This window comes from Strongylocentrotus purpuratus, unplaced genomic scaffold, assembly GCF_000002235.5.
Source record: "Strongylocentrotus purpuratus isolate Spur 01 unplaced genomic scaffold, Spur_5.0 spur5_scaffold_18, whole genome shotgun sequence".
Taxonomy (NCBI): Eukaryota; Metazoa; Echinodermata; class Echinoidea; order Camarodonta; family Strongylocentrotidae; genus Strongylocentrotus; species Strongylocentrotus purpuratus.
The window spans coordinates 4,686,156-4,805,444 of NW_022145603.1; the positions used below are offsets into that span (position 1 = coordinate 4,686,156).

Genomic DNA, 119,289 nt, shown 5'->3' on the forward strand with positions numbered 1-119,289 from the left:
GAGGCTCATTAAAATAGATTCTCATGCACTTGCATTTTATCAATTTAATTTGGATCATTTCTCATGCAAAGAGGCCTCTATCCTGCGATGGTTTTTTTTTTAAATGACATTTGTTTCCTCTCAATCTCCGGGGGATTTAATTTCACTCGTGCTGTTTCCTTCCGCTCAAGCAAAAGATAGCTTTCATGAACTGATCTTATTTTACATTTGGGCTTGGGTGAGACACAGTCAATCACTTTTTAGACAGGCAGCGGAAATAACTCGTCATTCTATAGTATCATTAAACGACAGATAGTATCTCCGTGTTACGTGCCAGTCAATGTCGATTGAACGATACAGGCTCGAACAAGCTTATAAAAAGCAAAACTATATCGCTGTTAGAAGTTTGATTGGTCAGTACTACATCACATAGACAGGAACAACTGCAACATTGAACATATACATTGGATATACGTGAAGTGAATGAATGAACTACACGCGACTAGCTGATCTGGACAAGGACAAAACATCTGCTGACTTTTTATTCAACGTTGTTGTCAAGAAAATATTCATCTAGAATTTCAAGTCATCATGCAGTGCCACACGTATTTCTCGTATCTGGTAAGTCTTTGCACCAGTTCATGGGCATGATTTCTATAAATCTCTATATTTTTATATTACTTATTTCCTAAGTGAAGTTGTCTTTTTTGTGCATGTATTTGTTAATCTCTTCTGGAAAGCGCTTTGATAAGTTTTGATTTGGAGGAAACAGTGGGGCATATTGTTATTATCATTATTATTGTTAATATAATCATTATTTCATATCATCATCATCATCATCATCATTTATATTATTATTATTTATATTATTCTTATCATTATTATCATTACTATTATTATTACTATTTATCAGTGTTATAATTATTATTATTATTATTATCATGAGCATTGTAATAATCATTATTATTGCGAGACTGCATTAGGCTGTTCATTTCACTATACTAAAAAATATTTAAATTTTACTTCATTTGTCAAATTTGTCTATGGTCATCACGCTCGCAACTATATACTTTCGACAAATCAACTCATGGTCACTTACAATACCCTATTGTATGTCCCTTAGAAATCATGTTCAGATTACGTAATAATCATGTTATTGTAATGTTTGCACATTTGTAAGGTGATAGACAAGGCCGTTGGAGATGTCATTTTAATCGATTTTTCGAAAGTAGTTGCGATCATGTTGGTCATTGATTCAAGAATATTTCTAACGGTTATAAGGTGAAACACTATGCGATTTGAACTTGAAATTGCATTGCATTACAAAAATAGGTCTACGGAACTCTAGAGCGGCGATTTCTTGTCATGACGTTGGAGGGGCAGTATTTGAGGAAGCTCAGCGATAGGGCCAGGAGATGGGATGTCAGTATACACCCCGCCCCTCCCTCTCTCCCGAATATAAGAAGATGCGTTTTTGTTGTATAGAAAATCAGATCAGAAAATAATATTACTGCTCTTTCTGCGTCCCCTGCGATTAATATTACTCCAGCATTGTCAGACACAAATTATTTTTACCGGAGTCGAAATGGACCAAGTGTCTCCAAAGCACAGTGTCCAAGGACGTAAGCACTGAGCAAGGTTCGAACCTCAGACCTCCTGTGTGAGAGTCACGGGTCTTGTTGCGCGGTGCCCCTGCTAAGGTCATTTTGCGACGGACCGAGGAAAGTTGTGTAGTTTGAAAATATTTCAAAGACGACCCAAAGCCAGACGGAAGTAGTTACTAATTGTCACCTATCAATCAATCAATCAATCAGTGTATTTTAGATAACCCTTGTGATCACTATTTGGTTCAAAATAATAACAAACATGTCAGGAATATGAAAGCAAACCATTTTGCTCAACTGATTAAGAAAAGATTACATTCACGGGATCGATTTATGGATTGTTATTGACCTAGTTAAACATCCAATACCTTCATTTGATCAAGGGAATGACTTACCTCATGAATCATCACACTCATGTTTCACTTTAAAGGCCCACTGCATTACTTGTAGCTACTTGCGCCCTCTTACAACAAACAATGCCTAATCGGTGACCATTGGTCCCCCATGATCCTCTTTTCCTTATGTTAACTGAGAGCTGAGTTGATGAGATAACCACCTGCCCAGTGACCTTGCAGGGCGCTCTAGTCCCTCCTGTAAACTATGGCAGATAAGCTTTAAGATCCTCAACAGTTCATGAGGGCCAAAACAAAGTTTTCAGAGTTATTTTCCTTCTGTCCAGTTCTGTATTTGTTCTGGTTTGTTTTGTATATGATTATTTTTAGTTTTTGTTCGCATGCTTTCGGTGTAGATATAACATACAACTCCACAAAGTTTCAAGTCATAATCCACTTGGAATCATATGAGACGAGAGGGGAGGGGGGGGGGGTCGAGGGGAGCATTCTACAGTCAAAATACGTTTATCTTCTTTCACTTTTATGTACTACAGGATGTGATTAAAATAATGTTGTCCCTCTACCAGCAGATTAACTACATCATAAGTCATAAATCATGTACATTGTTAAACATTCTCAGGCAGAAAGTATGGAAGTATTGAAGCAAGGTTGATTGCATATCATAACATATATATTGTAATTGATACTATACTTGTCATCTTTAGCATATAAAAACATCATAAACCAGCAATCACAATGTTAAGCTGACATCATAAACTCAAAGTCAACAAGAGACTGTGTATTAATAATCAACTACCGTTCTTTATTTAGAATATCCAGATTAATAAAAGCATTGCTCAAGAGCACGAGGATTATTTTTGACATCCTAACTACAGTTTCTAATTTCTTGTTCCCCTAGCGGAGATTATTCAGCGTGTTCAGTTTCAGCACGGAATCTATAGTGATAAATTCCCCGCGGTTTCCAACTACAAGCCACGATGATATATACATGCATGTGCGATCAGAAAAATTTGTTGTGACGACGTTATTGTTGTAATAGATAGCAATGGTTTTCACGCATAGGTATTGCCATAATGTAATTAATTCACTTGTAGAAATTGAGGGATTTATACGCAGCAATTTATTGAAATAAAAGTTTAAAAATTAAAATCCATTCGGCTTTCCATTACCAACAGTATAACTGCGTTTTAGGCATTTTGTTTTACACAGGAAATTGCCCCCCAAAAGTTGAAGGATTATTAGACTTTCTTTTTATAAAGGGTTGACCTGATTCGTGAAATTAGGGACTTTTAGATTTGCGTGGACTGATACGTGTGACGTCCATTCAAGGCAGTGCATTAAAAGGACGTCGATCGTAGCAATCCACGTTGTTATTGTGCAAATCTAAAAGTCCCTATTGAGATTTTACAAGCGTCCATTGATAATTGCGTGCAATGATCGTGATGAGCGCGTCAAGTTTCATTATTAAGTTTGACCTGATATACCTTGCCATGGTGACAGTGTTTGACCGACAATATGTTATTGTATATCCCATAGCATATTATTGTATATTATTAGATAGAATATGAGATTTCTAAAGAAGTTTAGTTTCCAAACAAAGAGAGAAAACATGATTTTAAAAAGCACCCTAGTTTTGAAACGTAGAGCCAACCGGGGTTTTTAATGCCCTTCATCCTGTATTAAGTTTCGTAAAATATATTATGAAAATAAATAATATGCAGACATCCAGGCAAACAACAAGACAGATTACTATGAAAGGAGTTTGTATGTGTGTGTGTGTGTGTGTGTGTGTGTGTGTGAGAGAGAGAGAGAGAGAGAGAGAGAGAGAGAAATAAGATAACGAGTTGCACATGATTAAAGGTAATACAAAGTTTTGGGAAATATTTAAAATTGGCTGGGTAGTGATTCTTCACAATTTTCATATATTTGGATGCCCCTGTGGATGTATTATAAGCACTAGAAAATTTAGCCCCTAAAACACTTCTGCTTTCGAGAAAAATGGAATATAAAAATTTACCGGTGCTCCCGGTAAATTTTGATAAATTTCAAATAGCGCCTACGGCCATACAATGGTAGCTGCGACCATGAAAATTTCAGAATATGTAGGTGTGATACATAATTTTCAGAAAGGAATAGCCACTCGGTCTATTTTAGTCAAGAAACATTGTTTTATAGCTTAATTAATATCTTGATCTTAAGAGGGAGCTAAACAACATAAAGAGTTTATTATTTACAATTTCATAACTTTAGACTCGATTTCAACCGCGACAACGATCACTGAATAGTGTAGGATCGCATATGCTTCCGATATGTTAATTTGAACCAAATTCATGACCCTATACCAAAACTTTGTATTACCTTTAAACACATCATACACGCACAAGCTGATTAGTGATGACAGTAGGATATTGGATAGGTGTGTCTGCAATTTGTCAACCAGAAAGTTTGGTCTCAAAACAATGCTTTGATTCGATATTGAACACTGCCACACTGACTAAAAGGTTAGAGGTCATCGTGACATACAAAAAAATAGATTAGATAAAGAGAAAGAGGGGGAGGAGAGGGAGAGAGAGAGACAGAGAGACAGAGAGAGACAGAGAGAGACAGAGAGAGAGAGAGAGAGACAGACAGACTGACTAGAAGCAGACAAAAGAATGAATACAAAATAAGTCAAGGCTCGAAAAGAAGTTGTTGCAGAAAATATTTTATTTTCAAACTCAAACGTCTGGGTGAAATGTTCAAAATGCGAATTGATAACTTAACACGGGAAGTTTCATGCAGGGTCCTTCCTTGTCTCGTTATAATAGTTTGGTTAAAATCAAAGTGGTTGAAGCTGGGTGGAATTGGAAATTCCAGGGAATAAAACCATGAAGACAATCCTTTAAAGGCCCACTGCACTACTTATATCTACTTGCGCCCTCTATTTAACAGACAATGCATAATCGGTGATCATAGGTCCCCCATGATCCTCTTTTTCTTATGTTATTTGAGAGCTGATTTGATGAGATAGCCACCTGTCCAGTGACCTTGCAGTGTGGTATCATCCCTCCTCTACACTAGTACTGATGGGCTTTAACTTAAACAGTGATGAATGCCTCGATAGATGATGGACCGCCATAAGTCCTCGTGTAAAGAAAAAAAAATACTAAAGGGGAGCAGAAATATAAGAAGGGGGGTGCTAACATAGTTTAACCGATGTGGGTTTCTTAGCTAATTTGTTTATGTTTATTATTCTATTCTATTCATTTTTTTCAGCTCGTTGGTTTAATTGGAAATTAGACCAAAGCCTCTAACTTTTTAAAGGGATGAGAATATAATGATTTTCGTTCAAAGATAATGTTTGGCATCTTGTTTCTATTGTTTAATTTGAACTTTTCCAGTCTGTTTAAAGGGAAATGAAAGCAATTATGTTACATTTTTATATTTACCCGATCACGCACACACACACACACTCTCTCCATCTATCTTCCCCTCTCTATAACTCTCTATTTTTGTTCTCTCTCACTCTCTATATCTCTCCCTCTCTCTCTCTCTCCCTCTCTCTCTCTCACCCTCTCTCTCTCTCTCTCCCTCTCCCCTCTCTCCATCCCGTATTCTACCCAATATTAATAAGAAAATGAAGTAATTCCCCTTTTCTTCATTTCTTCTTAATATCTCCCTGCCAAACACTCTCCGTGCAATTACTACTTGTGTAACAGTTTCCCTTGATAGTGTCTTCCCATTATACATGTATCTATCTACTCGTGTATCAGGGGGTAATAGTAAACTGCTCAAGTCTTGACCCAGAATGAGAGGCACTTGTTTACAAGCGGCTATTAATAAAAGGGGAAATCAATGATGTCTGAAGTAGAGCATGTGATTGACCTATTGTTATCGCTAGGCACGCAAAGGAAGTGATATATATATATTGCGCATGTTGCGTGCATGAGACTTTCCATTTGATAAGACAATTTTTGTGTAATTAATACGTTTCCCGTTTCAGGAGTATAATTATTTGAATAATGATAGTTTCCCGAAGGTTACCAAACACCATATTCACAGAAAATCACTGGTATTCACATACTCAACTTCGGTTGTATTGATCATACGAAATTATCTTTTTTTCCCTTTTTGTTTTCCTTTTCTGTTTTGAATTTCTAATTTCAGCTGTTAGATGTATCCCTGCTCACATCATCATTGTGTTCTTACAAGAAACTTAAAGGCACACTGTCCTACTTGTAGCTACTTGCTCCCTCTATATAGAAAACTTCACCAATCGGTGCCTGTTGGTCCCCCATGATCCTCTTTTTCTTATGTTAAATGAGAGCTGAGTTAATGAGATAACCACCTGTCACAGTGACCTCGCTGGCTCGCTGGGTGGTCTAATCCCTTCTTGCTGAAGTAGTAAAGCCTACCTTTAATGTATGTACACTTTATTATAACGCTGTGGGTTTTTTTCTGTGAGAATGGAAGTGATGTCATGACTCGGTCATTTTGAAGTGCCTGGGTCCTCGAAGTTTATTAATTACCACGCTAATACGCTTAAAGACAGGAAACCTAATATGGAAGAGAATAGATTAACATTTTGAAGGACTTTCATTTTATGGTACTTACAGCTAATTACAGCTACTTATAGCTATATCCTTGCGCCCTCTATATAGCAAACAAAGTCTAATCGGCGACCATTTGTCCCCCATGATCCTATTTTTCTCATGTTAATTGAGAGCTGATTTGATGAAATAACCGCCTATCAGTGACCATGCAGGGAGATAATCCCTCCTGGCCAAACTAGTGCAAATAGGCATTAAAGAACGGCTATCTTAAAATAATGTCATCAAAATTGGCACAATGTTAGCTATGGATATTGTCCCGTATGTAGATGTATCCCTGCTCACGTCCTCGTGCTGTTCTTAGTTTAAATAATCTTTAGAAATATTCAGTTATTTTCAAAGAAATTAAATATATATTCTTATGCTGAGGGTTTTTTTTCTGTGAGGATATAAGTGATGTCATAACTCGGTAATTTTGAAGTGCCTGGATCCTTCCTTAAAGTTAATTACCATGCTATTACGCTTCAGACCGGAAACCTGTATTATGGAAGAGAATAGAATTACATTTTGAAGGACTTTCATTTTATGGTACTTACATGTATAATCATAGGAGATTGCCCATTACTTTCATTTTAACAGACTGATCATACCCTGGATTAAAGGCATCGTTTAACAATGTTAAATCTGAGATGCACGGCCCTACGTGTTATATCAGTGTCTGTGATATCGTGTAATATTTAAGCCCTAAACAAAAAATCGCGCTTCAAAATGATCAAGAAGTGCCTCAAAAAGTAAAAATCTTTGATTGACCTGTTTTACCATATTCGCTTTCCCCAATAGCATGTAGTGTTATGAAAACCGTTAGGCAAACTCAAAATTTGGTTTCGATTTCCAATCATAAATATCTTGATAATCAGACAGGCGATTGGCTTGTAGAAGTCATGGGGTTCCTGACTGACCTGAAGGTTTATAACTATCATTGCAGCATGAGCTAAATCCAGGATCTTGTCTCAGAATCTGAGACAAAGTTACCGGATCCCTTTAAAGGAATCTATTTATTGAGTTTATTTCTTGTAGTTTCAAAATTTTCCCATGAATAATGATGAGGAATAAAATGTAATTTTTGTCAATCGATGTTCGTAATTCATCTCATTTTCCAAAGCCATCAATTTTAAATGTTGTTACTAATCAAATAATGTGACGTATCCATGATTGATCGAGACAATCAATAGATAACTATCGACTGTTAGAGGTAACAATAACATTGGATACACAGTAACGGTGTGCGATAAAGGTTTAAAGGCCCACTGCACTACTCTTTGCTACTTGCGCCCTCTTTATTACAGACAATACATAATCGGTGACCATTGGTCCCCCATGATCCTCTTTTCTTATGTTATTTGAGAGCTGAGTTGATGAGATAACCACCTGTCCAGTGACTTTGCAGTGTGGTCTAATCCCTCCTTTACACTAGTACTGATGGGCTTTAAAGCCTTTGGGACTACAACTTGGCCAGTCCGTCTACTACTCGATCGGTCTATCGCTCACTTGGTCTAATTTTCAGTCGCTCTGATTCCTAGTTCGTCTTATAATCATTGCACGTTTCATTATTTTCGTTCTCTGTAACTTCTCATATGTTTAATATATTTACCTTGTTAGGCGCTTTGAGCATCCCTTGGGGAGGATTATGTGCGCATTATAAATTGTGTTATTATTTTATGATTATTAGACCATACACACTGTGGCTGCCTTCATAAATCTTTATATGAAGGAGTTTCGTCTAACAATAAATCCAACTGTTGTTATTCACAAGGCACACCGATGAAAATTAACACTGGAAACAATTTGCTAAAGTCCAACCAACTTCTGTTTTATTCAGCAACTCGTAACTTCACTTTCATATCTTCGGTAAAACCTTCAGATAACAATCTGTAATGATAATAAACAAACAAACATATAATGAATAAATGTTTCAGCATGTAAGCATATAAAACCCTATAGCTAAATTAAAGATACTGATTACAACACATTAATATATGACACAAGATTAAAGTTAAACTGGATTAAATATCTATGTGAACACACCCTGCATTGAAACTATGCAGTAAACTATTAAACAGTACACACAAGCAAACGTACATGAGTGTGAACAGGGCCGCATTCAGATGCGGTTCGTCACTTAAGTTCCTGTGCTAAATAACTAACAAAGAAAATTGTTTCTTTCCTAAACACTTAGTTTTGCTCTAAATTCGACATGAACTATATATAATAAACAAGTTATCATCTACATAGTAGCAGAATATTTGCTACTTTGAAACACTAAAATGTACTGTAACTTCTGCTTACAAAGACAAAGAACTCGGCTTTCTACACTATACATTATACACACTCATCTCTTTGTCTACTCCTAAAAGCTAGGTACAACATCTAACATCATCTTTACGAAACTCCTATAAAATTCTACCAAACTCAACTGAGATTATATTAAGATACATCCTAGCATTCTAGTATATATCAAATAACATATATAGAAATAGATATCGTATTCTTACCGAATTGGGCCTGTAGTTTGTTCCACAAAATAACTAAAAACTTTCTGCTGCAATGTTATGTAACTCGGACCTTACTGCATCACTTCGACATTCAGAATGACTGGGGTTTGCTTCTCCCAGAACATAGGTGGAGAAGAACAAAGAACTTCCTGTCTCTGTGACTAGTAGTATAATCTTAAAGTAAACAATAGCCCCCAAGATATGCTGGTAGGCATATTAAGACACTGGTAGTCTCATAATAAGACTCTTCAAACTATATAAGAAATGCACATTTCTTCACTACATCCTGATGTAGTGACATGGCTCCTTTAAATGTTAGTAACATTTACTAAAATAACTGTTAATATCCAAATTTAAGACTACGCTACAACATAGATAGACATACTGCACTACTATTACTACCAAGGAACAACATTAACCTCTAACGATCTTTCATGTAACATTCATGAACATTAAGAGAACATTAAAAGAAATCAACTTTACCCAACAATGCTCCAAATACTGCTTGATAAACAATCCCGATTAGTGTAATACACAAAGTTAAACTTAGATGTATATCAAGTATACTTAATCAACCCCTTCCGTTGATAACCACATGAATACATAATCATATGTATTGTAAATTAGTAAACACATTAAATGAAGACACTCCTGACATCAGGAACATATTATACAACAATAAGATAAAGGCTCCTTGAGGGGGAATCCCTACTGTCTTCTGCGTGATAATGACAAAACTTGTTTGCAAATATAAGATAAGACAACAAGAAATGTAAAAAGTCATGAAACTCAGATAAAGGTAGAAATCTAGAAAGAGGGAATGAATGAGAAAGTGAGAAAGTGATTGAGAAAGAAAGAGAAATGGAAAGAAAAAGACAGGTCACGATTAGTTTTACATCTCTGTTATTAACAACAGAACTAATTATTCCTAAGACTCTACCGGCAGTAGTAACACGAGTTTGTGGACGGGTCTATCAAGGTAACAAGGTTTCTTCAGACGTTTACCATTACTGTCCAGAGCTCCATCAGCCATGAGGAGCTTTACCTTTCTAACGCGTCCGTCTTGACTAGGAAAAACTTCTGCTACCCTTGCCAGAGGCCACTGGAGGCGAACATCTTCAGTCTCCTTCGCGATGACTACATCGCCGATGGCCAAGTCTCTCTGCGTTCGCGTCCACTTCTGGCGGGGCTGTAACTGCTGGAGGTACTCTCGGCGCCAGCGTAGCCAGAATTCATTGGCTAGATACTGCACACGTCGCCACCACTTTCTAGAGTACTTGTCTTCGCCCTGGAAGTTTCCAGGTGGTGGTAAGATTACTTTCGGCTTCATTGTCAGAAGATGGAGTGGGCACAGAGGTTCTGGTGCTTCGGCGTCACTCAGGTTATTGGTGGTGAGAGGTCGAGAGTTGACGATACATTCTGCCTCTGTCATAAAAGTTCGAAAAGATTCGTCGTCAAGCTGGCTGCCTGCCTTAGCAAGTAAGGTGTCCAAGGCCCTTCTCACCGTCTGAATCTGCCTCTCCCAGACACCGCCCATGTGCGAGGAATGTGGAACGTTGAATTTGAATGGTATCCACTCAACACCATTCTCTAGAAGGTATTCTTGCACATGCTTCTGGTCCATTTCTTGTAGAGCTTGTTTCAACTCGTTTCTGGCCCCAATGAATGTTGTGCCTTGATCTGAACGGAGCTGTCGAACAGTTCCTCTTCGATTCATGAACCTCCTCAAGGCATTGATGAAGGAAGAGCTGGAAAGGCTGTTCGCAGTCTCAAGATGGATGCTTCTGGAAGACATACATGTGAAAAGGACACCATACCTCTTCACCTCGCTTCTCTTTTCCTTTAAAAGGAATGGACCGAAGTAGTCGACTGCACAGTAGGTAAAGGGGGCAGAAGGTTCAACTCTCTCCCTCGGTAGCTCCGACATCTTCTGCTGCAGGAGAGGCCCTCGTAGTTTTCTGCATGTTACACACTGTGAGATGAACTGTGAAACTGCAGAGGAACCTCCTATCACCCAGTAACCTCTTTGGCGAAGCTCGTTGTGGGTTAAGCCACGGCCCATGTGATTGACTCTACTGTGGCAATCATCGATCAGCAGTCTGGTGACATGGCATTTTCGGGGCAGGATGATTGGGTGTCTGATCTCTCTGGAAATATTTGCCCTGTCTATACGGCCACCAACTCTGATAATTCCATATTCGTCGAGAAAAGGATCAAGTCTATAGAGACAGCTCGTCTTCTTGAGTTCAGCATTCCTGGCCCTGGTCGCTTGTCTGTCGGTGACCTCTCCTGTAGCTTCCAGATTCCTCAGAGCCTGCATTTCCTCCAGGAAATGTTCTGCTTGTACACTTTTAAGGATCACCCTTTCAGCACTCTGAAGTTCGCCTAGAGAAAGCGACTCCTTGAAGGACGGCCTTTCAGCATCTGGAGATGAGCTCGAGATTTTCACAGCCTTGCTCTGCAGCTTGCCTTTGAGTTGAATACATCTGGCTACTGCCTTCTTTGCCCTGTGCCAGTTGGAAAAGCTATCCAGACGGCTAGTTTCGAAGTGACTTTCCTTCTCATCTCTTGCTCCTGTTTTAAGGGCAGTAGCACGCTTTAACTCTGGATCGCTTTCTTCCAGCTGGACGGGCGGCCTTGTAGGGTTGACTTCAAATATACCATCCGTCCAGAGAAATTCTGGTCCTCTCAGCCAACGGCTGTCTTGGGTAAGCTGCTTAGCAGACAATCCTCTTGAAGCGTCGTCTGCTGGATTCTCGGATGTGTCTACGTAGCGCCACATATCAGGATCTGTCAGGTCTCGGATCATCTGAATCCTGTTGGCTACATAGACATGGAATCTTCTGGCTTCATTCTGTATGTAACCCAGGACTACTTTGCTGTCAGTCCAGAAGAATTCCTTGAAGCTGTCATACTTGAGCTCCTGGTTCAGAAATCCACTCATTCTGGCTGATACTGTAGCTGCAGTTAGCTCGAGCCTTGGTATGCTGACCTGCTTCAGCGGGGTTACTCGGGACTTCCCGATAACAAAGGAGCAGTGGACCTTGTCTTGGGTGTTGACAAGTCGGATGTAGGAACACTGTCCATATCCCTCTTGGCTTGCATCCGAAAAGTGGTGAAGCTCCACTGCCTTGACTTCACCAAAATCACGTGGCTTGTAACATCTGGGTATCTGGAGGTTCTCCAACTCAAGCACCTCCTGCAGCCATCTTTCCCAGCGTGGACGGAGATCTTCTGGTATTGGACTGTCCCAGTCCAATTTGCTTCGGCAGAGCTCTTGCAGGATTTGCTTTCCTCTCAACATAACGGGGCTAAGGAAGCCACAAGGATCGTAGAATGAACTCACTGTTGAGAGAACTCCTCGTCTGGTGAAAGGCCGTTCCTTGAGCTCTATCTTGAAGTTGAAGACGTCATTCTTGATGCACCAAACGACTCCGAGAACTCGTTCTAGAGTCGATGGACTTCGAGCTAACCCAAGCTCCTTTTTGTCCGTAAGCCCTTCCTTCTTGGTGAAACTCTCTTGCACTTCCCTTTCATTGGATACAATCTTATGCAGTGTTAGACCTGCTTTTGCACAGATCGCCTGACTGTTCTTGAGAAGCTGGATCGCCGATGCAACATCTGGCTCGGATCTCAAGCCGTCATCAACATAGAAATCTGTCCTGATGTAGTTAGCTGCTGGCGCTCCATATTCTTCTTCTCCGTCATCTGCAGCTCTTCTCAAACCGAACGTAGCTACTCCTGGTGAACTAGCTGCACCAAACAAGTGTACCTTCATGCGGTATTCCACAACAGCATTCTCGGGGTTTCCATCTTCCCACCACAGGAATCTCAACAGGTCTCTGTCTTCTGCTGCTGCGTAGAACTGATGGAACATACTTTTCACATCAGCGGCTACAGCTACTGCTTCCTTACAGAACCTGCAAAGCACTCCCAGGAGGCTGTTCATGGTGTTTGGACCTTGAAGTAGCATGTCATTAAGGGACACACCTTGATAAGTAGCAGAGCAATCAAAGACCACTCTGATCTTGTTGGGCTTTCTAGGGTGATACACGCCAGTATGAGGAATGTAATTAACCCGATCCTGTATCTGAAGACGGTCAGCTGGCACTCTCTCTGCATAATTCTGGATGACGTCATCCATGAATGCTCTGTAGTCTTCGCAAAATTTGGGGTTCTTCCGCAACCTTCCAGACAGCTGCTTCCATCTCTTCATAGCAAGTGGCTTGTTAAAGGGAAGATTTGGCTTTGCAGACTTCAGAGGTAGCGGCATCTCATAGTGGCCGTCGTCACGTCTGCGGATACCACTCTCCAGGATCTCCATGAATCTCGTCTCCTCCACGGAGTAAGGCTCACCATTAGCACCCGAGTCCTTGAAGTCCTGTTCCAGAATCTGTATGATTTTCTCAGTGTCCAGGATCTCCTTGGCCTTACTCGCATAGGCAAACTTTGGATGCCTCTCAATTGCAGATATCCTATTGCAGATCAGGACTCCATCATCCTGTACTGACGTCTGGCATACCTTGCCAACTACTCCCCATCCAAGTGCTGTCTTCATGGCATACGGGTCATCTTCTCCTCCTGCTATCACCTCTCGAGGGCGGATGGCTCGGGAACAGTTATTTCCAATTAAGAGCGATACCTTGACGCTTCTGTTGTATGGCATCAACTCATGAGCAACTGGCTCAAGATGAGGCCACTCCTTCAGGACTTCAATCTTGGGGATCTGGGATCTGCTAGCAGGAACAGAATCTCTAGAGAAGCACGGGGGTAGGTCGATCTCATTCTCCCTATTGAAGTCGAGCACCTGCAAACCGTTCACCTTCATGCTCTTGACATTGGCCGTTGCGTGCATGGTGGTGAGTCGGAGGGTGGTACTAGTTCCCTGTACTCCTAACTGTTCACACAGTTCGTCCGAAACGAAGCCTACATTACTCTGATCATCTAGGATGGCGTAATGGAGGAACTCCCGGGAAGGCTCGTCCTTGCATCTCACCCAGACTGGCACGATCATGCAGTGCTCCTGGCCATCTTGATCTGGAAGAGAGCATACGTTGGTGCACTTGGATGAGCCTTCCTCGTGTGGCCTTCTCTGGTTATTCCTTGGTCTATGCAGACAGGCAAGGTGGCGCCCTTCACAGACCTTGCAAACCTTCCTCTGAGTGCAGTCCTTGACCTGGTGACTGTCAGTAACGCCGCAACCCATACACAAGTTCTTTTGAAAGAAGAAACCCTTCCTTTCATGTAACAATTTCTTTGTAAATTCGTGACAGTCATCCAAATGATGCTCTCTCCCACAGTACGGACATGAGGAATACTCTCCCACGTTTGTCTTTGAAGATACATTTGTTGCAAAGGTCTTCCCTCTCGGCTGGTTGCGATTGCTGCGGTCCCCTTCGTACCGCTTTGGTCGTGCCTCACCACTTCGATTGCTGCGGTCACCTTCGTACTGCCTTGGTCGTGCCTCACCACTTCGCAGACCCTCTAGCTCAGGGATGTTGGCCTTGTTGGCGGCTCTGCTGACAAACTCGGCAAAGACTTCAAATGGAGGGTAGTTCCCAAGACCCCTTGTCTGCCATTTATTTACCTCGTCCCGCCATGACCTTTCTAGATGTAGGGGCAGTTTGTTCAACATCTTTATGTTTTCTTGAGGATAGTCCAATATCCCCAAGGATGACTCTGTTGACTTAGCCGATACCACCTGCTCTAGAAAGTCTGAGAATTGACGGAGTCCTCCAGGATCCTTGTCGAAGATACGTGGCCAGCTGCTCAGCTTCTTCGAAAATGCTGTACTGATAATACTGCCACTGCCGTATCTTTTTTGTAACAGTTCTGTGGCTTGGAAATATGCCTCGTCTGTGCCCAGCAGGATGTAGTGCTCTACGACCTTCCTTGGCTCTCCTGCTACGTAGCTATTCAAATAGCTCAGCTTGGTAGCTCCGTCGAGGGGTTTGGAGTCCACCAAGTTTGAAAAGGCATTTTTCCAAAGCCTGTACCGTAAAGGATCGCCACTGAATATAGGTATCTCTAACTTTGGAAGTTGACTAGCAACAGCAAGTCTCTGTGTCGTCATATTCTGTTGCATGATGGCCTTTGCCATATCAGTCATCGACTCTGCCATCTTTTCAAACCCTGTCTGGCTAGAGGTGCCGTCAAGAGGAGGAGTTGCTGTGCCAATTGTCACGTCTTGCTGAGATTTGAAGAATCTGTGGACGGAATCTCCTGGCTGTTCCTTTGGCAAGGTAATATGTTCGATGGCGGCTTCAGAGCCATCACTCTCTTCATCTCCTTCCAACTCCGCTATTCTAGCAGCCGTCTCCTTTCTCAGCTTCACTTTTTGTAACTTCCGTTCCTCTTTCTGGACTGCTCTCACAGCATGCTCGCGCTCAGCCTTGAGAGCATCAAGCCTGTCCTCGTGGTCCATGACAGCTAGTTCTGCTTGAAAGGCTTCTGTCAACCTCGCACTCTCACGAGACTTCCGTGAGCTTGCTACACTTGTAGCCTTCGTGATGACTGCATCACATTGTCCTGCTTCCACATCGCTCTTGGTGAACTTAACACCTGCTAGACTCCTAGCCTTCGATCTGGAAGTCCTCTCTGTTGTCGCTCCACATCGCAATGCAGGCTCTGATAAAGGCATGACTTCAGGCCTTTATAAACCTAGGTCTGCTTACAAGTTCATTAAACTGCTGCGAAAGTCTTTTAATTGATGTTCGATTGTCATTCGAACTTCATTCGTTATTGTGGAACTTCGCTTGTTATTCGACTTCGAATAACAGACTTCGATTGTTATTGTGGCTGCCTTCATAAATCTTTATATGAAGGAGTTTCGTCTAACAATAAATCCAACTGTTGTTATTCACAAGGCACACCGATGAAAATTAACACTGGAAACAATTTGCTAAAGTCCAACCAACTTCTGTTTTATTCAGCAACTCGTAACTTCACTTTCATATCTTCGGTAAAACCTTCAAATAACAATCTGTAATGATAATAAACAAACAAACAAATAATGAATAAATGTTTCAGCATGTAAGCATATAAAACCCTATAGCTAAATTAAAGATACTGATTACAACACATTAATATATGACACAAGATTAAAGTTAAACTGGATTAAATATCTATGTGAACACACCCTGCATTGAAACTATGCAGTAAACTATTAAACAGTACACACAAGCAAACGTACATGAGTGTGAACAGGGCCGCATTCAGATGCGGTTCGTCACTTAAGTTCCTGTGCTAAATAACTAACAAAGAAAATTGTTTCTTTCCTAAACACTTAGTTTTGCTCTAAATTCGACATGAACTATATATAATAAACAAGTTATCATCTACATAGTAGCAGAATATTTGCTACTTTGAAACACTAAAATGTACTGTAACTTCTGCTTACAAAGACAAAGAACTCGGCTTTCTACACTATACATTATACACACTCATCTCTTTGTCTACTCCTAAAAGCTAGGTACAACATCTAACATCATCTTTACGAAACTCCTATAAAATTCTACCAAACTCAACTGAGATTATATTAAGATACATCCTAGCATTCTAGTATATATCAAATAACATATATAGAAATAGATATCGTATTCTTACCGAATTGGGCCTGTAGTTTGTTCCACAAAATAACTAAAAACTTTCTGCTGCAATGTTATGTAACTCGGACCTTACTGCATCACTTCGACATTCAAAATGACTGGGGTTTGCTTCTCCCAGAACATAGGTGGAGAAGAACAAAGAACTTCCTGTCTCTGTGACTAGTAGTATAATCTTAAAGTAAACAATAGCCCCCAAGATATGCTGGTAGGCATATTAAGACACTGGTAGTCTCATAATAAGACTCTTCAAACTATATAAGAAATGCACATTTCTTCACTACATCCTGATGTAGTGACACACACTAATAAATAAGGGTGCAATTGGGGTGCCGAGTTGCATCCACCGACGCGTATTTGGCAGAGGGTGCTGCTATTGTAGCAGAATTGTACCTTTAATTATTTCGTAGTGTGTATGCATGGATAGTAGACGAAATGGGCATGAGACAAAGTGGAAAGTACACTTACTGGTTTTTAGACTAAATCAACAATGGAACAAATGGGTCGAAGACTTATCGGAGATTTAATAGGCCAAATGGAAATTAGACCAAATGGCAATTAGCCTGACTGGTCATTAGACCAAATGAAAGTAGGCGAAATGATTATTAGACCAAATGGATATTAGACGGGCTGGATGTAGACCATTGACTAACTGGGTAGTAGACGTACACGTACTGGTTGTAGACCATACGGCAATTCACCTGCGATAATATCGGGGGGGGGGGGGGGATACTAGTAATGTGCAGGAAAAGAGCCGAACTACGCTTCCTTGGGTAATAACAACAAATTGAACTTTCCCCTGCAGACGATCAGCGCGTACTGATCGAAACGTCGAGAACCAAGAGCTGTTTTAATCCGTCCCCCACTCAGTGTTATTTAGGGTATGCGTATGCGTGTTCCCTCCTTTTGAATACACCCTCTAAGTCCGGTGTGTAAAGTCAAATTTTGTGTTTGTACGAGCCGGACTTTGGTGCCTGAAATCTATCATTCATCTTTTGACAGAAATACGTTGATATATTTGATAGTGCAGATTTTGTCATTTAAAATGTTTATCCTGGAAGAATGAAAGAAAGAGGGGCGATAGAGGAGGGAGAGAGAGGTAGAAAGAGAGAGAGAGATAGAGAGAGAGAGAGAAAGAGAAAGAGTGATAGAATAGGATAGGGAAAGACGTATATACAGAACCACAATTTATTTTTTCTTACTTTAACTTTAGCTGGAAGACGACAATTGGATCGAAATAAAAACGTAATGAAAGAGGGAGGGAAAGCATGAGTGAGAAAGTACGATGAGTGGGTGTGGGTTTCGGCGTTAATGTGCGTTAGTCTGCGTGCGTGTGTATGTGTGTGTGTGTGTGTGTGTGTGTGTGTGCGTGTGTGTGTGCGTGTGCGTATGTGTGCTAAGGTTCGCACTTGTTGTTATAGTGACCTATATCTACAATGATTGACATAAAGCCAGCCACCTGTGTGTTTCCCTCGGAAAGCAAGTCAATATCACCCTCATTAACAATTCATTGTTACGTCACAATGTGATGAACTCGATATTTTTATTTGAACCTTTTAGCATTATTTTCCAGTGCAAGATTAATCTATACCGGAGTGGAACGTGTTAGCTATTAGCTTTGAGCAATATGTGTTTTGTCTCTGACAGGGAAAAAGGATGAGAAGAGTAGAATCCGATGGGCTGTACATAAAATATATGTGAAGTGAAACATTCTGAATGCCCAGGCTGGAGAGGTTGTTATGGCATACACCAGGGGCGTTCACACATACGGAACAAAATTTGTGGACAGAATAATTTCACTAATCATAGCGATTCGCATCGCGATTTTTCAGAATAATCGCGATAGTTTGCCGGGTGATGTGTGTGTGTGTATGGTATTGAGGATGAAAAATCGATTTATTTAATCCCAGGATTCCAAGCGCGCATACTTCGTCGAGATTCACGCATGCGCGGTTCAAAAGTTCTTGCCGTTGAGCGAGAATTCTCCCTGTGTGTGAACGTTCGCTAAAAAAAAAAAATCTTTGCATCGCGATCCAATTCGCACTAAACTGACATGTGTGAACGGTCGCGAAACGTGATCCAAATCGCATTAAGGGTTATGTGTGAACGGGCCTAAACCGTTAACAAACAAAGGTTATTATCACAACATTCTTGGTAATATGAACAATAATGTTTTTATCTTGTCTTGTCTTTGAATTGTAAAGGAAATTAGAATTCTTAACAATTAATTTTCGTTCTGCCATGAAGATATCATTTAGCTAAAAACAGGCGTTGAGTACATTTTATTTGAAGGACAAAGAATAACCCCCATTTTTATTTGGGTGAAAGGCAAAACTTTTGTAGACTAACTGATATTAATCAAAAGGATAAAAATGATATCTTGAAAAAAAGAGATATCGGTCAAGGTGGAATCGACCGGATATTTGATGCTTGAAAGATACCCTTGGCAAGGTTTTCTTTCTTCATATCAGACGGTCAGAAACAACTGCGATTGATTAGAAGAGTTTGGCCAACCGTGTTCGAGTTGGGTACAATGATGGTAAACTCAGTGCTTTGTTGCACAAAGATAACCCCAAAGAATATTTGCCATTTTGTGATCAAGCAATAATAATAAGCTTGATACTTTGTTCAGGCTGGGATACGCGATTTTATACTTCGTGTTTGCAGTTAGTATTGTAAGCAACATGAATATGGTATATTATAAAGAAGTTTGTTTAAGGTAGTGCATGTGTGTAGTTTAATAATCAATGCATATCATAGAACTATGTATTTGGGATGTGTGTGTTCAGAAACATAATTATGACCTTTAGTTCTTGTATATTGTTCTGTAATTATTCTTCTATATTTTATGAAGTCCTCAATTATCTATTTTGGTGCGCTTCCTCGCACTCATTACAGTTAGTAATGTAAGCAACACGATTATGGTATAACATATAAAGCAGTTTGTTTAGGGCAGTGCATGTATGTCCTTTAATCATTGTAGTTTAATAATGTATGCATATCATAGAACTATGTATTTGGGATGTGTGTGTTCAGAAACATGTGGCCTTTAGTTCTTGTATATTGTTCTGTAATTATTGTGCAATTTCTAAATATACTTATTTCTTCTTAATTTTATTAAGTCCTCAATTATCTATTTTGGTGCGCTTCCTCGTACTCATTTCCTCTTTCTTTCCGATTGCAGTATGTCTCTGCAATTTCCCACCTGTAAAGGAAACTTCACCCAGAGAGATTGATTGTACTCTGGCACATTAATCTACAAGAATCCCCACCAAATTGTATGAGAGAGGCATAAAGCAAGAATTATGTACAGTTGATCAGCCTGACATGGGCATCGTCATATTCTTAATAACGTGATGTACTATGCGAAGTCGTTTATCAAGTTAATGTACTCAAATGTATGAATTCCTCCTTCCCAGTTGATGAAGTATTTCATTCACCTGCTATTATCCTTTGAATTTTAATTGCCAGGACGCAAATTGCATAAATCAGTTGGTGCTCTTCTGGATTAAAGGTTTTGAATGAATGAAATAGATTTGTAAACTGCTATATATTAGTATTTTTAAATAAATGATTTGCAATTTTCCCCTGTAATATATTACCCCCCCCCCAAAAAAAAAAGGTCTTTCCAACTAAACTAAAGCATGGTGCATGATACATGTACAACTTTACGTGGTACGTCCCCGCCCCCCCCTCCCCCACTCAGTGTTATTTAGGGTACGCATATGCGTGTTCCAACCGACCCCCCCCCCCCTTTTCAGCAAAAGTCCGGTGTGTAAAGTCAATACGGCTCGACCTTTTTCTTTTGTATACGAGCCTTTTTCAGCACCCCCCCCCCTTTCAGCATAAGTCCGGTGTGTAAAATCAATACGGGTCGACCTTTTTCTTTTGTTACGAAAAGGACATTTTGGCAACACGCATGGGGTCCGTCCGTTCTCGGAGTGGGGGGGGGGGGCGGGGGTACGTCATATTTTCAAGAAAATGGCTGCGCCCGTGTCATGCTAAAAAGCACTACATCATGCCAAGAATATCTTCATTTTAATCTTTTGTACACTTTCTTAAAGAGTATTTACTCTGAAGGGCAAGAATACATCTCACTGTTCAGAATACTTACCAATTATTCTGTGGGGTGAGGTTTTCTTGATTTTATAGAACGACACATTCAAATTATCATTACTTCCATGATTGAGATGTTAAACTGTTATGAATGAGGACACATTTTTTTCTACTGCTATTATTTTAATTCAATTTCCCTTCTCTTTAACTACGCGTATTACCATCGTCATATTTATGTTACCATGCCAGTAATGCAAATGAATGTATTTTCAACGTTTGACACGGCCCCAAAGTAACCAATCTTGTTTCTGTTTGGGATTTTGTAATAAAAACATAAACAAATTAATAAATAAATGAATGAGTAAAAAGGGAATAAGTAAAAAGGAAATAAATAGATGAATAAGAAAATTGCAAAGATCGTAATCACTACCGGCAGGAATTCACGAAATTACTAGTCCTTGCAAAGAACGAATTGCAAACAGAAATATTGTCTCTGTATTACAGAGACAGTTGGCATGGCAACGAGGCAAAAATGGATGAATACCGAAAAGATGACTTTGTCCTACCGGTGGAAATACCTTGTAGGTACCTTTCCTGTTCTTTATGTAGGTTTAATTAAAACATTGTTCTTATCAGAGATATAGCCTTTAGTGTATGACCAAGGCAAAACAGAGCGTGGAAATGAAACGATCTCGAGAATTTATGCCATCGTACCATGAACGGCCATGCATTATATGGGCTGAGGGTAATTACTTTTAATATAATATGCCACACAAATAATCTCCCTGTGCCCCAGTGGATTTATCAAGGGATGAATGAATGAATGGTGGTGGTTATTTTACCTGACTGCTAAGAAGCATAAATGCTTGTAAGTAAGCAACCAGGCAGCCGACGGCTTTAGGTCCTCTCCGAGGGACCTGGTAATGAGGATTAATGCCTTACCAAAGGGCACTAGCGCATCGCCATGGTTTCGAACCCGGGTCAACGGATTACGAGACCACTGCTCTACCGATTGAGCTATCGCGCTATAGATTATTTAACTGTGTCCAGTGCAAGATTAATCTATATCGTTGTTGAACTGGTTGTCATGGAGCAGACCCAGAACGAATGTGGATAGTTGTGCAAAATTGCACATCTGACAAACAAGCGATTGTGCAGAGGGGCGCAGAAAGCAAACCAAGGGTTCAGTAATGTATTGGTTTAATGATGTGAAAAGAAAAATATGGTACATTTCTTCTTTTAAAGATAACATTTTAATTCATAAGAGACATTAATAATTAAGAGGTCGTAATCATGTTTTCTGACAATGTGTGAAATATGGACATTTATTTGTCAGTTTGTTTAAGTGCACAATTTCTTGTAATTTTGTTTATGTCAAAGTTTACCTGTAATTTACCTCCCCACGTGCATGGCAAGAATAAGTCATAAAACTGATCGCGTGTCTCCTGTGAAAGTGAAGGGCTATTTTTTGACATTTTTTTCGACATTCGACATTCAATATGTAAATCTATCATGTATGAATATTTTATGATACCATCACATATATTTGTATGTATCAATTCCGCCGATAACATGAAGCTCTTACACGTATGCCTTTATTTAACCGCCTCCCAATTCATGACCACGTTCAAAGGAAAGGCAATATGCTAAATGCAAGAATATTGTTCAATGTTTTGTATTCAATCTCTCACGGACACCTAGAGATTATGGCAAAATAATGTAGTACACCGTTGTTAAAGATTGTATGGGTGTACCTAGTCTGCAGGCACAAACCCTGGTCAGTCGTAAAAGTGAGTCTGCACTATAAGACTACCATAGGCCATGTACTGTAGCTGCTCCTGACCTATATTGACAAAACCATGTGTGTGTGTGTGTGTGTGTGTGTGATTTATTTTTACAGACGTGTGTCAATCAGATATGATTATTTACGTCTGGGGACCGACCTTTAAACGTCACCATCCGAAAGACGTGACTCAGTTTTGAGCCTGCGTCCTCGGCTGAATCAGTTTGTAACTTCCACTGTTAGCTGGATTACAGGCGCACGCCACAATGCCTAGTAGGTAGCTGGGCTAGGCTTCTCTCAAGGCACAATGATTTGTTGATAAAGTGTCAAATTAGGATCCGTGCTTGTAGACTAGGGTGTACCCTGGATTTCAATTGCTCAGTTCCCTTCTGACTTGACTGATAACTGCAATGGGGCATTTGATTTCTTTCGTTGCTTACAAGGGCGAACGAAATAAAATCTTTATCTTTATCTTGAATCGACAATGCTATTTTTCTATATAAACAAGACAAATTAAAATGATCATTATTTGATAAATACGTAATTACAGCTAACATTTAGGTATCCTCCATTTCTATCACTCTGGAATAAACCCGTGCGTGTCACGAAACGGCATTGTATCGATACTTTTCAATTAAGAAGGAGCACTACTAGTATTTGTCTGAATGGTAACCATGGACATGTCCTTCTCCTGGCATTGATGTTTAAACGATCGATTCTTAACATGATAAGAGAATGTAAGTTCCTTACAGCCTTTTCACACACAGCTAAAATTCATCGTATCTAGAGATGATTAGTTTAAACGTGTTTAACTCAACAGTTTTAAACATGTTTAAAGACAATTTTCCCTGTGTGAACATCGTTTATATGATGTTCGGATAGATACGAAGTCGCGATTCATACGCCCCTCAAAGCAGGCTGCAGATACGAAGTTCGTATCTAGAGAGCTTGACATTTTGTGTGTGAACGGTTATTTGTGTTTAAACGTGTTTAACCTGGATGAAGCGTGCGCTTTGTTTGCTATGACATGACCTTCAATGCGCAATGGCACTACTGCGCGTTTTAAGAGCAGTAGTTAATCACGAAACGATTAACGATCGCACCGAAATTTCTGTGTGTGAATGATGTCGTATTTACAGCTGATCAGTTTAAAGCCCTTTAAACTAATCATGTTTATGTAATTTTAGCTGTGTGTGAAAAGGCTGTTAGTAACAACAGATTCTCTCACAAATTATTATTTTTTTTCTTTCTTTCTCCAACAATCATCACAGATCACTATATTTCTGGTGGTATGCAGTCGCTTGGAAATCGGATGCGGTAAGTTAATTGTTCCTGCACGAGTTTGTCGCCTTTTCGAATCCTGGGGCGGAGAAAAACCCTCTGAAAGCTGACATGCAAGAGGTGGAAGTAATCAATGAAGTGAAAGAAGGAGGGGAGGAAAAAGAAGAAGTAGGAGAAGATATAGAAAAAGAAGACCAAAACAAAGGAAACAAAAAAGAAGAAGAAAGAGAAGAGAAAGAATAGAACAAATAGGAAAAGGAAGAAGAAGAAGATAAAGAACAACTGAAGAAATATAACAAGAACAAGAACAAGAAGACGAAGGAAAAGGAAATCAAAGAAGAAGGAGAAGAAACGAGAAGAAAGAGAAGGAAAAATAGAAGAAAAAGGATAGGAAGAACAACTGAAGAAGAAGTAGAGGGAAACAGAGAAGAAGAAGAACAACAAAAAGGGAAGAGAAGAACTAATCATGCTATTTATTTTTCATTTATCATTACAGCTCAGGAAGGTGAAGGAACATATGGAGGGATTGTTTATTCCTATTTTACTTCAAACATCTGGAACTTCGATGCAGCACAGACTCACTGTGAAAGTTATACCAGTAATTCAGGTGGTTTAGCTGAACTAACAAGTGAAGACATTAAGACATTCGTCAATAACCTTATCACTGGGAACCATGAAATGTGGATTGGATCCAAAAAGGTAAATATAAATTATTCATTACCCTTGTACAATTACCAATTTATAACCGACGGGACTCGGACACCTGGCATGATACTAATTTATATTTAAGAAAAACAAACATAATAATTATTAAAAAGAAGGAAAAAATATCTACCAAATAAAAGAGAGAAGTCATTTGTATTATTACATGTGATTAAAGAAAATATGTTTTTAAAAATTGGTGATAATAGTGAAAACTGACTGATTGCTATTAATGCAATAACCAACGACAAACTACAACAGCTCATGTATTTTTTTATCAGTGGTGTAATAAGCCAAAGGTTTTGAGGGGGCTGAGCAAGAAAGGACTCCTGGTATCGTTTCGTTGGATGGGTGGGGGTATTACCCTCCTTTCTTTTAAATAAGAGGACTTTATATTATGTTGCATACAATTTCTCATTATAGCAACGCCACCGATAAATCAAACATTTCATTTTCGAAGTCGCGTCGGGACTGAGCTTGAAAATGTTACGTTTTGTACTTTGGAACTTTGTATTTAAGAGGACCTAGAGAAAAATCATCCATTTAATGCTTTAAGAGACTTTGTATTAGACTACCTTTATAGAGGGCATGTTTTTATTCATTCTGTACATTATGTAAATACATAGAACAGAAAAGGACAAACATAATAACAAAACGTACTTTGCGAACCATTCTGGTAAATGCATTACGCATACATGAAATTGGAATAAATTAATGAACCGGATCATTGCTTCATTTCGAACTGATCTTTCTGAAAGAAAACCAAAGGATCCCCCCCCCGATGTTTTACATGTTCTATATGCATTGAAATACTATGGGTGCTTTAATGGTATGAGTATCAGTCGCTGGATTTTAAGTGGTTAAAAGAAACATGGATATGTTGACAACGTTTCAGATAAATTTCAAATGAGTGCATTTATAGAAATGATGATATCTCGCTCTACGTCCTGAAAGCGTAGGTTTCGTATTTTCTTTATAGCACCTAAACATCAACAACTTGATACTTGATACTTGATGTGGTAATCCCTGAAGCAGCTTTTCCAAGCTATACTGGGATGGGATGAGTTGTGACAGCAGGTGAAGGTGCAGACAACAAAAGGGTGTACAATTGCTTTATACAGTAAAATAGTGACGTGCAAGTAAAAAAAAAAAAAAAAAAAAAAATCATGCTGCTATATGGTTTACAGCATTCTGGAACCTACAGGAGGTTCCAACCCTCTGATGACAGGGAGGGCGGTCATCTGGAAAGCAGCAACTGTTGGGGCAGTAACTGCAGTGAATGGTAGTTGATTCCAGAAGAAGAAGAAAACAAATCATGTACATGCCATATTTGATTTGAGTTTTGTTGACAATTATCGATAACTTATTTAAAATCTATTTTTAATGATTCCTGTGGTTTGTAACTTTCTGATCACTTCTTTTTTCAGATGCCTAGTACGTTCACCTGGATTTACTCTCTCACCGAAACAACCGGCGTTATAGGCGCTGGCAATGGTTAGTAAATATTACCTGGGGGTGTTTCATAAAGCCGTTCGTAAAGTTACGCATGACTTTACGAACGACTTTTTATGACAAGCCAAATAGGATGCTCAATCATGTTTTAACTGCATCAACTTAAGTTGAACTGTGCAGAAGTAGATTAACATTCTTATTATAACAAACATTTTTAATACAAAGTATCCTTTTTGCCATAATTTAATTGAGGTTTATTGGAAATATTGTCACACTTATCTGGCACTTCATATTCAAGTCGTTCGTAAAGTCATGCGTAACTTTACGAACAACTTCATGAAACACCCCCTGATTGTATAATAATTGAAAATAATCATTGATTTATTATTGCCCCCAAAAGTGAAATTGGGTCTAACAACAACATTTACAACGTATACAATGCACTTTGAGACAGAAGGATATGCAACAGTAAAATATTATACAAATGCTAAACAAAGAAGAATAGAAAATATATTGATCATTACTATGCGGGTAATTTGATGTCACTGCAGGAGCCTCTCCGTTGAAAAGGAGGTGATTTAGGCATTAAAATGTATTTAAAAAGGCAAACTATGATATTAATTGGAAAAAAGAAGACATTTATCATAATAATCTTAATAATAATTTGCACTTGGTAATCCCAGTACGTTTCAATAACGTTGTAAGATCCTTAGTTGTAGGACAAGCGTGATATCTGTAAAAATGGATGGTTATTATCATTTTTTGGTCAATTTAGAATATTAATAAGTAGAGGTGTATGCATGTTTTGAAAGGCTATGTTAGTTGGGTTAGAGTGGCCCTTTAAGTGATTTCGTCGGCTACCCGAAAGGAGGCAGATTCTGCCATGTACAATACATAGTTCTTGGGGCAGCCGATAAGCTAGCTGAGTTATTTGTTATTTTTGTATAGTTTTAACTCTTCCAACCTTTAACAATTTTAACGATACATCATTACTACCTAAAAATTCAAGTGTTTTTTCTTGTTAAATAGGCAATAGATCCGTATCTTTGTCAATTAGTAAAACAAATTAACTATGCTTATATCTAGTTAAAAGGTCAGTTTGTATCGTTAACGTACTGTCGACACGATGACTTTCGAAAAATCAACGCAGGGGAAATTTGATTACCCCATTATATGTCGCTTATGTCGAAATATGTCATTGTAACGTTCGCACATTAAAAAATCTTACGCTATTAAAATGACCTTCGGTTGGTTTTTCGAATGTAGTTGCGATCGTGTTTTTCCCAAATATCTGCATAAAGTTAGACTGATAGAGCAATGAATCGGACCTATAACATTTATTATTCAATTCAATTCAATTCAAACGAACGTTTAGTTTTTCCACTCAAGCTGACATATGTGTGTATATAAAATAGTATTGCTTGGGGGTATGTCACTAAATCCTAAGTCAAACTTAATTCTAAGTTGTACTTAAAAGTTATGGAGAGCCATTTAGTATTTTAAACTTTTCATAAATTCCACAACAAGAACATGAAATCTCCTTGATAAAAGAAAATATGAATGAATTGAATCAACAATTTTATGCCCTTTAAAATTACTTTAACAAAATATTTTCATAGATGCAACGTCTTTCCATAATTGTTAAGTACAACTTAAAGATAAGTTCAACTTAGGATCTTTGTGAAACACCCCCTTGACAATTAATTTGTCTTCCTTTTTTCTGGCAGGTAAAGACTGTGCTTACTACAGGAACGCAGGACAATGGAAAGCCGCTAAGTGCACTAACTCATACGGAGCAATATGCTCCAGACCAGGGAGTGAGTTTATCAATCTTTCTATTGGATTCGTTTTAAAGGCCCACTGCCATACTTGTAGCTACTTGCGCCCTCTATATAACAAACAATGCCTAATCGGTGACCATTGGTCCCCCATGATCCTCTTTTTCTTTTCCCTCCTGTAAACTATGGCAGATAAGCTTTAAATTTGGTCGATAAGAAGTCAGTTTTTATTTAGTGCCCCAGTTACGCCTTTGAAAAGTAACTAACATCAGACTGACAGCAGACCAAACAAAAATGAATACATTACCCCTAACAGCCAAGGAAATGTCGGTTTGACGAAATTACTGAGGTATTATGGGGACTCACAGGACTAACCACCCCCTCCCATCCCTGAGTACGCTACATGTTTGTTAATGAAGTGAATACGTTGTATCTATAAGTGTATCATAGAATGCCATCTGTATATCATTGCGTAAAAGGTTGCGATTTTTATCCAAAGTTGTACCTAGTTAAAATATTTAACATTTGATTAGGGGTGTACTTGCTTTTGTTGGGTAATGTAACCGAATGTCGGATGTCTAAACTGCTTTTGACGTCACTAGCCTGAGATATATTTTAATGTCTTAGAAGCTTTCTTGAACTCCTTAGAAGAAAAATTAAACCTGTGACATCAACAGCAAATGATAATGTGATGTTGTCCGGTACATGTAATTGGTGTTAGCTATAGATTAATTGGTTGTGTTGGAAACAAACGATACACTTTTACATTTTCTATATAGCAGTTGCAACGACAAGTAGTCCTACAACAACCAGTCCACAGCAGACTGCTGTTTCTGTAACCACTCACATGATAACAACTACTGGAACAACAGAATATATTACCACAACTATTTCCCAAACGTATGTACCATCGTCAACAACATACTTAAAAACACTTGGTACCACTTCAGCACAGACAACTGCAGAGTCGACAACAACAATGCCTATCAGTTTTGCTCCCACATCTGAACCCCACTCAACAACCACAGCTCAAACAACTACGGTACCTACAACAACAATGCCTACCACTCCCGTTCTAACGTCTGAAACCCAATCAACAACCACAGCTCAAACAACAACGTTATCTACAACACCAATGCCTACCACTACCGATCTAACGTCTGAAACCCGATCAACAACCACAGCTCAAGCAACTATGGTACGTACAACACCAATGCCTACCACTACCGATCTAACTTCTGAAACACAATCAACAACCACAGCTCAAGCAACTACGGTACTTTCAACAACAACGCCTACTACTCCCGATCTAACGTCTGAAACCCACTCATCAACCACAGCTCAAACAACTACGGTACCTACAACACCAATGCCTACCACTACCGATCTAACTTCTGAAACTCAATCAACAACCATAGCTCAAGCAACTACGGTACGTACAACAACAATGCCAACCACTCCCGATCTAACGTCGGAACCCCACTCAACAACCACAGCTCAAAAAACTACGGTACCTTCAACAACAATGCCTACCACTACCGATCTAACGTCTGAAACCCAATCATCAACCACAGCTCAAACAACTACGGTACCTACAACAACAATGCCTACCACTACCGATCTAACGTCTGAAACCCAACCAACAACCGCAGATCAAACAACTACGGTACCTACAACAACAGTGCTTACCACTCTCGATATAACCCACTCACCAGCCACAGGTCAAACAACTACGGTACGTACAACAAAAATGCTTACCACTACCGATCTAACGTCTGAAACCCAACCAACAACCGCAGCTCAAACAACTACGGTACCTACAACAACAGTGCCTACCACTCTCGATATAACCCACTCACCAGCCACAGGTCAAACAACTACGGTACCTACAACAACAATGCTTACCACTCTCGATCTAATGACCTCGCCATCGACATTCTTCACAGAAACTGCAGAGGTTAATTCCTCACAACAAACAACTCTGCAGCAGACAACCGGTGAGTTAGCATATACCATGACCACAGATTTGCTTGCCACTCTAATCTGTCGCCAACCATATATACTACTAACTTCATTATCAACAGTCATGACGTCAACTATCACACGCAACCGAGTATTTCAAATGCCTCCTCTCTGTCTACTTGTTTTACAGGGAGTCACAAATTTCTCTGTTTCTCTGTTTCAAAATTCAGTGATTAACTTGTCAATCGATCTACAGTGTATATCTGTTTCTGTACTGTACTTTAAATTGTTCCAAACGCTTTGAATGAATATTTCTTTTTAAGATTCACACTAACTGCATAGAGACTCATTAACGGTAAGTGATGAAAATATAAAAGAGAGATACAAATTATCGCCTTAAAATATTTCATAATCCCATATATAGAGATACTGATTATGTACAATGATGCGCGCGATCGCTCATAGTTTGTAGTGTAATGAAGCTCGTTTTGAACTTTGACCTGTGTGTCTCTTCATAATGTCCATGTTCATTGTGTTAAAGAGGGTAGAAGAAGTATGTATTTATAAGGACAGCTTTCAAACTTTCCAGAGTAACTTTCTTAGTAACCTCTAGGGGTAACTTAACTTATCTTAATCACATACGGGTCTTGGAAGAAATTGGTTTAAATGTTTATGGTTTTTTTTTTTTTTTTTTTAAATTTAAAGAAATAATTATTCATTTACTCTGTACGTATCAAATATGATTCACTTGAAGTTCATCCCCCATGTTTTATGTAGTATTCTATATGGGAGAAAGTTGAACTTATTTGTTCCCCTACAATTTACATCAACATATTTTTAATTGTAATCAATCGTGATAATATTTAGTGAAATGGATCGGTAACCGTATACAGCAAGGCGTCCCCTATGTAAAACGTTTATTTTCTATTTTCCTAAACTCGACATGGGGTGTCCACACTAAATATAATAAAATAAATATGCATACCTTGAACCTTTCCACATTGTTGTATAACTTATAACGGTTTGCATTCCCTTATATAGCAAGGAGATTTGTAACACAGTAGGAAATTTAGATTTCATGAGAACATGTGTTTTGAAATCATATCCTTTTGACTTCTGTATTTTGTTGTTATTGGTACCGTCGTAGACATGTTTATGTATTCAGTAATGCATATGCCGTCGGCAGATGCTGTTATTGTTGTCAAGAATCATCTTGTGGGTATTATTTCTAAACAGCAACAATTTTGTTTATGTTTGTGTATTAAATATCGTCATATCAAGTTTTGTCTGTTAATTTGTGTTTTTTGTTTCGTGTGCTTAATTTTGTTCAATTTTGTCATCTTCCGCTATCTCCTTTCGCTACGTGCTTTACAATTTGTCAATATTTGATGTCCAATGTTATGTTCTATTACCAATGAATTGCTATGAATATCAATGATACGTATCTATTCAATACATGAGTGTAATTACAATTATGATATTGAAGGTTACATTAGTGTATGTAAATATTAGCGAAGTATCAATGACTAGAACCCATTTTCTCAGTCTATTATAGCTGGATACACAATCACAGAAAGTAAATAAAACACAGAAATATTTGTTATTCGTTTTAAATCATTTCCTATATTGTAACTATATTAAATTTAAGTAAAATAAATTAGAATCATAGTTTGTACGAAATTTTTAATCCATGACCAAATATACCATTTCCCCCTGTTTCATTCACAGACACGACCACGGCAGAGCCAATTACAAACGTTACGGGTAACTCAGGTAAGTTAGACATCTCTTCGCGGACTCTCGCATTTCTTTAAATGGGAATTCAAATTGTCGTAATGCTCGTTCACTATTGTAGATCTTTATTATGGGCAAGCCGCATGAAAATCAATGTACAGATTTGAATTGTTGTGCACTCAGTCCTAAAGGTATCTTCTTTTTTCTTAGCATGTTACCGAGCTTGTTATTGCTGTTTCGTTCTAAACGTCAAATTGTCGATATGAATGTTTCGGTCTGTAGTTAATTCTTTAAATGTAATTGTTCAATTCTAAATCCTTTCAACTTGTTTTCATCCCCAATCTTTACACGTATCGTTTAACAGACTTCTAGATGCCGCTAATAACATGCATCTAAAAGCCGTTCTAGTTGATTCTAAACTAGTTGTGAGTTACTTGGTTGTAATGGGCAGATCTTTGCTAATTTTGTTTTGCATTATTTATTTTTTACAACAATCTTTGAATATGTGTCTTTTACATGTACTTTCATTCCAAATAATGGCAATAACCGTTCCTAAATGGCGTTAACAGGCAAATCTAGGGTGCTCGAATATCTTGTTAGTCAGCGTCGGATCTTAGGTCGGAAAAAGAGAGCTCCGTATAGTGGTCGCACAACGTTGGTTCCGACATTTCCTGCTCGTCCGCCATCACAAGTTTCTCTGTCTACTACTTCAACTACACAAAGTATGTATTTATTCTCCATCTAGTTGACAAACATGACTGCTAAAACATGAAATAATAACTAATAACATGATCACTATATTCATTTTTACTAACATTGCACGACACTCAGCTAATTAAAACATAAATGATGCACATGATAACCCTAGTCTCGCAGGTCACAGCACTCTAGGCCTTGTATGGAGTTTTTTAATTCATCAATTAATTAATTGTTTTGTTTTATTTGAACAGGGTAACTCTCTCAGTATTAAAACGGTTTTCCTGAGAGGCCCTTTTCATATAATAGGTTACAAATACAGAAGAAAATGACTAAATTGACAAAAAAAATTACTTATCTGTTTTTTGTTTTTGTTTTATACACTACGATATAAACAAGAACAAAATATCTATTTGACCAACTTATACAACATAACACACGTACTTTCAAATAAATTAACACAAAATTAAATCAAAGCTGAAACTTTTTTTGTGTGTATGTGTGTAAAGGTGTTGTGGTCGAATGAATACGTCGCGGGACTGTCGATCACAAGGTCCGCGGTTCGAGTTATTTATTATTATTATCTTTATTATCTACTTTTGCCACTCCCCACCCAGGTTTTAAACGGGTACCCGGTAGGATGCGAAAGCCAATGTGGTATGCTTAGTAATTTGAGCCTAGTATCTCTTGTTTGGAATGCTTCCCAGGGAGTGGAGAATGTGCATACATTGTGTGCAGGCAAGCCAGAATCCGATAACCGGGGTAATAATCTAAAGCGCTTAGAAACTCGGACATTTCCGACGTATTAAGCGCTTTATAAACAAACATATTATTATTATTGTTTGGTTATTGCAGAAAGAACATACTCTGGGATTTAAAAAAATATATATTACTAGCTGTTAGAAATTATCACAAATGTAGGGTTCTTTAGTTTGACTGGGCTTATCTATCCCACAATGAGAGTTGGTTCCATGGTGCGGCACCTTCATGTGACCAATTTGGTTCCATGTGCAAGGTAGTTTAAGTCAGAAATCGCGAGCACTGCGGTTATTGAGTTTGATGCTTTTAGTTGACTTACTTCCCAACCTAACATTTGTGATAGAATATCGTGTATTAGCATCTTTCAAATATGCATAACATTTTTCAATTTAGATACATTATGTTAGTGGTAGTTACATTGCTTGAATACAAGCTCATAGGCCTACATTCACACACACATAAACACATATATATATATATATATATAATTTTTTGAAATTGTGACAGTAAATTGAACGACATGAGCACGACGAAGAGAGAAATAGCGAGAGATAGAAAAGCAAAAGCGCATTTGTGACAGAGGAAGTGGACAAGGGAGAGGGAGTGTGATAGGGGTCGGAGAGGGTGTGGGAGAAGGAGTGGGAGGGGGAGTGGTAGTGTGAGAGGGGTCGGAGAGGGTGTGGGAGAAGGAGTGGGAGAGGGAGAGGAAGTGGGAGGGGAGTGGGAAAGGGAATGGGAGAGGGTGTGTGAGAGGGAGAGGGAGAGCGTGTGGGTGTTGGAGTGGGAGAGAGAGGGAGTGGCAGAGGGTGTGGAAGCGGGAGTGTGATAGGGGATAGGAGAGGGTATGGGAGAAGGAATTAGAGAGGGTGTGTGAGAGGTTGTGAGAGAGTGAGTGTGAGAGGGGTCGGAGAGGGAGAGGGAGTAGGAGAGGGTGTGTGAGAGGGAGAGGAAAAGCGTGTGGGAGTTGGAGTGGGAGAGGTTTTGAGAGAGGGAGTGTGAGAGGGGTCGGAGAGGGTGTGGGAGAAGGAGTGGGAGAGGGAGAGGGAGAGCGTGTGGGAGTTGGAGTGGGAGAGAGAGGGAGTGGGGGTGGGTTTGGGAGCGGGAGTGTGATAGGGGATGGGAGAGGGTATGGGAGAAGGAGTGGGAGAGGATGTGTGAGAGGTTGTGAGAGAGGGAGTGTGAGAGGGAGAGGGAGAGAGTGTGGGAGTTGGAGTGGGAGAGGGAGTGTGAGAGGGGTCGGAGAGGGAGAGAGAGTAGGAGAGGGTGTGTGAGAGGGAGAGGGAGAGCGTGTGGGAGTTGGAGTGGGAGAGGGAGTGTGAGAGGGGTCGGAGAGGGAGAGAGAGTAGGAGAGGGTGTGTGAGAGGGAGAGGGAGAGCGTGTGGGAGTTGGAGTGGGAGAGAGAGGGAGTGGCAGAGGGTGTGGAAGCGGGAGTGTGATAGGGGATAGGAGAGGGTATGGGAGAAGGAATTAGAGAGGGTGTGTGAGAGGTTGTGAGAGAGTGAGTGTGAGAGGGGTCGGAGAGGGAGAGGGAGTAGGAGAGGGTGTGTGAGAGGGAGAGGAAAAGCGTGTGGGAGTTGGAGTGGGAGAGGTTTTGAGAGAGGGAGTGTGAGAGGGGTCGGAGAGGGTGTGGGAGAAGGAGTGGGAGAGGGAGAGGGAGAGCGTGTGGGAGTTGGAGTGGGAGAGAGAGGGAGTGGGGGTGGGTTTGGGAGCGGGAGTGTGATAGGGGATGGGAGAGGGTATGGGAGAAGGAGTGGGAGAGGATGTGTGAGAGGTTGTGAGAGAGGGAGTGTGAGAGGGAGAGCGTGTGGGAGTTGGAGTGGGAGAGGGAGTGTGAGAGGGGTCGGAGAGGGAGAGAGAGTAGGAGAGGGTGTGTGAGAGGGAGAGGGAGAGCGTGTGGGAGTTGGAGTGGGAGAGGGAGTGTGAGAGGGGTCGGAGAGGGAGAGAGAGTAGGAGAGGGTGTGTGAGAGGGAGAGGGAGAGCGTGTGGGAGTTGGAGTGGGAGAGAGAGGGAGTGGCAGAGGGTGTGGAAGCGGGAGTGTGATAGGGGATAGGAGAGGGTATGGGAGAAGGAATTAGAGAGGGTGTGTGAGAGGTTGTGAGAGAGTGAGTGTGAGAGGGGTCGGAGAGGGAGAGGGAGTAGGAGAGGGTGTGTGAGAGGGAGAGGAAAAGCGTGTGGGAGTTGGAGTGGGAGAGGTTTTGAGAGAGGGAGTGTGAGAGGGGTCGGAGAGGGTGTGGGAGAAGGAGTGGGAGAGGGAGAGGGAGAGCGTGTGGGAGTTGGAGTGGGAGAGAGAGGGAGTGGGGGTGGGTTTGGGAGCGGGAGTGTGATAGGGGATGGGAGAGGGTATGGGAGAAGGAGTGGGAGAGGATGTGTGAGAGGTTGTGAGAGAGGGAGTGTGAGAGGGAGAGGGAGAGCGTGTGGGAGTTGGAGTGGGAGAGGGAGTGTGAGAGGGGTCGGAGAGGGAGAGAGAGTAGGAGAGGGTGTGTGAGAGGGAGAGGGAGAGCGTGTGGGAGTTGGAGTGGGAGAGAGAGGGAGTGGCAGAGGGTGTGGGAGCGGGAGTGTGATAGGGGATGGGAGAGGGAATGGGAGAAGGAGTTAGAGAGGGTGTGTGAGAGGTTGTGAGAGAGTGAGTGTGAGAGGGGTCGGAGAGGGAGAGGGAGTAGGAGAGGGTTTGTGAGAGGGAGAGGGAGAGCGTGTGGGAGTTGGAGAGGGAGAGGGAGTGGGAGAGGGAGAGGAAGTGTGAGAGGGAGTGTAAAAGGGTTCGGAGAGGGTGTGGGCGAAGGAGCAGGAGAGGGAGAGGGAGTGGGAGAGGGAGAGGGTGTGGGAGAGGGAGTGTAAGAGGGGATGGGAGAGGGAGTGGGGGAGGGTGTGGGAGAGGGAGAGGAAGTGTGAATGGGAGTTGGAGTGGGAGTGGGAGACGTAGATGGAGTGGGAGAGGGAGTGGTTAATGGGATGAACGGACAGCGGCATAGAACAAAATTAGACCAACAAACTGTCCGATAAGAATCGGCATTGGCTATAGTGACAGAGTATCTCTTACTTTTGTCGTTACTCCCATTTGTGAATATTTGTCTAAATATACCTAGTAAAAATAATTAAAAGATGATAGTAATAGTTACAGTGGATTATTCTATAGCGCTCATGTCTGTTAGACTCATGCCGCTCCACAATCATGCATTTATGTATTTGTCCTCTGAATCTGGGCCAAGACGTTCAATTGCGAAACATGGATGAAAGGAGGCCAAGAAGGAAGAGAGACTGTGATGATAAGGACTATGATCGTGGTGACATGAATGATGACGATGATCCAAAGCCTATGTTTGACAATATAAGCTTTGATGGAACATCGTCACCAACTACCGAGTCGCCATTGAGTCTAGTGGCGACAAAAGAACTTCCAACTACGATAGAACGTGACGGTACCTTCAGAGGGAGTAACGGTATATTACGACATTATAGGATGTATTCTTTTCATTGGCTTTCAACCGCCAGACTTTTAGTTAACATGGCTTCACAATATTCACAACATGGGTGACATTTTGGCGTGTCTTAATTCAACTGAATTTCAGATGCAATACATTTTTTCTTCTCGCTATTCCTCATATCCACACCTGTTGGTTTTGCCCCTTTGTTCCGTCTTGTTTGTTTGTTTGTTTTGTTGGTTGTTTTTAGGTGTTTTTGTTTATTTCCTCCTTTTTTCTTTAACGCTACCATGTTCAGGGTTGTTGGTGCCCGCCACCTCATCTCCGGTGTCTCACTACCATTCAACTAACCATACTTATGTCATACAATATTGCATTAATGTCGATCACAACTACACTGTGAAAAGGTTGGGCAATATTTCCCAACACTTTGCCCAACGTTATGCCAATAGTCGCACCAACCATCTATTGGACAATACTTGCATAATTGTTTCGTATTTCGCCCAACAGCTGGTCAAGATTTTCCCAACAAGTGGGCTACTGTAGTCGGGCAGTTGAAGGGTCATATCTTTCCCCGAATTTTGGTCAAAGTACGAAACAATTATGCATGTGTGAAGTAGGGTACTTACGTTTACCAATACAACTGGGCAAAATATTACCCAATAGATGGTTGGGTTGACTATTGGCACAAAGTTGGGCAAAGTGTTGAAAAATATTGCCCAACCTTTTCACAATGTATATTGCGCGAAATCAACCCCAAGGCTTGGTCAAAACTCCATTGTACATCCCATACAAATCATGTCCGGATTACAATACCCCATTGTACATCCCATACAAATCATGTCCGGATTACAATACCCCATTGTACATCCCATACAAATCATGTCCGGATTACAATACCCCATTGCCATGTTCACACATTTCAGTAGGTGACAACAAAAAAAACCCATAAAATTAGCCTGAGGTTGATTCCGAAAATAATTTCGATCGTGTCAATAGATAAATGAATGCGGATTATTGCAGTAGTTTCTCGTTCATATAATAACAAGAACATTCAACATCAGCATCAGCAAGACAATAGCTATATCAGACCATAAATGTATACTAATGAGTTACACGGCTACTACAGCAAAACTAGCAATCTGCAATCACACTAATATTCATCTCGTACTGCTCATGCTGCTATTATTATAAGAGCTAACCTTTTAGCACATCTAGTATTACTGCTACTATATTATTAACACTATCAGAGTATTGTGATGTTTTGTGCCTTTAAATGCGGCAATAGATATTTATGCACGCATTGAATGCTTGAATTATTATTTTTGTGCATGGTCAGTGGTATTGATGAATGCTTTTATCGATTTTCATTTCCTTAAAACTATTTTTTTGTCATATACATGAAGCATTTCAATAATAGTCAGTTAGACCCACTTCGAAAAAGCGAGCACAGGAAAATACGCCGAAAAAGGCGTATAACGCACAATGAATATTAAGCCCTTATCGTTCACGGCGAGGCAGTATGACAGAAGGCATGGGAAAGCATTGTATTGTTGACCTGTTGATGATGTTTGTTTTTAAATAATGCTGTGGATATATGTATAATATTTCGTCATTTGAAAGTTATATTATATGACGAATCATTCAAGGATTTTGAAGATAATTGACCCCCATTCTTTTTCAATATACAGGCCTATGTCAACAGTAGTTTTGCAAAATATTTCCGATGGATCAGCGAACTTTAACACTTAACGTAGCATGGTAGCGTTAGAGTTAAGTGCCACTTATACTTTTTTGTACACACTGCCTCGGATTGAACGTTGGTGGCTCTATATTCATCGAGCGTTCGTTAGACCATGAACCTAATATGGTTAGACACCGTTTTTGGCGTATTTACCTGCGCAGTGTTTTTGAACTTGTATCTGACTAATAGTAGCATCGAGTGTATGTTCGAAAGAAAATTTGATATATATATCTGCATGTGGTGTCAATATTCTTGTGACTATTTTTGTGGAAGCACAAAAAGAAATATTATTTTCACTGTAATGCATTTTCTCGTGTGATGCACGTATTTTATGAGTCCATGTATTGTGTGTGTTTTCTTCAAATTCCAAGATTTTGTAAACGCTGTGGTATTTTTTTTGTTTTTAGTGCGTCTAAATAATCGACATTCTTAACATTATCTACAGTTTGAAAAAAGTCATTGGAAACGATCCAAAAGAAGAAAAAAAAATTATGTAGGCAAGGAGTAATTTATGTGTGTTTGTGGTAGAATTGGGTTTCTAAGTTTCTAATTTGGAGTTTCTAAGTTGATAGTGAAAGTTTGAATAACTATTTTTCTCTCCTCCTGTGTGACCAACCCGGAGCAATCTAGGATAATATAGACTTAAAACCTATTGGAGCCAATTCTACACACAAACCTCTGTTTACTAAAAAGTATAAGTGTAATTTACTGAATGTTGACTGAGTGCGAATTTGGATATAATGTAACTGTACTCATATTGACATGTTCATTTCATATTCTCATGAATTCATCACCAAGCTTACTATGATTATATTTTCAGGTAGTACACTCTGCAGTGGTCAATGTAAAACCCAACAGGTAGGATATTAATCAACTTTATAATATTCCAATCTGCAATGAATATAAAATGGGGATAATGTTAATTTCATGGTGCCCCCTGGTTTCCAATGAAATAGTCATTTTCGTAGTGATGATCCATGACATCAAACTTGTCAATTTTCGAACCGATTTTAAAACTGAATTAGACAACAACTTTGTTTTTTCCCTAAAAATTGTGCATGGAACATATATATTCGGGTAGTTTGCAAAGATCAACATTCATAATGTACCAAATCAACATACCTAGTATGCTCAGGCCACATTCAAGATATGCATTTCAACTGGGTAAAGTATGACGATGTACAGGAAATAAGAGGATTTAAAGTCATAAATTGTCGACTCCGTGTAGTGATATATTTAACAGACGACTTGGCATTGCATATAGAATCTCTTGTTATTTCGTGCAATTCTTACGACACCACAGCACCACCTAATAGGGCATTTCGTTCATTTATTTAGAAGAGAAAGGTTGTTGCTCGAAAGGGGATATGTGCCCTTTGTTGGCAGGGCTAGGCTTTGAAAACGCTATTTATGACAACTTATAGAGTCGAAAGCCGATATTCATTATGACTGAATACTAGTAAAATCATAATGATAATGATAATAATTTTAATTGGTCGATTGTGGTGGTTATTTTACCTGACTGCTAAAGAAGCATAAATGCTTGTTAGTAAGGCAACCAGAGGACCGACGGCTTTAAGTCTTCTCCGAGGATAATGATAACAATCATGATAGTAACAAATAAAGATGTTGATATCAAAAAAGTAAAACATCGTCAATTCATTGAGGTCACCAACGTTGTGAAATGGTATGATTATCGTCCGGTTTGGTAAGCATGCACAACTTAAGATATTAGATATTACTCCTGACGACGGATAGTCAACCTGTTCGAAACGTCGAGCCACTCATCCTCTCCAAGCGCTATGGTTCTCATTAGAACTATAAGCTAAGAAAGATAACAAACAGTCCTTTTCAGGACTACGCACCCCTAAGAAAGATTACCGAGTCAGAGTCCTTTTCAGGACTCCTCAACCCTCTCTCTCTCTCTCTCTCTCACACACACATGGTGCACCTGCAAGCCTACTGTATAACTTACGATATATTTTGTGCGTCCGTAGATCCCGACTCAGAGCATCCCAGCGTCCGAGTCTAACGTGTCTCCTGTGAGTACAGTCACCCCGGGGGTACCAGAACCACCTAAAGTCTTAGCGAATGTCTCACATGTGGTGAATCTGACTCAAGACACCTCGTTCTTCTCATCACATGCCTTCGTAGTGGGGTTAAAACACTGGCTCGCTGCTAATGATGAGATACCAGACGATCTGAACGAGGAGAACAGGCTGGAGTATGCTAAGGTGTGAATATATGCCCCTCTCTCTCCCTCTTTCTCTCTCTTTCTTTATCTATCTAGCTTTGTTTTCACTATTTTGTTAAACAATATTACTGACTACTCTTTCTGTAGTTAAACCGAACTTTGTTTCACTGTAATCACATTGAAGGGACGAATAAAGAAAGAAAGAAAAACAAATCAAATTGATTTAATTTGGGTCTGGTCTAAACTGCTAAAAACTGCGTAGAAACATCACCAATTCTTACTTTCTGGATATGCGTGGTCTGATAAATCAATTGCAAACCTTATGCGTATTTTACAGTTCTGTGCCCGTTACCCCATGCACTCAACACTGTGTGCAGTGCATGGTCAACTTTAAAAAAAAAAAAAATCCAAGCAAACGTTTCCAAAAGAATTTCTGGACATGCGTGGTCTGGTAAATTCAAATGCGTACCTTCCCTGCATGTCATGGTATTTTCACTTGTTGAAAATATTTTAAATCCAATCTATGACGAGGAAAATAAACACGAATTCCAAAATCAATCAGATTTACTTATATTTTGTGTCATGTCCAGTGCCATTGATTAGGAGAGTTTGGCCAACTCGGTTTAAGTTGGACACAATATGACGACTACTGTTTTGTTGGGCAAGCTCAAAACAGAAGAATATGCGCCATGCTGTGACCCAATGAAACCAAGTTGGCCAAACTCTGTGTATAGATGGCTCTGGTCATGTCGTGTCTGCAGTGCCATCTCTTTAGAATGCCCTTTCACTGAGGATACAACACTAGAATACTTAGAAACATTTAATAAGAATCTAAAGTCATATATAATATTTTAGTGAGTTATATGTTGAATGTACATGTATGCATATTTTTTCATCTTCCCCGTTCTCATTACTCTATGTAACTCATTCTAATTATATCCCTCTGCGCCTCAGAATAGTTTACTATAATAATAATAATAAACATTACTTATAAAGTGCTTACCACCGAAGTCTCTAAGCGCTATAACACACAAAATAGAGTGATATACAATTACATATTAAACAAAACTAAAAAGTACAAATAAACCTACAAATTACAATACATTATGGAATACAAAGTGAACAGAGTTAATTAATCATTGAACGCAATTTTGAATAAATTTGTCTTAAGATTAGTTTTGAATAGGTTAACAGATTGACAGTTTTTGACATTTAAAGGTAGGCTGTTCCAAAGTTCAGCAGAAGCTTTGCAAAAAGAGCGATTACCATAAGAAAGAGTTGGCATAGAAGTAGATGCTAGATCGATGGCGCATTACAAATGCTGTAATATTATATTATTATTATTATGTCATTTCGTGAAGCGTTTCTTCGAGGTCTGTAACAATGTGTTTGAGGTAGATCTCCTAGCTCTGGGGGAGACGGATGCCGCGACCGTTTTTGCTGACTCGTGTAGTCATCTGGCACAAGATTTCACCTCGGACCTGGAGATAGGGGAATCAGTCAACATCTCCACACATTATGTCGGTAAGCATTCCAAATTGTTCAACAACATCCATAAATCAAAAAAAAAAACGCACATGCATCAATTTAATGTTCAATGATCAATTTATCTGTTTTATTTGTATTATCTGTTTCATTTGTATTTTCTGTATTATCTGTATTTGTATTATTGTTTTATTTGTTTCTGTTTTTGGCGTTGGTAGATATTTGATATTATTTCAATTTTATGTATAATGAAAAATATGTTTTTGCGACGTTTTAACAATTAAGAAAATAATTTGTATCACCTACCCTGTAAAGCTCGTATAATCAAGGTCATTTAAAATACCTAAGCCAAGAAACGAACCTGTCAATTTATTCGATTTTTAATAAAAAGTAATAAATCTCTCCTATGTCAAAATATTATCTGCCGTAGTTGAATTTGATCAATTTGGCACCAGTATTTCACTCAACGCTTGTTAACGTATTTTCCCTCTTCTTCTTTTGCCTTCACGTCGTATTGTTCATGCCCTTGTCAATCATCCTTTTTCTTTCTTTATCTTCACATCCCCCTTTCTCTCTCTCTCTCTCTCTCTCCCTCTCTCTTTTTCTCTCTCTCTCCCTCTCCCTCTATTTCTCTCTCTCTCTCTCTCTCTCCCTATGTCTCTATACCCACTCTCTGTCTGTCTCTCTCCTTCTCACTTCCTACAATCTTTCTCTCGGCATTATAGACATGTACGCATCTGTTCAGCAGGGCAGTAATTTCACTGGATATATACAGCTCATCGAAGACGACGATGATAACGACGTTGATGAGGAGTCGGAGGCCATTCAGGTTGTCATCATCCCTCCCGATGTCGTCAGCGATCTCCATCTTTCAGGTGAAAAAATAACTTCATATTACTATATTACTATTGGTTTCACAAAGAAATAAACTTAATATTTTAACTTTCATGGTTTCATTGTACGATTATATAGATATGTTTTGTGAATATAATTTTTTTCTTCTATTTAAAATGTATCCTCGAGAGTTGTAACTTGTAGACACATACATTTCAGCTTTTTAGCTGCAGCATTGGCATCATTATATTCTATATTGTTTTAGAAATAAACCTTGAATTGAATAATCTTCTTGAAAAATGAAAAATTATAATTTTTAAAAATGTGATCCTACTTGCAATAAACCTACATACATTTATGCAAAAGTACATGTATGAATAACGTTTCATTCCAGTCGAAATCTGCATGCATATATCAGGTCGCTTCCACGTTCAGATGCTTTAATAGGTCCGCTTCGATGCGTTCATGCCAAAGTTCGTCGCAACTAAACCTGTAAAGTGTTTTAGTGTTGTAAGTTCTAACTATAGTAACACGCGAAAACTGTTCGTCATTGCATTGCACCATTAAAATAAGATATTCGAAATGGATATTTGGGTCTGACTTCGTTTGTCTTATAGAAATGATTGAAATTCATGTTTTATCTGGAAATATGATTTTTTTTTCTTGTTTTACTTTCCTTTCAGAGGAGGACTCCGTAGCTGTATCAGTGGTAGTTTATAAACGGGGGCACTTCATAGTCAAGTAAGTGGTTAATTATTAATTTACACCCACATCAACCCCGACCCCACTCCTGGTGAAAGAAAAAATGCATTGTTATACCGTCTCACCCATATTCAAACCTGCTTTCGGTTAAAACTAGCATGTACAGGGTTGGGGTAGGGGGGGGGGGGCTTTGGGAGCTGAAGCACCCCCCCCCCCCCCCCCCTCCCCTTGCAGAAGTTTTAGAAATGTCATTTATATCGTCATAATACAGTGAAAATGTAACATTGAAAACATGAAATATACAATGTTTTTTTTATCTATCACACTTCATCATCCTGATTCCAAGTCCTCCATATTTCTTTTCTGCATGTAGTCATGACAACCAAACGACTGATACATCCCATCGGCCAGCAGGATCCGTAGTCTCAATCACAGTCACAGTTAATGATAACGTTACATCAGTCCCGGTTGAATTCCAACTCTATAATGATATTGTAAGTGAACTCCCTCTTTCTTTCTTTATTTAAAGTGGCTTAAAATGTACCCGATACGGGTAATATTCGACCCTGGTCTTTTTAGAGCAGTATGTGATAAGTGATGAAATGATAAAGTTGGGTAATAATATGATGGGAGAACAGTATAAACGAGTTCGTAAACAGATCTTAGACAGGATGGATACTTCCCACCTGTGCATTTTAGAATAATCACAGCCAAAGTGACTGAGGTGCTTCATGAATACCTTTAGTTTGCCTCTTGAGAAGAATACTTCCACCTGTGTATCAGATACATGTACTGTTGGTGCATAAATGACTACTGATTACATAGCTTTCATGAGCACGATCCGAGTATTCGTCTCAATGGTTTTACAATTTGGGTACGAATGACCTTTATCTGCCCATGCGCAAATCCTAATTACGAACTCGCTTGTAAGGGAGTTTACAGATACAATCTGCGCATGGACAGATAAAGGTCATTTGTACCAAAATGGTAAAACCCACAGAGATGAATACTGGATATGCGCTCATGAAAGTTATGTGACATTATTCATTTATGCACCAACGGTTCATTCTATTATACGCAGGTGGAATTATTCTTTTCAAGAGGTCAAACAAAAGGTATTCATGAAGCACATCTAGGACTTTGGCAGTTATTATTCTAAGTTGCTCAAAGTGGAACTTCTCCATGTGTAAAAGATCTGTGGATATTTGGGGTCAATTGTACCATGTGCTATCTGTAAACTCCCTTATTGATACTGATGGGGCCACCCTGTGTGAACAAGAGATATCGTTATTATCATAATTATCATCATTATTATTATCATTATTGTTATTATAATTATCATCGTTTTCATGTTCATTATCATTAACATTGTTATTATTATTATCATTATTATAGGTTTTCCCGGCCAATGTCGTAAGATCAGCAATCAATATCATGAACGTGCATTCATGTTCGAGCAAATTTTCTCCACTCGTTGCTCCCCTGTTTCATTTTTAAACTTGTTGCATTCAATTTCGTTTCGAGTCACCGAATTTTCTAAACATGCACATTCGAATTAAAGCTGTAATGACGAAATCGAATACGCATGTCATTCCTCCAAATAAACTTTGCATAAAATTATTCAAACAGGAGTATATTAAGTGACAAATTAACATCAAATGAAAAAAAATGCACAAATATCAAATAATTATGTATGTCTAAACTCGAAATTGAATGCACGAAGACATACCACCGTTTGTCCGGCGCGAATTTGAATGCTCTTTGCACGCTTTTCTAAATTGAATGCTCGTTTTGCACGTCTCCGTGGCAAGAGTATGAAATCGCATGCCATTGAATGATGCAATTAGCTTTTTGAATGTTGATCTACATAGTCATTCAATTTCGCACGAACTTGAATGAACGTAACTTTAATTCGGATGCTAAGTTTACGAAGTTGGGCGGGAAAACCTACATTATCTCATAATTATTATTATTATCATTATCATTATGATATTTATTAATATTGTTATTATCATTAACATCATTATTATTAGTTTTATTAAATTCATTATCATTGTTATTATCATCATCATTATCATTTTCATTCATATCATTATCATTGTAATTATTATTATCATCATTATGATCATCATTATTTTTATTATTATCATTATTGTTATTATTTTATCATGATCTTTATTGTTATTATTAGTATTATTATTATTATCATTATCATTACCATCATTTTATTATTATTATTATAAGTATGAGCACACATGCATCCTTTGACGTTCATTTGCCCCCCTTGCATTTCTCTCTCAAGTCCCACCTTCTACCCGATGAGCTTTCACAGTATGAGCCAGGCAATGCGACTTGTGTCTTCTGGGAAACAACAGGGTAAGCTAGGCAAACTTCATTCTCATTTCCATGATGTCATGAAGATTATATTAAAAAAAATATATAATAAGCCTCGGTCACAAATGCCATTACGAACTGCTACAAACGCTGTACGAACGATTTTCAGAAAATGGAAATTCGGGAAGACAAAGGAAAAACAGGGAGATTCGTACGAAATTATCGTTCGTACGAACCTTTGTGACCGTAGCATTAACCATCTGTTTTAAAAAAAAATCCAATACATTAAGTCTCTCATGTTATCTTCTTTAAATATTAAAAATTAACGCCTCTTTCATCTGTAAACTGCTTTTTCAATACATTATATCTTGTTATCCCCTTTTAGATTTCCCATCTTATATACAACTTTGTTTTTATTAAAACAAAAATATATTAAACACCTCTTTCATCGGTAAACTCTTTCATATAAACAATTATCTTTTGTTACTCTCTTTTAAATTAACTAAACTTATATAAAACTGTTATTCAAAGGAAAAGTTAATATCAAAGATTTCTTGCATCTATTAACTGCTTTTTTAATATACACTTTTATTTTATCCTCTTTAAAAACAAATATATTCAACACGTCTTTCGTCCGCAACTTTTTTTTCTCAATACACTCTCTTAAGTTACCTCTTTTAAACTTAAACAAACTGTTATGAATGACTTTTATCAAAAAGTTATTATTATACATTTCTTAAGGTGATAAGCAAGGCTATTGTAAGTACCTAGGTTGATTAGCGGAAAGTCTATGCGATCATGTTTTCAGGTTGTACGTATGAAACTACCATTATTAGATTGGGATTCGTACATTTCGGATCCGCCTTCGAATATGAATCATATATATTTTTTTTTATTATTTAAAAAAACGAATCAAATACACAGTTGTCCTTAAAGTTGGAGTAATTGTTCTTCACCTCTTAATGAAATGCCTCTGATTTTCCGCAAGATAATGTGAATAACTCTTGATATATTACGTTAATGATCTTCTGAGAACGCCATTGATCAATCTATATGACTCTTTGAATTGATCAATAATGTTCTGAGAAGGTATGAACCGTATAAATCAAGATTTTAACAATTGTCACAATCATCGGATGAAAAGAGGTAAGACAACTTATTCAAAATTTAATGGCAACTGTGAACTCTGTATGTTATACAACATTCAAAAGGGATGTAAATCAATTAAAAGTAGAGTGTGGTGATATTATTTTGTTATTTTTGATGGAATTGACAGTGATGGAGAAGGAGCATGGAATGACTTTGGATGTGAAGTTCTCAACGCAACCAGAGAGTTTACTATCTGTGCATGTAACCACACAACACATTTCGGAGTATTACTACAAGTCCGGGAAGTTAAGGTAAATATGTTTTTATTTTCCTCAATTACTAGTTAGCTAAATAAACAAAAGACAAAGAGGAATAAAAGAAAAAAACAACAAGATAAGATAAGAAAAGAACAGAAAGGGAAAGAAAAAAAGAAAGAAAGAAAAATTAAAAAAACTGAACAAAACAAAAACAAACAAAAAAACTATATGGTGGCAGCGGTGGGATCTGGTTTGCCTAGTAAATTAAATTATATTGTTTGGTATGTACTGTGGAGAGAGGTGGAAAACTGCTAGTATGCATTTTTGATGATGGAGTACGAAATGTAGAGTAGATTTGAAACTACTGAATTTTGTAAATATGTTCTGCGTATACAAATCCTTTAATCATTGTAATCCACAGTGACGTATCCTCTAGACCTGGGGGGGGGGGGGGGGGGGGTGTTTCACAAAACTTATCATCAGTGACAAATAACAGTGTTTGTATTAGCTACTGAAATCCTCGCTTCTGATTGGTTATCAGCAGATTTGTCACTGGTTTTTGTCATTTGTCATTGAAAAAGGCTTTGTGAAACACCCCCGGACACCTCTCCCTATGTATAGAGGTTTCGTGGTCTATAGGAGTAAGAAATAGTGTTTTTCAATCTTATATTTTAAAAAAAACCCTCTTATTTACAGATTCCACTGGCGGATGATCTTGCTCTCACTCTCATCACATACATAGGAGCGGGAGTCTCTATCGCCTGTCTTCTCCTCACCCTTCTCATACTCAACGTGCTCACGTAAGTTTAACAAAAGTGCTTCTCGAAGATAGAAAATCTTAAATTGAATTGCCATTTATTGATGTAATCATATTTATCGCACAAATCTTTGTTCAGAGCCTCGTTACAAATGATTTCATTCACCTATTAAGAATAAATATATTTCAATAGTCAGAATGCGAATTGCGTACATTGATTATTGCTAGGTAGGACAAACATTATGGCTTGTCCTACCTAGCAACACGATCTAATTTAATCTGTCCTCTCCCTAACATGGTTTTCGTCATGCAATTCTATAGGCATTCATGCAAAGACATAAAAGACGAAATTGATAGTGTCAATAAATTTCTAACGTATCAAAGCAAACAGTGCATTATGGAAGAGGTCATTTTAAAACCGTTACATATTAGGCTCGACAAAGTCCTCTCAAAGTGATTTGAAAATAGTTCAGTTTAAGTTTTAGGTGCTATTAAAATGTTTTAACTTCTATTACATAAAACGGAGAAATCTATATCTAAACACTGAATCTTGAATTAATGTAACTATTTTTTCCTTTATAACCTTTTTTCCTTCAAACTTCTATCCTTATAGTGCATTGACCTCAGATCGAGTGAAAATTCACAAGAATCTAGTGACTGCCCTCACCGTCGCTCAGGGTCTCTTCCTTTCAATAGATGCTGCGAGCAGAAACAAGGTAAAAAAAGATGCTTAAAATAAGAGCAAAGAAAGTCAAAAGTGAAAGTTCATGTTTTATCCAAAGGGGAAATTAAAAATCCGATTGTTTTATTTCAAATTGCAATATCGAGATTTTGATATGAAGTTGGTTTAGAAGAAGAAAAAAAATGAGAGAAACATCCGTGAATAGTTTGAGGAAAGTCCGATGAAAATGAATTGAATCTTTAAGAACTTCCAAATGTGTCACCGATAAAGCGCAAGTTGGAAACTCTATGACGGGCCTTTAGAGCATTCCTCCCATTTGCTTGGTACTAAAGAAAATAAAAATCATAAATTCTAACTTTGTTGGTTAGTGATGAAGGATTAGATTTTTAATTTATATATTTGGTTGGCAGACTATATTACATTGAATACAATCATAAGGCGAGAGCTCTACTGCTTTTTATTTCTCTTGGGCATGGGGTAGTCGTTTTAATTGGTTGATTGAACATTCGCGCCAAGAATAATTATTTGCACTTCCATAAATGATTTTAATAACGATGTTGTCATTTTTTTCTTCATCATATCTTACTACAGATCAGCTGTAAAGCTGTCACCTTGTGCCTTCACTATTTCTATCTGAGTGTGTTCTGCTGGAGTCTTCTAGAAGGAATAAACCTCTACATTCAGATCGTACAGGTGTTCTCAACGGGGAGGAGGATGAAATACATCCATTATCTACTCTTAGGATGGGGTAAGAAATTTATTTCCATACGTCAATCAAAACATTAATTAATATCAAATGATATTTGCAACATAACAAAGAAAATGAAACTAATTTTCTATTAAAGAATATTAAATGTCGATAAGTAATCAAAGCATTTTAGGATACATTATACGGTTTATAAGAACAATATTATCATCAATAAAGTAGAATCTGAATGAAAATTGAGAAATCCACTTAAAATCTGAGATTGTATTACTACGGGTTATGGATGCCAACACGGAGAGAGAGAGAGAGAGAGAGAGAGAGAGAGAGAGAGAGAGGGAGAGAGAGAGAGGAGAGAGAGAGAGAGAGGGGAAGGGGGGGGGGTAAAGATCAGTAAAGAAATATTTGTCAAAGTTCAGGAAATTAATCTGGCTGTCTTTCTGGAATAAGGGTAAATATCTATGGTCAAATAATGAAATTTCCTAAATCTAAAACATGACACTGAATTAATTCAGTTATGTACTCAATAACTTTCCTATGGTTAACTAATTATAACCAACGGATACTGTAAGTAGAGGTTTTATTTATTAGTATTAACTTTTGTTATACCTTTAAAAATATCATGAAAGTATTCACAGGTAATGATGAAAACCTTTGTAAAAATCGAATATTTAATTTTGACCTCTTGTTCACGTATTTTTTTTCTCCAGGTGTGCCCATACCTATAGTTGCCATTAGTGCCGGTATCCGATGGAACATATACGGAGCTGAACAACTGTGAGAAAATACAAACGCTTTCCTTTCTTTTTCTATCAAACTAAATATAATGTCTCTGAAACTGATGTAATAATAGCCTGGATTTACATAGCGCTTAATACGAAATGCCGTCTCTACGCGCTTTACAGTTATTTGAATGAATACAAATGTGTGCCTCATGTAATGTATTCAACATTAATTAACAGTTGTGAACACAACCTCAAAGACTTTCAAAGGATCAACCTCAAAATAATTCATTGACCCTGACCTTCTTTTGAAATGTACGAACATTATTTATATGGGGTATTGATCAATAGGGTATTAAAATGAGATGATTTCTTGAAGGTCTGTGCAACCGTGTTTATTGTCAAGACATTCAGAATTATGATTATTTCATTAAAAAGACAAGATCGGATTCCTTTAACACGAATTAACAGGCAAAGAGTATCCACTGTAATGTTTAGAATATATTATTGTACAAAATATTGAAGGTCATGAAGTACGTGTTGGTGTTAATAGTTTTGATTAAGTGATACATTGATTAAAATAACGAGACTATTACGTTTCTTTGACTTTGATCACATTTAGGTGTTGGTTGACTACTCATGAAGGTCTAATATGGGCGTTTGCCGGTCCAGTCATCTTCGTTATTACTGTGAGTATGATGTAGCTAATGTTGTAGCCTACCCGCCGCACTAGGGTGTAGAGAAAAACCTCGGTGTAGAGGAGGAGAGACCCGTGTGTGACGCCAAATAGGCTACTTAATAAAAATGAAGAAGGTGGCAATTCCATGAAGCAGAAGGGCATATAAAAATTACCGGTGTGTTGGCTCAGTCAGTAGAGTGTCCGCCTCACAACCGGGAGGTCGTGGGTTCGAACCGCATCATACCAAAAGACGTTAAAAGATGGGAGTTGCTGCTACCTTGTTTGGCGTTCAACAATACGGGATAGAGCAACGTCGATCTGGCGCTGCTCAGTGGCTGCCAGGCTCACGATCAATTGGGCAAAGAGAATTTCGATTTCGGTTTAACTTAATAAAATAAAGATTATAATAATAATTATTATTATTATATAGTCCGGGGGTAGTAGAAGTAGTTATAGTGAAAACTAACAGAAGTAGTGCACGAAGTCGTTATTTTTAGATAAAAACCGCTCGAATTAAGCTGTCATTTTGTCTACCTTCCTTCAACAGACCAATTTGATAATTCTGTGCATGGTTGTACGGGTCATCGTCAAGTCTGCAGCAGCTCACAAAAAAGACAACTATGACCACGTCAAGTAAGTAGAACGTCTGGCAAGGACGTGATGTCCTTCACATACAAATGTGTATTCATTTTCGCACATTGTTGTATCAATTAACAATATCTAAACAGAAGAACAATTAATTTATTCGGAAAATGGACAGTTCATTTCGTTTCATTTTTATTTTTTCATTTCCAACAAAATACAATACATAATACCGTATTCAATGTAAAATGTTAAATTAATTTATGCATTTGAGGAAGACAAACATTGAATTATAAATTTAACTGCATTTATATTTTGAGGAAATGGAGAGGTCCACTGAAAAGCTGGGCTTGTACATTTTGGACCCCTTAATTGTAAATTGTGGTTCCTATCTTTAATATCCCTTACATTATTGGTCACATGGCAAGCCATTTATCCCGTTTACAGAGTCTTGCTAAATATAATCATTAATGTAGCATGATGTTCTTAATTTGTTTTAAATTCGGTGATTAAATGAATGAATGAATCAACGAACGAATGAATGAACGCACGAATGAGTGATGAGTGCATTAATGAATAAATGATAAATTAATGAATTAATGAATGAATGAATAAATGAAAAATAAAAATCGTTACTTTATTCACAAATATCCTTTTTAGAGCTGGAGTAAAAGGAGCCCTCCTCTTAGTACCGATCCTTGGTCTTGGATGGGTATTTGGGTTCATGTCTCTTGGTCGAGCTACGCTCATCTTTACATACCTCTTCGTCATCACGGTCGCGCTTCAGGTTAGTGACGGTCATGGATATGATGATGATGATGATGATGATGGTGCTGCTGCTGCTGCTGCTGATGATGATGGTGGTGATGATGATGGTGATGATGGCTATGATGATGATGATGATGATGAGAATGATGATAATGATGATTATGATGATAATTATGATGACGTTGATGATGATGATGACGACGACGATGATGATGATGATGACGACGACGATGATGATGATGATAATCTTGTTGATGATGACGATGATGGCTATGATGGTGATGATGATGATGATGGCTATGATGATGATGATGACGATGATGATAATGGTGACGATGATGATGATGATGATGACGATGATGATGATGATGAGGACGACGACGACGATGATGATGATGATGATGATGATGATGTTGTCGATGTTGTTGTTGTAGTTGTAGTTAATGGTATTGTTGAAGAGGATGATGATGATGGTAGCGGGGTGGTTGTTCCTACTCAGTCAAACTAGACAGGCTCATCTCGCTGTTGACGATGATTATGAAGAGATGTTAGTACTGTTGTTATATCAATAATGATTTTTAAATCAACTCTTTGTTCCCAATAAATTTTATCACTTGAAAAGGTGCTCTGTCAATGCAATGCATTACCATAATCATTCTTTTTTAATATCATTGTTGTTATCGTTATTATTATTTTCAATATTATTGACATTATTATCATTATTATTGATAATAATTTATTATTATTATTATTGTTATCAGAATCACTATATTTATTATAATTGTTTTTATTATTATCATTATTATTATTATTATAATTACTAAATTCATTATAATTTATATTATTATTATTATCATTCTTATAATTGTTTTTACATTTCCTCAACAGGGTGTTCTCATTTTTCTTCTATACTGCGCATTTAATGCAGAGGTGAGTTACAAATTTCAAAATTTGATAAAGCGATACCATGTGTTTGATTGAACCAAACATGAACAAGAAATCACAAAGCCAACTATAAGCCGGGACAAGACAAAAGTTTCATGAAATTCAATTTCAAACTCAGTTTCTTTCGTTAATTCTCAGGCATTAGTTGATGGCTTTTTTCCTGTTATTGTATTTATTTTTGTAATTCGTTTTCTTGTGTTCTTTGTTATTATTATACTCCTTAATGTTCCTGGAAATGAAATTTTAAAAAAAATTAAAAAAATTAGAAAGAGTTTCAAGTAAGGGAAATGACCTGTTGTAAATCACTGATTTTTGGTTTTTACAATTATTGTATCTTATGTTTTACTTTTTAATCTCATCAACAGTAAAATACCAGTGACTATTGAGTAGGTATGTTTATTCAATACATGTACAACAATCGACCGATTCCTTTTTTTAAATATATTTTTCCCACCATGTCGCTCAAAGTAGACAGTTTTATGGCGATTACGAAATAAAGGCAATAATATGACTGTACAAACCATGCATACAATCCGATTTTCGTCATGGTTTTTGTTGTAATGGATTGGATTGGATTTGAAAGATGATTACAAATCTTTTATTATTTGGATTCAGGTTCGAGCAGCATTGTCTAGGAAAGCTGAAAAGAGAAAATTACGACGAGGCGATGGGTTGAGTTCAGTGCCTACACCGTCAACTATTAACTCTTCACAGGTAGGGATCAAAGGAAGAGAAATTGATGGCAATACAAAGATGGAATGAGAAGGAGGAAGGGGAGGATGAGAAAGAATAAGAAAAGGGACTAGAAAGCGACAAACATAGCGAGGCGACACAGGAATCAAATTAGAAAAGAGAGAGAGGGGGAGAGAGAGGAAGAGAGGGAGAGAAAGAGAGAGAGAGAGAGAGAGAGAGGCGGGGAAAGAGAGGGGGAGAGATAGAGAGAGAGAGAGAGAGAGAGAGAGAGAGAGGGGGGGGGTAGAGAGAAAGGTAGGGGCGTTGGAAGAGGGGCTAAGGTGAAAAATATAAGCGTGACAAGAGGGAGAGAATAAGCGTGATAGAGGATATAGAATAACATAAATGGAAACATGAAATTGAAGTCTTTAAAGAGGAGAGGGTGGGTGAGTGTGGACGGGCATGTGTGTGTTATGCATGATTATGTGTGTGTGTTGGTGGGTTTGAGCGGGAGAGAAAGAGAGAGAATGAGAGGGGAAAGACAGGGGAGGGGGAGGAGGAGGAGAGGAAGAGAGAAGGAAGGTAGAGCAGGAACTGCACTTATCTGTCCAAAAATGATGGATTGTTCATAAGGAATAATCTTAACTTAGCCTTAAATGAAAACAGTGAAGAGTAGGTTTACGTTCGGTTGGAGCCGATTCAATAATAGAGGACCACTATTTTTTGTTGTTGCAGAAAAGAAGTCTTAACTAGAGGAAAATGGAAATTGCTTGCATTTTTTGTTGCTTACGAATAGATGGAGGGGTTAATTATAAAAATATCATCAAAGACATTCGACAATTGTTGAGTTTGTATGGAACTAACCCAGCTGCATAACAAAGCTAGAATTAGCCTTTGATATCTTGTTTATAAGATGACTACATTTTGATTAATTCATGTCTGCATTTTGCAAACAATAAATTGTCTTACAACATATTATGCTCAGCCTTGATAATATTTGTTTAATATGATATGTGACACATTTACGTCTATTATACTTGTTATCACTATCATCATTCTTTTCGTTTTAATATTCTCAGTCGAATGATACATCAACCACGTTCGCTTCGAAGCTGTTCGATAAAATCAAACGACGGAGATCATCGACCACGGCTAATAAGAACTCACCCATCGACACCATCCACCTTATGGATAGAAGCGAATCAGCTCACAGCACTAGAGGTGAGAAGAAATAGCTGAACAGCTAGTCATCAAATAATTTACAGATTTGGCTCTACTTGTTTTGGCTTTCATGCCCGTGTATACTGTATGCAAATATAATGACAGTGATAATAATGATAACAATAACAACTTAAAGTACTACTACTACTACTACTACTACTACTACTACTACTATACTTCTACTACTACTACTACTACTACTACTACTACTACTACTACTACTACTACTACTACTACTATTACTACTACTACTACTTATACTACTACTACTACTACTACTTCTACTACTACTACTACTACCACTACTACTTATACTACTACTACTACTACTACTACTACTACTACTACTACTTCTACTACTACTACTATTGCTATTAGTACTATACTACTAATAATAATTGTGTTTCCTTATCGAACATGTTCGTCACGCCATGACGCTCTAATCGTCACTATTATACAACTTCCAGTACACAAGATAACTTATCTTGAATTTCTTCTATTTTCTTCCACTGCATTCAGACATCATTTTACATTCCAGAAATAATGGAAGCATAGACTCGGGCTACAGTCTGAACGTTATACACACACCTAGCTATCTTCCGTCAGACAGCATGGCATCCATTAGAACAGACGTTGTAAGTATCAGGTGATAGGTCATGTGATATATTATCACGTGATAAACCAGGAAAGGAAAACTCTCAAACCTATACAATGACCATAATGGTTCTCCTGGATATGCATTAAATATCCTGCAAAGGGGAAATTTACTTTGAAATTAAGTTGGCTTTTAAACAAAAATAAGTATTTTTAATGTTTACCTTTAAAAAAACCATTGATATGTTAATGCAGCTTTAATATTATTACTGTGCAATATAAATTACACGACCTATTTCTTCTTCAAGATTAACAAAAAATGAGATTCATGAAATTTGCAGTTCAAAGCAAAGAGAGAGATACTCGAAATATATGTCACCGATATCTTTTTTTTATTTTTTTTTCTTCTAAATAACAGGGTAGATATCCATTTGAAATAAATAATTTATTCGTATACAGAAACACACCTTTGATGTATAGTTTTGATTGAATATAAATGGAGCTCTGTGAATGATGACAATGGTGATGATTATTAATTGTATTACTGTTATTGTTAAATCTCATTTTAATTATTTTCTTTTTAATGATATTGTTATTATAATTATTATCATCATTGCTATCATTATCATTATAATTATTCATCATCTTCTTCTACGTATTGTTATTATCATTGTTATTATTTTCATTATCATTATTATTTTCTTGTTTCATTTTCTTGTTTTATCAGTTACAACCAGAGGAGTTCATCCCACCGAACACACCTACCTATGACGAGCCTATTATCCCTCGCATCCAATAATCTTTTAACCTTTGACACTGCTGCCATGACAACGAGTAAAGCCCGGATTGTAAAGACATGATGTCCATTCTTTCAATAACCTGTATTTAGAGTTGTATGTGTCGTGGTATAGGGATTAAGTCACTTGACTCTCAATCCTAGGGTTGAGGGTTCGATTCCCAAATACAACGAGTAAAGCCTGGATTGTAATGACATGATGTTCATTCTTTCAATAACTTGTAACTAGAGTTGGATGTACCGTGGTATAGGGATTAATTTACTTTACTCTCAATCCTAGGGTTGAGGGTTCGAATCTCAGCCCGATGTCCTTGATGATTTGGCAAGACAGGTGTAAATTGGTACCTGGATTTTGCTGAGTAATATTGATTATAGGTCCCTCTAAAAGAACGGCTTTGATATTGATACGGCTTCCCTTAGTAAACAAACTTATTATAATTATTTGCATATAAGTAAGTAAAGCCAATGCAGACTAAGATCCATTAAAATAATTATTTTCAACAGTAATGTTTTGGATGTGCAATATCCTTTAAAAAGTGAAGCCTATAACCCATGGTAATAATAAGTCATAATGGAATAATAGGTGCAGGTATTCTAAAAAATGAGAAGTTTTCCTGCCTCTTTGCCTACGAAAATGTAGGAGATATATAAAGAAGATCTCTTGGCATGATGTAATGCCTTTCAGCATGGCATGGGCTAAGCCATTTCTTGAAAATATGACGTACCAGGAGAAGCTGTATATGTACCAGATTCATCTTTTCAAACGTGAAATTGTAAAGCATCTTGAACCTCTACGGCCATTAAAATTGTACGAGAATACTGCCCTTTTCCATAAAAAAGCTAGCATTCAAGTTGCCCAACTGTTGAGTTCAAATTGTTAAACCGTTCGAAATTTAAATATTTTAGAATAAAATTGCCTTGTACTATTACACTGTTCATTTCTAATCTTATCCTCTAAAGGTAGTGTTATATAATTGTATTGGTCATGGGTTATCCAATGATTCATATTACACACAACACACCCACTCACACTTACACACGCACCACACGGTCCCTACTCACACATTCTCAATGGTTGACATTCTAGTACACGCAGTGACCTTCGTAATTCTAATTGCATAGATGTGACAATGAAAACATCACTAATAAAATGTTTACACATTGCTGCGAGACAATTTAGAAATGTCATTGCCTATTTTCTCGGTAAGCCTAGCTAGTTGACCGAAGTCCCGCGAGACCGAAAAGCAAATTTCTCGGAACCTTTTTCATATTCAGTCTCGCGGGCCGTCGGCCAAGTGGTTAGGCCCAATTTTCTATTATATACTGTGTATATATAATTATGTAAATATACAAGGAGCACTAATCAGTAGTGTTGACATAAATTAGACATAATTTGTTTATGCAAAACATTATGAATTGAATCTACAATCAAACGTAAATATCTATCGTATCTCCAATTTTGCTGCAATTAATCGTATCTTACCGATCATTGTATTTATCTGTAACATAATGTTATTCTTAAGTTACTATTTATTGTAAATAACGTTACATGTCATAGACAAGTCAACTGGACTTACCATGTTTTACCTTTCGACCTTTCACGTCCACTAGTTACGGGATGGTTTATCAGGCCGACTGGTCTAATTTTGCATGGCGGAAAATTGTTATTGACCCGTGACGGAAATGTAGGCCCGTCCGCATCTTGTTTAAACCTAACCTTGCCACGCTGCCCTGCATATTAATATTTTAATATATGAATATTTGCGTAGGTACGGTGTGGTGGAGATCAAAATTAAATTGGCCAGATGCTGGACTTAACCAGTATGTCGCAATGATTAGGGATAATTTATGACCTGGGTAGTCATTCGTTTACGGTAAGCCACCCGATTTTCTCGCAATGTCATTCTTTTAAAGGTTTGCACTTGTAATTTTTGTACGAAATCTCATTATTTGATAAATTATCGCATCGGATCCTGTATGCGTGCGTATCATGAATATTTAAAACTAGCGCATGACGTATGGTTCATATTGAGCCAATCAAATGCAGCGATAGGATGGCAAGCTTAGGTTAAAAAAAAAAGACGCGGCCCGGCCCAGCCTTATATCCATTATCTTATAAACGGTTTGATCCATAAAAGCTGCACGGTCTAACATAGGATTATTAAGGCAGCGTTGATTGAACCGGGGATATTTATTGTACATTTGTGATTGGTTGAGATACGATTAATATGGGGAGATATGATCCATTGTAGTACTTTGTATGTTCAAAAGCGCGTTTTACCCTGTCATTTTTTGTTTTCTTTCTGCCAAAACTTCCAATATGCCAATATGATAATTTATGACTTATGAACTGTATGTGCAGGACGGGTTCGATTTGCCGAATGGCGGATTTAATTCAATCATTGTAATTTTTGTCATACAAATCTTTGAAAATTAAACGAATGTTTACAAATGCGAGTTGTTGATTGCTTTTACTTGTAGAAGTACGTGCACACTATTCGTTCTTTCCCGCTCTATCTCCTCTTCATAATACGTAGTTGTCTCCTTGTCTCCTAATAGATATTTTCATAATAATAATGGACAAAATGTTTCGCAATCCGTAATCATTTTTTTTCCTTCCATAAAAGATTTGGGTGACATAAAACTGAATATTAGAGACCTTCCCTTTCCATTTCTTTTATAGAACTTTAATTATAGTTCCATCATCCAATCAGAAACTTGTCCAATACATATCATTTTGATTTGAGTTGTCAATATGACGGACCTCAAAGATTGACATTAATTATTCACCTCTATAGCCAAATATTAATCAATCGCTTTTAATCTTTAACCGATTCATCATTTATTTGAAAGGCCTTCCCTTCTCTTCCCTCTTATTAACTTGTCATCTCCCGTCACCTATATTTTGTATTTTAAGAGACAAGAGAGTTTATTAAAAGGGGAAGTCCACCCTGATATCAAGTTGGTTTTATTAATAGCCGAAAATTGAGAGAAACGGGTCAGTGAAAGTTTGAGAGAGAAAAAAAAACAATTAAACATGATTTATGAATTTTTGAAGGTGGGATCAATCAATCATACATTGGCAACTATTTTATTAAACCAAACAGGATGGACTTTTCCTTTAAAGAGAAGGTCGAGTTCTGGGGAAAGGTGATCAATAATTTATGAGCGTTATCATTGTTATTATGCAAGTGTGGAAGAACATCAGAGAAAAAATGTTCCTTAAAAGCATGGCTCTTCAAATGCCTCCACTTTCTAAATATGACATGTAGCAGATATTTGTGTAGTCCCATAATTGGAACTCTTTTGAAGACGGGTCCCAGAAATCAACTTTCCCTGTAAGTGTGTGAGTTCAGGCCCTTCCAGCTCCCTGCAGATAAGATTTCATCTCGCACCTAAAGAATTACACATGGTCTAAAAAATAACACAATCGCTAACTAATTTCAAAAAATCAACTCAAGGACAATTTTCAAAACCCTATTATGCCATTGCAATATTCGCACATTTCTAAATATTACGTACTAAGGTCATTGAAATTGCTTTAAGTTGATTTTTTTTTAAAGGTAGTTGCCATCGTGTTATAACAAAAAAGATAGATTAGACAAGCATATTTTCAAAGTGACTAATTTTATTTCACAATATAAAAATTTCGGTCATGCCGTCTTTGACAGTATTCATAATTTTTCTTCATCAACATTGAAAATTTATAACAAAAGAAATACATGTCCCAAAAACTTCATCCTTGTCATTCGTAAACCGTTGAAAAAACATGTTCAAGTTGATGTCTTTTTTACTTCATCCTCAAAAATTCTCTTCGATGATAAAACTTTCAAAGATCAAATTGACAGTATATTTCATTCATGAACGTTATTTTGCATTTGTTTCCATAGCAATACGCAAACACTTTTATACAAAGTTTCTATACAAAGTTTATTTAATGAGGTGATAAGGTCTTAACTCATCAAGGACATTTTCAACATTATCTGATTTTGAATCTTAGAATAAATCATATCCTTAAGCTGAGGAAAGAGCAAACCTTTAATAACGATGTGCGCCAATTTCTGCTGCATTATAATAATTTTTTTCACAACAGAGATATTAAATAGGAAGATAAGTATTCAAATACCTCGACTGGCAACACTCCGAGGTCAATATCATCATTCTTATATGACAATGGGCAATGTCAAAACAATATGTTACATATTCCATTTACCCATCTAGGCGATAAATATCAAAGTGGCTAACATGAAGAGGGAAAGCTGATCAATTTAGCAACTAAAATAATTGTTATCCTTGATGGGTTAATAGGGACTTTTAGATTTGCACGACGACAACGTGGATTGCTACGATCGACGTCCTTTTAATGCACTGCCTTGAATGGACGTCACACATATCAGTCCACCCAAATCTAAAAGTCCCTAATAGCTAACACTTGACCTATACCTCATCGATTAGGCAAATATCATAAATAAGGGAAACATGGTCTCCATACTCTTAGATGATCACAGTACATATAAGTTGTCAATACAAGTTTGATAACCCGAGAATGTGTTATAAATGTAATTATGAAATACTAGATGTATATAATAGTTTCAAGTGAAATTAAGGTACACTGCATTGGGCTAATATCTACTAAATTACAAGTAATATTATATTGATTTAGGAAAATAATAAATTAAATCAAAAGTGAATAGAAATTCCTTATGAAAAGTGGATCAATGTATATGTTAATACTCTACAAGGCAGCTACATGAATGTTGCCTTCAACGTTTTGACCCCCAACTGCCCTCAATCATGTTAATCATTAAGATCATTATTGTTCTGCAGTATCTACATTAAAGAATTAAATGACATTTTTGACACAAAGGGGACACATTTGATCAGTATCAATATTTCAACAACCTTTGACCCAACTGAGAGTTAAAAAGGCGTTACAAATGGAAGAAGTTGATGATTTCCGTCTATGGGTACACAATATGAGAAACGATCATGAAACATTCAATGTTGAGTGTCCCATGTATAGGAATGAACTCCCTGCAGTCAATTAAACCTCCGTCTTAGAAAACCAGATATAAAATGTATCATCTTCCAATTAGGAGGTCTCTGAATTAGGACTCTGAATCCAAAGGTATTGATCCAAACCACAACATGGGCAATAATCATAGAGTGGTGAAGTGTGACGTCATCAAAAATCTATTTTAAGAATTTCTCAACTTTTTCTTCATTTTCCGAAAGAGCATGAAAAATAATGTCCGAAAGTCGAAAACCAATTGAATATGTTAAGTATTGGCTGAGATATGACCATCTGAATGAATAGATGTCCTATGGGAACTCAGTGTTATATGCTCTGGCTCCTAACGTCACAGCTTCGGTACTCTATTGCAAAAGGGTCAAATAGGGCATCAAATAATTACAGGGCCATATTACACAGTGGAAGTGCCTTTGTATATTTCAAGAAAAAAACGCAAATATCACCACTCCTCATTCACACACATACACTGCTCGGCAATCAAAACTTTTGCATGCCTGTCAACCTTTAAAACTAGAAGTAAGAATTTCTCCAGACTAAATTCTGAATATGGTGTTCTAGACAGATGTTTCGAAAATAATATCGCTAGTGACATTCGTTTGTCTCGCAATGTGGTCAATAAGGGATCTAAAAGATCACAACGATTCGTGCGCCACTGTAACACTTTGTCACTTGATAACAAATATTGTAAGCAAGCCTGTTTTATACTAGACAGATGTTTTTAGACAAATTGAGGAACCCAAGATTTAGAACTTTAGTTTGAATGATTGGCGGAAATGTACTTGGTGGGATTTGATCTGCCATCCATGGCATTGGTGGGGTTAAAGGTAAAAACCAGTTTTGGAAACGCCCCCCTCTCAAAAAATGAAATGTAAGCTCTAATTACCAATCATGTGAAAGAATATGTTTTTACTAATACGTGATCATACAAATTTTGCAGAGAACCTGCCTACTAATTGATATATTTGGTAAATTATTATATCTATTTGGACCTGATAGATAAAACGCATGTGTCGCGTAGTCCCATATACATCTTTCTGTGTACAGTGCTTGTAACTTTACCAAGACTGGGCCCAATTTCTTATAATTTTGATGATTCCAGAACCTTCAAGCTAGATGATCAACCATTTTTGATCGATTCCACAACGTTTCTTTCACAATGCGATCGCATGACCATACTAGTCTTTATCTTTAATCTCTGACTCACATCATTCAATTGCCTCATTTCAAGTTGAGGCTCGTTCAGATAGGGCGCGGTAGACCACCGCAAAAACAACCACACACTAAACAACGCTTTATCTGCAGTGCGAATGATAGGCATTTGCGTACAATAAGCGTTAAAGCGTTAAAGTTAACTTGCATCATCATAAAAAAGTAATGAGAATGGAGCGGTTTGCGGCGCATATTAGAATAAGGCTTTAGTGGTGTGTTTTGATATAAACAGTGCTAGCTCATTTATGGTTGTAGCAACATATCACGTTTTCTGATACCATGGTGTAGAGGAAGCGAAATTCAATTTAGTTTATAGAACCCATACTAGAGAGTTAAATAAGGGCATTACAATAATCATCATTATATATATTGAAACCCTGAAGGAAGGAAGACCATGAAAATAAGCAGGTACGGTAGACATTTTGACACGACATAGACATGGCTGGTTTAAAAATAGATACAATGAATGTTGTTTTAGGTTTTTATTGTTGGTGTTGGTCTTTTCCCCACTGTGCACTAAGTGCAGTACTAGTTCAGAAATAATGCCTTTGATGGTGGATGAGGCATTATAAGTCAAGAACTTTGTCCAGTGTTAACACAGTCTTTTCACCAGAATGTGAATATGATGCATGAACAAAGCTCTTAGGAACTTCTACTTCACCACAGCACACTCAATGTTCAAGAGTATCTATTTCCATTATACTCGATTAAAGACATTCCTCTTTTTTCTTCATTTTGCATACCTAAAGTGGGCACCTGACAGAAAGCTGTATAAAACGGATACAAGTTTTGTACACGACAGGTTTGTATGTAAGTCATGGTTGAGGAGGTGTTGGCAATCAAACAGAAAGCATTGTTCATGTTTTGGTAAAGTCTCGTAAATAGCAAAGCCACTTGGCCCATAAAGAGTTAATGAGCAATCAAAGGTTTTAGGTGTAAAATAGCCCTTGCATCAGGGTGCTGTGCATCAACCATACTTGTTTGTGAATTTCAAGAATGGACCAGATTCTTGGATGTTTCATGCCATAAAATAAATAAATGATACACGTCATAACACTAGTTTTTTTTTTGTTAATTCGCTGAAATTTCATGCAATGTAAAATGTTGTCATTAAAAATTCATGACAGTTTCATGCCACAAAAAAATTCTTGTTTCACAGTGTGTTCCCAAACCATTCACAAGCATTTCACAAAATTCAGTCAACCCGGCCCGGCATCTTTCAAATGATGGAAATAAAGAGAGACTGGTTCCAGAACCCTGTCTACCAATCTCATCTTCATTGAATATATAGTGAGGCCATAGAGACCTGAGCAAATTATATGACAACAATCTTCATCCATGTGATGCATCAAACACAAGCACTTGCCAGTTAGCCCATAGTGAGTTTTTCTATTTTCAACTAGAGATTAGGCAATGAAAACTGAGCGATGGATGAGCAAAGTAAATACAGGAATGAAGCTACTGTATATCGTGTTTTTACAAACTTTATACAACTGCACAATAATTAATCACATCAAATGTTAGCCAATGTTTCAATAATGCACTTCCTTTATCTCGTCATCATCCGTGTAGAAATACCTTGGTATGTGGAGACAAAAATGCTGAACCTATATATAGAGATCTGTCCTTACAAGCCACTGACCTTTGACCCCTGATTGACCTTGACTTTGACCGAAGGTCAACCCGAGTGTGACCTTTGTTCGAAAAATCAACCTGACAATATCAGACGTCATTTTTTAGCAATACTCCCGCATCGATGATGGCCCTTGACCCCCTAACCTGCTGCCTCCATGAAGTGCAAAGGCCATCGGGTCAACTTCATTTCCGACTGGCAAAGGTACAGATTAACAACCGTCGGGATATAAAAAGAGATGATAGTGAGACATCGATGGAGGCCAGCGCTGACACACGTATCATATAAAGAGTCTTTGGGATTTGACTAGGTGTACTGGTTAGTCTTGCAGTCAGTCAGCCACTCATGATCCAATGTTTCCCCCGCCACTGCCAAAGTTGAAAGATGCTGGTACGGTAGCGTTGGCAAACTTGTAACCTCCAGCCAGCTCAATCTTCTTAGATTCTGAAAAGAAATGAGAAGAACAGTATGTTAATCAATCAAGCATACATACAGCTCCTTGTTTACTGCGACATACCTTTCTTTCATCATTCTCATACTGAATATGCAGAGCTGCCAACCCCAACTGTACAAACATCCTATTCTTTTCCGCCAAAAAATCTTTTCATTCTTTTTGAGAATATTTTTCTCTTCGAGTATGTTTTAACTTAGTTTTCTATTGCATTTGTGATCAAATCAACATTTTAGGGCAGTTGTTTGACAGAGTCCGGGGAAAATGTAATGGTTGGCAGCTCTGATTTAGCCCTTGAAGATTCCTGTCCTGGGGGGTGTTTCACAAAGATTTTAAGTCAAACTTAATTTTAAGTTGGACTTAAACATTATGGAGAGCCATTTGTAGCCTTAACATAAAATATATTCAAAAGTGAAAACTCAAGTATTTTAGACTTATTATAAATTCCACATCAAGAACATGGAATCTCCTTGATAATAGAAAATATGAATGACTGAATCAACATTCTATGCCTTTTCAAATAAATTTTACAAAATATTTTCATAGATGCTAATGGCTTTCCATAATTGTTAAGTCCAACTTAGGATCTTTGTGAAACACCCCCCTGAAAATAATAACGAAGCTCTTACCTGCTGCTGCTTTCCTCTGGTCGGCTAAGATGACGACATCATTGAGCTCCTGCTGCTGCTCAGAGGTCAGCTGATTGGTGAGGGCGTTGTACCAAGTGTTATCATTCGCCTGGATACCTGTTAAAGACAAGTCACAAAAGATATACTTAATTTCTGCTATCAAACATATTCATTTTTTAAGTATTTTCAGCAGCAAAATACATCAATGTCCACTTAATTTCACCTACCAAATGTATTAATTTCTACTTAATTTCTTCTACCAATTAATTTCTACTTAATTTATACTACCAAATGCATTAATTTCTAACTAATTTCTATTTAATTTCTATTACCAAATGCATTAATTTCTACTTAATTTTTATTACCAAATGCATTAATTTCTACTTAATTTCTATTACCAAATGCATTAACCCTAAAAAGGCCGGGCTATTTGAGGTCTTAGTAGGGCCGGGGTGGGGGGCCATTATGGCCCCCCCCCCTTAAGATCTCGGCCGCGAAGCGGCCGATCGCCGCGAAAATTTGCACGCATGTCAAGTGAAGTGTATAGAATAATATGATAATTTCAATTTTTTGAAAAATTCACTCATTTGCATATTTATGGTAATTTATGCAAATAAAGTCATAAAAATTACATTTTTACCCATAAATCATATATTATTCATATTTAAGCATTCTTTTTCACTACATATATTCATTAGACCATTCTGAACAATAATATGACAAAAAATTTGGAAGAGCCAGCTTATTCTTTATGTTATCCCTTGTTTTGATAGTTTCTTATGTATTTCGTTGTTTTTTTAACTTATGTATTTCATTGTTTTTGTTGTTTTATTTCATTTCCTACAACAATTCAACTATTTTGACTCCCAGAACAACCACCTAAATTTGAAAAAAGACCCAATAACCCATGTTTGATCTGTTTTTAGGAAAAATGACTTTTACATATGTTTTGTACACAAATCACGAAAATGAGCGATTTTCGGGCTGACATGCAAAGACAAAAGGTCACGTGACCTTGTAACCATAGGTCCGATTTTCAAAAAAATTCTTCTAAAAGTTGCGCAAGACTCGAAAGAAAAAAGTCAACGAGTGGCGGGGCGCCATCCATATGCGTTCCCGAGCAATCGGAAAAATCATGGAGGGGGGGGGGGGGTTAAGGTGAATTATATTTGCATTGAGATGTACAATTTTCTTCTTCTACTTATATTAAAGACACAACTACTACTTCTAATTACAGTGATATACTTAATTGTATTAATTAATTATTATTTCATCATTGGTATAGATTAAGGGTTAGAGTAAGGTATAGTATTGGGTCCATTGTTCAGGTTCAGTGATTGGTCTGTGTAGGTAATGGACACCAAGCAGTTGACACAAGAGCATGTGTTGTAAAATTATCTCTCAACCGCATATCAATAACTCAGACTTCAATTTTTACAATGGACCAAACATTTGGAATAACCTCACAACTAATCTCAAGAATAGTAAGACCGTAAAACAGTTCAAATGATTAGTTAAACAACACCCCTTGAACTCATATAAATGATGAGTATTTTGTTCATATTTCCCATCTTTCCATCCTTATCATTTTTTTAATTTTTTTAATTTGATGTTATGTTTTTCCTGTAATGATTTTAGATATTTACTTACAATGTATAACATGTTATGTGTATACTTGTTAAGGGGTCATTTTTAATAAGCCAATTAGTGCTTTTCATGATCCCGCCACTATTATTCAAATGTATATGTTAGTGATTTGTAAATTGTTTTTAAAGTGGAAATAAATTGAATTGAATTGCATGATGGTCTTGAAGACGATGTATTCATCATCAGCTACAACCGAACAAAGTGCTTACAGTATTATTATTACCCTGGTCACTGGATTCATGATCATTCAGCACATTAGAGTGCGTATTCTCCACTCCCTTGGGAGCATTCAAACCAATACAATTTTTTGTCACAAGAGCATGTACATGTATTGTACAACCATAGCCCAAGCAAACGTTGGATAACCATAAATGCATGAGTGTCTTACCTTGCATGATGGTCTTGAAGACGACGTATTCATCATCAGCATCTTCATCGTCATCTAGGATAGTGTTGTATCCCTCTAAGGCGGTCTCTTCGTATACGTCATCATCATCATCATCGTTTCTATCAGCAGCCTGAAAATTATACAAATTTAATTGAAATGAATAGAACTTTTTTTCTTCTGCAACACATAAATTAAATCAGCGATACATAATATACAAAATTTATGAAACATTTCTTGAACGTGTACACAATATAATAATAGAAATGTTGACATTAAAACAAAAATGTAAATGATACATATTATGGAGAGTTATTCGTTAAGAAATCTGCAGAAGAAGCAAGCTCTTGCTAAAAAGTTTAACTATTATCGGCTGCAATGTCATGGTCCATCGCCCTCCCCCTTAACGTGTGTTCAAGTACAATTTTTTGGGACCACCGCAAGCTTTCAGACGTTAAAGATATGGAGTCTTATACATCTTTTGATATCACATTTATACAATTTTGACCTACAAGTATCGCACAGTGTCAATAATCATTACACTCTGCTAAGCCAAATGGATACTTCTAAGCAACAGTTTGAGATACAGATAGAAACTTGATAAGCTTTATATTCACAAGAAGATGCCCTCCCTATGTGCCAAGTTTCAGAATTTGCTGTCACACCTGGGGGCGGCATCCGCTCCTATCCAGCTGAAAGAGCACCAAAATAACCCAGCCACTTTAGGGAATAACATGGGAGTATGATCACTTACCGCTTTCTCTAATCTCTCCAGATATTCAGCTCCATCTTCATCGATCTCATCCTCATCACTCTCCAGTTCATCCTCCTCAAAGTCGCTATCATCCTCCTCCTCATCGGAATCTTCTTCCTCAGCGTTAGCCCGACCTAAAAAGATATACACACCAAGCAATGTCACATTATCTTTTACCACTTACAGATAGAGTCAAGTACTGGGGGTGTTTCACAAAGACTAAGATCAACTTTAAGTTGGACTTAAAGGGGCATGTTCCCCGTATTCCAGAGGGTGCTTAAAATATGTACGCGCTAGCTGAAGGCGCTATAGCTGCCTATTGACACCAACAGAATACGGCTCTTACGCAGATGGTATGTTCCGATAACTACACTGGGGGGAACGTGCACCTTTAATTATGGCAGGCCGTTCATGCCACTATTTTCTTTCATCATGTACTGGCATTGGTTTCTCAAGGGACGTACCAATCCTGGTCATAAATCTACAGAATTTACATATTTTGATAGTTTATCATTGAAGGAAAAGTGTTATTTGAAGATTATAATTGAGAGACCAATGGTGAGAGCAGCCAGTGGCATGAACAGCCTGCCATAGTTAAGTCCAACTTAAAGTTGATCTAAGTCTTTGTGAAACAATCCCCTGGTCATGCAATAGCATTGTGTAATCAATTGTTTTCAAGCAATTGAACGGTTTTCTAACATATTCAAATTTGATGCATACATTCAAACAAAGCTTGCCAGCCAATGATCAGCTAGATCAGATGAACTGAAATCTTAGATGTGGTCATTTAATGTATGGAACAAAATAGCTTGGACTGAGGAGGCGCGATAGCTCAGTCGGTAGAGCGGTGGTCTCGTAATCTGGTGACCCGGGTTCGAAACCAAGTCGATACGCTAGTGCCCTTTGGTAAGGCATTAATCCTCATTACCAGGTCCCTCGGAGAGGACCTAAAGCCATCAGTCCTCTGGTTGCTTACTTACAAGCATTTATGCTTTCTTAGCAGTCAGGTAAAATAACAACCACCACCACCACCACCAACCACCACTTACATTCATACGCTCTCTTGAGTCCCTTGAAGAGGAGAAGTAGTGATGGTAAGAACTCGTTAGCCAGCTCAGTCACAACGGGCGGTCTGTTTGGTAATGAGAGCAGCATACACATCCCTAGGACACACATCTTACGATCATGAAGCCTGCAAGAAAATGATATCATGATTTCATTAGCAATGCATTCAATCAGAAAGGTCTGTTTGGTAGATTAACAAGATAGAGAAAGAGAAAGAGAGAGAAAGAGAGAGAAAGAGAAGGAGAGAGAGAGAGAGAGAGAGAGAAAAAAAGAGACAGAGAGGGAGATAGAAGGAGCATCAGTGGCAGAGAGAATTATTAACAATATAATGAATCTAATTGCCCCACTGATGAAGTTTCCCATAAACTTACAAGATTTGAGCATTACTTAATGTCAAGTATTTTCAGATGGGCGAATCACAGTATAATAAACATCCACTACTGCTGGGTGAGATTTACAGCAGTGGCGTGGAAGGAGTTGGAAACAGACTCACCCTAAGAAACAATCTGTGTCTTTGAGCCATTGCTTGATGAACTGAACAGTGACAGCCTCATTAGTGTTGGGTATTGTGACTTTATCTAAGAGTTCTAGGAGTTTGAGAGGGTTGTAGTATAGAGCTGATATCACCACCTGAAGACACATCTGCCTCAGCTCCGTCGTCTTCACCTCCCTCGTTAGTCTCGCTAAGGCCAACTCCACAAAGAGGGGAACCACCTAGAGTAATAATAATAATAACTTTTACTTATATAGCGCTTTCCATAAGACATTTATATCAAAGCGCTTTACAATATTGATACAAGTAAAACTAAACAGAGTAATGACAAGAGAATAAATTTAAAGTGAAAATATCAAACATAAGATAACAAGGTATAAAGGTAACAATTTAAGAACTAGGTTGAATATGCATTTTCCATTAGGTAGGTTTTTAATTTTGATCTAAACAAAGCAATATCAGAGATGCAACAAATGGAGCCTGGGAGAGAATTCCACAAACGTGCAGCAGAGCATGAAAAGGACCTATCACCAAAGTATTTAGTCTTTGCTTTTTTAATGGTCAAGAGAGTTTGATTTGCAAAACGAAGGGGCCTATTGGGTGTGTATAAATGAATCAGTTCAGAAAGATATTTTGAGGCATGACCATGTAGAGACTTGAAAGTTAAAAGAAGAACTTTGAACTGGACGCAAAATTGAATGGGGAGCCAATGCAATTGTTTAAGGGTTGGTGTAATATGGTCATGTTTTTTTGGTGAGAGAAACTAGACGTGCTGCAGAGTAAAAGAGAGAGAGAGCTTGATGAGATACCAAATACAAGCTTGAATATATGTCGATTTAGAATTTGCTGAAATACAACCTACCAATAGAAACCAGAGGGCATATATATCCAGACATATCAGGTCACATGATCAGAATTTGTGTTTAATTCACAATACTACTGTTAGATTAATTTGTTCCCTTATTAATGATTCTTGTAAATGCATGTGGTAAAACCTGATCAGACAACTTACATCATCTATCTGTCCTTTGTATTGGATAAGAACGACTTCAAGAAGCTTGGCAGCGTGGCTTTGAGCGTCTTCATCTGTTTCTTCGGTTAACACCTGTAACAAATCAAAGTTTTAACATTATCTATCAATCAAATGAAACCAGAACCATTTACGACAGAATTGTTGAAGGGTAGTGAGCACATTTTTTTTTTTGATCCTCAAAAAAAATTTCAATTTGCACCCCCCCCCCCCTTGAGCGCCAGGGGGGGGGGGGGCCCAACCCCCGAAAAAGGTAAAAATCATGTGATTTTACATTATTTTTTTCTCAAGGGGGGGGGGGGGGGGGGCCAGGCCCCCCGGCCCCCCCCCCCCCTGGATCCGCCACTCCCCCCCCCCCCCAAGGATCTTGTTGAACCGACTCACCTTTTTACACATCTCATAGACGATCTGAAGATGTTTTGGTTGACTAACAAAGGCAGTAGGGTCGGTTGTGACGTAATTATGAAGAGCTGGCATCATTTCTAAAGAAAATAAACAGAGAAGATTGAAGTCAAGGGCGCGCTCTTCCTGTTCCTTCTCCGAACGAAAGTCAAATTTTCTAACCACAAAACACTGTCTTGTTAAACTATATCCAGGTGCATGCCCCACGGTTAACTCATCACTAGATTTCAAAAAAATTAGGTCAAGTCTAGCTTTCTTAGACTAAGGGTAAAATACTTAATACCTAAACATGTTAATGATTGCTGATTGTTTTGTCTGACTCATATGAAAACATGAATATACTTGAAATTAAACAACCAGGGGAACTGACGGCTCAAGTCCTCTCCGAGGGACTTAATAAAGGGGAATAATGCCTTTTTACAAAAGGGCAATAGCGCATTGACTTGGTTTCGAACCTTGGACCTCCCAGTTACGAGATCGCTGCTCTACCACTGAGCCATAGCTAAATCTAATGTGGTTAGATGAGCAAGTGTGCACTTGTAAAAATGACGCCTGGCTGAAATGCTCCCCAGGGAGTGGAGAATATGCATACATTGTGTGCAGGCAAGCCTGAATCCGATGACCGGGGTAATAATATATATGAAAGGTGCTTAGAGATATCGTCGATGTATTAAATGCTATATAAAAGCAGAATATTATTATTAAAGTGCATGAATACTTTATGAATATTTTATCTAAGCCCAACAAAGTAAGATATAATTGATGACTTGAGTATTGAGATGAAGAAGAAAGCGGATGTCTTACCGACAAAGAAATCAAATCCATCAGCAGCAAAGGTCTCAAAGAGATAGTAGAAGACTTCCCACAGGGGAGGGGATACGTGGGTACAGGTCATACTGAAGATCAATGAAAACACTTCTTCATAGAAATCTATAAGAGAAATAAGGAAACACAAATATTATGTACAATCAATAGCAATTAATTTGCAACCAATCAAAACCTCTACTGCTTCATAGAAATCTAAGGAGAAAAAAGGAAACACAAATATTATGCAATCAATAGCAATTCCTTTGCAACCAGTAAAACCTTTACTGCTTCATAGAAGTCTAGGACCCCGTTTACAGTGAGAAAATGGCCCGGTCTTTTTCCTCACTGTAAACAGGGTCTGGGAGAGATAAGCAACCACAAATATATTCATGCTATCTTGTATCATCATGTAGTAGCCAAGATTCATGCAAAGTATCAAAACAAAAAGGCATTGTGAACATTTAGCATACATGTGTGAACATGGCCTTAACCCGTTTGCAACATCGAGATTGTGAAGTTCGCTCTTCAAAGAGATAATCCAGCTTTCATCGAGGCCAGGAATACAACATTCACTGGCAGGGAAATGCACTTCACGAGGGACAAAACTTTTGCTAAATGTCTAGGATTTAAATCAAAGAAATGAAAATTTAATCTCCATGAACTATTCCTCAATAAACTTTGGTTGTCACAAAATGTAATAACACTATAATTATTCAGAAATATCTTAAAAAGTAGATTTCATTTTCCATGTGTTGTAGGAGATACCAAGGTCACATGGACATCACCATATCTTTTTGCCCCAACCCCATGGAATAACCCATGTGTTCTAGCTTTCTAATATACTCACGGTACTCACCTATTACATGGTTCCTCAATACAACACCAACAACCTGCAGAATCTTCTTCTCAAGCTCAAGAACAATCTGTCAATGGAAGAAAAAGGGAGAAACTATGTTTATATCTCTAACTAACGCCTGCCTTATTCAGAGCTGCCAACCTTATGTGACCAAAAAAAGGAACCATGATGGCAAAAAAAAGGAATTCATTAAAACGAAACTTACCACGCGCAACACACTTCCAATGCAAAAAAATGTCCATTCCTCATGCTGTTTTTTCCATACAAGCAGGTATTTTGGTATTATCGGCATTTCATTCTTTTTGAGAATATTTTTCAGTATGTTTTAAACTTGGTTTTCTATTAAATTTGTGATCAAATGAACATTTTAGGGCAGTTGTTTGACGTGCGGTATGTTAAAAAAAAAAAAAATTATGAAGAAAAGACGTACTACCGTAATTTGGAGGAAAAAATGGGAGTAATTCCGGCAAAAACGGAATGTTTGGCAGCTCTGCTTATTCCTGACAGGCATTAATTCCTTGAAATGCTAGAGCGCTGTTATTATCATTGTTATGTAGAGTTGCCATTGATCCTAGGCCAACTTTGGTCACAAATCTTGATAAAACTTGTTTTTCTAAGGCAAGATCGCTTTGTTTTCTTGTAGGAAATTTGACTTCTTGGATGTTTCAATGTATGTTCACTTTTGCCCATAAAGTTGGAATAAATATTTCTTACCTCTTTTCTCGATGAAAGGATGGATAAAATATGATTTATTCTTGACAAATAAAGTGCATATTATCTTCTCCAAGCTTTACAGACATAAGGATTGATCAATAAAGTTCTAAGTTCTGAGAAGATATTAACTTCATCTATCATGAATAAACATTATTGTCAAGATCAAGGGAGATGGGATCAATTATTCCAACAGTGTACTTACTCCAATTAGTAAATTCATGCAAAAAAGTGATATTTGATAATTTGCATCAAAATTTATTTTTTATCCACTTTGTATCAAAATTCACTTTATGGCATGAATTTACAAATATTTGTAGCATGCTTTGGAACTGAAAGCTTCTTCTGAATCCTGTATGCTCTGTACAAAGCATCAAACAATAATGCATCAGGACCTACAAGCAGATAAAAGCCTGGCCTCTCTGATAAATCCAAATCATCCTACCTCTTCTTTATCTTCTACCACATTGAGAATGGTCTCTATGGTGTTGAGGATACCCATAGCTGTGATGGCCTTGTCATCGGTTGCATCATCACTGTTTATCACGTTTGAAAAGGTATCAGCCTGAAAAGAAATAAGGGGGGAAAAATCAATGCAAGGTTATATACCGTATTTGCCGGCGATAAGGCCGCACCACCGCATAGGCCGCACCCCAACTTTGACATTTAAAGAGAAAAAACAAAAAACAAAAACAAAAAAACGGACAAAACAAAATAATCGTAATTTTCTCATAAAACACTAATTTTTTTTACAAACTGATACCAAATTCATCAATATTCTTATAATTTACCGGAAGTTTAGCTCAAAAAGTGATCGCGGGCAGATTTGGTGTCCGATATATACCCCGACCACAATGTACGTTGTAATGCAAAACTGCATGAAATGGAAAACAAAATGCCGACTTCGGATGGATGCTTTGTGGCAGCTCTGTTCAATGGTCCCTTCCTTTACTTTTGCCATGCATTGGCACGAACTTAGATCAAGATCTATTGGCAAATGTTGGTTTAGCAATTTATTTTCGTATTCATGTCAACAATGCAAGATAAAATTGTCGGTAAGATGTGTTGAAATGTCCTGTACCATAGTGGTATAGTTATTGAACCGTTCATAGTCCCATGTGTGCAAATTTGTGCTGGTTTTGACTTGATTTCATCTTTTTTTTTACTTTTTCGCCGTAAAGGCCGCACCCCGACTTTTTGATATTTTCTCTTCCAAAAATACTGCAGCCTTTATGCCGGCAAATACGGTACTCATATGATTAAGATTTATGATGTTAATTTTTTGTTGTTATGTGACATACTTATACAGTCAAACCTGCCTATAGCAACCGGCAAAAGGGAAACACAAAAAGTGGTATTTGTGGACAGGTGATCTTTGTAGACAGGTTCTTTTAGTACATGTTTCAATGAGAAACAAGTTGCAATGGAAACAAAAAATGTGGTCTTTGTAGACAGGTGGTCACTAAAGCAGGTTAGACTGTATCTCTGTCCCAAGGATGACGGCCCAAAGCATTTTGTATCCAGTGGAAAGGATGATATATAAAAATTGCCCAAGAAAATGTCTCAATTACAAAAAAAACTTTTATAATTTTATTAGACACATTCTTGACTGGGTATGTTGATTTCAGAGACATTGCATTTCATTCTATCATTGTAGCAATAAAAGAACAATATTGATGCCAATTTTAAGAAAAATATGTGATAAATTTAGCTCTAAAAATAAATCCTGTCCTAAAACGGAGATGGTGACTTACTAAGTGTGTTGTGATATCGACAGCTATAGGTATGATCTCATCTCCATACGTACAGATGAGCTTCTGCATCACGTTGGTCAGGTCATCATTCTCGGTTTCTCGGATCACGACGAGAAGAGCTACAGACAAAGATAAAACACAACAGCATCGTCAAGATTTGGATTTAGTAGATACAAGTCTGAGTTGTGAGAATGGTGAAAAACAAATGATGAGCTTTCTCATTTGTTTAATGCAACGTAGAACAAAGGTCACAACTCACAAGAAACGATTTACTCTTAGAACGCTCTCATATTTCATCCGTTTGGAGCCAGAAGGACGTCAACTCATACACTTAAACATAGATTTAACATTCTTCTGTCTCAGAAAAGAAATATGACAAGATTTAGTTTAAAGGGAGAATATCAATGAAAGCTTTGCTATGTCTCCTTGTGTCAAAGGGTTTTGATCCTAAACAAATATCCATAATTTTGATTTGGAGTCAAATTCAAGATAAATCGAACAATATATTTAGAGAACTGATATTTGATTGTATTAGCTTGGTACATCAGACTTGGTAAGCTAGATTGAGAATCAAACATGTTTGGATTCATGCAATCTTGTATCGTCATGTAGTAGCCAAGATACAAAGTCAAACGTGAGATAGCATACATATACTTTCTTAGCAGTCGGGTCAAAAACCAAACTCTATTTGGAACCAAGAGTAAACCACATTCCTGCCAAGGGGTCTGCTCTACTCACCTGAAAATAATTTGATTATTATTATTATCATTTATGACTATGCCTTGGTGTAAACCATACAGGGGATAGACCAACTGAGTAGTAGATGACCTGGGGCCCGGTTCACAAAGCCTTTTTTCAATGACAAATGACAAAAATCAGTGACAAATCTACTGATAACCAATCAGAAGCAAGGATTTCAGTAGCTTATAACAAAGACTGTCATTTGTCACTGATGACAAGTTTTGTGAAATGCCCCCCTGGTTGTAGACCAAACTGCTATAAATTGAAGTGAGCCACCTACCTTCTATCACTTCTTTGACGTGAGGTTGCATGAGTTCTTTCCCCTTGTCGTGGCTGGAGATGAGCATCTGAAGGGCGAAGGCAGACTCTACTCTGACCGGCATGTCACTGTCTCGGACCAGACACTGCCTGGTCAAGTCTAAGGCTTGGATCAGGTTAGGCTCTGACCGGTACTTGACCTCGCTGAAAGAATGCACCACCCAGTTCGCCTAGAACAATAAACAAAAGAAAACACAAAGATTACATGATGCATATGCATACCTGCCAACTTTTCACAGCAAATATTAGGAATCTCTCAAGGCAAAAATAGGAATACAATTATTACTTTTCACAAAAAAACATTCAGAAAAAGAGAGGAATCTAGGGTTCAAAACAATAGCTTGAAGGCCACAAAATTGGAATCATTCCTCCAAAATCTTCCTATCATTATGCTATGCATGTACACGAATATTGTATGTGAAATTACATCTCAAACACTGGTCAAGATTAGCCTCTGTAACGAAATTGATTTTGCTTAAAGAAAGCGACACAGTTAGCCTAGAATAATGGGGGGGGGGGGAGACCCAAGAATATTGTATAGTGCATACAATACCAAATTTATTCTTATTATATTATACATGAATTAAAATATAAAATAATATACATTGTGTTTTCAGGGGTAATCCTGATATAAAGTTAGCTCTTCATAGAATTTGATACCACTGGAAAAATCTATCACTCACTTTTGGATCAACAACGAAAACAAGACGTGGATTTGTTTTTAAAAGTGTCCAGCTGCAAAAACGGACCATTGCTCAACATTCAAACAAGGTCCAAAGGTCAAAAGAGAATTCTCATATAGTTTTCTACATAGCTTCTGCAAAAGCAATGAGGTCTTTGTAAAACGATAACACTTGCATAATTAAGTAAAGGAGGACTTAACTTTTTAAACTTTTCAACTTGTTATCTCTGTACCAGTATTAAAATGAAATTCAACATACAGTCAAACCTGCTTTAGTGACCGCCTGTCTACAAAGACCACCTGTCTACAAAGGCCACATTTGTTGTATCCCTTGGAAATGGTTTCTCATTGAATCATGAACTAAAGGAACCTGTCTACAAAGACCACCTGTCAAAGGCTACTTTTTGTGTTTCCCTTGGCTGGTCGCTATAGACAGGTTTGACTGTATATGTATTAAAATATCTTACCCTTGCTCTCATGTAGCCATGTGGACTCTGGAATTCTGGGAAGATGTGAGAAACCAACATCTGTTCCATCTGATCCTTGTAGATCTTTTTCTATAAAAATACAAAATGAGAAAACATCAATAAAAATAATAATAATAATGGTTCTTGTAAAGCACGGGTGGCCAACCTGCGGCCCGTGGGCCACATGCGGCCCGCGAGCTCTTCTTGTGCGGCCCGCGGAGCATTGAAAAAGTAATTATAAAAATACTTAATGAATGAAATGCAACCCGCATAACAGCGATGAAATAGAGTAAAACATTTACACACAGCTATCTCTATTTCCATAATTTGTTTTCATCATTCAAAACATATTGATTCGTTACGTGGCTAATACAAAACTCCTCAAATTCCCTCTCATTACATTACATTAACGACATTAACATCACTCGCCGTGTCAATTTCAGTTTGTTATTTCCACATGCAGTAACCTTTGTACATATACAAATAATAACAATAATAATAATCTTTTAAAATCCACTCCAAATTTTATTAAGTTAAACCGAAAATGGAAATTCTTTTTGCCCAATCGATCGTGAATCAAGAAATATGTTTGAAATGCCATACTTGTCTTAAAACTTACAACCCTTTTCTCCCGCCGTATAATTTTTTCATTAATCTTAATCGTGGATAGTCCCCTTATATTCTTTCTGCTGTGTCATTGATTTTGTTTGAAATAACAACCAACATGGCATCGATTTCGAGACGTGCGAAGAAAAGGAAAGTTTCTGATGAAGACAGAAACTTTAAATCGGATTGATCTCTGAAGTATTTCTTCATAGAAGAGAAAGGTAAACAACTTTGCCTCATATTTTGTTAGCCAGAAATCACACTAAAAAAGTAAGCCTGATTTTGTTCGACTGATTTTGTTGTTTGCAAAATTGCAGGTGTGTGTGTGAGTGTGTGTGTGTGGGGGGGGGGGGATTTCAGATTTGGTTTTGACGGGGTGTGCAGCTGAAGCCTCGTAACCTCTACCCATTTTTAAGGGTTGCCTTGTTTTGGCAGATTTTTGTTGAAAGTAAAGCCCATTTTATAAAAATTTCGGGTGTTTGCATGGCTAAAACCCTGAATTTTTTTTAAATAAATTTTTTGAAAACACGGACCCATGTTTAGGATATTTCTGTTAAAAATGGGACCCAAGTTTAGGGATTCTTTTTGTAAAAAAGGTTACCCATTAGAGCGGCACACCCCGTATGTCTCAATATGTGATTAACCCCCCCCCCCCCCCCCCCCCGCCTGGCCTACGGCCCGCCAAGTTATGACAATCGTTAGATGTGGCCCGCGAGCTTTAAAAGGTTGGCCACCCGTGTTGTAAAGCGTTCATGTCAGTCAGATTCGACCCTCCTGGCGCTCCCGATTATTACCCCGGCTTTAGCACGGCTGCCATACGGCGCTCTAGCATTTCAAGGAATTAATTCCTACCAGGTACCCATTTACATCTACATCAAATGCATGAACATATTAAGGAAGAACAAACGGCTGAAAATAATGCATAAATCAAGACCACGATGGTATGAAATCTATGAGAATCATACACCTTCTGTTCTTGTGCTTGGCACATCAGACTTGGTAAGCTAGATTGAGAATCAAACATGTTTAGATTCATGCAATCTTGTATCATCATGTAGTAGCCAAGACACATTATCAAGATATTTATGATTGAAATTTCAAAAAACGTTTTCCACACAGGTTTTATAACACTACAGTCTATAGGGGGAAAAGAGTACGGTAAAACCGGTCACTCAAAGATATTTTACTTTTTTGAGTCACTTCACAATCATTTTGAAGCGCGACTTTTTAGGGGTTCAATATTATTTACACCATATCACAGACACTGTTAGCACGTAGGGTCATGCATCTCAGATTAAAGGTACTATGACCCATTTGCAGGCCAAAAAAATGAAAAAGTTAAATTCCAACTGCATTTGAAAGATAATACTAATTTAGAACTTCCCTAAAAAAGGTGGGGCTTGAGAATGTCTTCAAGTGGGAAAATAATGACTATTAGTTGTCAAATCGACTTTAGGGCTATAGAGCCCAAAAGTAATAGTCTTGATTTTCACACAATTGTACCGAATGGTCATACGTTTTATGCTGCGCAAAGATTCAATCAGTTTAATCTTGGCCATCACAAGAAGTGGGTTATTGATGTAGACAAATGCTAATGTACCCTTTACAACTCTTTTCATGTATGTTATTACCAAAGAAGAAAAAAGCCAGTCAGTCACTCAATAGTGCCTGACAGTGAAGTCTAGCAAGTAAACGGGTTTCCTTGCATAATTTGAATATGAGGACACTCATAACGTTTAAATTTCACAGATAGGACATACATGACATATTCATAATTCCTGTAAAGTTTTACAGAATTTGAGGTTGGCTGCAAAAGGGATATAGTACCTTTAAAAGAGAAGGTTGAGTTCTGGGAAGAGGTGAAAAATAATTTGTGAGCGTTATCATTGTTATTATGCAAGTATGGAAGAACATCAGATAAAACATGTTCCCTGAAAAGCATGGCTCTTCAAATGCCTTCATATTCTAAATATATGGCATGTAATATCGTAAAAATCGGGACGGATTTTTACGCCACTTGTTTGTGTAGTCCCATATACACCTTTCTGTGTACAGTGCTTGTAACTTTACCAAGACTTGGCCAAATTTCTTATCATTTTGATTGTTCCAGAACCTTGCAATACACACAAATACTTATATGCTAGATGATCAACCTTTTCTGATCGATTCCACACTGTTTCTTTCACGAGGTAATCACATGACCAGAACTCAACTTCATCTTTAGCATTGTTAAACGATGCCTTTTTAAAGGCACCACAATTTCAGTTGTCATAAGATTCGCGACATCGTTTTGACCATACCTTGAGGAGAATCTCTGCCAGCGTTCCGATCATATGCAGAGCGCCATCTTTCTTGCGGGGGTCTACGGTTGGTTCCGTGATGACTTGTAAACAGAAGCCCATCGTCTTAGAGAGAACCTCTTTCCTCTTACTAGCGCTGGAGTGAAGAACGGTTTGAGCAGCGGTCACCGGTGAGATGAAGTCCTCAAACACATCTGGATTCAAAGATAAGAAAAACTTACATTCTCATATCGATTTAAGTATGATTGTATCAAAGAGATTGTTAATGGTGGTTTCCGTTATCACGACCGTTAATAATATTACAACAGATGAAGGGCCGCATTGGTTTGAAATCTCTAACATTTCATTTCATTTCATTTCTTTTCTTTCCATTTCCATTTCCAACAAAAAATAAATGAAATACATGGGATTGCATTGTACATAGTAAAACAATGAAACTTAACAATATAATTGCAATTGTAATTGGTCCACAGTGTACAACAGGCATATAAAACAGGTTGGTCGTGGAGGTTGCTACTGAAAAGCTAGGCTTGTAGATTGCAGCCCCCTATAACTTATAGTTGCAAAAATAGTATATCAATAATAAGGGAATGCCCATCATATAGTATGCTTGGTACACCAGACTTGGTAAGCTAGATTGAGAATCAAACATATTTAGATTCATGCTAACTTGTATCATCATGTAGTACCCTAGCAACATTCATAAACCATTAAAGTTTACCAATCACCAAAACTCTTTTACAACGATTAAAATTAATCAATAAAACCAACAACAACCCTTGAACAGTACAGGACATATAATATGATGTCTCTCTTTCTGTTATCACTGCCGTTAGTTATCGTCGGATCAAAGAGATTTGTCATCAATGGATGGAATTAATGCCCTACGGACCACATAGCACAGAATCTCCATGTTACGTGTGATTGAGGTGTAAGGAGGGGTATTTTACCAAACTTGAGTCTGATGTATTCATAGGGGTCATCTCTCCAAAGCTCATCATCTTCATCAGTATAACACATCAATGGAAACAACACATCTTGGATCATCGTCTGGAAAAATAAAATGAATGAAAAATGTTACACCGATAGAAATCAACTTGAAAAACAAACAACTATGTCAGTGTGATATGGCTTTACAGCAGTTGTTTGTTCTTCCTTGTTCATTGTTTATTTTGGGCATCTACACCTATCTATCACTATAGAGATAAATACATGTCATACATTTGATCAAGGGGTTCAAAATAGCTACAAACCAACTTCCAGTTTATATTTTCATGAATTCCTGCTGTCAAAAGTTGCTCTGTGTATTTGGTCTTGGAATACAATCTTTACTCATTTCAATATTTTAAAGCATTTAGATTTGTGACCAATCTGGCAGCTATGGTTCAATTAACATATAATTTATATTTTACTCCGGGCCAAAAATGGTGCAGTTCTGTATAATTGAGAAAAAAATGTATTTGTTTACCCTTTTACAACTGAATTCTTGTTTTCCTCAAGTACAGAATTACCCCGCCCAGCAATCATTACAAATTATTCCAAGAAACAATCTTTTAAGAGATGATTGTCCATAAAGTTTTGTGAAACAGGACCCTGTTGCCCTTTAGGAGTCAGATAAAACAGTCAATCCAAACCAATTATAAATAAATAGAAGGTTGATACTTACATCGATATGAGGCTTGATGACCTTCCATGAAAGACCATGACTCACACTGTAGACAAACAGCAACAAAAAGAAGCGTTACACAATATCAATAAAACAATAAGTAATGTAAAACCAGAAACTAACATGCATGAAATGTATGCCAATTTCCTGAATGTTTCATAATCGCAAAAGTTCTATGCCACAAAATAACGAAATCAACACTGTCTTATGTATATTGTGTGAATGCTTTTAATAGACTTGCTGAAAAACAGCCTTATGGCTGATAGCAGATGTTTTAAAGCACCACTGCACTACTTATAGCTACTTGTGCCCTCTATATAGCAAACAATGCCTAATCGGTGACCATTGATCCCCCATGGTCCCCTTTTTCTTATGTTAATTGAGAGCTGATATGATGAGATAACAACCTGTCAGTGACCTTGCAGGGAGGTCTTATCCCTCTTGTTCAAACTAGTGCAGAGGGGCTTTAACCGTGGTTAAATAAATAGAACAAACAAACAAACACATTAGAAATTGCTTTTGCAATTTGTGAAACTTCTTTTTGAAAGTCACTTAAAATTACAATTTGGGAAAGTGACATGTCCTAAACGTTTCTGGTTTTACAGAAGTCTACCAAGTTTTTTATTATACTCATACAGGACAACACTGGAAAAGAAGGAGATAAAATTATGTTCCCGTTGGTGCAGGCATGACAACTGACTCTTAACTAGGCAGTTTGGTTCTTATCTTGCCATTATAGTAAACATCAACATGATGCAATTTATAATTCCTCTATGATGGCATAAGGAGTTGTGAGAAGAATAATAATAATAATAATAATAATACTGGGTTCTTGTATAGCGCTCATGTCTGTCATACGTGACACTTCTGGCGCTCCCAATTATTACCCTGGCTTTAGCACGGCTGCCATACAGCGCTCTAGCATTTCAAGGAATTAATTCCTGCCAGGTACCCATTTACATCACCTGGGTTGAGTGTGGCAAAAGTAGATCAATGTCTTGCCAAAGGACATTAGTGCAGCGGGACTCGAAACGCGGACCTTGTGATCGACAGTCCGGTGACATATCCACTCGACCACGACACCTCTACAATACTTGGTCAAGTCACTGTCACTCATTTGTATAAAGTGTTTCATCTCCTTTTTTTCTTATATTTGGCACATCAGACTTGGTAAGCTAGTTTGAGAATCAAACATGTTTAGATTCATGCTAACTTGTATCATCATGTAGTAGCCAAGATACAGGTAGAAACATTGTATAAGGGCCCGCACATAATAACATTTTAACAACTTTTCTAGTGAATCAGCTGTTCTCGGGTAAAGCTAATTTCCCAAACTGTGTGATCAACAGAAAGGCCTCTTCTGGAGATCAACTTAACCCATTTCCTACTGGAACCGGGTGGCTCCTGTATTAAGCCTATGTGAATGCAAGAATCCAATTCTCGCTACCCCAAATAGCGATTCTGCCGAGATCCGGGGAAAATCCTGAAAACGCGCATTGCATTATGGGATAGCTTTTCGACATTACAGCTTCCTGTGCAGGCGTTCGTGATCACAACCCTCTCTTTCACGGTAGAGTTTAACGGCCTTTTGTGCTAAAGTCACTAATTCTGCCCGAAGCTTTCCATTGCATATTATAATCTGTACAAATTACACTGATTGGCATCGATTTTAGCGTGCGTGAAAACTCTGCACAGCGAACACAGGCGCTAGCGCCAGCGGGATGGGACTCTATACCGGAAGTTGTAGTGACGACCCGAGAGAGTGAAAATTACCTCGTCTCGCGAATTTCGAGATTTTCGTACCTATTTAGGGTAGCGAGAATTGCCAACGTGTTAATATCAGTATATAAACTTACGCTGTATTGAGATAGTTGAGTGCTAGTTGCATGACACGAGGAGCTAAGTAGTTCTTCTGACGGTATTGTTCCAGTATGCGCAGTACATTGGTCAAGACACTCACTGTTAAATACAACAGAAAACAATCAAATTAAATGATTTGGAGAGCTAAAATGTATAGGCAATAGGTCGATCAAAAGACTTGTATTAGCTTGGCACATCAGACTTCGTAAGCTAGATTGAGAATCAAACATGTTTGGATTCATGCAATCTTGTATCTTCATGTAGCAGCCAAGATACAAAGTCAAATGTGAGATAGTCACTCTAAATTATAACTAAAACTGAAACATTTCTTGGTGTATTCATAGAGGAAAACTTACGCTGGGATTCTCATGTATGCACATACTTTCTTAGCCGTCAGGTCAAAACAAACCATCGACCTTAACAGCAAAACCAATATTTCACTCTATTTGGAACCAAGAGACGGCAAAATCCGCCAAGGGGAATGCTTTTACTCACCTGAAAATGATTTAAGATACCAGTCTGAAAACTTGACATACTCCTTGGTCACGTTGCCTGGACTGCCGTACCTACAGGGATGCAAACATACATTGGAGGAATCATAAATCATGTAAGTAAACTCTCTAGGAGACGCGATAGCTCAGTCGGTAGAGCAGTGGTCTCGTAATCTGGTGACCAGGGTTCGAAACCAAGGCAATGCGCTAGTGCCCTTTGGTTCAAATCCCGCTGGTTCCAAGATTTTTTCTGACTTGTTTTTCAATTACAGATCGATCAATCGATCTTATTTATTGGGTGTAAGCCACAAATATGTTTAAACTATTGAAATTTATCCCAGGAAGCATTACATTTATAATAGTGCCCTTTGGTAAGGCATTAATCCTCATTACCAGGTCCCTCAGAGAAGACTTAAGGCTGTCAGTCCTCTGGTTGCTTACTTACAAGCATTTATGCTTTCTTAGCAGTCGGGTAAAATAACCACCAGTAACCAATAGACCAGTCAAACGTGCCTTAGTGACCACCTTTCTACAAAGACCACATTTTTTGTTTTCTTTGAAACAGTTTCTCATTGCAACATGTACTAAGGGAACCCATCTACAAAGACCACTTTTTTGTTTCCCTTGGGCGGTCACTATAGACAGGTTTGACTATAGCATACTCAAATTGCATGCAAACTGTTTAAAGAAAGGTTGTGCTTCACAACCTTAAAGCTTGCCTGACATAGTTACAAGTAATGTATGTAGACTGGATTCCAAGTATTGTAGTTTAATAACGGGTTAATGCTATACCTCGTTACTAGGTTCCCAGGAAAGAAATGTCCATAAATTTGAATTTGTTAGTAAGCTGGTCTATTGAGAAAAGTTCAATATGTAGTGCATAAGAATAAGTGGAAACTGTGAGGTTTTAGAACCATCAAAATAAGAACCCATCAAATTATGAATATATTGACTCCATCTTAGTAGAAGTCACATGTATGCCCTATACATAGAATTGGACATGGGGTTACACAAACTTTTGGTTTGCTCGTCCCAAAAGTTTCAGCTATTCCTCGTCTTATTTTCAAGGGGATACGTTTTTCTATGATTTCCAAGGGACGAGTGTTTTCCACTTAACATAGCCTGTGTGTATGAAACAGGGGAGGGACATGTTAACACACAACACAGGCTGATGTACAGGTGTATGACATATATTACAACAGATAAAGGACCACATTGGTGTGAAATCTCTAAACACCATATGCATATCGTATGCTTGGTACATCAGACTTGGTAAGCTAGATTGAGAATCAAACATGTTTAGATTCATGCTAACTTGTATCATCATGTAGTAGCCAAGACACGTACACAGTATCTAAATAAATGCTTTAGAGTTTAGAGTTTGGAGAGATAGTTGCGCCACCAGAACTTACTTCTGATTAGTTAGTCATTTCTCCCAACAGAGAATGCATGTGGGACGGAACTATTCAGTGTTCCAATGATTTAGGCTATGAATGCATACATGTGTCACACCTATCCCTCCCAATACGCTATGGTTGAAAAGGGGTTCTTACCTTTCAAAGACCCTTGATAGAATATGAAGAGACCATTTCTTTGCTTTCCACCAGGGCAACTCTGGTCTGTCATCTATGTCAACCTCTAATGAACTCTGCAAATATATAACAAGCCAACGTTAGATGCTGCTTGTAAGTATCGGCTTGCATGGTGATGTAGATATACAGTAGGCCACTCCTGAGGACGGATAGTCAACCTGTTCGAAATGTCGAGCCACTCACGCCACCCATCCTCTCCAACCAGCGCTATAGTTCTCCTTAGAACTACAAGCTAAGAAATATAACCAACAGTCCTTTTCAGGACTACAAACCCTCAAGAAAGATTACCGAGAGTCCTTTTCAGGACTCCTCAATCCTCCCTCTCTCTCTCACATGGTGCACCCGCAAGCCTACTGTAAACCAACATTAATCTTTATCACTGTGTTGCAATTTTCTTGAATGTCTCCTAATCCACTTAATGGTAAGTTTTGTGCAATGTGGCCCAGTTAAAGGGAACCAAAACGTTCATACTAAGTTACTTTTATTGTAAAGTTTAAGATATTTGAAAAATATCAGTGAAAATTTGAACAAAATCGGGCAAGGAATAAGGAAGTTAGAGCTTTTTGAAATGACTAGTCACTAGAGGGCGGTATTCAATTTGATGACATCATCTGTGGACAACTCTCCATGCCTTTTGTACATCAAATTTCATGTTTTTCCTTCTTTCTTGTCATTGAGATAATCTACTCCCCTGAAAGCAAGATATAGAATGCAAAATGATATTCTACTTCACATGTTATGAATTCGGATCAAGAACACAAATAAATATGAAGAAAACTAAAAAATTGTGAAATTTTATGTACAAAAGGCATGGAGAGTTGTCCACAGATGATGTCTTTAAATTGAATACCGTCCCTTTAAGTTTGACTTACTGGTGGTATTGGCTGTTCCAAGATGGCGGTGATGAGCCCCATCCATTGAGTGAAGACCTCTCTGCTCACAAGATCTTGTGGTAGATTGTACTGTACCAGGATGGAAAATAATGCATCATCGTGAAATATAAAAAAGGGAAGAGAGAATGTGCTTTGGAAAGTTCAATAGGATCTCTCTGTATATAGTCAAATCTGCTTTTAGCAACCAACTGTATAGAAAGACCTCGTGTCTACAGAGACCACATGTTATGTTTTCCTTGAAAATGGTTTCTCATTGAAACATGTACTAAAGGAATCTCTACATTAAGACCACCTGCCTATAAAGACCATTTTTCTTGTCTCCCTTGGGTGGTCTTTATAGACAGGTTTCACTGTACATTCAAAACGAGCCATGGTACAAACAATGAGTCAAATATAAACACAGTGAAATATCTTGATATTACAAAAGCAATTTCCCCAAAGAACCCTTGCGAGTGTTAAGAAAGTTAAACCTGATGTACAGGTGGATGAAAAATATTAAAACAGATAAAAGGGCCACATTGGTATGAAATCTATAAACATCATATACATATAGTATACATGTACTTGGCACATCAGACTTGGTAAGCTAGTTTGAGAATCAAACATGTTTAGATTCATGCTAACTTGTATCATCATGTAGTAGCCAAGACACATACATAACATCCTCAAAAGACCACTCTTATCACTATCAGGGGGTGTTTCACAAAGCCTTTTTTTCAATGACAAGTGACAAAAATCAGTGACAACTCTGCTGATAACCAATCAAAAGCAAGGATTTCACTAGCTTATAATAAAAACTGTCATTTGTCACTGATGAAAAGTTTTGTGAAACATCCACCAGGACAGTTTGGAGCCAGAAGGGCATCAGCTCATCAAATTAAACACAGAGATAATGTCCTTACGGCTCTGAAAAACATTATATGCATGTAAATTATCATTATCGTTGAGGTCCGTACGGGCCCTTTCATTTAAAGACACATAGCAGTGGGCTCTAAGGAATATGACACCTTTCGGATGTTTACAGTGTATACAGGTGTTGTCAATCACCAGGAATAGCCTTCAGGTTTATTACCAACAGGCTTAAAGTCTACCTGCACTAGTTTGGCCAGGGGAGATTAGACCTCCCTGGCACTGGCAGGTGGTTTTCATCAAATCAGCTCTCAATCAACATAAGACAAAGGAGACCATGGGGGACCAATGGTCGCCAACTAGGCATTCTTTGCTTTATAGAGGGCGCAAGTAGCTATAAGTAGAGCAGTGGGGTTTAAATGTAATGCTCTGCCTTTTCCCTATATGGTTAAGTCCTTATCTGACAACTGCATCACCCAAAGACTCTCCAAGAGACCAAAGGGTATTTCTTGATTGGCCTACGGGCTTGCTGTGTGCGGACTGTACACCTATTTATGGTATTTCCACCAAGTCTAATGAAACTGATGACCCTCTCCCTTTAAAGGGACTTTGTAACATTGTTCAGATGAGAGAAAGTGGTGCTCAGGTAGTGACTTCAATGCTAGATGTACAATTAAAGATAATCTGAAAATGTGAGAGAAATTCAAAAATGGTTGGGAGAATTTACTGTTGATCACTGTTACAGGGTGTTGACCAGTGTCGCCTTCTTAGAAAAACATTAAAGGGATCCGGTAACTTTGTCTCAGATTCTGAAATAAATTTCTGGATTTAGCTCATGATGCAATGATAATTATAAACCTTAAGGTCAGTCAGGAGCCCCATGACTTTTACAAGCCGATTGCCTGTCTGATTATCAAGATATTTATGATTGGAATTACAAATTTTGAAAACCGTTCGCCTGACGGTTTTCATAACACTACAGTCTATTGGGGAAAACGAGTATGGTAAAACCGGTCACTCAAAGATTATTACTTTTTTGAGGCACTTCTTGATCATTTTGAAGCGCAATTTTTTTAGGGCTTCAATATTACACCATATCACAGACACTGATAACACGTAGGGCCGTGTATCTCAGATTTAACATTGTTAAACGATCCCTTTAATATCTTTGTGGTTTGAGAATTTTTCAGGATTTTTAGCATGTTAGAGGGTTAGTACAGTAGAAGGAACAAAATATGTAACATTTCATACCAAAATTAAGCAATTTTGTAATCAACCTTCAACAATGTTACCAAGTCACTTTAAACCCAGACCATACCTGGATAAGAGCATAGAAGATTTTGAGGATGAGTTTCTGTAAGAGTACAGAGGGTTCTGAAGCGTCGGGCAGACACTGTCCACACCTCTGTGACATCCATGGTAAGATACACTTCATAGCTTCCTTCAATGGGCCTCGATCCTCAGGCTGCTTGAATCTACAACAGACAGGCAAAAAAAGGGTTATAGTAAAACTCCCATACTCTACTAAAAGTCTAACCTTACCTGGGCTTAAAGCACCACAAAAGTGTTGGGAGCTTCAAATTAGCCAAAAATTTGATGGCAAAATTCACTCAAATTGTACCATAATGTGAAAGAGGGTGTCATTTAAGGCACACTTCTGCAAAGTCCCCCCCCCCCCCCCCCCAAAAAAAAAAAAAAAAAAAAAAAAAAAAAAAAAATTTGTTTGAAGACAAATATTGATAAAAAAATACATAATTTGGGTTTTCTGTTGTACGCCAAAAACATTAATTTTGTATTCTGTCATAGGCAATATTAGACTTCAAAAACGTTTGCTTTGAAAATCCTTGCAGAAATGTGTCGTAATGATATCTTCTTTCACATTACGATACAATTTAAGTGGAATTTTGCCATTAAATTTTTGGGGCTCCCAACACTTTAGAGGGGCTTCAAGCTTTTGTTCAAAATTAGGTTTAGCAAAGGAAGTTGGTCCGAGGTCTAAAATTTATATTGATAGTTGTGATCAAGGGTCAGATTTAACTGAATTAGAAGAGTACAGAACTAAAAGTTCCCACTGCGTAAGTAAGTTAAACCCTGATGTACAGGTGTATGACAAATATTACAAAAGATAAATGGGGCAACATTGGTATGAAATCTATAAACATCAAATTCATATCATATACAGGTACTTGGCACATCAGACTTGGTAAGCTAGATTAAGAATCAAACATGTTTAGATTCATGCAATCTTGTATCATCATGTAGTAGCCAAGATACATGCATAGTATAAAAACAGAAAAGGAAAGACAAAAAAAATTGGGGGGGGGGGGGGGGGGGTCGTTTAATGCATTATGAGCATAAATCTGATCCTCTTCTCGCGATAGCTAATGGTTATTTGCCCCATCCCCTTCCATTTTTATGATGGGGGGGGGGGGGGGGGGTTAAATGTATGTCACTTAGCAGATTTGGCCCGACACGGCCAATTAGTAGAATACAGACCTACCTGTAACTGTTCCCACTTCGTAAATTGCATATTGGATAATCTTTTTGCCAAAGCTTGTACATGCCACTGCATAAAAAAAAGGATGCATGTTTTCATTCCTTCATTAGAGGATTGATTCCTTCATTGGCCGTCTCTGCACCTACTGTACAAAGCCGTTAAAGCCTCACCTCAAGTGCTGATAGATCTTAAAATGAACTCGTTCGCAGGCATTATTTTGTATACTGGTATGCTGCACACCCCTATTTCTACAATGGACTCACTCATAATTCTTTACTAGTTGATAGACAGCGAGGAATCCTCCAAACCAAACAGAGGGGTCATCAGAGCTAATGTATTGCACAATGGATCCCACCACTCCATCCCACTTGCCTGGGTAATCCTGCTTCAGCATCGTGCTCAAACACACACACAGTTGAACTCTGAAAAAGAGACAAAATAAAATAAAATTTGAAATAAGTCAAACATCCGAGAATGCAAAAATATATAATTATTTACTACCGTATTTTCCGGCGTAAAGGCCGCAGTATTTTCGGGTGAGAAAAAATCAAAAAGTCGGGGTGCGGCGTATACACAACAACAACAAAATTCAGCGGTCAAAACATCACGTCCATTTGCACGTATGGGACTATAGGAACGGTAGCATGACTAGACAACGGTACAGGACAATTCTAGAATAACTCCACACAACTTACCGACAAGTTTATGTTGCATAGTTGACATGAAGACGAAAAAACTTATTTTTCTAATAAAATCTGCCGATAGATCTAGATCTAAGTCCATACCATTGCATCGCCAAAAAGTAAACAAAGGGACACAGGCCGTTACTTACGGAGCTAGCTGCCGCGCAACGCAACTGCGCAGGTCGAAAAATGCTATTTCGGATTACACCGCACATCGAGGAAGGGGTATTGTAGGATACCAAATCTGTGTATGATACAGTACTAGCTTAAAAGTCGATGAAGATCTGCTAAATTATGATCATTTTTGAGGTTATCTTCTTGTTGATTTATAAGAATATTGATGAATTTGGTATAGTTTGTAAAAAAAAAAGAGTGTTCTACAAGAAAATTACGATCATTTTGTTTGGTCCGTTTTTTTTTTTTTTTTTTTTTTTTTTTTTTTTTTTTTTTTTTTTTTTTTTTTTGTAGTTTTTTTTTTTCCTCTACGAAATGTCAAAGTTGGGGGTGCGGCCTATACGGCGGTGCGGCCTTTACGCCGGCAAATACGGTATTCCTTTTTAGATGCTGCTTGTACATGTAAGTATCGGCTTGCATGGTGATGTAGATATACAGTAGGCTTGCTGGTGCACTATGTGAGAGAGTCTTTTTCAAGACTATACCAACAGTCTTTTTTAGGACTACTCACCCTCAAGAAAGATTTCAAGAGTCCTTTTCAGGACCCCTCAATCCTCCCTCTCTCTCTCTCTCACATGGTGCACCCGCAAGCCTACTGTATATTCCTTTTTACTTCAATAATAAAGCAATGATGGCTGTTCTTGTCTTTCTTCCACCTCCAACACTCTTCTTTGCCGATATGACGAGAACAAATACCACTTCTTGTCAAGTCCGGGTTTTGCAGATTTTCACAAAAGTCGTTTTTGCTCACCCAAGCGCGCATTATTTTGGTGTCGTTTAATAAAAGAGACATGTATCCATCAATGTAAAAATTACGAGAAAAAATTAGAAACATTTATTTGGGGGACTCTTTCTAAAATGTAAACTCTGAAGGGTTCTTTCAGATATGAAGCGGTTAACCACAGCCATATCATGGCACTGTTTAGCACATCAAATCTAAAAGAGGTTTATTCAGACGCTCAATAGAGGAACTTAAAATGATAAGCCAGTTCACGGTTGCAGTCTGAGCATGAGCAGATAAAGGTCATTGCAGAACAAACTGTGAAATACACAGAGAAAAAATACTGGATATGTGCTCATGAACGTTATGTACCGGTAATCATTATTCATAATATGCACAAGCAGTGCACTCCATGATACACAGGTGAAAGAATTCTTTGAAAAGGGGAAACAAAGGCAATTCATGTAGCACCTCCATTGCTGTAGGAGTGATTATTTCAAAATGTACAAAGTGGGACCTCTTCATGTTTTGAAGATCTGTGGATATTCAGGGTCATTTGGGACATGTGCTAACCGTGAACTGGTCTATTCTACGAAGCTGTTTACACTATGAACATGACGGACAAAGAAAGAGGACACAATATACAGTTCCCCATTCTACCCTCAACAATTGCTGTGGTAGACAAAGGAACATCCCTTCACTGCCATTATGTAAAAATGTGTAGAAAGGTGTCACATGCATATTCACCTGTTCTACACATTTTTACAGTGAAGGGATGTTCCTTTGTCTACCACAGCAATTATTGAGGGTAGAATGAGGAACTGTATATTTTGTCCGCTTTCTTTGTCCGTCATATTCATAGTGTTAGTGAGTGAGCATACAAAGGGTTCACCTGAGGAGCTCTGGAAGAGAGATGATAGCCTTGATGATGTTATCTCGGATGAAATTCTTATCGTTCTCATGGATGCTGAACGGGATTGGTTCCAGGGGGGTTTCCATCTCCCTCTGCTGCCAGAACTGCGTCACCATGTTCTTGAGATAGATGACGCCAGCCTGACGGACCGGGAACGGATGACTCTCCTCCATCACCGAACATAGCAGTGTGGGGGTGAAGCCTATGATCTTATGAACCTAGAGAGAGAGAGAGAGAAAAACGTAAAGGTAACCCTGTAACCGATAATCAAATGGGTGGCCGATCACAGCCGATTTTACATGAATTACAATCCCCGATCAATGAAAACTGATCATAAGATTGAATGGCAATTAAATAAAAAATAGTGTGCTTAAAAGGGCTTAACCATACTTAATCATTTGGAGTTTGAGTTTGGAGTAAATGTTTGGGTAGAACGAATTCAGTCAGTAAGATTTCGCCGCTGAATCAGAGAGACCCATTCTTGATCTAGGAAGTTTCCACGAGTGATACATCATCACAAGAAGGGGGAATACCCATGATAAGGGAAATCCCCCTTCCAAAAAATGATGTAATCACTATGGGTATCAATCTGAATTACATAGAGGGAAGTCCATAAAAGACTAGCAAAACAGATGACACAACTTCCATTTAATTGTACTTTTTTCCAAAAATTACATCCATCTCCTACGATCTTTAAATATGAACCTAGCGAGAGCGAGAGAAACAGAAACAGCGTGAACATACGGATGACAAATCACGAGCTATCACAAGTGCTCTGGGCTTTAATAGTTTTGACAGAGCTATAGGCTGTAGGGCGATGGTTGCAATTGGGCTTCAGGTAAGGTTTAGAGTTAGGGTTACAGTGTAGGTGTAGTGTTTGGTTAAGGGCTGAAGTTCATAATTCAGCTAGTGTAGGAAATCGAAGCAGAGCAATGGCACAAGGAGAAAGTATCGTACAACTGTACAAATTCTTGAGATAGACAATGCCCACCTAAGGACTACAATAGCTAGTTCTTATAAAGCGCTTTTCAGGACCGAAGGCCCTCTCAAAGCGCTTTACAGATTAAGGCTGTGCACAACAGTGTAATGAGGTACCCGAGTACACTCCCATGCTTACAAGCAAATACTCGAGTATTCGGACGCCATGTTTTTTTAAAAACATTTTTTATTTTTTATTTTTTTGAATTTTTTTGAATTTTTTTTATTTTATTTTTTATTTATTTTTTTTGCCACCAGTATCCCAGTTCTGTATTTTTACCCCGGTCATCAGATTTAGGCTTACCTGCACACAATGTTTGCACATTCTCCACTCCCTGGGGAGCATTCCAGCCAGGCATCATTTGTACAAGCGCACACTTGCTAATCTAAGCACATTAGATTTCGCATTCCTACCGGGTACCCATTTAACACCTTGGTGGAGAGTGGTAAATGTAGATCATTAGCCCGAGTCAAAACTTTTAACCGATGGTTAAACGACATTTATCTAAAGGGTTTAGCATTTCTCACTCCGTTTTACGAATATTCGGGTATGAGTAGTTGTCAACCGTACGGGTACTCGAGCATTCGACTACATGTCGCAGCCCTACTCCGTTTAACTGTTATTTTCGTGCAGTATGTTACATGTGTTTTGTTTTTGTTTTGAGACTTCATTGCCGATTCGGAACTCCTACAGTGTAAATTATTGACGAGACTTCATTGCCGATACGGACAACGAAGTCTTGCCAATAATTATTGTTTTTAGATCTCCGTAGGGGCAGCAAAGTCTTGCCAATAATTATTGTTTATAGACTTTTTGTGAGAAAGAAATAATATCATGGACTACTGTAATTGCCTTCTTCAATTTTTTTCAAGCTTCCTTATATCTACATGTACCGGTAACTAAAAAAAAAAAAGAAATTCACACATGAAATTGATAAGAAATTTGCCTGAAATACAAATTGGATAAACAATTTATTAAGTCCATGTAAGTCCGTAAATTTAGCCTTTGGAAATAGGTTATAAAAACTTGATAACTGTAGGCCTACATACTGTACATGTAGAAGAAAAATATACATGTTTTTTTTTTCAATCTGATTTATAGATAAGAAAATTAGGAAAAAGTGGGTGAGAAAGTTTTTGTATCGGGTGTGGTACAAATTCGGCTCAATCTCCCCCCCCCCCCCCTTCTCTCCGTTATGAGAGCCGTAAGGGTTTTCAGTAGGGGCGCTGGTTTGAAAATAAGGATCGTCCGCATAAATGAGGATTGTCTTCGTTGGAATTGAGAAAAACGGATTCCGCAATGATCTTTTTGATGCATTTCATTTTGTACTGAGACTTTCACGTTAAACGAGCAATAAATCCTCGGGACGGACAACCCATAAAGTAGACGGTGAACTGAGGGTATTTTATTACGCGGAATGCTTTTTTCGTATTGCCAGTGAGCTGATCGGGAACCCAAAACCTGCAAAGCACAGAGGAAAAAAACATCAGTGAAAAATCTGGACGATCCTTATTTTTTATGATGCATTTTGTCCACATTTATGAGGATATCCTCATTCTCGAACCAGCTGGTTAGCGTCTGTGTATGGGGGATGTTGACAAATGTCAGTTGTATTAAAGAATGATCCATACCAGACAGTTATTTCTGTCTACAGGCTACAGCTCAGACTACTGCCAAGTGCATGCTAGCCCTGTTTACTTGGGCCAATACCAATCATGGCCATGGGCTGGTAATGGCAAAATAAATGGAAATGCATGTAACACAAGACAGCACAGACTTAAATGACAATAGGCATGATAGGACACTGGTTCTTTAAAATTGAAAACTCACATACACTTTTTGCTTTACATGATTTACCACCATGGGTTTATAACTCCGCCTATGGCTGATCAAATATGGCACCTAATCTAAACGGGAAAGCGTGCTTGGAATACATAGTCTACAGACAGTACACACGCATGTCGACTACGTCGTCATTCGTTTTTCTCATTCATTCTCCATTCATTCCGACATGTCACACGTGTGGCAACTTTGGGCCAGCGAATTCGAATGCAATACTACGCAAAATACTTACTTCATCAAGTTGTTTCTCAGCGGTTTCTCTCAATTCAGGATGTATAGTCCCCTGCAGAATTTCAACTAGTTTCTGAGGGTCCATATTTGGTGTGATATTATTGACGTTTAGATGAAATTTGAAGCAAAAACACGACTTCGGGTAATCCCGGCCAGATACAGTAAGCTTGGCGCGCGAGATCTCGAAATGACAGTGTTTGTGACGTAAGATGGCGCTGTTTGAAAACTTCATACATACTACCATGTATGATCGAATCTCTTTGAACTCTTTGGAGAAATTTTCAAGAATTGGCATTTTTGAACTTGTCGTTCAAAGTTCGTCTTTTTTCCCCTTCTTTTTCTCCACACCCTGTTCCTCCTGTTCCCCTCCCTTCTTTTCCTCTATTCGTTCCTTTTCTTCCTATTCTCAATACTTTTTTTCCCTTCTTTTTCTCCTTTACCTGTTATTTTCCTTCCTCTCGGATCTCCTATTTTCCTCTTTTCCTTTTCCTTTCTCTTTTACTCCTCATTCTTCTTTTTTAATTTCATTATCCTATTTTCTTCTGTTCTCAATTCTCTAATTCCTTGTCTCAACTAAAACCTATCTCTCTCTCTCTCTCTCTCTCTCTCTCTCTCTCTCTCTCTCTCTCTCGTTCTCTCTCTCTTTCTCTCTCTTTCTCTCTATATCTCTCTCTCTCTCTCTCTATATATATTGTATTCCCCACAGCTACACCTTTTGCATATTTTTTTAAATTAATATTTTGATAATCATTCAAACTTCAATTTTCTTTTTAATCATAATGACATATTTCAATTAACTTATTGCATGAATATTCCCGAAATTGTCCTGCTTATTTAATTGCACTTTGCATAGATACAAGCGTAAGATTGCATACCAAGAAATAGGTCTTTACAAGTAAAAGGGCCTGAAATCTATTGATTCAGAATAAGGGTGCTTGAGGGCATCAATACAAAGAATACAGTAAGATGTAGGCCTACATGTATGACACAATGAAATACGATGTGAAGCAATTACTAGATTTCTTACAAACTCTTGGCACAAATTACCCTTAGAAGCTATCTGCTTGGCAAAAGAGTTGTCTTATAATATATTCCAATGATAGAAGCTCATTAGTATTTTGATATTTTTTGAAAGTTTTCTTGTATCATGTATATGGAGATAATAGAGTGCCAAAATTCTTGTAAGTTGGTAGGACGGCCTCTATCTTATCTTTGACAAACCCATTTTTTGTTTTTGTTGTTGTAAATGTAACCAATCGAGGTACAATTAATAGTAATAGTAAAAATCTGGATTTCTATAGAGCTTAATATGAAACACCCTCGATCTTTAAGCTCTTTACAGATATTATTACCCCGGTCATTGGATTCTTTCACACACAATGTGCACCATCTCCAGTTCTCCACTCCCTGGGGAGTATATGGCAATTTAATTACTAACACAAAGGCTTCCACCATCCTACCAGGTCCCCATTTCTCTCTTGGGTATGGAGTGGTAAAAGTAGATTAACACCTTGCCAAAGGACATTAGTGCCATGTCGGGGATTGCACCCACGACCTTTGCATTTCAGGTCAAGTTATTGAACCACTCAACTACAACAGGTCAACCAATAGGGGCAATGTGGTATGAACTGATGATGATGATGATGATGGTTTAAATTATTTCCTGTTTCATGCATAGTATATACCGGTACAGTAAACTTCAAAATAACTTCACATTGAACATTATTTCACAATACACCACTGTTGATTTATTATAAAATTACCCTGAAATTACAATAATTCATGATCTTACTCACATGAATGCTCATTACACTTTCATTTCTTAAAAAACAACAATTGAAAAACACAGAGACTCATTTCATTTGAAATGCACGGTGGCCTACATGTAATAGAAATAACTGCACAGGTATAAACCTGTCATTTTAGCAGTGAATAAACGAAAAGGGTCTGATCTTGCCGAGTTGTAGACTACAAGAACAATTGGAAGGTACTTCCCATATCTTACCAAGTCATATTGCATTGTATATAAATGGAATAGAACGGTTTATTTACATATTCAAATGCAATAGATGTTTCTTTCCTGGGAACCTATATAGTGATGAGTTATTCCATTAACCTGTTATTAATGAATGAACAGGAATCCAGTCTGCTATGTCGGGCAAGCCTCGAGCAAGCCTTCAGTTTGTCAAAAAACAACCTTAGTTTAAAAAGTTTGCATACAATTTGAATATGTTTTTAAAACGGTCTATTGTTAACAAATATAATATATTTCATGATATCACTTTAGCTGATGACTGCATGTGTCAATCTATCAGAGGTGTTATGAAGGTGATGGGAGGGGGGGGGGGGGTACGTTGCCAGATTGTGAGCCTTAGATTGGCATAAGCTGCTGGCCATCAGATATTATACTTAAATTTTAGATGTGGTCAGTAGCATATAATTTACATGTAGGACAAAAAAGCTTAACCACAATACCTTAGATTTTATTTGCATTTTAAGAATTATACATGTATATATATATAAAATAGATATCCGATAAAAAGTGTAACAAGTAAGAATAAAATGATTAAAACTGATTAACGGTATTTTAAAATAAATACAAATTCAGACTTGGGTTTTTTAATAATATGTACCCTGTTTTAGCAATATTAATGATGATTACATTCAACGGAATACAGCTCGACAGTTGGAATGATTTCTTATTAGAACATGATACTTGTCATGAAGAGATAAAAGATTCCCACCGTTTAATCATATTCAAAGGTTGTAGAAAAATACAATTTTTTTTTTACCAACATAACTCCAACTCTAGCTTATGTCAAAGAAAATAAACAAGTATTGAAACAAAGCTGTTTGTAATTGGCCAATGTGGCCATGTCTCGACCCAAAATATTCACAGAATATCTTGCTACCTATACCATTATCTCAATCATTTCATGAAACGGAGTAAGAAAAAAAATCATTCTAACTTTAGCCCATAACATGAGTCATGCATCTCAGTGAATGTGATGTTAACTTTGTTATGCACATTTTGGATTTCATTTATAATAATTATAATAATAATAATAATATGTCTTGTTTACCCAGGGTAGCCTCATCAGTATTCATACTGTTCTCCCTGAGGGCCCTGCAATCATATATTACTACCCAGGTTATCGGATTCAGGCTTACCCGCACACAATGTATGCACATTCTCCACTCCCTGCGGAGCATTCCAGCCAGGCGTCATTTTTTACAACCGCAAACTTGCTAATCTAACCACATTAGCTTTCGCATCCTACCGGGTACCCATTAAGAACCTGGGTTGAGAGTGGCAAATGTAGATCAATGTCTTGCCAAAGGACATGAGTGCCGCGGTGGGACTTTAACTGGAACCTTGTGATCCACAGTCCGGTGACATATCCACTCGTCCACGACACCTGTACTAGTTTGGAAGCATTTGATACAGATTTCCAAATCTCTCTGGAAATACAATTTACATAAGCGGAACTTAAGTTTAAAAACCGCTGCAACAAATATTCCTTTAATATTCCATATGGAAAATAGAGTATTTCAGTAAGGCTATCATACAATAAATCTACATACATAAACCATCTGGGGACTGTCACAATAAAGCAACATTTCAACTTAAAGTGTACAATAATCTTGATTGCATTGGTACACAGGTGCAATATACAGATCTTTCTTAACTGACCTTAAATAATAATAATAATAATAACGGTGCTTATAAAGCGCTCACCACCGAAGTCTCTATAAAGCACTATAACAACTAAAATACAATGATAAACAATTACATATTAAACAAAACAAAACGAAAATGCAAATAAACCTACAAATTACAATACATATGAAATATACATGTATATCAATGTGAACAGAGTAACCATATAACCATTCCCCTGAGTTTTGTGTACGTGTAGTACATAATGAATATATATATGTATTCACCACATAATGGGGATTCATTACCGTAGATTACATCATGCACAGGAAACGTTCCATATGGTAAAGTTCAACATTAGTTTTAAAATATTTAAAAAATAGAATTGTAAAATACACATACTCCACACTTTTAATAGCGGTAGCTATGATAGTTCATGTTTGGAATTTGGAAGAAAAGGAAGTACTTGTATGTTAGGTAAAGTTGTTCAGGATTAAACTACATGTATGCGATTCTTTTAAAGGAATAAGAGCCCTGAAAGTGGCTGGTGAGCTCAGTTTCTTGACGTTTTGAGCAGTACCGTATATGCTCTCGTCGTCTTCCAGAGAATGAATAATTGCTCCGAGGGGGCTATTTATTGCACACCTGGGCCCTGTCTTACAAAGAGTTGCGATTGATCCAAATCTATCGCAACTCCTCTAATCAATCAAGAGTTTGCAGTCTCCTATCTCTTATGTATATAGCTGCGATTGATATAAACTGCAAATAAGTTGCGATTGATATCAACTCTTTGTAAGGCAGGACCCTGAATATTAAACTAGCCCACAATTTTAATCATGACAGCACTCACATTCTGGTCACTATTTTTGGTGCTATAACTACATGTTGTTATCCTAACAACATTTAACCTACAGTTTCTCCACCATGAAAAATATTGCTAATACATTGCTCATAAAAGTACTTGATTGATCTTAAAATCATGATTGTACCATAATGTCAATAATGCACATTTAAAGTATGTAAATTTTATTTTATAATATGGATAAACTTTATAGTGAAAGTACCTTGGGATCTGGCAAGTATTAATGAATGGTTGTGAATAGTAAAGTAAGTAAACATTGAATATTCATATCATATTAAAATTCATACAAATGCATCTAGCTCAATATAACACTTGTGCATTTTCATTATCAAAGAATTTCACTTTGAATGTGCATGCATGTACATGTATAAAGCACCAATCACCAAGTCATTCGTTAAAACCGGATCAAACTGGTTTAATGCAGTTCAAGCTGGTTCAGTCTGGTTCAAGGCAGCTGGTGGTTTGGTTCATTCTGGAATGGGTAGAGCCAAGAACTCGGTTTTCCGTCTCTTGTACTCGTCAAGTCGTATAATGGCATAGCTGTAGACAGAAAAACACGATACATGACAAATAGTTACTCACTTTATCCCAAATACAGTGAAACCTGTCTATAATGAGGGTGGTCTTTAAGTACAGGTTCCTTTAGTACCTGTATGATTCAATGAGAAACTATTTACAAGGGGGGAAAATGTGGTCTGTAAGTTAGAGACAGGTGGTCACTAAAACAGGTTTGACTGTACAATTAGTGTTCTACATACTATGATGCTCCTATTAGTCAATGTAGCAATGGACATGCTACTAAGTTCATGTTGCCATATTTAGCTTGTAGGATTACCATTATCCTCATCCTTATTATTATTACTACTATACCGGTAACCACCACCACCCCCACCATCACCACTACCACTTCCACTACTACCACTACTACTACTATTAATATCATTATCATTATTATCATTATTATCATTAATATTATCATTATAATCATTATTATCACTTTTATTATCATCCTCATTATTTCATTTTTAACAAAGAGTAATAAGAAAACTATTGAATGGTGATATTACCCCACAAGGTGGATCGTCTCATTCGTGATACATACATGATAGACAAAATATCTACTTACTCTAAGAAGTCGAAGTCTATAGTTGAATGGTATGCCTGTACAATGGCCCATACACCCCAGAAAAAATGAGAAGCCTAAAGGAGAGACACAGACAGATCTTTACATTTATAATAATAATAATAAATAATAATAATAACGTTTTATTTACCCAGGGTAGCCACTTCAGTTATGAAACTGCTCTTCCAGCGGGCCCTGCATAACATAATATGTTATTACTACCCTTCTCCAATCTAATATGCTGAGCGCTTAGCTAGAAGGCAGAAGGTTCCATTGTTATAAGTCTTTGGTTCGACTCGACCGGGGTTCGAACCCACGACCTCCCATTCATGAGGTGGACGCTCTAACCATTGAGCCACCATTACAAAATAGGAAATGAACAAGTAATTTTTAATTCAAGATTTTCAAAGAAATATTTAATATAAACCTATCCTTCATATATCAAAATAACAGAGGATATGCCATTGAAATCATGCATTTATTCATGAGTCTCTGAAAAAAAATTACAAAAATGGGGCATCTTGCCATTAAACTGTTGATTAGCATTTTCATCATGTAGAGCCATTATAAAACATACAGAATGTGCAATATTTGTATAATATCATTCAAGAATATAAATACATGTACAGCAATGTCGACATTTGTATTTGATTCTTCTCACAAGGGTCCTTAACTGCATAAGGTGTACAACTAATGACTTTGAAGTTCAGCATCAAATAGTATCTACTTTCTTATTCTCCCATTCCTCTGCTTTCATAGAAATGAACTTTTTGCTAAGGTTGGATTACCCTTTAACCTGTTGACTACTGAATTTGATATAGGTCCCATAGGCTTAAAGGTATAGACCCGCTTTGCAAAACGCCCCCCCCCCCCCCTCTCAAAAAATGAAATGGAAGCTCTTATTACCATGTGAAATTATGATGTGAAAGAATATGTTTTGACTAATAAATGACGATACAATTTTGCCGGGAAACCGCCTACTAATTGATATATTTGATAAATTATCATATCAATCCAGACTGGATAGATATTGCGTAGTCCCATATCTTTCTGTGTACAGTGCTTGTAACTTTACCAAGACTGGGCCAACTTTCTTATCATTTTGATGATTCCAGAACCTTGCAGTACACACCAATACTTGTATGCTTGATGATCAACCTTTTCTGATCGATTCCACAATGTTTCTTTCACAAAGCAATCGCATTTCTATACCTTTACACAGAGACCACCATAAGCAAAGGGTTAAGATCTCACCAATGCAAACTTGTTAACAACAGCATACATTCTCTCCACCTCTCTGTCGGTGACGACTTTGTTCTCTCCTAGCCGGGAGTAGCGAGCGCTCAGGTACTCCTTGATCCATTGCAGCTGAAACTCTTTACTTGGGTACAGGTCATAGTTGACTTCCTCGATGCCTGAGAGAGAGAAGAGAGAGAGAGAGAGAGAGAGAGAGAGAGAGAGGAGAGAGGAGAGAGAGAGAGGGGGGAGAGAGAGAGGGAGGGAGGGAGGGGAAGAGAGAGAGAGAGGGGAAGGGAGTGGAAGAGAGAGGGAGGGAGGGGAAGAGAGAGAGAGGGGGGGGGGGGGGGGGGGGAAGGGAGTGGAAGAGAGAGGGAGGGAGGGGAAGAGAGAGAGAGAGGGGAAGGGAGTGGAAGAGAGAGGGAGGGAGGGGAAGAGAGAGAGAGAGGGGAAGGGAGTGGAAGAGAGAGGGAGGGAGGGAGGGAAGGGAAGAGAGAGAGAGAGAGGGAGGGAGGGAGGGAAAGAGAGAGAGAAATAGAGGGGGAGGGAGAGAGGGAGAGAAGGAGAGGGAGAGAGAGAGAGAGAGAGAGATAAGTAACTGGCTGCGAACGAATTGTTTAGCTACTGCACAAAAACTTGCATAGCGGGGTGCAATGAAAAAGATTTAAGCATGAAGTCATAAACACATGACTTGAATACAGGTTTGCCGTTGGTTACATTCTTGAACCTGTTGTAAAATTAAGTAATATTGACTGCCCTCAGGCCGGCAATACAACATATATTTATTTTATTGAAATATATTTAATCAGGATATCAAGAATCAGATATACATTGTAGATACAAAATCTGTTTTACATCATGGTCCTGAACAGGATAAAAACACGGAAATATAAATAACGAATATCACCAAAGCTCACAGGCAAAGGTAAGAACAATATAAAACTAACATATAAGCATAATACGCATTAAAAATAGTAAAAAAGCACACACACACACACAAAAAAAAAAAAAAAAAAAAAAAAAAATTGTTGTGATGTTTTGTATAATATTTGGCATATTAAGGGTTAATGCATTCTTAAAATGTCAGCACTCACCTGGAAATTCACAGAAATGGTTTGCTATATCAAACGGCAGATAGTTGTACATCGCATACTCATAGTCTATGAAACAAACTTTATCTGCAAAGTGAAAATAAGAAGAAAAAAGAAGGAAAAAAATGTTACATGATCAAGAGAAGGAAGCTATAGCACTTGACTTCGTATATCTCTTTTTTTAATTAAATAAAATCTTAAAGCACTTGTCTAAACACAAAACTTTCGTTTGAACTGAAGAAAGCCATGATAAGTGGTGAGTTATAAAGATCTGGATGTTTCCCTTTGCTATATCAATAAACAAGGGAATTCCCCTTTCATTACAGATGAGTCCAGAGGAGAGGAAAAAATGTGAAAATACAAGAGATACATGAACAACCAGTGGAGTCGCATCATAAGAGGAGGGGGAGGTGGTGCATCATTCTTAATTAAGAAGAAGAATGAGGAGAAGGAGAGAGGAGGAAAAGAACAAAACAAGAAAGAGAAACAGAAAGAACAACAACAACAAAAGAAAGAAAGAAAGAAAGAAGGAGGAAGACAATAAGAAGTAGAAGGAGAAGTATGTATTATGCCATCTATATAGAACTTTTTTTCCGAGCTGCCCAAGGAAAAAAAGATGTGAAATGGGAGTCTGAAAGAGTGCCATATTCTTACATAAAGCATTGCTAAAGAAGATAAGATCCTGTGATGTGCATGCGCGGTCAATATTTGCAGTACAAATGTTCCTACAGTTAAAAACAAGAGAAAGATTAAGCTAATGAGAACTTACTGAAGTCTAAGAGCAAGGGAGGAAGAGGCGGGCATGTAATCTCTCCCTACAAATTACTCTTAAAATAACGATTAAGTTTCAAACGTAAAGTTCTCATTTAATCTTTCTATTGTTTTTAACTGTAGGTACATTTGTACTGCAAATTAATATTAATCAATCGTTGAAGTTATACTTACTTTTTTCTTCATTATAGATAATGTTTCCTAGTAGTAAATCATTATGTGAGAAGACTACGGGTGCATCTAGGCTTGTCAGTACAGACACTAACATCTTTACTTCATCGTTCAGCTCTGATCGAGACATGATTCTCGTCTTGAATCTAAAGAAACAATTGAAATACAAGAAGATAATGAGCTACATCAAGAACGTCTCTTTCACTCTGCATTCATCTGTATCGTCTCTCTCTCTCACTCTCTTTCTCTTGCTCTCTTTCTCTCCATCTCTCTTTCTCTCTCACTCTTCTCTCTTTCTCTTGCTTCTTTCTCTCTCTCTCTCCCTTTCTCTCTTTCCCTTTCTCTCTCTCTCTCTTTCTCTTCCTCTCTTTCGCCAAGAGTCTGCCAACAGGAACAATTTAGTTCTTGTAATATACTGTATATGAAGAACCCAATGTTCATTAAGTAAATGCTCACATTTCTTCTTTCTTAGGATCTTCAAAGTGATCCGGATGGAGCGAGATAAAATTTCTCGTCTTATCAAAGAGCTCAGCAGAGGGCGCTGTTCCATCACCGGTCTGTATAAGGTGCATTCCAGCCAACTCCCGAGCAACCAACCTATATAAAACAAAGAAAAACAACTCCTTGCAAATTCTAAATCTATTGCAATCTGAAAGAAGCTTAGTGTAAATTTCCTATAAAACCAATCTTCCCTTTTTTCATGTACATGTAACTTACCCAACTAAAGCTATCATGAATGTAGTTTACCATCACTGTGACTATCTATTGATTATCATTATTTATTTTTGTTGATTGATCTCTGTAACCTTTTACCTGTGAAAACAAATTTCTCAATGGACATTGAATACCTAATTTCAATTTTCATTTCAATAGACCAGTTCACGGTTAGCACATGGCTGCAATGATCCCGAATATCCACAGATCTTCAAAACATGAAGAGGTCCCACTTTGTACATTTGAAACTTTGAAATAATCTCTCCTACAGCGATGGAGATGCTACATACTTAGCCTTTGTTTCCCCTTTTCAAAGAATACTTCCACCAGTGTATCATGGAGTGCTCTGCTTGTGCATAAATGAATAATGATTACATAACTTTCATGAGCACGTATCCAGTATTTCGTCTCCGTGTATTTCACAATTTGTTCTGCAATGACCTTTATCTGCTCATGCTCAGACTGCAACCGTGAACTGGCTTATTATACCTATGTGTTATGCGCTATACAAAATGGTTTACTTATCACTATCATTATTATTATTAAAATCATAAACCTTACTTGTATATCTTCTCCTCTCTCACAGTCTTCTCATCCAGCGTCACACCAGGCACAAAGTCATAGCATATACCATTCTGGAAGGAGGCATGGAGCTTGGGTCCACAGCCAGCTTTATGAAGGATCTTAAAGGTGTCCTTCTCCCTCTGACGATCCACCAGGAGCTCCGTCTTCTTGCCGTAGATACGGGAGAGCAGAACGTCATCCTGGAATTGAATTGAATTGAATTGAATTGAATTGAATTTTATTCCAATCGCAGTGAAAATGAAATTACACATTGTAGTACCAGTAATACATAGGCAAAGAAAAATACATTGAAATATATACATGTATATATTTTACTAAAGGCGTCATTAGAGGGCCTTTCGGAGTGAAAAATGAGTCATTAAGTAGACATTAGGGTTAGGGTTAGGATTTTTATGATGTCCACTTAACGTACTATGTAGGGTTATATATAGAGAGAGAGAGAAAGAGAGAGAGATTAAAAGAGAAAAAAAGAAAAAGAAAAAGAAAACATGATTACGGTAAATCTACTAAAAGTATAGGATGGAAAACGGTGCATCTATAAAAGCCACAGGGGCTTGATGAATGGGCGCACCATGAGTGCATCATAATATATTTAAGAATATAAAGCTCAGTCAGCTGGAGAAGAGTAAAGGGATAAACAACGCTCACAAGATATCATTTAAGAAGAACTAACCTTGTTAGGTGGTAGATAGCATCCAAGGAGCTTATTGGAAATGCCTCCTGAGAATACCTAGCGAGAAAATAGATGAGCTTACATTAATTTATTTGAGGTGTAATAATTTCATTGTAGCTAGCACATTGTTATTCATAAATCTATGAATCAGATGCGACAATTTGTTTGTTGGAAATGCCTCCTGAGAATAACTAGAGAGAAAATAGATGGTGCAATCGTGAGCTTACATTAATATATTTGATGTGTAATAAATTCATTGTAGCATATCGTTATTCATATATTTATGTATCGGATGCAACAGTTTCTTTGAATTTGTTTACATTATTTCTACCATTGTTATCAATCTGTTTGTATTTGTATTTGCAATTTTGGAAGTTTGGGTGTACTTTCACGTAAGGTGCCATTCATTTTGTGACCTTTTTGACATACGTTGTATTCAATAGCTGCCGGTAAGGGTTCGTAGTGGTACACTAGGGTCATTTTTAATTTTGGACATGTTCAAAAGTTTGAATACACTATGTATACACTATGTATACATTGAGCATTTGCAGTTAGAAAATTTTGCATGTTGGATGTACATTACTTCTTTGTACGCTGTTCAACCAAATACATGGAACCTTCATGTTTCTGGAATGTATACAAACTGTTTGTGCAACTAAAGGCTCCAAAATATCAGATGAAAACACAGCATACCGTATGCCGGTGATAAGGCCGCAGCGCCGCATAGGCCGCACCCCCGATTTTGACATTTGAAGAAAAAAAAATTGTCGAAGGCGGGATTCTATGAAGATTGGGACCCGAAACCAGCGCCTTAGACCGCTCAGCTATCCTGACTCTAATGCTTACCCATTCAGCTTTTTCTTGTCTTTTGCATTGCACCATAGCTTTGAGGGCGCGGTAAGACATGTGTTATTCTAGAAATGTACATCACCTTTCATTGTTGTCCCATATGTACAAATTCATGTTTTTGATTTGCGATCTTTTAAAAAAAAACTCTTTTGCCGCAAAGGCCGCACCCCGACTTTTTTATATTTTCTCTTCCAAAATACTGCGGCCTTTACGCCGGCAAATACGGTATTCTGATCTCAGTACATCAGCTTTCACTGATGTCCATCTATTTCGAGACCCATGGGAGGTCACAGACTGAAAAACGCTACCTGTACTGTATGATATCCTGTATACATTACTACATTGTACATTATACATGTATGTGAATTCTTTGGAGGCATGCATGAACTAGTACTCAGCTAGTGGAACGGGTATGGAGATGTTGACTGTCTGTTCAAGGTCATCTTCATGATCATGGTAAAATGCAATATGGTAGACATACATTTTTGGTATTCTCTGGTTATTCTTTGGTTACACTTAGCATTCAATGGATAAGCGCTACGCATGCACCGTCATTCATTCAACAATCAATTGTTGGGCATTTGTCTTATACAACAAGGATTTCATGAAGAAACAGATTTTGGCTGAGAATTTGAGCTAATTTGAGCACATTTGAGCGTATCAAGACTTCGCCAAATTTTGAAAGAAAAGTCTGTATCAGATATCTCTATTCACAGATATCTCTATTTACCACTGTGACAGTGGTTTAAGAGGAACAGCTAGGCAGGGCAGTTTTTCACAAAACTGTCATAAGTACAAGTTCGCTGACAACCCATGGATATCATATGCGTTACATATTAAATTTGAACGTTGTCCGGGAGTAGATTTACAAGCTTTTTTCAAAGAGGCTTGTGTATTAAAGTGCCCCTCAGAAAATTGGAGAAGTTTTCGCTGTGAAAATCGTGAATCCTCTGAAATCTGGTGATTCCAAAAGACCAGCAAATAATAAACCTCGACCAGTAAATCAACCGAAAGTCCGAAAGCTAAATTTAGTAAACGGAAACCAGTTGGGGAGGAGGGGACTGTACAGGCTTGGAACAGAAATTTGCTACATAGGGAGGAGATCTGACCATTAGATGCATGTTATAACTTGTAAAGTTGTGAGAGGGAAATAATGCTGATAAAGATGAAATAGCAAAGAATTTAGGAGTGTCATGGGTACCACCAATTCAATGGAAATTTGTATTAGAAAAAGAGCCCCCGTCAGTAATAAAAGAGCCCCCGTGAGAAGGCTCACAGGGGCTCTTTTTTTTTTTGGAAGAGCCCCCGTGGACAAAAAATTAATTTGAGCCCTGCCTCAGCTCCCCTAGCCTATAATCTAGGCGGAGTGCCGAGCTTTTTTCTTTGCTGCTAGACTAACCCTAAGCAGAACGTCTGATACGGCGAGACTACGAACCGTGAGTCGCGAAGCGGCTCACCGCCTATAATCACTGGTCGTATTCATGAGGTTTTTTCGTACGAAAAACTGCCACGGATTCATGGTCGATAATAAAAAAAACAACGACTAAAGCTAGACCAGTGATTATAGGCGGTGTCGCGGCTCACGGTTCGTAGTCTCGCCGTATCAGACGTTCTGCTTAAGGTTAGTCTAGCAGCAAAGAAAAAAGCTCGGCACTCCGCCTAGATTATAGGCTACAGCTCCCCTGACTAAAACCTGTCTTTCTATACTTTCATATGACCTTACCTTAGCCTTGATGTCTTTATCATTCCAGTCTGGTCTGACTTTCTTGGCTATAGATATAACACTCTCCTCAGCATTCTTCTCATCTACAAACATATCAAGATGAGGTAAGTCTGAATCTCCGCTCATCGTCATCGTGCGGCCGGGTGATCGATCGTCAAGGGCTGGAACCAAAAGAGAAAAAAGGACGAGAAGATAGAAAGCATATTATTGATAAAGATATTGATAATTATTACCCGTATCAGACATATGAGCTGGTCATTTACAAAACCGTATTGCCCTAGTTTTCACTAGCAGTGGGAACGGAGGGGTATATTCTTTGTATTTTCCTTGGTCTCCCTGCGCGTATTGACTTTGCGTGTAGAGACGAGTGAAAATATACCTTGGTATTTTCCACGGTCTCGCATTCGGGCATCTTGTATTGACCGGGCCGTATTTTTTCATTTTCATTGCGCATCTATTATGCGTACAAGAACCTGAGCACTTTGTGCGCACTCTATTGTGACGTTATAATCACACCAAATGCACACTGTTTGCAGTGTATCGAAAATTGTGTCAAGCACTGGATGCACAGTGCTGGTAGTTTGTTCAGTTCTTGAGATTGTCATGGTGGATTTCTGTATTTGCTCTAGATGTCTGATTTGGATAACAATAAAAATATTGACTGGCTTTACTTTCGAGGGATATCAGAAATATTGACCGCGCTAAGACCATATTGCCCTCGTCTTTCGACTCGGGGCAATATGATCTGAGCTTGGTCAATATTTCTGATATACCCCTCAAGGCCAGTCAATATTATATAAATATCTAATAGTAATACAAATACTAATACTAATAGTAATAGTATTAGTAATAATAATACAAATAAAAATAATGATAATAATAATTAAAAAAATAATTTAAAAAAATAGTAATAATAATAATAATAATAATAATAATAATAATGATAATAAAGATTACATTACAAAAAAATATATAACAAGGTCCTAGGCATGTGGCTGCATGTGACCTTGCAAAACAAGCACCACAGGAAGACAAAAACAAAAGCCAGGACTTTTTTATGTTAATCTGAAATAATTTAAAGCATTGTTAAAATCAGAATTGTATAATTAATAAAAGGAAATAATAAAGATGGCAAGACCTTTCAAATGAACATATCTATTAAACTTTGAATGCAAACTGAACAGCTATGTAGAGACTGCGAACTATAATCATACGCAGACCCAGATTATGCAATGTTGGCATGAATACAGACCCTGCCAAAGCAAACTATCGGTATGGTCTTCCCAAACTACCCCCCCCCCCCCCAAAAAAAAAAATACAAACAAACAACAAACAAACTAATACTAGAATGTCCAAAACATACATGGTTTGAATGACAGAAAGTAATATCTAGTGAACTCTAGCAAAATAATACAACCCCTTTAAATCAACAGAAAAAGCAGTCCAAAAAGCTCTAGCTTTGTTCATAGAACACTGTAGAAACAAGGCAATTTGAGCTTTAGTACAGCCCATTCATTGGCCCCGCCCCTTTAACCCCATTACCAGCATCCCCTGCCCCCGCCCCTGCCCCCACCCCCCTCCCCATCATATACAAGTCCAAGTAACAAATAGGGTTTAATCATGTTTATTGCAATGTAATGCAAGGTTACACTGACGAGTTACAGCTCCAAATTAAACATGTTTAGGTATACTAGGTGTAGGCCTAACTCTCTACACAATCGTTTAGCGGTTTACGGTTAGGCTCCGTGCATTGCATGCATTGTGATATGTAGGAGTGTGTCCATGGGTCCAAAATGCACTGCCTGCCTTAGTTTACTGTTAGTGCTTCTTTCTGTAAAACATTCAATTTTAATGAAAGGTAGGCTTACCTATTGACTATTGGAAATTTAACACTTGATCTGGGGCCCTTGGCTTCCAATGATGACGCCCAAAATAACCTGAATATGAGCCGAGAGCGATCGAGAGGAGCTAGCGAATGAGCGATTCGAATTCGGGAGCCAGTCGAGTCGTCGGGATCGATCTATAGGGTACGGTGCGATGCGATGAAACAACACATGTCACAGCTGATCGCCTCGGCCTGATTAGCGTGCATGCTGCGGTAGTACGCGGTCAGTTTGAATTTGTCAATATAATTCTACGGTCACAAACTAAGAACTCACATGCCCTGGTAAGAACGATAATTTCGTACGAATCTCCCTGTTTTTCAATTGTCTTCCCGAATTTCCATTGTCTGAAAATCGTTCGTACGGCGTTCGTAGCAGTTCGTAATGGTGATTTGTGACCGAGTATTACAAAGTTTTGGTATGGGGGGGGGGGGGGGGGGGGGGGGGGGGGGGGGGGGGGGGGGGGGGGGGGGGGGGGGGGGGGGTCATGAATTTGGTTCAAATTAACACATTGGAAGCAGGCACGTACGCAGGATTTTTGAAGGGGGGGGGGGAGGGGGGGGGGTTTAACATTTTTAAATCGGGCTGAAAATTTCGCAACGACTCAATCAGCCGCTGAATAAGCGGGGGGCGAGGGGGGGGGGGTTGAAGAGGACACCTTTTTGGTCCCCAAAAAATCGCAACGATTCAGCCGCTGAATAAGGGGGGGGGGGGGGGGGGGGGGGGGGGGGGGGGGGGGGGGGGGGGGGGGGGGGGGGGGGGGGGGGGGGGGGGGGGGGGGGGGGGGGGGGGGGGGGGGGGGGGGGGGGGGGGGGTGGGGGGGGGGGGGGGGGGGGGGGGGGGGGGGGTAAGAGGACACTTTTTATTAAAAAAAACAAGGGGGGGATTAGGGGGTTTTACCACATAAAAAATACCAAAGGGGGGTTCAGCCCCCCCCCCCCCCCCCCCCCCCCCCCCCCCCCCCCCCCCCCCCCCCCCCCCCTGCGTACGCGCCTGGTTGGAAGCATACATTGATCGTTGTCGCGGTTGAAATCGAGTCTAAAGTTATGAAATTATAAATAATAAACTCTTTAAGTTGTATAGCTCCCTCTTAAGGTCAAGATATTGATTTAGCTATGAAACAATGTTTCTTGACTAAAATCGACCGATTAGCTATTCCCGTTTGGAAATTATCCCAACTACATATTCTGGGATTTTCATGGTCGCAGCTACCATTGTGCGGCCATAGGCGCTATTGGAAATTTATCAAAATTTACCGGGAGCACCGGTAAATTTTTATATTCAATTTTTCTCGAAAACAGAAGTGTTTTAGGGGCTAATTTTGTTACTGCTTATAATACATCCACAGGGGCATCCAAATATATCATAATTGTAAAGATTCATTATTCACCCAATTTTCAAAATTTCCCAAAACTTTGTATTACCTTTAATCAATATACAAATCGACAATAGTGGGGAAAATTAGTCATAAATTAAGTAAACATGAACATTAACAAACATATTGAGACAATCACCCCCCCCCCCCCTCCCCATACGGTACGCATATGCGTGTTCCGATCGCCCATCCCCCCCCCCCCCCCCCCCGGACCCCATCAAAAGTCCGGTGTCACTGTATTACAGTCAAATACGGGTCGACCTTTGTCTTTTGTTACTAGGGCCTTTTTCAGCACCCCCCCCCCCCCCCACTTTCAGAAAAAGTCCGGTGACCTTTTTCTTTTGTTACGAGCAAGAGAGTTTGGGAACACGCATGGTATCCAGTAAATTGATATTTGAGTTAATAAATTACTGAAAATATCCTTGATATCAATTTAATAATTTGATATAAAGGAAATAGAAAACTTTGCTCAGAGAATAGAAGCGAATGACATGTTATAAATTATGATTGCAATTGTTATTCTTCTGCCGGTTAAAACCTTTTCATTTTGTATATACTTATGTTTTTGTAGCCTACGATATAGAAATTCTACATAATTTCATTATTTTCCTCTTTTTCCTCCTTCTCCTCCTATTTTTCTTTTCTCCTTCTTCTTTTTTTTATTGTACTTACTATCATTTCTATTATGATTATCATCTTTATTTAAGTTTTTTCTTCTTATCTGTCTGTAAATATTACTATTTTAACCGTTATTAATTTTGTAGGCCTATAATAATGTCTGTCGGGGACCCCACTGGGAATAAGCTCTCGAGCTTTCGTGGGTTATCCTGTTTAAGCTGACTTAATTTTGATCTTTAAATTATTGTATATTGTTGTACTTGAATGTTGGAAGCTTGGCGAATAAAAATCAATCAATCAATCAATCTATGCGCCATTTAGTAAAACTGTCATTCAGTATTTTCGCTCCAGCATTGCACTAACTACCACTTATAATTATATTAATGATTTCAGATTCTGATTCTATTGAATATGTAAAATTATTTCAGAATAAATAAATTATTCAGATCTTTCTCATTCAAGCTATTGACTCCTAGCCTCTCACTATTTACCCATGCATCCATCCCAGCACCAACTCCATTAAGATTAAGCCTCTCATTAACTCCACATAATTGATAGGCCTTCATAGCGCATCAAAATTACATTTCATCTTATCTTTCTAACTACTGCCCCTTTTCACCTCTGATAAGTTTCCTTATTCTTATCTATATAGACTGTGCCCTTTTTACTTTGACAAGTGCAGTTTTATTTAAAAACATGTAATAAATGCACCCATTTTCTTTCTTATAGGTGCGTCTTTTAAGGTGCCAAAAGTGTACCTGTTCACCTCTGAAAAGTGCCCCTTTCCTTTAATTTATAATAATTGCATTTTTCTCTTCAAAGAAATGTTTGTAGGTATGAGAAATACCCATCTTCAGTTCTGATAAGTGCCCGTTTAAAATAAGTATATGAAATATAAGTTCCCGCGTTACCTTTGATAGGTAGGCCTACCCCCCCCCCCTTTAAGTTTATTCCCTGCAGTGTCGCTTACACAATTGGCCCTTTTGTGGTAATCTAAAATCTAAACTCTAGTTTTAAAGAATCGAAGCAGCTTTTTGCAGTACAGGGACACTTCTATATAAAACCACACTAAGGTAGTAGCCGAGGTGACAGGGGGTACAATGCCCAAATGTTATAGAACTATAAGTGTACCCCTTTTATAAATATATTTGTGCTCGTTTCCAAATCATATTATGTATAAAAAGTGTGCCTTTTTCACACTAAAACGTTTGCCCCTTTAAGCTACCTTGGCTAGGCTATTCTATACAACTGCTAAAAACACGCATTTTCATACCTACCATCATAATAAACTAGCTCATACCCGTTTGAAATTCATAGAATTCCAAGGTAATCATTTGCTCTTTGTTCAGGAATATAACATATTTTTATAACAGATGAAATTGTACATTCACGGAACAAAAATGATTGCATTCAGTAAGTATCATACAATCAGTTACTGAAGGTCATTGAAACAGACTGACTGCTATAATCTAAAATTTGGATATTATAATTGAAAAATTTATAAACATTATTTTGTAACATTTGCTGGTAGGTTTCTGAAATTTGTTGTTCGCTTGTATGAAATCTATTTTGCATTTTAAACTTGAATTGTTATGTAAATGAAAACAAATTTTGATCTATTATACCATTACCATTATCGTCGAGTCGTTAAGTCTCGATCAAAGCGGCAGATCACCTAATTCGTCTCCATAACGAATTCAATGTCTAATTATTAGAGAGGCGGCCCTTTGGGAGGGGGGGGGGGCGAAACCGCAAAGTGCCCCCGCTATTACATGAAAAAGTGCCCCTTTTACTTTGATAAGTGCCCTATTACTTTGTAAAAGTGCCCCTTACCCTTTTCACCTCTGATGATCGAGTGCCCTAACATGACGAAAACTCTCCGTTAGAGAAAATTCAGTGAATTGTCTCATAGACTTTAGTTTGGTCCTAAGCACTTTGATATAGTCATTATCATTAAGTAAACAAGACCCTTCCTTATCTGCTGGTGAACTTATCCCTCTGTCAATACAAGGCTATTAAGGACTTAATCCATGTATCAACAGAGCTTGCGTACATTTAGGTGAGCCTGGAGCGTTGGGTTAGTCTAGAATTCAGACAATAATTATTGGTTTCAGCATGGACCTGCGAGAAGTAAATTAGATGTATTGTGGTACCAGCAACTGGCAACTTTGGAACTCAAGTCGAACAATAAGTGTTACTAGCATATTTACGAGACGCTGCATTCCGAAAGAAAGAAATGAATGAAGGAAATAAACGTCAATATCACCGGCGCTTGAGACAGATTGCGGGAGAGATAGAAGCAAAAACATTTCAATATCGCTGTTACCGGCTTTTTAATATTACACAAATTATGCCAACGGAAAAAAAGAAATGAATGAAGGAAATGAATGCCTACAACACCAGCGCTTGAGAAATATAAAGAGAGACATGTCTCAGGAGATCGATAAGCGAAAACAATTCAATTTAGCTAATGTTACCGGATTTTATATGACAAATAGTACGCCAACAGAAAGAAAGAAATGAATGAAGAAAATGAACGCAGATCGCTGGAGAGAGAGAAGCGAAAACAATTCAATGTCGCTGATTTTACCGGCTTCATGACAAAAGGTAAGCCAACGGAAAGAAAGAAATGAATGAAGAAAATGAATTCCAATATCACCATCGCTTGAGAATTATGAAGAGAGACAGATTGCAGGAGATCGAGAGAAGCGAAAACAATTCAATTTGGCTGGTCCATCTATCATGACAAAAAGTAAGCAACGGAAAGAAAGAAATGAATGAACAAAAATGAACTTGTCAATATAACAATTAAGCGCTTGAGCAATATAAAGAGAGACGGATCTCGGGAGAGAGCAAAGCGAAAACAATTAAAATATCGCTGATGTTACCGGCTTTATTACAAAAAGTAAGCCAACGGAAAGTAAAGAAAATGAATGAAGAAAATGAATGCCAATATCATCAGCGCTTGAGAATTTTAAAGAGAGACAGATCGCGGGAGATCGAGAGAAGCGAAAACAATTCAATTTGGCTGACGTTACTACCGTCTATCATGACAAAAAGTAAGCAACGGAAAGAAAGAAAATAAATGAAGAAAATGAATGCCAATATCATCAGCGCTTGAGAATTTTAAAGAGAGAAAGATCGCGGGAGATCGAGAGAAGCGAAAAAATTCAATAGCTGATGTTACCGTCTATTATGAAATAAGAAAGCCAACGGAAAGAAAGAAATGAATGAAAAAAAGAATTCCTATATCACCATCGCTTGAGAATTATGAAGAGAGACAGATTGCGGGAGATCGAGAGAAGCGAAAACAATTCAATTTGGCTGATGTTACTACCGTCTATCATGACAAAAAGTAAGCAACGGAAAGAAAGAAATGAATGTCAATATAACAATTGAGCGCTTGAGCAATATAAAGAGAGACGGATCGCAGGAGAGAGCGAAGCAAAAACAATTAAAATATCGCTGTTACCGGCTTTATTACAAAAAGTAAGCCAACGGAAAGTAAAGAAAATGAATGAAGAAAATGAAAGCCAATATCATCAGCGCTTGAGAATTATAAATAGAGAGAAGCGAAACCAATTCAATTTCCACGCTCTGTGCGAGAGTGGGAGGGGGTGTAATTAAGACAAGAATTAAGTTTCGAGAACGGTACAACGAATCGTCTTCTTTCTCTAATAATTTAATGAAGCGTCAAAGCTTCCGCGCTTTGCGCTGGAGAGGGGGTTGGAACTGAATTTATGCAAGAATTAAGAGTCGAGAACGGTACAACGAATCGTCTTCTTTCTCAATAATTCATTAATTGATAAAACGTCAAAGCTTCCGCTTTTTTGCGCAGGAGGGGGTGGGGAACTGAAATCAGACAATAATTTAGAGTCGAGTACGGTACAACGGCTCGTCTTCTTTCTAGAATAATTAAATGAAGCGTTATAAAGCGCGGGAGGGGGGGGGGGGGTGTTAATTAAGGATTTAGAGTCGAGAACAGTACTACGAATCGCCTTCTTTGTATTATGATTTAATGTAACGTCAAAACTTCCGCGCTTTGCGCGTGAGTGAGGGGGGGGGGGGATGAATTCAGACAAGAAATAAGATTCGAGATTGGTACAACGAATCGTCTTCTTTCTCAATAATTGCAAAAATGTCAAAGCCTCCGCGCTTTGCGCCATAAGGGGGTGGTGAACTGAAATGAGACAAGAATTGAGAGTCGAGAACGGTACAACTAATCGTCTTCTTTCTCAAATAATTAAATGAAGCATTAAAAGCGCGGGAGGGGGGGGGGTCTTATTTAAGACAGGGATTTAGAGTCGAGAACGGTACATGAATGTCTAATGATTAACTGAAGCGTTAAAAGCGCGGGAGGGGGGAATCTTATTCAAGAGAAGGATTTATAGTCGAGAACGGTACAACGAATCGTTTTCTTTGTCTAATGATTTAATGAAACTTCAAAGCTTTCGCGCTTTGCGCGTGAATGGAGGGGGGAGGGCTGAATTCAGACAAGAATTAAGATTCGAAAACGGTACAACGAATCGTCTTCTTTCTCAAATAATTAAATGAAGCGTTAAAAGCGCGGGAGGGGGGGGGGGGGGGGTCTTATTTACGACAGGGATTTAGAGTCGAGAACGGTACAACGAATCGCCTTCTTTGTCTAATGATTTAATGAAACGTAAAAAAGCGCGGGAGGGGGGGGGGGTCTTATTTAAGACAAGGATGAAGAGTCGAAACGGTACGACGATTCGTTTTCTTTCACTATAAATAATGTAATGAAACTTCAAAGCTTCCGCGCTTCGGACCAAAAAATAAAATAAGAGAAGGTGATTTTAGGAAGAAACAATTAATAATTACTTAAGGAAAGACAGAAAAAGAAAATGAGAAAATGATGAAGACAAAGAACAACATAAGAGAAGGTGGTAGAAGGAAGAAACACAGGATAGCGTAAGGAAAGAGAGGAAGAGGAAATAATAAAATGATAACAACAAACAATAACATAAGAGATGATAGAACAAAGAATAACATTAAGTAATTAAGACAAAAATAGAAAATGATTAAGAATACATAATGGAAAGATAGAACAAAGGATGAAAGATGGAAAAAAACAAAGATTAACATAAGGAAAGACAGAAAAAAGAAGGTGATAGAAGGAAGAAACAAAGAATAGCGTAAGTAAAGATAGGAAAAGGAAATAATGGAATAATAAAAACAAACAATAACATTAGAGAAGGTGATAAAAGGTAGTAACATAACATAATGAATTTAAGACAGAAAGAATACTGCTTAGGTCGGTTTATTAAAACAAAAGCAATGAAGAGAACACAGCGAAGGTCTAGTAACTAGACTACTCTCATTCAACAACAATAAACATCGCTCAGACACGCAGCTCAGAAATTGTCACACAACCTTCTCCGAGTTTGATTCTGATGCCAGCGCACGCAGTGCACTTACGCATACAGTTTTCTAACGAGACCGTACGTGCTACAGCGAGGGAAGAACGTACACGTAGTGCCTCGCTAGAAAATTGGACGAAACTCGGAAAAGACCCGTATGTCTATGCGACAATCTGCGCTCAAGCGTAGGCTGAGCAGCGTGGGCTGAGCGCACGATCTCATATTTATCTCCGCTTTTGCTGGTTCATTTTTTCCCGTTCAAAATTGCATTTGAGGTAGCAGTTCATTTTCAAATTTCTGGTAATAAAATCAAATTCAAAATAAAACATGAAATAAAAAAAAACATGTGCACTAATATGCGCAGTCATACAAGCTGGTCAGTCATAAGAGGGCTTAATCCGATGCAGCTGCTTAACAGCCGGTCGAAACGTGATTGACAGCTCTCTCCACGAGAAGAAGGGGGAAAAAGTTTCCTGAAGTGAGTCAAATCTGAAATTTGTTCGGGAGTATCAATATCATATCTCCGGTATTACTTGCCCGATTTTTGTGCTTTGAAGTTTTTTGGGGCAAATGAATCCCTAAGAACAAATTTCGGGAGAAAAAAAACACAGATTTGTGTAACTTTGGGATTTTTTTCTTCACATTTTCTCTTCAGCCAGACTCTGTTGACGGGTCTTATCAGCGCGTCATTGGCAATGGATTAGGAAAGTGATAAGAACGGGAGGTCCTTCTCCAGGCTCGTTTTCAAACTCTATGAGACAATCTCCGAGTTAGGGACACTAAAGTCGGAATCTCTCTAGCGAGGAATTTTCGTAATGATTTTTGTTTTTTGACACGTTCCCCTTTTCCTTCGACAAGTTCCCATTTTCCATTGCAATAAGTTTCCATTTTCCATTCTGATAACATAAGCGCCCTTCATAATCTCTTGTAAGTTCCCCTTTTCAGATACGTGCTCCTTTTCACTTTTGATACGTGCCCACTTCACCTCTGATAATTGCCCTATTCGAATCTGGTGGGTGCCCCTTTTAGCGTTGACAATCACATTCTCATGAGTGCCTCAGTTCAGCCGGTGTAAGGAGTGCCCTATTTTTACCTCTGATAAATCCTTCGTACTATGACATGTGCTCCTTTTCTTTTCTGATATCCCGTCGTATCCCTTTCGATTATATAAGGGTCCCCTTTTCCTGTCATCATTAAAATTGCCCCT

The 119,289-nt window shown here is 38.0% G+C and overlaps 4 protein-coding genes across 5 annotated transcripts; 1 reads left to right on the forward strand and 3 right to left on the reverse strand.

The window, feature by feature from the left end:
- Positions 1-8,717: 8,717 nt before the first annotated feature.
- LOC115925474 lies at positions 8,718-15,657 on the reverse strand. The gene is made up of 2 exons (XM_030989402.1): positions 14,460-15,657; positions 8,718-14,411 (listed from the first exon to the last, which is right to left on the reverse strand). Exons 1-2 carry the CDS (start codon positions 15,655-15,657, stop codon positions 9,946-9,948), a joined length of 5,664 nt encoding a protein of 1,887 aa, XP_030845262.1. The 3' UTR covers positions 8,718-9,945.
- An 8,046-nt stretch (positions 15,658-23,703) lies between these two features.
- LOC100889059 (latrophilin-like protein 1) lies at positions 23,704-56,554 on the forward strand. Its single transcript, XM_030989082.1, has 27 exons — positions 23,704-23,777; positions 24,238-24,440; positions 25,871-25,937; positions 27,623-27,712; positions 31,364-31,408; positions 31,939-32,091; positions 36,031-36,261; positions 38,808-38,845; positions 39,985-40,221; positions 41,543-41,705; positions 42,392-42,541; positions 43,184-43,241; positions 43,576-43,696; positions 45,505-45,578; positions 46,813-46,936; positions 47,579-47,682; positions 48,253-48,355; positions 48,913-49,069; positions 49,735-49,801; positions 50,369-50,435; positions 50,973-51,058; positions 51,668-51,794; positions 52,664-52,705; positions 53,336-53,434; positions 54,472-54,613; positions 55,133-55,248; positions 55,935-56,554. The coding sequence occupies exons 2-27, from the start codon at positions 24,420-24,422 to the stop codon at positions 56,004-56,006; spliced, it is 2,754 nt and encodes a 917-aa protein (XP_030844942.1). The 5' UTR covers positions 23,704-23,777; positions 24,238-24,419; the 3' UTR covers positions 56,007-56,554.
- Positions 56,555-62,690: 6,136 nt separating this feature from the next.
- On the reverse strand, positions 62,691-95,570 carry LOC586884 (importin-7). Of its 2 annotated transcripts, none has more exons than XM_030989083.1 (25): positions 95,368-95,570; positions 92,294-92,532; positions 90,087-90,245; positions 88,645-88,801; positions 86,457-86,546; positions 85,546-85,640; positions 83,997-84,067; positions 83,498-83,600; positions 81,642-81,687; positions 80,926-81,025; positions 79,976-80,169; positions 77,070-77,159; positions 75,883-76,090; positions 74,862-74,980; positions 73,553-73,672; positions 72,388-72,463; positions 71,538-71,663; positions 70,716-70,813; positions 70,314-70,406; positions 69,302-69,522; positions 68,793-68,935; positions 67,744-67,877; positions 66,993-67,122; positions 64,958-65,074; positions 62,691-64,321 (listed from the first exon to the last, which is right to left on the reverse strand). In XM_030989083.1, exons 1-25 carry the CDS (start codon positions 95,449-95,451, stop codon positions 64,221-64,223), a joined length of 3,114 nt encoding a protein of 1,037 aa, XP_030844943.1. In that variant the 5' UTR covers positions 95,452-95,570; the 3' UTR covers positions 62,691-64,220. The 2 variants fall into 2 exon arrangements, with proteins under 2 accessions (XP_030844943.1, XP_030844944.1); XM_030989084.1 differs by having other exon boundaries at positions 72,397-72,463; positions 95,368-95,569.
- Positions 95,571-99,209: 3,639 nt separating this feature from the next.
- LOC578881 (ethanolamine kinase 1) lies at positions 99,210-110,829 on the reverse strand. The gene is made up of 10 exons (XM_030989085.1): positions 110,694-110,829; positions 108,826-108,986; positions 106,254-106,310; positions 105,557-105,759; positions 104,738-104,878; positions 104,285-104,427; positions 103,343-103,426; positions 102,267-102,427; positions 101,016-101,089; positions 99,210-100,429 (listed from the first exon to the last, which is right to left on the reverse strand). Exons 2-10 carry the CDS (start codon positions 108,955-108,957, stop codon positions 100,357-100,359), a joined length of 1,068 nt encoding a protein of 355 aa, XP_030844945.1. The 5' UTR covers positions 108,958-108,986; positions 110,694-110,829; the 3' UTR covers positions 99,210-100,356.
- Positions 110,830-119,289: the final 8,460 nt, after the last annotated feature.

Excerpts from the sequence above, each read along its gene's own strand:
- LOC115925474 (XM_030989402.1), bottom strand. The coding sequence starts at position 15,657 with ATGCCTTTATCAGAGCCTGCATTGCGATGTGGAGCGACAACAGAGAGG. Across the intron at positions 14,412-14,459 it reads ACGACCAAGGCAGTACGAAG|GGGACCGCAGCAATCGCAAC; the intron begins GTGACCGCAGCA and ends AGCGGTACGAAG.
- LOC100889059 (XM_030989082.1), top strand. The coding sequence starts at position 24,420 with ATGTGGATTGGATCCAAAAAG. Across the intron at positions 43,697-45,504 it reads TCCAACTCTATAATGATATT|TCCCACCTTCTACCCGATGA; the intron begins GTAAGTGAACTC and ends TTCTCTCTCAAG. Across the intron at positions 49,802-50,368 it reads ATATACGGAGCTGAACAACT|GTGTTGGTTGACTACTCATG; the intron begins GTGAGAAAATAC and ends GATCACATTTAG.
- LOC586884 (XM_030989083.1), bottom strand. The coding sequence starts at position 95,451 with ATGGACCCTCAGAAACTAGTTGAAATTCTGCAGGGGACTATACATCCT. Across the intron at positions 85,641-86,456 it reads TGGAACAGCCAATACCACCA|AGTTCATTAGAGGTTGACAT; the intron begins GTAAGTCAAACT and ends ATATATTTGCAG. Across the intron at positions 70,814-71,537 it reads TGGATTTGATTTCTTTGTCG|AAATGATGCCAGCTCTTCAT; the intron begins GTAAGACATCCG and ends TATTTTCTTTAG.
- LOC578881 (XM_030989085.1), bottom strand. The coding sequence starts at position 108,957 with ATGACGATGAGCGGAGATTCAGACTTACCTCATCTTGATATGTTTGTA. Across the intron at positions 103,427-104,284 it reads TATCTATAATGAAGAAAAAA|ATAAAGTTTGTTTCATAGAC; the intron begins GTAAGTATAACT and ends TTCACTTTGCAG. Across the intron at positions 102,428-103,342 it reads CCATTTCTGTGAATTTCCAG|GCATCGAGGAAGTCAACTAT; the intron begins GTGAGTGCTGAC and ends TCTCTCTCTCAG.